This window comes from Balaenoptera musculus, chromosome 6 (genome assembly GCF_009873245.2).
Source record: "Balaenoptera musculus isolate JJ_BM4_2016_0621 chromosome 6, mBalMus1.pri.v3, whole genome shotgun sequence".
Lineage (NCBI taxonomy): Eukaryota > Metazoa > Chordata > Mammalia > Artiodactyla > Balaenopteridae > Balaenoptera > Balaenoptera musculus.
The window spans coordinates 64,510,403-64,654,581 of record NC_045790.1 but is presented as its reverse complement, the minus strand read 5'-3'; the positions used below and the strand labels follow the sequence as shown (position 1 = coordinate 64,654,581).

At 44.2% G+C, this 144,179-nt stretch overlaps 2 protein-coding genes across 3 annotated transcripts in view; both read left to right on the top strand.

The window, feature by feature from the left end:
• Positions 1–31,599: 31,599 nt before the first annotated feature.
• Positions 31,600–136,658, top strand: DMRT1 (doublesex and mab-3 related transcription factor 1). Of its 2 annotated transcripts, XM_036855761.1 has the most exons (6): positions 31,600–31,680; positions 31,780–31,998; positions 35,263–35,454; positions 74,161–74,442; positions 94,490–94,634; positions 135,535–136,617. In XM_036855761.1, exons 1-6 carry the CDS (start codon positions 31,600–31,602, stop codon positions 135,687–135,689), a joined length of 1,074 nt encoding a protein of 357 aa, XP_036711656.1. In that variant the 3' UTR covers positions 135,690–136,617. The 2 variants fall into 2 exon arrangements, with proteins under 2 accessions (XP_036711656.1, XP_036711655.1); XM_036855760.1 differs by having other exon boundaries at positions 31,600–31,998; positions 35,263–35,446; positions 74,159–74,442; positions 135,535–136,658.
• A 7,458-nt stretch (positions 136,659–144,116) lies between these two features.
• DMRT3 (doublesex and mab-3 related transcription factor 3) overlaps positions 144,117–144,179 on the top strand; it is a 13,437-nt gene continuing 13,374 nt past the window's right edge. Inside the window, exon 1 of the mRNA XM_036856664.1 lies at positions 144,117–144,179. This exon is cut by the window's right edge and continues 397 nt beyond it. Coding sequence (XP_036712559.1) covers positions 144,117–144,179 — 63 coding nt within the window.

The following is a 144,179-nucleotide window of genomic DNA, read 5'->3' as shown; positions in this document are numbered from 1 at the left end:
ACAGGGAGGCCAGGCCCAGGATGCACCTGATCTAAATGTGCTTTCAGAAATCCCCAGAGCTGCCATAATTCAAGGACTTCAGGGCTCCCATGCAGACTAACCTTTCTTTCTCAGGTCCCTCCTCCTGCTGGCAGCTCAGGGATGGGAGGCAAAGTGAAAATAGAGCCATTCAGCTACAGCAACACAGGTGTCTCGGGTTTTGTTTTTAAACGTCCAGGAAGGAGAGGAAATAGAAATTCATTGCCAAAAGACTAATTTTTACAGAAAGCAATTCAGCAACCTAGCCTTTTTAAGGCTCTTGAACCTTTGACCCAGAGCTGCTACTCCTAGGCAACCTAGCCTAATAAAATGATCGGATTTGTACAGAAATACTAAGAGCTCAGACCCTGGAGGCAAAACACTGGGCTTTGAATCCTGGATTTACTCTTACTACCTCTCAGTGCCTGTTCTGTCATCTTTTACATACAAGTAATACCTGTACCACCTCAGTGGGCTCTTGTGAAGAGGAAGTGAATTAACCAACATAAGCCATTTAGAAAAGGACCTAGGGCTTCCCTGGTGGCACAGTGGTTGAGAATCCCGTGGCCCGTGAGCCACAACTACTGAGCCTGCACGTCTGGAGCCTGTGCTCCGCAACAAGAGAGGCTGCGATAGTGAGAGGCCCACGCACCGCGATGAAGAGCGGCCCCCACTCGCCACAACTAGAGAAAGCCCTCGCACAGAAACAAAGACCCAACACAGCCATAAAAATAAAGGAATTCCTTTAAAAAAAAAAAAAAAAAAGAAAAGGACCTAGAAAGTTTTGTAAGTGCTGGTTATTATCATTTGTAACAGCAAAGATTGATGGGGAACTGGTTAAATAAATAAGGGAATACTATGTAGCCATGAAAAATCACCATGAGAAAATTCACATAGCATAATGTTAATTGAGAAAGACAGAATAAAGAACAACTTTATATAAAGTATGATATCAATTGCATAAAAGTGAAGCAAACGATTAGATATGTCAGGAATGTAAGATTATGAGTATTTTTATACTTTAATATTAATGATTTATGATCAGGAATAGGTTTTTTTTAAATAAAAAGCATCTTGGAGATATATATAGTATATTAGTATGGTTTGAAAAATATATATATATATTTATATATATATATTTATATATATATATATATATAATTATATTAGTATACTAATCCAATTAGAGGGCTAAGGGTTGTCTGCTCTCTGGGTCTGTCCAGTGTGTATGACCCTTCCTCCACCAGTGCTCCCCTCAGTCTTCTCACTTCACTCTTCTCTCCCTTACATGGCTTCCTTTCAAAATAGGATTCTATGAACTTATTCAGGCACAACTTAACTCTAATAGACCGTTAATGCTTAAAGTGTTATGCTTCCCACAAGAATATGTTTTACCAGGGAACAAAGAAAAGGAATGAAATCCCTAATAGTGGGATTTTAGGCCACATCAACACAATGGAGGAGGGACTTCCCTGGTGGTGCAGTAGTTAGGAATCCGCCTGCCAATGCAGGGGACACCGGTTCAAGCCCTGGTCCAGGAAGATCTCACATGCCGTGGAGCAACTAAGCCCATGCGCCACAACTACTGAGCCTGCGCTCTAGAGCCCACGTGCCACAACTACTGAGCCCGCACACCACAACTACTGAAGCCAGCGCGCCTAGAGCCCGTGCTCTACAACGAGAGAAGCCGCCGCAATGAGAAGCCCGCGCACCGCAATGAAGAGTAGCCCCCGCTCGCCGCAACTAGAGAAAGCCCGCGTGCAGCAGCGAAGACCCAACACAGCCAAAAATAAATTAAAAAAAAAAAAAAAAAGACAATGGAGGAAGCTATTGAATAAACAGAAAGGAAATGGTTTCCTGATGCCCCTGAAATCAAATCCTGTTGATTCATGAGGCTGGCTCAGCTCAAAACCACAGACAGTTCAAAGTGAAAAATCCTTATCTCTGAGACCTTGATCAAATAAGCAGAAATGGAAAAACAGAGTTGGAGGCAGTATAGAACGGAGCTATAGAAAGGGCTGATTCACCCTGGGGAGACTTTTACTATTTTAAATACAATACAGGTCTTTAATGAGCCTTTACTGTCAGGAAGGAGTCCCAGGGGATTAGTAATAGCAAGAAAAACACCAGTGACCTCCAAGAACTAGACATGCCTGACTTTCTGCCCACTACGGGTAGAAGGAAGGAAAAATGAATGCCCTTCCCACGTTCAGAGGGCACTGTACTGGGAAAAAGAAATGATTAGAATTTACATTGTCTGAGCCCAGGTTTGTAACAAAGAAATTGCTTCATAATTTAAAAATTATTCATTCCTGCCTATGCTGTGGCCTCATCCCAGGAAGTAGCAAGTCATCTGTATCCAATGAGGGATTAAAGATAATAAATAAAAGAGTAGCAATTAATTGTGCACCCTCATTTAAGAGGCTGGGCTGCCTGGGTCATGCTTGAGTGGCTTATCAAATTTAGCTCTATTATGACTGTCTTGTATTTCAATTGATGTTTGTGCTCACGTCTGAAGGCACTTGTACCATGAGGCTTTTCACATATAAAAGAACTTAAATGTATAGATTGTTATAGGATTCTATCATTCTTATAGCATGAGGGAAAAGTGTTGAAAATGGCAGTTTAATGAGTCATGCAAAGTGGCTCGGTATTCAAAGTCCTGATTCAATTATTTTTCCCCCTCCAAAGGCCATTCGAGGCAGAGTAATATGGTTGTTTTCTAAATGCCATGGTTCTGACTTGCCTTTTTGTAATTCTTGGTAATTTCCTTGCTTATTGAAAAGCAAAGACATTCTAAGAGCCAAAACCTGAGACCAAATTCTGATAACCATAATCATTTTTGGAGCCCAACAAGAAAAAAAAAAAGCCCAAGGCGAGGAAATGGGCATGGGGACTTTAGATGCAGTGCTCACAGTGAATCCACCCCTTCCTGAACTATTGCCAGAGCAGGAGGTGTCCGTGGGTGCAGGAAGGGTCCTTGCTGAAATGCAGGAAACATTCCCTCTTTTCCGGCCAGGTTGGCATCCTTGGCCGGAGACCTCTGAAGGTGCCCTCCACAGCCCAAACAGGCAATGGCTTCCCTGCTTGGATGACAAATCTAATTTTAACAGTGCTCTAATTCTTTCATTTGCTGCCCTCCGTGTTTTCATCTCCAGGCCATAATTTTATATACCTGCCAGCTCAAGTAAATAGTCTTTAATAGGACAAAGGCTTTGAAAGGTTATACTGTATTTGATTTTGTGCTGAGACTCTATACTTTCATGTTGAGTCCTCAGGAGAGATTTTGTCATGTAAGCCAAGCAGCAGTCTCCCCTGTGGGTCACCTCCTTGTAGTGGTTGGGAAGGGAAGAGTGGTTAGATCGGCTCCTTTAAACCAGGCCGTCCTCCATCCAGATGTGAGTGGGCCACAGGGAGATGAATGTCCTCCTCACTATCCATCTCTCGTCTCCCTCTGTAATGTCACTGCACAGGGTGATGCAGTGACAGGCTGGGGACAAGTAAAGGAAAAGACAACTTAGGAGAGAAGGATTTAAAATTGAACGGGGGGACCTCCCTGGCAGTCCAGTCGTTAGGACTCTGCGCTTGCACTGCAGGGGCCACGGGTTCGATCCCTGGTCAGGGAACTAAGATCCCACATTGCCACACAGTGCGGCCAGGTACATAAATAAATAAATAATATAGAACAGGAATATGACTTTTCCCATTAAAGAAAGGAATAACTCTCAAGAAAGAAAAGGAACAAAAATTCAAAATCATTATCATGCACTGTACTACATAGAAGTCAAGTGAGAACATGAAAAACCTATCAAAATACAAAGAATTAGGGCTTCCCTGGTGGCGCAGTGGTTGAGAGTCTGCCTGCCAATGCAGGGGACACGGGTTAGAGCCCTGGTCTGGGAGGATCCCACATGCCGCAGAGCAACTAGGCCCATGCGCCACGACTGCTGAGCCTGCGTGTCTGGAGCCTGTGCTCCACAACAAGAGAGGCCGCGACAGTGGGAGGCCCACGCACTGCGATGAAGAGTGACCCCCCCTCGCCGCAACTAGAGAAAGCCCTCGCACAGAAACGAAGACCCAACACAGCCAAAAATAAATAAATTTTAAAAAAAAATACAAAGAATTAACCAGGAGCTTAAATTCAGTCCCTAGCTTCATCCAACAGCATTAGATGGGGTGGCATGACTTGTCTATAATACACCATGGTTGGATCAGGTCAGACCATTTGAGGTCTCAGAAACCCCCCAGGCTTGGATTTTAGGAAATCTGTAATTTTTTGTTTGGCAATTTGTAACACTCAGGTCCACAGCCACAAATTGGTTTCATATTAATATTATGTATTTGTGGGCTTAGTAAGGGTTCTTATACATTTTCCAAAGGCACGATTACATTATTTTTGGACTCCCAAACTCATTAGATAACCAGCAGTCATGGGTATTTGTATTACTTTGCTGGGCCGCATATAAAGTACCACAAAGTGGGTGGCTTAAACAGCAGAACTGTATTGTCTCATAGTTCTGGAGGCTGGAAGTCCAAGATCAAGAGAGGACACACAGAGGCAGGCTTGGTTCCTTCTGAGGACTGTGAGGGAAGGGTCTGTCCCATTTATTTACCTTCTGGTGGTTTTCTGGAGATCCTTGCTGTTCTTTGGTTTATAGAAGTATCACCTGATCTCTGCCTTCATCTTCATACAGCATTCTCCTTGTGTGCATGTGTATCCTAATTTCCCCTTTTGATAAGGACACCAGTCACATTGGACTAGGGGCCCACCCTACTCCAGTGTGACCTCATCTCATCTTAACTAATTACACCTGCAATGACCCCACTTCCAAAGAAGGCCACATTTAGAGGCAGTGAGGGTTAGGAATTCAACACATGAATTCTTGAGGGATACAATTCAACTTATAGTAGATATCTTTGCTCTATTTGGGGGACATGTGGCTGGATAGCTCATTGAAATCTGTCATTATGAACCCGGTCTTTGTTCAACACAGAGCTGACTTATAAATAAAGAAAAATAATGTTGGATTTGTTTTTTTTAAAAAAACTCTAAATACTAACTAGCTGAGTGACCTTGGGTGAATCCTTTAATCTCTTTGGATTCTGCTTCCTTATCTTTAAAAATGAGGAGTTTGGGATAAGCTTTAAAGTATTTTCCAGTATTAGAAATCCAAGCCCAAACAGCACAGAGGAGAATTTATAATTTGTATTAACAGTAAAATGCAAAATATAGTTTTACAATGGGCTTATGGTCAGATAATAAAGGTATGTCCAAAAAATTTAAAATAGGTGCTATGCAGCTGCTAATACAAGCAGACCTGCTTCTGCAAGTGTTGTGTGCACACAATTATTCAGTGAGTGATCCTAAGTATGCAAAAAATTCTGGCTCCCGTGATGGACACACTTGTTCCCCTGGGCCCTTAGACATAGCTACCGTGTCAACCAAGCAGCCCCATGGTGACCATGGTCAGGAATAACAACTAAATCAAAGCTAATAATAAATGTGCAGGTCACCTCTGAAGATGGTGGTCAGCTCTCTCACAGGGTGCAAATACTTAGATGATTGCTGAAAATCAGGTTCTTTCTTACAGGTCACATAGTAAGCTCTCTAATAAAATTGTTCTCTAAAACAATCATGTCCACAGGACCATAAAAATAGCAGCATCTGTAGCAGCATTATTTTTAATCATCTAACAAAACATGGGCAGACGAGAAAAAGAGCTCTTTTTTCTTCTATTTTTAAGCAAAGCACTGCTAGATTTCCTTGGTTTCCAATGCTGAGTACAGATCAAAGCTCACTAGCTTCAGAATGTTATTCTTCCTAATTCTGTGATAATAGTGTTCCTGATTTTAACCTTTTTTGAGTAAATATAATCCCAGATGGGGAGAAGTTGAGAGACTAGATTACTATGAATGTCTTGTTTAGCTCCCTCATTACTAATCTTGGTCTTAAAATGACAGAATTGTCTAAGCTTGCTTCTCTTTTACCTCATTAAAATGTAAACATACTGTCTGCAAATGAACTTCCTTAAGAGAAGCGAGAAAGTCTATCTTAACTAATTCAAATCAATAAGAACTGGAACCAATAACAATCAAGCAACTTGTTTAAAAGAAGATAATTTTGCATTAAGTACGTATTGCCACCTGGGGATATTTCTTAAGAGGATGTCTTTCATAGGGAAAAGAGTGAAGTAAATTATTAAAGATCAACTTGATGGAATTTTAGTATTGATTTTAAAGTATGGTTTTGAAGTCTATGTAATGACACGAGGAAAAGTATATTAATAACGTCACAGGGAAAAATCAGGATGATAAATGTGTTCTTACAAATGTATATACAATGATTAAGAGAATAAAGTTCCATGTGCTTGCCCAGGCCTGCATGATCTGGCCCCCAGCCTGGCTCTCTGACCACATCTCCTCTTTCTGCCCTGGTCCTGTGCTGTGCTATAGCCACCCAGCACCTCTTTTGGTTCCTCATACCTCAGTTTGTTTGCACCACAGGGCCTTTGCACATGCTCTTTTCCTGGAATGCTCCTTCCTGTCTCTTCACATACTAGCTCCTTCCTGGCAATTGAAGTCATGGCTCAACATCACCTTCTTGTGAGGCTTTTCCTGAGCACTTAATCTAATGAAGAGACCTCATGTCTCCTTATCATCTTGTTCCATTTTCTCCATAGTGCAGGTGATGGACTGAAGTTATCCTTAGTTATTCATTAATTATTTTTCTTTTTACTCTATGATATCAGGAGTTTTGCTTATTGTTTACAATTAGTTCCCCAGATCCCAGAATAGAAGTTGGTCAGGTAATGTCTACTCTATGAAAGAATAAAAATATGCATAAGAAAAAGGAAGGCAATACATCAAATTGCCAGCACTTTCAAAAAAAGTACTGGGGTTAAGGGTGATTTTTTTTCCCCTACTTTTCTACATTTTTAATGTTTTCTCTAATGTTATTCTATTTTATAATGAAAAAAGAAAAAAATAAATTATTTGCCTTCCAAAATGCCCACATGAGTGTAAAAAGGACCGTCCATTGTATACTCCAAACTATGATAAATTCATAATTTGTTCCCTTAGTAAACCAACTCCATAGATCCCAAAGAAAGTAAGAACACTTGCATCTGCTTTTGGAAAATTTAGATCTAACTCACAGAGAAACTGATCACATGAAATCATTCAAGAGCATTCTATTTTTTATCTTTCTTCTGGAAAACTGTATAATGAAAATTGTGTTTAGAAACTTCGCCTCAACATAAATCAACCTTTCTGTATATGCTATAGGCTCATACTTGCATTCAGCTTTCTGGAAAGTGCTTAGTTATTACATCAATCATACGTAGCTTGTCTTAATTAAAAAAAAAAAACTAACCTCATTAAATAAAGATCATATAAAACTTCCAATCACTATACTGGTGAAATGGGCAGCATATATTTGGTAAAATGGATGGTAGGTGCACATAGAAATGTCTGGAAACCATGAATTTTGACCAGAAATTTTTGAGGGAGAGGGGATAAGAAAAAAATAACGTATTTGAATTGTTCAGTAGGTCTTCTATTAAGGATTTTCCTGGTTCTGTAGTTAAATAATAGGTGGAGGGTTTAAGGAAAGAAAGGAATCCTCAGATCTCAAAGACAATGACGAATAGAAGTTCCTCCTAATGAATGGCCTGTTTACGCCACCTACTGGATTCTTGGTGCACTGCTTAGTCATGTCCTGATTTCAAGGCCGGTTGAGTCTTGTCCTCCGAGCATCTATGAATCCTCTAATCTTTTTAATCCCGTTAGACTTCCTTCCTTCTTTAAAGGCCTGAGACTGTCAACTGATGTTCACTGGATATGAGTTCTGGCTCTATTAGTAAAAAGGACCTTCTGAAAATGGACTCTTCTGGAAGAACTTGCTCAAGGCTCCTGCTCTGCAAAGCCGTACAGGACCCACCGCAGGTGCAACCCGTCCTGCTGAGTCCTCGCCAGCAAGACAGCTCACTTCACCTTGTGTTGTAAGGGCAGGTGTGTCTGTCTCCCCCTAGCGTGTGGTCCCTGGGGGCACACTGTTTCTTCCCACCTGGAGTGTGATAAGCATAGTGCTGATTGAGGCAGAGTTTGTTCAGTGATATACTCATGTAATCCTCACGACAACCCTGGGAATAGGTACTATTATCTCTATTTCATAGATGAGGAAACTAAGGCGCGGAAAGGTTAAGTAACTTGTCCAAGGCCACCAAGGGAAGAAGTGGCAGGCAGTCAGCTCCATGGCCTGTGCCCGTCTTTGCTATTCTACCAGCCACTCCATGGACGCTGAGGTGTCTTGTCTGCTTCATTTGTGAAACTGGCCCTGTGTTGACCTGTGCTGGGGTTAGCACTGCCCTCCTGGCCCCCGTCCTCTCTTCCCCACTCCACTCTGTGCCTGGGATTCTGGCCTCTATGGACTTTCCTCTACATCTCTTCAGAGATGACATTGCCCCAGAGTAGCTTTCCCCAAACACCCTGTGCAAAATAACACTGCTCCATTTTCTAGATTCTTCCCTCCTTTCGTTTTCTTCATAACATGACTTCCTGAAATGATCTCAGGTATGTAGTTTTATTGTCTCCTGCTGGCCTCCTCAGTAGAAGGTACCTCCTCTACCGTCTGCCTCCAGTTTGGGTGTGGTCAATGGGAAGCATTCGCACAACCTGGGAGAGCAGGAGAAGGGCGAGGGGTATTTCTTCCCCCGGTGTTCGCCCTGTTGGGTGGAGGCGCTGGCTTTGGGTCTCCGCCAGGAGGCCCTCTCCAAAGCTGCAGCAAGTCTCTTTGGTTCCCAGGACCATTCCTCTCTGTGCCCCTTCAGGCCAGGGTGGCAATGGCTCCCTGCTGATGCCAGCCCTGCGGTGCTACACCATCCCATGTTGGCTTCTCTTCACCCTCCTCACACATCTGTAAACTGTCCTTTTCTTCAGTTCCCCTCCATTCCCCACCTGAGGATGCATCCACTTCCGGCCGGTACCCTAACTAATTCAGCCTCCATCACCTCCTCCACCCACTGAAATGCTTCCCACCCTCGGAATCCACCATGCAGTCTTGTGAGTTAAGGCTTTATGTCTCCAGGTGTCCTTGTTAACGGGCAAATGCTAGGAACCCCAACCAATAATGACTGTTTATCAGATTGCTTCCCAGCCCTGACCCAGGATAAATGAGTTTTGAAGTGAGGAAGAGGAACAAGGGAGTTGGGAAGAGGAGGGGGAGAGAAGGGGAAAGGGAGATGACATGGTCCCAAGGACAAGCTCTGCCCAGGTCCTAAGGACAAATTCTAAGGACAAACCACTGCAGTGGTTACAGCCAGGTGCTGGAGGAGACGAAGATGGGTAGGAGTCACAGCTCTGCTACTTAAAAGCTAGGAGACTTAACCTTCCAGAGCCTCTTAATTTATAAAAGGTGAGTAGTAGTAGTATATGCTTCATAAGGTTGTTATGAGGATTAGATGAATAATGCAAGGAAAACACTGCAGCATCAGCCAAGTGTTCTGTAAACATTAGCAGTTATGGACTCTACTACGGAAGCATTTGGTGTTCCCAGTGGTTTGTGAGGCTTGGCTGAAGCCATTTACTTAGTGATCAGTGAGCTACAGGAAGTCCACTGAGGGGAGGTAAGTGCTGTCTGGAAAGCAGAGAGCTCTGAAGTCAGGAAGTCCTGGATTCAAATCTTGATCTTGTCAATTCACAGTTACTTGACCTTGGGCAAGTTTTACTTAAACTTTCTGTGTCTCAGTTTCCTCATCCGTGAAATGGAGGCGATTTTACCTACCTCACAGCGCTACTATGAGGGTTAAATGATAGCAGAATGACTATCACATGAGATACTCAATTTCGTTTTCCTCCTTTTAAAGCAAGATGATTTTGGAGATTTAAATATAGATGTCACTGAGAGAGAGAGAGAGAGAGAGAAAGAGAGAGGGAGAAATAGATTTGTTTTGTTTTGTTTTTGACCACACAGCTTGTGGGATCTTAGTTCCCCGACCAGGGATTGAACTCGGGCCCTCAGCAGTGAAAGCACAGAGTCATAACCACTGGACCCCTGGGTAATTCCAGGAGAAATAGATTTATTTTAAGGAAGTGGCTAAGGCAACTATGGGGGTTGGTGAGTCTGAAATCTGTAGGGTAGGCCAGCAGACTGGCACTTCCACAGGATTTCTATGTTACAGACTTTAGGCAGAATGCCTTCTTTTTTTTAATATTTATTTTTAATTAATTTTTTTTTGGCTGTGTTGGGTCTTTGTTGCTGTGTGTGGGCTTTCTCTAGCTGCGGCAAACGTGGGCTACTCTTCATTGCAATGTGCGGGCTTCTCATTGTGGTGGCTTCTCTTGTTGCGGAGCATGGGCTCTAGGTGTGTGGGCTTCAGTAGTTGCAGCACGTGGGCTCAGTAGTTGTGGCACGTAGGCCCTAGAGTTTGCGGGCTTGAGTAGTTTTGGCATGTGGGCTCAGTAGTTGTAGTGCACGGGCTCTAGGGCATGTGGGCTTCAGTAGTTGTGGCACACGGGCTCAGTAGTTGTGGCACACGGGCTTAGTTGCTCCGTGGCATGTGGGATCTTCCCGGACCAGGGCTAGAACCCGTGTCCCCTGCATTGGCAGGCAGATTCTTAACCACTGCACCACCAGGGAAGTCCCTTTAATATTTATTTAATTATTTTATTTATTTGTCTGTGCCGGGTCTCAGCTGCAGCACCGGGAATCTTTAGTTGCGGCACATGGGCCCTAGTTCCCTTACCAGGGATTGAACCCCGGCCCCCTGCATTGGGACCATGGAGTCTTAACCACTGGACCACAAGGGAAGTCCCAGAATGCCTTCTGAGGGAAACCTGTTTGCTTTTATGGCCCTCAACTGACCAGATGAGTCCCATCTACATTAAGGAGAGTAATCTCAAACTTACCATCAGTTGTGATTATAATTAATCACATCTACAAAATACTTTCATAGCAACATCTAGACTAGTGTTTGACCAAGCAACTGGGCACCATAGCCTAGCCAAGTTGACACAAAATTAACCAGCACAATGACCATTTCAGTTCCATTCAGTACAAGCCTTTAAACACCATAGGATGACATATCTCTATGATATGTGTGTGTGTGTGTGTGTGTGTGTGTGTGTGTGTGTGTGTTTTCTCTGCTTCTCATTTAGGTCATGAATTCTCAATAGGAGGAGAGATGAAAATTGGTCCTTGGGGGACAAAAAAATCGTAAATATTACAATGGTCTATGGCCCTCCAAAGTCAAACCCTATCTGACAAAATCTTATTCCTTAGGATTTAATTTCTTTCATTAGGAAGAAATGAAATTAAATTATGTATTATACATTTCATATTATAGAATTTAACTTTATTTAGGCTTAATTAACTGGTTTAAATATATTAAAATATTTTCCTGACGGGGTGATAATGAACAAAAAAGGTGAACACTGTTGTAGATCATTCTGCAGAACATGTTTAAACAACTCTAGCAAGGAAAGGAAGGGCATAAGAACGGTGCTTTTTGTTGCTGTTCCATCTTTAATTTTATGAGTGATAAGAGGAGTTCGTGTTCTTTGATTTAGCCAATCTTTAAAAACATGTGGCCATTAAGTTGTAGTAACTCAATATTAAAAGTAATTTCCATAGAAATTTGTCCTGTTGTCAATAGCTGGGGCACTAAGGCAGCATTACTCAATTTCTGACAGCAGAACCTGCACATTCCACAGCGGTGCCTTCGTTTACGTCGCGCAGAAGAACCTTATTACAGGTCTGATGAAACAAGTTATATTTATGATGATGACTTACAGTTAAATCTACAGCCAGGACCTCTTCCTCCTGAGCCTCTGTCCTGTTCAAAACGCCATTTATTTTGAGAAACCACTAGTTATTTCTGTTGAGCATCAGATGAGCTGCCAGGCTGCTGCCTAAAAATAGAACTGCTTGTTTCTGGGGGGCTTTCAACGTTTCCTTTAAATGTGAGCTACTTAAACAACCAGAGCACAGCCTGCAGGTCCATCCCTCTTTAAACTGTGTGACTTGGGCAGGTAACTTGACAACTCAGAGACTTGTTTCCTTCATTGTTTCGTATATACTTGTGTATATGTATCTATATAGTGTATATATATAGTTGATATATAACATAGTTTCAGTTGTATAACATAATGATTTAATATTTCTATTTATAGCAATGTATATTTCTGTATGTTGCAAAATGATCAGTACAATAAGTCTAGTGAACATCCATCACCAAACATATTCACACCATTTTTTTCTTGTGATGAAAACTTTTAAGATCTATTCTCTTAGCAACTTTCAAATAAACAATACAGTATTGTTAACTATAGTCTCCATGCTGTACATTACCTCCCCATGACTCACTTATTTTATAGCTGGTAGCTTGTACTTTTTAACCCCCTTCTCCTCTTTTTCCCACCCTGACACCCCCTGCCTCTGGCATCCACGAGCTTGGGTTTTCTTGTTTGCTTGCTTGGTTGGTTAGTTTGTTATTTTGTTGTTGTTGTTGTTTAGATTCCACATATAAGTGAGATCATGTGGTATTTGTCTTTCTCTGTCTGACGTATTTCACTTAGCATAATGTCCTCAAGGTCCATCCACGTTGTCACAGATAGCAAGGTTTCCTTCTTTTTTATGGCTTAATATTCCCCTGAATGTATATACCACATTTTCCTTATCCATTCGTGTACTGATGAACACTCAGGTTGCTTCCATGGTTCCTTCATCTTGAAAGTGGAAATAATGATGCCAGCCTGCCCCACTCCAGGAAATAGTCAGTAAACGACAAAGTGCTACCAAATGTCAGGTCTTACCATGATGAAGCAAAAGCTCCAGTATTTTCTATAAATAGGTTTATTACTAATGAGAAGCTGCACACAAGCTGTTCCCTCCAGTTGTCTGTTCTTCTGCACACTCTCAGCCTGACTACTTGGGCCCATCCTTCAGATCTCTGCAGAAAGTTACCTCCTCAGAGAAATCCTCCTTGATCCCCAGCCAAATCAGCCCCTGGTTATCATCTGTCACAGCACCTTTCAATGCACTTCCATTTATAACACTCCTCACCATCTGTACATATACATTTAGTTCTGTGATTATGTGTAAAATGTCTGTCTCCGCTCCTGGAACAAAAGTTGCTGAGAGGGGCTTCCCTGGTGGCGCAGTGGTTGAGAATCTGCCTGCCAATGCAGGGGACACGGGTTCGAGCCCTGGTCTGGGAAGATCCCACATGCCGCGGAGCAACTAGGCCCGTGAGCCACAGCTACTGAGCCTGTGCATCTGGAGCCTGTGCTCCGCAACGGGAGAGGCTGCGACAGTGAGAGGCCTGCGCACCGCGATGAAGAGTGGCCCCCACTCGCTGCAACTAGAGAAAGCCCTCTCACAGAAACGAAGACCCAGCACAGCCAAAAAAAAAAAAAAAAAAAAAATTGAAATATCCCCCAAAAGATATTAAAAAAAAAAAAGAAGAAACATCTTAGACATGTTAATATTATTAAAAAAAAAAAAAAAGTTGCTGAGAGCAAGGTCTTCATCTGCCATGTTCACAGCCATCGCTCTAGTTTTCTGCACAGAGCCCGGCCCTCAGTGGGCATTCCACAAATATTTATTCAAAGTGAATAAACATGGCTATCCCTTTGAAGACTCTCTTTCTCAAAATTTGAAGAAAAAATTTGAAGGGAAAAGCTGGGGTTTATTTTCTCTTCCTCACTTTCCCCAAAGAACCCTTTTTTCTTAAAAAAAAAAAAAAAATAGAGGAAAGAGAGCTTAACTTTTATTCAGGCATTGTTAAATCTTCTTATCGAACCTTTAGAGACTTCATCAGTGGAAAAGTAATACTCAAGGAACTGCCCTCCATATAATAATTTGCAAAAGTTGGGGAAGGGTTGACAGAAGCCCCTCTCTTGAACTACAGTGACCTTGCCCTTGGCGACCTGTCTCCTGACAACCGTATCCCTCACCCAGGGCAGGGTGCAGTTTTCCTGAGCATCTCCCCTTGCTCGTGAGTCTGGCTGCTCCTCCTTTTCTTGCCTATTCCCTATTACAACTCCCCTGTCAGGCATTGATCCCTTAGGAGAATGAATTTGGCATCAGTTCAAAACTAAAACATGATCCACAAATCCACTTTCATGGGAGGATATGTTTTCCCTTGGGAATAGCATGGCCAATCACACAACTATTACCTATGATTAAGCCTCCAGTCTGTACAGTACTGTGCTGGGTATTGAGGAAAATGCAGAGGCTGATTAAAAACATGGTTCTTGGCTGACTTCCACTTCCAAAAAATATGGCGGGATAGATAGATACTTTGAACAACTTCCCACAACAAAAGACTTACAAATTCTGGATCAAATAATGTGAATGTCCTATAAAGTAATAGGTGACAAGAAAATATGGGAAATCCCCAAAGGTCAAAAAGAAGAAGCTAAAAAACTGAGGGGAAGAGAACAGACTCTGTGGGTGCCCTGGTGTGGGCTTCATGTATTTTAGTGCTGAGAGGCTTGGCTTTTAAGACCCTCACAGGGCCAGGAGACAAGACCTATGGCTCCCCCTAAAACTGAATTGGAATTGATACCCCAATACAAAGCTGGGGCTTTCAAAGGGATACACCTTGAATGAAAGAGTGGACTAGAAAATCACACACCTTGGCCAAGATGCCAAGGAAGCTTGTCTGCCTGGGCCTTGGTTCTGGGTGCAGGGGTAGAGTGTGGGGAGGAGATCGTCCATGAGAATTTGTAACCACAAGCCTGTCCTCACAGAGTTTCAGAGTTTACACTACCTGTGAGGGCTGGGAACCCCTCTGCAGAGTTATTAATATCAAAAGTGGTTCTGGGCTGGTAACACCCTTGGGGGTGTCTGGCAGAAACAAAGGCAAACATTTCTGGAAGAACATATTCTCAACCCAGGTTGCCTTTCCCACAGAGAGAGCCCCACAAACCTTGAGCCCAGAAACCCAAATTCTAAAACACATGCAAAAACAAAACACGATTTCAGCCATCTTGGAGTTTACAATCGTTTAGAAAGACAAGGCACACATTCAACAAAATATTATGCTGAGATCAATTTCACCATGGACTTTGCAGAGCTGTTGCTTCAGAATTTCTCAAAGGCAAAACTCTCAGATACCATAGAAGCTAGAGAAGAAAACTTTTGTATTGGCAAGACGTTTTCTATGCCCCTAAAAACCACTTAGAACTTGTAGATCCCACCGCTAGCTCCCAGCAGGCACCTGAGAACCAGGAGGCTTGTACTTGCACAATCAGACAAGGCTTGCTGGAATTCTGGAACCAGATGTTTAAGTATTGCCCACCATGGAGCAATTGAGTGTGGGCTCTCAACCAGACTACCGGGGTTACAACCCCTGCTTTACCATTTCACTTATCCACTCAGTGCCTCAGTTTCCCCATTCTAAAAACCATGAGAGTAACAGGGCTAACTTCACAGGTGTGCTGTGAGGATTAAGTGAGATTCATTCATTTAAAGAATTCAGCCAAGTGCCTGGCACTGAGTGTTCAATTAACGTTAGCTATTATTATTCTCATTATAAACTGATTACCAAATCTAAATGATTTCTCGTCAGATTATTTGAATAGGTATTTCATCAAAGATAGTGTAGGCATCGTTAATAAACACATTAAAAGATGCTTAACGTCATTAGTCATAGGGAAATGCAAATTAAAATCTCAATGAGATTCACTTCACACCCACTAGTGTTGATTTAAAGGAAAGGCTTTTTTGTAGTCCCTGGGCAATTCTGCCCCATTCCTTCTAATTGTTTACTTACCTTGCTTTCTTTTTTTTTAATAGACACGTAATTGACATATAACATTAGTTTCATGTATACAATACAATGATCCAATATATGTATATATTGCAAAATAATCACATTAGGTCTAGTTAATATCCATCACCACACATGGTTACACACTTGTGTGTGTGTGTTTTATTAAAATGAAAAATTCCCTTAAGGTTTATTTCCTTCTTTTCCCACATACCTACACTGGGACGCGCCAGCACTAGTACATGTCACTCTGAATAGGTGATCATTTCCCTCGTGACCCTTCCTCCTTGCCTCCCACTCTCCCTGCCGTGACCATCTTCTCCAGTTAGAAAAGGGCCTTTCTAGCTGGTTCCTCTGTCCTTTGCTTCCTGGTTCTTGACTGTTTACCACATGCCAGGCATCTGTGTTGAGCTTTGGAGAGACGGTGGTGAATAAAACACGTGGGCTTTCACAGGGCTTTGGTTAAGGTAAAAATGATAGAGAACCAAATTTGCAGGTAATAATGTTGGAGTTGAAGATCAGCAGGGGTTTTTTGTTTGTTTTTGCCTTCTTCTGGATTTCCTGATCAGAATTGTGAAATCTCTTTCTCTCTCTGGGGTTGATTTGATCCTTTTCCAATTCTCCCTTCTTCAAGTTTCCTTCATTATCTATTTTCCTTAGTTTCCTATTGGCTTCTTTCTTAGTTCTTAGTCTGATAAATTATATTCTAATTTCCTGCTTCTTACATCACCCACACCAGTCCAGATTTAAATACTGAAAAAAAAAAATGTGTGAAGGTGGTCAAAAGAGACAAGCGTCCACTTAGAAAATAAATAAGTCCTGGGTATGTAATATACAGCATGGGGACTATAGTTAACAATACTGTATCGTATATTTGAAAGTTGCCAAGAGAGTAGATCTTGAAAGTTCTCATCACAAGAAAAAAAAATTGTGGCGATGAATGTTAGCTAGACTTATTATAGTGATCATTTTGCAATATACAATACATATAACAGATCATTATGTTGTACGCCTGAAACTAATATAATGTTATTTGTTAATTATATCTCAAAAAATTTAAATTAAATTAGTTTTTAAATCCAAAGGAAAAAAAACATAGGCTAATCTACTGAATGAAAAAGTGGGCTAGGCTATGTCACTTTTAGTTCAGCTACAGAACCAGCAAACTTGACATCATTGATGGGACATAGGTTTGGATGCTTTAACCAACAAATTACCTGGCAGCAAGTAGAAAATATCTCCTCATTATGTTTAACAGAAAGGTGGTCACCTTTGTCCCATCTGCAGTGAGAATTTAGAGCACGTACCAATGAGAACTTTTCAATCCATGAACGGGCCCTGGGCTGTGTGACAAAGGGATTCCGGCTGCTGGAGGAGAGGGGACCTTTTGTGGAGCAAAATGTGCACAGTCCTAGCACAGTGACTTCCCGCCCCAGTACACTGGGACTTGAACCTCTAGGAATGAAACATTGAGATACTGACTATGCAATTTGCAAAACCATCTAAATTGTTTGCAAAAGACTTTTTTTTTCTTTTCCCCAAGCAAAGAGATAAATTTAGCAAAAACAAATTTAAAATACAATTGATGGGAGGGGGCAAGAGGGAGCCCTCTGGAGTGCTATAAATGGTCTGTATCTTGATCTGGATGGCAGTTATTTGGGTCTATACAAACTTAAAAAATTCATGGAGGGAAGCGCTTAGGATTCTTGCACTTTCTGTTTTTTATACTTCAATATAAACATTTAAAAATAGAGGTGGGTGGTGGTGATGGTTGAACAACACTGTGAAGGTACTTAATGCCACTGAACTGTACACTTAAAAATGGTTAAAATGGTACATTTTATGTACATTTTACCACAATTAAAAATGCACATATTTACTTCAGTGCAGCTCACCATCGTATCTTAAAGGATGATAATTAACCTTAGCGACGGCAAAGTTATCCTTATAAGTAGCTGGAAAACCACCTCTCTGCTTGGAGAATTTGCCTTGGCTCTATGTTCATCTTTCCAAATTGCTTCCTTCCCGAGGAGTATAATCTCAAGTAGAAAATGGGGTGATATCTGTGAGTGTGGCTTCTGTCCGGGCCTCCTCGTGACCCTGACCCGACCCCACCCCACCCTCATACTCTGCCCTGCATGCATGAACTTCCAGGGTGGGGGAAGCTGAACAAAGGCCTCGGGTTCAAGGGGAGGGCAGGGTACAGAGCAGGGCGAAGAGACAAGGGAGAAGCCTGCCAGTATCTCTGCTGTCTTCATATCTCTGGCTTCCCCTCACCTCTCCTCCCCCAGCCCCAGGCAGGAGTCCAACTGTAGACTTTTAGATGGGAAAGAGACCCTAGGTCATCAAGTTCCACCTCCTTATTTTTATTCATTTTATTTTAATTTTTAATGAGACAAAGCACAGAGAGGTGAAGGGGCTTCTCTAAGGTCACACAGCAGGTTGGAGGCTGTGCCAGGACTTAAGTTGAGGCCCTTTGGTGCCCATTGCTGTAGTAGACCTGCGCCTCGAATGCAGCTCTCTCTGTCTGCTGCTCAGAAGCCCTTCTATCCCTTCTTCCTCCTCTACCTCGCCTTCCCGCCAAGGCATTTTTAATAACAACTTTACTGAGGTATAATTCACATATCAAAACATTTGCCCATTTAAAGTATAGAACGTTTTTGGTATACTGAGTTGTGCAACTACAGCAATTTCAAAACATTTTCACCACCCCAAAAAGAAATCCTGTACCCAGTAGCAGCCATTCCCCATTTCTCCCCAATCCCCCAGCCCTAGGAAACCATCAGCCTAGATCTGCTTTTTCTGCATATTTCATATAAATGGAATCATACAATAGGTGGTCCTTTGTGACTGGCTTCTTTCACTTAGCATAATGTTTTCAAGGCCCATCCATGTTCTAGCCCTAGAGATCCCTGAGCTGTTCTGGTCACAGTAGGTGGAAAAAAGAGGCAGAAGGAAGAATGGGAAAGAGAATTTGGAGGGTCACAGCACAGCAGCACAATGAAATGAAGGTGAGAATCCCTCCCATGTACCACACACCCAGGCAGGCTGCATCTACTCATTACTTCATCTCATTTAACCTTCATAGCCTGGGAGCATCACTACCCCCAGTTCAGATGTGAAAAGAGGATTTCAGTAGCTTTTCCAAGGGAATGCAAGTCATAAGGAGCAGAACCAGCCCATTGTCTTTCATTCCACCAGATCCCGTCTGGAGCTGTCATATTCTGAAGGTGGGGATTTTACAACCATGGTGGTGGGTGGCTTCTGGCCAATCTTTAAAAGGTGGTGGTCACTTTCTAAAGTCATTCAAAAAGTGCTCTTAAGTCATTTCACTTCCTTATCCCAGAGCTTCCTCATTCAACACCCACACATTCCTCACTGCAGTGCTACCTGTAAGAGCAAAGGAAGAAAAAGACCTACATGTCCAGTGTAGGGGACTGGATAAAGTGTGGCACGTCGATGCCTCGGCTATGCCTGGAAAATAAACTATCAGGGGATAATCTCAAGATACATGCAGTGAACAAAAACCATGTATAGGACAGTGTGTATGCTATGCTACCATTTGTATGAAAAGTAGGTGTGTGGGGAGGGAGTGGAGACACACACACACAGTCTCACACACACACACACACACACACACACACACACACACGTATTTGCCAGAAATCTCAAAAAATCATAAAACCTGGTTGCCTGTGTGGAAGGGAACTGCGTGACTGAGGCCAGTCGTGGGAAGAAACTTCCTTCGTCAGCTTTTTGAATCTTTTAACTTTTGAACCATGTAACCATATTACCTATTCAAACACACATATATATTTTAAAACCCACTCCTTCATTCAACAAGTATTAATGAGCCACTAGAGCATAGCAGATGCTAGTCTAGGTGCTGGAAATACAGCTATGAACAAGACCAAACAAAAAAATGGAAAAGGCTTTTGTAGATTCACATCCCCTTGTTTCTGAGTGTCTAAAGGACCAGCGCAAAGGCCAGCTTCTCTGACACCAGTCATAACTCCTTTGTGAGCAGGAATCTTCCTTTCCTTTGCTCTGATTTTCTTCAGCATTTATAGTCTGCATCACACTTAACAATGAATTACCTGCCCCTTTGTTTTGCTTGCTGTTGCTTCAGGAGTGCTCGATGTTGATCACCCTAATTCAGTTGCTATCACCATTCACATAATTATCCAAGATAGTCCTGGAACCCAAGAAATATCCCACCTCTCCATTCCCATCACCCACGTGTTCCCACTGCCACTCTCTGGGGGACAAGAGAAGAGCAACCCCGCCTGTCTTAGCATGGTTAAGAAAATGAGCCTGGGTCTACCTCCTGCTGTTCTCCTTTTTTTTTTTTCCCAGATTGGGCAAATCACTTAACCTGGGTGTGTACCTCAAATTTCTCATCTATAAAGTGGGGAAATGACAGGACTATGTCAAGGGCAGTTGTGATAATTAAATGAATTAGTATAGAAAGCACTTCTAACAGTGTTAGGCACATAGAAAGCTCTACGTGAATTTTGTTAAATGTTGCTATTATCTTGAGTCATTCCTTCCCCGCCTGCCATCCCCTGCCCCTCAGGTTCAGCCAAACTTAACTCCTTCATTTCTGGAATATATCATACACTCGCAAGCATCTGTACCTTTATCCTCAGGCTGGTCTGAAATAGATGCTCTTGCCTTTCCTGCCTGCTTGGTAAGGATGGGCTGTCCACATAACTCTCCTCTCCTCCCCAGGCTTCATACACTTCCAGCAAAACACTTTATTTACATGGCTGTCTCCCCTGGTAATCATGAGCTCTGCCAAGAGAGGGCCTATGTCACCTTCATTCTTTAACCCATCAGCCAGAGAGAGAGGGAGTCTGAAGGGGAAAGACAGGACCACCATTTTATTTATTTTTTAAATTAATTAATTAATTAATTATATTTTGGCTGTATTGGGTCTTTGTTGCTGCGCATGGGCTTTCTCTAGTTGTGTCGAGCGGGGGCTACTCTTCATTGCAGTGTGCGGGCTTCTCATTGCACGGGCTCTAGGCATGCAGGCTTCAGTAGTTGCAGCATGTGGGCTCAGTAGTTGTGGCTCGTGGGCTCTAGAGCGCAGGCTCAGTTGTGGTGCAGGGGCTTAGTTGCTCCGAGGCATGTGGGATCTTCCTGGACCAGGGCTCGAACCTATGTGCCCTGCATTGGCAGGCGGATTCTTTTTTTTTTTTTTTTTTTTAATAGGTATTTTTTATAGTGGGTAATGTGAAGACTTCAGATGAAATAGATTGAGAAACTGATTGGAAATTGAATGCAAACTAAGACCACTTGACTGTTACTGAAATGAATAGCCCAGTTTGCTTTATTTTTTTTTTTTAAAGAAATTCACGTTCTTTTATTTTTTTATTTATTTATTTATGGCTGTGCTGGGTCTTCGTTTCTGCGCGAGGGCTTTCTCTAGTTGCGGCAAGTGGGGGCCACTCTTCATCGCGGTGCGTGGGCCTCGCACCATCGCGGCCTCTCTTGTTGCGGAGCACAGGCTCCAGACGCGCAGGCTCAGTAATTGTGGCTCATGGGCCCAGTTGCTCCGTGGCATGTGGGATCTTCCCAGACCAGGGCTCGAACCCGTGTCCCCTGCATTGGCAGGCAGATTCTCAACCACTGCGCCACCAGGGAAGCCCGGCAGGCGGATTCTTAACCACTGTGCCACCAGGGTAGTCGGGACCACCATTTTAGAACAAGCCTGCCATTCACAAATGACCTTGGACATACCTCCAAGTGCATTATCCCATTTTGACATATCTTCGTTTAAAAAAAAAAAAATACTGGGGGCCTCAAAAAAATGGAAGTCTACAGCAGGGATCCACATACTTTTTTAAAAAATTGAAGTATAGTTGCTTTATAATATTGTGTTAGTTTCAGATGTACAGTAAAGTGAGTCAGTTGTACATATAAATATTTTTTCAGATTCTTTTCCACTAGAGTTTATCACAAGATATTATTTCCCTGTGCTATACAGGAAATCCTTATGGTTTATTTTATATATAGTGATGTGTATCTGTTAATCCCATACTCCTAATTTATTCCTCCTCCCCCCCCTCCCCTTTGGTAACCATAAGTTTGTTTTCTACATACTTTTTAGGTAAAGGACCATATAGTAACTATTTTAGGCTGTGTGGGCCTTATGGCCTCTGTTGCAGCTCCTGAACTCTGCCCTTGTATCTCCAACGCAGCTACAAACAGTGCGTAAAGGACTGGTGTCTCCAGCCAAAGCGGCGAGTCCACGTGGGAATCAGGGGACTGTGAAGTCACAAACGGCGACCGAGCCAATGGTAGAAGATCAAATCCCTCGGGTTACTGCACTCAGTACACTCCGATTAATCACACGCAATACTAAAGGGAAGAAAGGACTTCACGAACAGCTCAGAGGAGAGACGCAGGAAGGTAGGTGTCCTCCGGGCAGGCGGCAGGCACCGGTTCTACACCTCAGGTTCAGCAAGGATCGTGGGGCCGGCTCTCTCAGCAATCGCCTTATGCTCTGCCAGCCCCCAGGGAAGCTTCCGACACCAGCAGAGTCTGGAAAGCAGGGTGCGCTCCGAAGAGACCCCTCTGGAGCAAGTGCGCTCTGACCCCATCTCTGATGAGGTATAGTCCCTAGGGGGTAGCGGTTACACCCCAGGAACGTGCCTCACCGGCCAGGTGCACCATCTGAACCCTAAGTCTTTACACGGACCTTTCAAACCAACTTACCTACCTAATTTCACACTCATTATCTTAAGTTACAGATTCCAAGTCTTACATCAGACATTTAGAAACAATCAAGATGGGCGCCACGTTGGCCACTGTGACTCCGTCTTGCCTTTCCTATTCCTAACAAATCATACGTTCTATTCTAAACTCTACGAGCAGGAATCATAATATCACATCACAACAACTGGGGGTAGATGTGCTCCAATAAAACTTCATTTATGGACACCGAAATTTGCATTTCATGAAAATTTCATATGTCACAAAAATTCTACTTTTGACTTTTGATTCACTTTCAACCATTTAAAAATGTAAAACCCATTCTTAGCTCACAGGCCATACAAAAACATATGGTCAGCTGAGTTTGACCTACAGGCCTGTAGCTAAAGGACTTCTGGTGCAAAGGGTTTTCTTCCTGCTTCTAAGAGGACTTGGGGAAATGGTGTTTCCAAGGACCCATAAAATTAGGGTAACCCTTTTTAGCAAGTAAAAGTACAAAACACCTAGTTAAATTTGAATTTCAGATAAACAAGGAATAATCTTTTTTAATGTATGTTCTATGTGTATTTTATCTGGCACTCCTACTTCAAAGAGCATAGTACAGTTGTCCCCGGGTATCCCCAGGGAACTGGTTCCAGGAGCCCCCGTGGATACCGAAATCCCAGGATGCGCAAGTCCCTTACATAAAATGGTGCAGTCCAGTGAATACAGGAGGCCCTCCGAATACCTGGATGCCAAACCCACAGGTACAGAGGCCCGACTGTACTTTCTAGGTGTAAGAATAGCAATCTCACCCTCTACCCCCGCCCCCTCCAGCCTACGGAAGCCAGCCATAAGAGTACGCATATTCCCACGTGGAGATCCCTTTGAGCTCGCCGAATGCGTGGGCGAGCGCAAACACTGCCTGTCAATCACTGAGGAAGGGGGCGGGTTTTCCGGGTAGGAAATGGGGCCTGAAAGGGGGAAGGGAGAAGACTCCTTGCTCGGCCCAGGGCCCCTCCCACCGGTGCAAAAGGGCAGGATGGCGCCAGTCACGTGGGGCAAACCTACTGGCTGGCCGGGAAGGGGAGGCGCTGGGTAAGGATGGCGTCCACGGGGGTGGGGCAAGCCTGTCTGGGGGATGGGAGGGCCCCAGCCAAGCGCCCTTTTTCTTGAGGTGTCCAGGAAGAGGAATATGGGATTACACTTTGCAAGCCAGAGCGTGTAGATTCGTGGCACTCTTGATTATTTCCTTGTTGGTTTCCCCAGCTTTTATTAGTGTCTGTAAATAATAATAAAAATACCCCAGCCTTGTCTCATTAAGGTTCCTGGAAGCAAAGAAGGGCTTCGTATTCCTCCTGAGCCCGTGAAAGCAGGAGGAACGCTTCCATTAAGAACAGTGTAGGGCAGCAAGCAATGATGGGGATGGAGGAAATGGGCACCCCAGGGATGAACATTTAAGGACAGAATCGAGGCTGCATTAGTGTCCCCATAATGAGACAGTCCCAGTCCCCCCTTGGGAGATTTAATTCTAGTTTGTATCAGTTTATCACCCCTTTGTGATTTGGTTCATTAACCCAAATACTGCTCTCCTGAAAGCTTGCTTCTTCCAGGAAGCTTCCCTCCCCACTCTCTTCTAAACTCTTGATATCACTCTTAATGTCACCTTTCAATTGGCAATGAATCCTGAACTCGAGACATCTGTTGAACTGAACTGTTACTGATGTTTCCTCTGGTGAAATATTTAACTCCTTTGTCTTGTTTTCCCAGCACTAGGAACATATGCTTTGTAGTGTTCCTGAAGTCACGTTTGGTTAAGGGTATTTTAGCCCTTCACTTCACATCAGCTGGCTCTACCAATAACCGTATTATCAACTTGAAGCAATATTTATCAATAGTAGTATAGAAATATATAAATGAATGTAATTGTTTTGTCATTTTATAGTTGCAGGTGGTTTTTAAATAATTTGTGTCAGAAATGGCTATGATTACAGTTAGTCTAATTCTTGGCATCAAATACCATAGTGATCCTCACTGTTTTGCTTCTTGACTCATCATTCTTTCTTCTGGAATTAGATGAAGTTTTGTTTTCATAATACATCTCTAAAACTCTGTAGTTTTCTTCCATACCTTGGTAGAAACCTGACAAGGGCTTCTTTAAAAAGAAAAAAAATTGATAAAATACGTAATAGCTGATATATACGTCTGCTAAAGGTTTCAATCTTTAAACTTTGAATCAGCCACAAAATGTTCATTTTACTATTCCCAACTCTCTACCTCATGTAGATGGCCTATGGTAAATATACAAGCCTACTTACACTGTTATTTATCCCAGGAGTATTAACACTGCTAATCTATCTGTCTTGTTTTTGTTTTGTTAGCCAACTGAGAAATCAGCAAGTTAGTGGCTGTTGAACCCAATGGGAGATGTATCTGAGCTCCTTTATTGATATACACTTTAACTTCCAATTCATTTGAAACTTTTAAATGAAATTTTATTTCAGGATTTGTTTTCACTGTTTCCTCTGTCCTTTTTTATCTATTACAGCAGAGTCACGGGAAAACTCTTGCAAAAGCCTCAATTTACAAGAGCATCAATTGTATAAGTACTTAAATAAATAGGTGGTAATTTGGGTGAATTGTTAAATTTAAAAAGTAATCATCTTTGCTTTTAAATGGCCAGTTAAAATAAGGTATTTGTAAATTATAATCTGAAATAGCAAGCTGACATTTGTTGGCTCTTTACAAATATCAAACAGTAAATGTATGTTGTTACTTTATCCCCAACAAATTAAACTTTGTAAAATAAATATTTTTTAACCAGATTTATTGTTGAAATTTTAAGCAATTGAGCCTACAAGAAAAACTCATGATGCTAAGCCATTTCTTATTTTTTTTAGGGTAATGGAAAAGGGTCAGTATGCTGCTGATAATTTCAGAACAGCAGTTAATACTGAAAAGTCATCTACAATTATCCTCAAAATGTATTTTTTAATTTTTCTGGATTATGAGTGCATTTTCTCTAGATCACTTCATTTCACTTGTATCGTGTTCAATGATTTTTCTAAATAACTTAAGCTTTCCTCTTTAAATGTCAAAACTTACATTTTAACCATTTTTATTGGAAAATATTCTAGTATATTTATGCTCTTCTTAAACAGAGAGTAAGGAAAAGAACATGATTTAATCTTTTGCTGATAACTCACTGAGCATTACTTGTGAAAATCAATCATTGTGTAGTCATAAAACAGCGATGCTCCCAAGGCCAACTGTAGGCAGTAGACCTGTGCCCTGAGTAACACAGACCAGCCTTCCCTGCCTATGTCTGTGCTGTCTCCTCCCTCCCATCAGCTCTAACCATTGCTGTTCTGCCCATGTGCTGCTTGTGATGTGCCCCCTTATTGTGTCCTTTGGTCTTCCTAAGAGCCTGAGACTGACGCCAGATACTCAGATAGCGTGAGGATCATATGCTTTGTGACAGATGTTTGCCACTCAGAGGTTCTGTCACTTATTTCCAGGTTCCAGGCTGGGCTCCCAGTTACTGTTGTTGGGAACAGTTTACTTGAGAGGAACCAGCAAACTGCCCAGATTCTAAAACCTTCCTCCTTGTTCCCTTCATCTTCTATCTGTGCTTCAAAATTCCTCTGATAGAATTCCAAATCAACAATAGTTCACACTTAGATGGTGCTTATTCTCTTGCAGGCACTCACCTAAGCCCTTCACGTACATCAATCATTGCATCTTTACAACACTTCTCAGGTTATTTGCAATTTCCAGATGAAGAAAGGGAGGCACAGAGAGGGTAAGTGACTTGCCCACGGCACACAGCTGGTAAGTGACCAAGCTAGGACTCTCTACAGGCAGCCTGACTGCAAGGCCTGCATTCCTTTATACCACACTTTCCAGGATTCTGACTGCCTTCGTCCGTCTGTGTGGATGTTGGTGGGAACTGGAATTCGTAGAGGAAGGTTGTCTGGTAATGAGGTTTCACTGCCGCAGCCTCAGGCACAGCCGTCTTCCTGAACAACTAGGTCCCTGCCAGCATTATCTGCTTTCAGATTTCTCCCTCTCTGCCTATCCAAACTGTAGTTAGAATCAGCTATGAACAATGATCCAGTATTTTCTGTGTGGCAGGCATGGTTCTAGGCATCTTACAGAGAGCTCTGATCCCTATGCTATTGTCATCTCCTCACAAAGACGGAAGGCTCAGAGACGTTAAGCGGCTTGTTCAAATCCCACAGTGATTGGCAGGCCTGCCACTTTCATTCTTCCAACACCTCAAGGACAAAAGCCTCCATCATTCTCCATTTGCCTATAGGATAGAAGCCAAATTCCTCACTGGCAGGCAAGGTGCCATACTATCTTTCCAACCTTATCTCCCACTGGGCTCCAGCTTGACTCCTCTGTTCCAGACAGGCATGTCTGTGCCCTCTCCCCCAACTCACAACCTCACTCCCAATACCCCCGCCATCCATCCTTTGTTCCCACGACCTAGAATGTCTTATTTTCTCCTTTGTGCCTACTCAAGTCCTGTTCAGTCTTCCCTCTCACTGAGGGTCCTCCTATCATGAAATGCTTCAGGCCCTACGAGTCTCACTTCTCCCTGATTCCTGCTGTTCAGACCAGCCCCCGGGGGGCCAGATCATTCATTCAGGCCAGCTGACTCTCGGCTGCACACTTGGCAGGCACCTGAGCTAAATATTTTGACTCTATAGTGTCTCGCTTCGTATATATAGTTAGAAGCCCCACAGGGAATTTTCCCTATGACCTGTTGTACCAAGAACTGGGGCAAGAACTGCTTTGCATGGACAAAATGCAAACTAGATGAAATTTATCATTGGTGTTTTCTAGTATAGGTTCCCCTCCCTGTAAGTTATTCTAGTAGGTGGAAAGTTATATGTATATGTACCCTGCTTTCTCACTACTCTTAAAATTTCAAATATGTAAATAATAAAAATGGCATACATATTACTGTGTGCTAGATACTTTTCTAAGCACATCATGAGTATTAACTAAGTTAGTTTTCCTAACAATCCTTTGAAGTGGTTATTATTATTACCCTCCTTTTACAGATGAACTGAGTCACAGAGAGGTTAAGAAACTTGCCTAAGATCACATGGCTGGCATTCAAAGCCAGGCATTTAATTATGGTGCTATACTGCCTCACCAAGAAAATAATGTATTATTTATTTCTGGTGACAGTAATGCCTAAGTATTTTTAAAAATTCAGATAATAAACAAAGTATATATGCACCACAGAGCTGTGGTAACTGGACAGCAAAACACATAATAATTTGTTGTGAAACCAGCTTGGGTTCCAATTCTAATGTTAAGAATGCTGGTGACCTGGGGTTGATCACAGGGCTGACACTGAGTCTGCTAGGCCCAAACTCAGATGTCATTTCTTACCGCCCGGCTACAGGGGACGAAACAGGAGGGAGGACACCAGAACATGGGCCTGCTCCCAAACACACATACACACAAAGTATAAGGAGAAGATCACCCATAATCCTACAACTCAGAGAGAATTAGATAACCTACTCAAGTAGATATCAATACACATTAGTTCCTATTTCAGAAATGAACCACATTGTACATCCTGAGTTTTTTTTCTTTTAGTTCAAAATTTTGAATAGCTTCATTGAGGTGTAATATATAAACTATAAAATTCTCTTGTTTTAATCATACAAATAAGTTTAGTAAATTTACAGAGTTTTGCAGCCATTACCATGATTCAATTTTAGACCATTGCATCACCCCTCCCAAAGATCCCTTAAACACATTTGTACTTACTCTCTATTCCCACCCCAACCCTGGCAACTGCTGTTTTCTCTCTATGTTAATTTGCCTATTTTGGACATTTCATATAAATGGGAATGTAGAAAAGAATCTGGCTTCTCTTACTTAGTATAATGTTTTCAAGTTTCATCCTTACTGTAGCATGTGTCAGTACATCATCCCTTTAATGACTGAATAATATTCCATTTTATGAATATACCATTTTTGTTTATTCATTCAACCATTAGTGGACATTTGCATTATTTCAAATGGATAATGCTGCTATGACATTCACATACAAGTCTTCGTGTGGACATAATGTTTTCATTTCTCTGTGGTAGGTATCTAGGAATGAAACTGTTTGGTCAGATGGTAAAGTTTTCCAAAATGGCTGTGCCATTTTGCATTCCCACCACCAATACATGAGAATTCTAGTTTTTCCACATCCTAGCCAATACTTGCTACTGTCTATGTTTTTGAGTATAGCCATCCTAGTGGGTGTGAAGTGATATCTAATTGTTTTGATTTGCATTTTCCTAATGACTAATGATATCAAGCATCTTTCCATGTGCTTTTTGGCCACTCGAACATTTTATTTGGTGCACGTCCATTCAAAAATTTGCCCATTTTTCAATTGGGTTATTTGTCTTTTTATTATTGTATCACAAAAGTTATTTACGTATTCCAGATAAAAGTCCTTTATCAGATATATGTCTTGTATTTTCACTTTCTTAATGGTGTCTTTAGAAGCACAAAGGTTTTGAATTTTGATGAAGTCAGTTTATCAATTTTCTTCTTTCATCGCCTGTGCTTTTGGTGTCATATCGAAGAAGTCTTTGCCTAACCCGTGTTCTAGAACTGAACTCCCTTCCTCCTCCCTTATCAGTATGCCCTGAACATCTTTCTACCTCAGTAAATACAGATCTGCATCATCATCCTTCATAGCTTTGTTTTGGAAAGAAGGGAGGGAAGAAAGGAGACAACAGAGCCAAACTACTCAAAATATCCGGGACCACTCTGTTCACCCTGGAGGTCTTCCCACTTTCCTTTTGGATTGTCTCGTGTCTGGTACTTCCTCTGTGGTTTGTGAATAAAAACTTGGTTAGGCTATTAACTTCATTACAACATTTTATGTTTTAATATCTTGGTCACACAGTTTCCTAGCCTCAAATTTTCTGTAGGCTTAAGTCCCTCCATCACAGATTCTAGTGAGGGGATGCTCATAAGAAACATGTGTTCCCCTGTAATTTGGGATTTGACAGCTGCTGCTTCTGGCATTGACTTCATTCTCTGAAACTGGACTTGGCTTTGGGAATGATGCAGATTTAGTTAATGTATTAAAATGTAAATATGGAAAAAGAAAATAGTAGATAACAGCAATTGATATGTGTGTTTTAATGAAAGTCTTATGGATATTCCTGAACAAAATAGTGGTTATCATTTAACAAGCTCCAGATTGAGATGAATCATTGCATCCTGCCCTCTGTCTTAAGTAAAGCTTCGCTGGCTTGATGGGTAGGATATGAGGAATCGTGAAAAGCTAGAAGCTTCTTTGGGAAATAATTTTCAGACTGAGAACACTAATGGAGAAAATCCAGGCTGAGGGAAAGAGCCTGTGAGAGGGGCCTCAGAATAAGAATGGGAAAGGCAGGTTAGAGGATTTTCAGTGCGGAAAATGCTAATCTGCTGAAAGAGAGGGTCAACGGGCAACCATTTTGATGAGAAGCCGAGTGGGGTGGCCAGGATCCTTTGCGGACCTAACCCCTAGGGTTGGGGCCAAGAATTTGGAACCAGAGTACACTGGGGAAAAGCAAGGGGAGTGAGGGAGAGATGTGAGGGCAGCCCCCTTGGCTGGACAATGGCCATTGCAAGGTTAGGGACGTGGCACTGAGCAAAGAGGTATGTAAAAGGTCAACAAAGAGCTCCTCCAAGCTGGTAAGTAACTATATGAGGCTGAGAAATGCAGAGGGAGATCATTCAAAGTCCTTTTAAGATGCAGCCTCAGGTCTTTAACTTTTGTTTTTCACATGGAAAACAATACCAAGCCACTGCAGGGGGCCAGCTGCCGTGTGCATGGAATATGGAATATACTGGAAGACTAACAATCAGTGAGACCAGCTGGACGCTACTGCAGAGATTCAGACGTGAGAAGGGTTGGCCTTAGCGGCACACTTGGGTGTGTAGGAAGAAATGATCAGCAGGCCTTAGGGCTGGATTGGCCGTGCAAGTGCAAAGAGAGAAGACAAACATGGTTGGGGGGTGGAGGTGCAGGGAAGGCTGTAAGAGGATTTGGGTTTTTGGAGGAATAATTAAAATGCACAGATCTGAAGTATGGAATGAATTCTGATAAATGTCTACATCCCACCCCCACCCCCAATAGAGGTTTTTAGAAGACCGAGTTTCCAGTGCCTGCAGGTCCTAAGCGAAGTTGCCTCAAAGGCAAGAAGCTGTATGCCCCTGAAGTAGGAAGCAAGAAGGACTGGAACACCAGATTTTAAAGTTATCTGGAGCCAGCGGGTGGAAATTTTGTGAGCAAACAAGCACAGGTGCAGGAAGAGGTAACTGGAGAACAGAAAGGCCCAATGTGGGGCGCGCTTAACCCCCCGCACACTGAGGAGCTTATTCGCTGATATACGCGCACAGAATTTTCTCAGGCCTTCCACCTCATACTTAATTCTCTTAAATGAGAAAGAAACCACTTTCTGGCTGGCTTCTGCCAAAGTCTGCCCTATCGAGCTTGGAAAATGGCGTCACTGGGGGGAAGGGAGCTGGAGGATCCTACAGGGTGGTCTGCCCCTCCTCCACGCAGCCTGCACGACTGCGATGCACAGCAACCTTCTTGAGCTGGGAAGCCCAGCTTCCCCTGTGCAGCGTGGTAGGGCAGCCCGGCCTGGGCACCTCTGAGAGTACAGGGATCATACAATCCCCGAGCACCTCTGCTCCGGGTGTGCGCTTGCAGCAGCCCTGCAGCAATGCCCTCGGTGTTTGCAGCCCGTGCAAGCTTGCACGCAGCGGGAGCTCGGTGCCTAGAATTGGGGGGCGGTGGGCGTGGCCGCGCTCCCTCGCGCCTTCTCCCGCCCAGGCAATCCCGGGAACGTTCTGAAAAGTATCCAAAAGTTCTGCGCCGCGCGCGCGCAAAAAGGAAAAAAAAAAAAAAAACGGGCACAACCCCCCACCACTCTGGGCGTTGCGAGTCCCGACCTCGCCACTCCAGCTGCGCCTCCGGCTGCAGCGCGTACGCCTCCCGCGCCTCCTTCTCGGGAGCCTTGCCGTCGGCTGGGTGCTCCACTTGCAGCCACCGGAGAGTCCCTGCGCTTCTCCTTGGGGCACCATGCCCAACGACGACGCATACAGCAAGCCTTCGCCACCGTCGGAAGCCCCGCACGCCCCTGGGGCACCACCGCAGGGCAAGGCCGGGGGCTTCGGCAAAGCGGCCGGGGGCTTCGGCAAAGCGGCCGGGGGCTTCGGCAAAGCGGCCGGGGCGCTGCTCGGGACCACGGGCGGCGCGGGCGCCGGGGGCAGCGGCGGCTGCGGCGGCTCAGGCTCGGGGGCGTCGGGCATGGGCGCCGCCGCGAGCAAGAAGTCCCCGCGGCTGCCCAAGTGCGCGCGGTGCAGGAACCACGGCTACGCGTCGCCGCTCAAGGGCCACAAACGCTTCTGCATGTGGCGGGAGTGCCAGTGCAAGAAATGCAACCTGATCGCAGAGAGACAGCGCGTGATGGCCGCGCAGGTGAGTGCGGGCGCCCCGGAACCGGGGTTCAGCCCGGAACTTTTTGGGTAAAGCCCCTCGGACCAAGCGGGCGCCACGCGAGGCGCGGGTTCGGGAAGAAGGCGGCGGTGCTTCCCGAGAGCCGCGGCGCGCTCGGGGCCCGGGCTCCCAGCCACGTGCGGACGCCGCTCTCGGAGGGCCGGGACTCCTCTCCGGTCCCGCAGACGGAGCAGGGAGGTGCGGGGTTTGCTTCGGCGGCTCCGGATCCTTGACCCCTCCCTCCAGCAGGAGTTGTGGGGTTCGCCCCCTCGGGGGTCCCGGGGGTCCCGAGGATTCCCCAGGATGTCTGATTTCCCTTTCAGAGCTGAGAGTTGCGGGGTTCGCACTGCTGGGGAAGGGTCCCCGGGATCTTCGACCCCGCTTCTGGCAGAGAGTTTCGCGGTTTGCGCCTTCGGGGGTCCCCGGGATCTCTGACCTCGCTCTCTGAGCAGAGTTGGGGGGTTTGCCCCCTCGTGGTTCAGTGGGATCCTTGACTCCGCCTCGAGCAGGGAGGTGCGCTTATATTAGAGAGGGTGCCCGCTCTGGCTACTGGTTAGGGCGAAGCGGAGACCCGGCTGGCTGCTGCTTATCCGCATAACGCGTCGAGAGGCTTTGTTTTTCTGGAAAAGGCGCTGTAACGGACGCCAGCGTGGCGTGGTCCTCGTTGTGCTCTTGGCGCACTTTTCGTATTCGCCCCGGTGGATCCAGGTTGAGTGTCTCAGCCATTTTGAGCACTACGGAAATTTCATTAGCCTTTTAAAATTTGCTGTCTCCACCGAAGTTATTAAAGTACACATTACTTTGAGTGTGTTTTAAAACACAGCTAAGAATTTTTTAAAATGTACGCAGAGGAGTAAATGCAAGAATTTGAGGTTTTGTTCATGGAGTGTGTTAGTTTTTTAAAGCGTCCTAAGCTGGGCAGTAATTTAGCACCTTCACGGAAATAGTTAACGTCGTTGGTATCCGAAAATGAGTTTTAGAAGAGAATAATATACATTCTTTCCCGCTAAAAGTTGTTTCATACTTTTAAAACAGGTTATTTAAAATGAAAAGGTACCAAAGAAATGTTTACTACGTGCTGCTTTTGGTTAGGAATGGGTAAATACCCCCCACTGAAAATGATTTAGGTAAGATCCTTGAACAGGAGTGCACAAGTGCTTAGAAATCATACTTTTTATGTACATCCAATTTTGAAATGTTTTAAACTAGATATATTTTGGCTTCACAGATTGCGAGTGCACTCATGGAAATATAGGTTGTTTTACTGAGTTTCTTTATAGATTTTTATCTTAATCTGTAATGGATGAAAAGAATACACTGAGTGTAGCATTAAAATGCATCACAATGAGTTTACTGAAAAATACTTATGGACATTTAAATTGTATTTGTAGGTAGAAAAGTTTTCTGAACATTTAGCTGTTGGCTTTAATATTTAGTATGGAGAGTATGCTTGGGAGGGGAATTGTCCTCAAAATGTAATAAAAATATATATCCAAGTAGGGCCATTAATTTTGAATAAGCTGTATTAGTAGGCGTACTAACTTGGAAGGAGGATGTTTGCTTTGTTAAAAACAAAAGCAATTCAAGATTACTTTTATAGTATGAAATTTCACTATTTTCCACACCAGCAGGCTTGTGCTGTGCTAAATGAAATCCTTTAACATTCATGTAACAGGCATTCTAAAATAGTTTGAAATTGATCTTAGATCTGACTCTAAAACAATTGCATTTTAAATCAATTGCCCCACCTTCCCCATTTAAATAACACTTCCTAAGAACGCTTGAGAGGTCTTTGTAAAGGTGTTTTAAGTTTATGGACTATGTAATACCCTGTATGTTTTGTGCATGCATGGGATTCGTGTAAACCAGGGTATAAGTTTGCATTGACATACTTCACAAGTTTATGGGTACTCTTTTAAAAAATATGTGGTCAAATCTTTAATATTCTGTTTCTAAACTTCTTGGTTAGTAAGAGAAAATTAAAGAATTAAGCTTAATTATTTAATCTTAATTGATTATTCAAGGATTTTTTAAAGTTGAAGACTCCTCTTGTTATGAGTAAAATTACTTCCAAATTAATCATTTTTCTAAATTTGGACTACGGTATTCCTAAGACAATGTGTAAATTGTAGTTGTGTTTCTGGTTTACCATTTTGATTTCAACTTTTGGCTTGTATTTGGGCCTCTGAGGTACAGGTGCTTCCCTTTCTCATTTCATTATTACCAATGGTCAGTTTCAACAGAAAGTCTCCATTTTTGTTATTTGTAGTAAGCCAAAATAGAATTTATTTTCCTGACACCTCTTTTTTCAACCTTAAACAATGTTATTTACAAGAAGAGGGACCATGAGGAGTGTCTTAGGTATGCTGGGTCCTTTCCAGCCCCCACTTGCATCTCCTTCCCTCCTGCCTGGAATATGGAACATGTTGTCTCCCTTTCTCTCCACCTCCAGCCTCTCTCTCCTGAGACTCCAGTGCCGTATTCCAGCCCCCTTTTCCCCATTACTTCTGTATGTGCTCCCTCCCCCACAGAGAACAGGGCTCTGCAAGGTTTCCCGAGCAGCCCCTGCCTTCCCTGCCTACCCTGTTCCCTTATTCCGGGTTGTTCTGCCCCTTCATCCTTGCCCGTCAAGCCCCACTCATCCTATTCTTCAAGGCCCTGTTCCAGTACCACCTGCAGCTTATACTTACACTTAAAGCCGTTTCTGCCTGAGTTTCTTCTGGAGGATCTGTGTATGCCTGTCCTGTGGTGTTTACCACGTTTTGTCTTGAGTTGCAGTTGCATGTTTGCCTGTTTCCTGCTTCTCCTTGTAAACAGTGAGTACCTTGGGATCTAATCTAACCTTACTGTATCTTGCTGGTCGCTGTTCCCAGTACAGCAGCCTTTGACACATCTGTGGAAGGAAAGAGTGAGTGATCCCATTCTCCTTCCTTCCTAGTCTGTCAGTGCTGGCTTCTACTCATGTTGAATGCCTCTGCTGACTCTGCAGCTTCTCCTCATCCAGCCTTTCCCGCCACTCTACATACTCACTTCTTTAAGGGACATTTTTTGTGCGCTTTTACTGTGGGCCAGGGACTCTGGCTCGAAACCATTTCTCAGCTTTGGCTGCATCTCAGAGTTACCTAAGTAGCTTTAAAAAGCAAGGAGGGATTCACCCTGGGGTGGGTGGGGCTTCCGTGGCTTTGGCAAAGCTGCACTGAGTGACTCTGGGGTGCTGGAGGGTGACCCACTGCCCTGTGCTTCCAGGTGGCCCTGAGACGGCAGCAGGCCCAGGAGGAGGAATTGGGCATCAGCCACCCCATCCCGCTGCCCAGCGCGGCTGAGCTGCTCATCAAGAGGGAGAACGACAGCAGCACCCCATGCCTGATGACTGAGGGCAGCAGCACCTCGCAGACCCCACCGGCCAGCACCCCGACCATGTCAGCGCCAGGTAACCCTGTGGCTGGGATGGAGGGCTGAAAGACATAGAGTCTCGGGATGGTCCTGAGCCCCAAAGCACATTCAGAGCTGAGAGGTTTCTTAAAAGATCCTCCCTTCTGAAGGTCTGTTTTTGACGGCCTCACAAAGGAGGTGGGCCTCAATTCTGAAACCAGAAGTTTGACGGCTTCACTTTTCTGTTGGTTGTTTGTCAAGGCTGAATCTGGACAGAGTCAGAATCACAGAATGCCAGAGAAGTGAGAGTCCAGATTTCATCTCAGTCAGCCCCTTCCATTTGTGGGTCCTCTTGGTGGGAGCTAAAGATCCTTGTTTCCTAGAATGAAAGTCCATTTCTCTGGAAAGGACTGCAATCTATTTGGGGAGAGTGTCTAAAAAAGCCGAATCCTATGTGTCAGCTATCAGTGGATACTGGAATTGAGGCAAGGCGTGTCCATTGGCTTAAATTCTCTCCCATGTACTAAGATTTTACCAGGGGCTGCACGTATGCTGATTCATTTCATTTCATTCTTAGAAGAAGGAGGTATTAATCCTATTTTATACCATGGGAAAATTGAGGTATAAAAATTTTAAGTGACTGGCTGCATCTGAAGAACTAGCAAGTGTCTGAATTGGTCCATCTGTCTTCAGAGCTCACTATGCTTACTGCACTGGGTCTCCAAATTACCTCAATAATTAGGTATTCTAGAGCTGCACTGTCCAGTATGGAAACCCTTAGCCACATTTGGCTATTTAAGTTGATTACAGTGAAATAAAATTAAAATATTCATCGAAAGAAGATATACAAATGGTCAAAAGCCCAAGGAAACATGCTTGATATCATTAGTCATTAGAGAAATGCAAATCAAAACTATAATGAGATACCCCCTCACACCCATTAGGATGACTACTATCAAAGAAACAGACAATAACAATATTGGTGAGGATGTGGGGAAATTGGAGCTTTTGTGCACAGCTGGTAGGAACGTAAAATGGTACAGCTGCTATGGAAAACAGTATGGTGGTTTCTCAAAAATTAAAAATAGAATTACCACATGATCCAGCCATTCTACTTCTGAGTACATACCCAAAAGAATAGAAAACAGCGTCTTAAAGAGATATTTGTATATCCATGTTCATAGCAGCATTATTCACAATAGCTAAAATGTGGAAGCAACTCAAGTGTCCACTGACAGATGAATGGTAAGCACAATGTGGTAAAAAATTACTTAGCCTTGAAAAGGAGGGAAATTTTGACACATGCTACAATGTGGATGAACCTTGAGGACATTACGCTAAGTGAGACAAGCCAGTCACAAAAACACAAATACTGTATGATTCCACTTATACTTAGAGTAGTCAAAATCAGAGAGACAGAAGGTAGAATGGTGGTTGTCAGGGGCTGGGGGCAGGGGGGAGTAGAGAGTTATTGTTTCATGAGTATAGGGTTTCAGTTTTACAAGATGGAAAGAGCTATGGAGATGGATGGTGGTGATGGTTGCACAACATTATGAATGTAGTTAATACCACTGAACTGTGCACTTAAAGATGGTTAAGATGGTAAATTTCATGTTGCGTGTATTTTAACCACAATAAAACATAAAATTAAAACATTTCATTCCTCAGTTGCACTAACCATATTTCAGGTGCTCAACAGGCACATATATAGCTAAGGCCTGCCATATTGGAAAGTGTGCATTTCCATTTCTCACAAAGTTCTATTTAATGGCACTGGTCTAGAATGCAGGGGCTCTAAGAAATCCACTAGACAAAGATCTGTGACATCCTGTTGGCAAATTAAGACATATATTTCATATTAGACACATGTGCCGAGGTTCACAGAATCTTTGGAGCCTTCTAAGCCTCCATGAAATGGAACCTTGCAGTGCGGTTCCTCTTTAGTAAGCTTTTCATGAGTTACTCAGTTTGCTGCGCTTAACCACCGGGCTAAAGTTGTCAGCTGCCTAGCTGTCATTAACTAGCTGTGCAACTTTAGACAAGTCACTTTAGCTCTCTGGTCCTGTTGTTTCCTCTCCTCAAAAATGAGGGATGAGGTCTTTGAGGCTTTTGAAGATTCTAGGAGCCTTGACCATTATAAAGAAGAAGGTTAGCGGGCACCAAAGAAGGCAGGTGAGATATAGACTTGTAATCTCTGCTGCAGGTCGGTGTGTTTGTGTATCTGTCCCTGTGTGTGTTACTGGGGCTACAGATTCTGTAGCTAACAGAGGGAATGGTATTATTTTCTTTTTTTTTTTTAGCTCAGTTGCTCATAATATATATTTACAGCAGTTTCTAAACTTTCCTTTTCTTAAGAAGGAAGGAGTGTATCTGTCAGAAATATGATTCCTGCACTTTGGGATTTTAAGCTGTGTGTAAGGTTAATTACCAAATACTACCAGGTCAGGGCAGACCTGGTGGATTCAGCTGGAGGGACTGATAGGGGATGTTCCAGAGGAGTAAAGAGGGGAGTAACTCATTTGATGTTCACACACATCTTATAAAGTAGGAATTATTATTCCTATTTACAGATAAGGAAGCCAGTGGTAAGGAAACTGCCCCAGAATAAAGCTGAATTAAGCTGGGATTCAGCCTAGGTCTGTCTGGTCCCAAAGCCCATGAATTTCTTCACCTGCCTGTGAAGTGAGGCTGTGGGAATAGTTGCCGTGTTTCCTTGGAAAATGGACAGTTATGATTAGAGGTTATGGTTTAATTCTCAGAAGGGATTTAGGGCTGATGGGCAAATAGGAACACTGTTAGGGGCAGCGCCATTCTTGGCTGGCATGGAAGGTTGCAGCCACTGGTCTTCACGGGGAGAAATACAGGGACAGGCCCGTGATGGATAAATGTCAACGCTGGGCATCTGGTAGGGAACCACAGGTGAACTTGGTGTAGCCTGCTGTCCGGCATTGCACCGCAGTGGAAGGGGTGTCAGAGTCTGATAGCATACCCCAAGATAGCGAAGCCTTAGAGGAGGATTTCAGGCTAGACGGAGTTCAGAATGACAAAGAAGTTCTCGCAGGGCATTTCAGAGCGGTGATAGGGAAAGTTACAAATAGAAGCAGCAGGGGAGCATGATAGAAGGTTCAGGGTCAAGGAGGATGTGACCAGATTCCCTTCGTTGCTTCTGGAGCTGGTAGACCTTGGAGTCATTTTGGAGTCTTGAACCAACACTCCAAGGGAGCGGAGTGTGGAAGCCAGCAGTATGTGTCGCTCCTGTGCTCACGTGTGGGCGGGGAGGCTATGCCTGCCCAAGAAAGGTGGGCCAGCTCTTCTTGGTGGGGCAGGAGCCTCATCCATCGTCATTACTCAGGACTTCCACCAAAGCTCTTGAGTTGGGATCATTAACTTCCAGACTGGGCTGGGACTTGAACACGAGAAAAACAGAAATGCCAGTAGAATTAAACTATGTAATGTAAAGAGGGAGAAAGACAGAAAGGGCAGTGAAGGGGCGGGAGGGAGGGGGGAAGAGAGGGGGAGAGAGAGAGAAGCAGTGACAAGACAGATTGGCTAAAGAGTGTTCCTCAAGTTTTATGCAGCACAGTGGGCCCAACTTCCTGCATAGCGTGCTGCTAACAAACATGTAGTTTGTATTAAATTTCCAGAGATAAGGATTTCTTTAAAATAACATTTAACTTTATGCAGGTAAACGGTAAACATTTATAGAGTACAAAACACATTCAACGAATATGTTCCAATCCAATCCCAATCTCTTTGTTATCCCAGGATTGATTACAAGCTACATGTGCAAGCTTGTGTGTCTGTCTATCGTTTTCATATGTGTGTATGTGTATATGTAATTTATATATTTAACATATTGGGAGTGTATTGTTCCCACTCGTGTGTAGTTTTTATTTTTTTCATTTAAAACTGGAGTTTTTTAATGGCCTAGTATTCCATTATATCGATGTGGAAGGCTTGGATTCGCAGTTACCTCGTGAGAGGTTGTAGCAGTTGTCATGGGATAGTGCAGCCCACCAACCTGGCTTCCACGGGGGCGGGTTGCTCACCTTCTCCTTCACATACCTGATGTTGAGTGTCTGCAAGGGCAGTGGTTTAGTGAAGTCCAGCAGATGTTTATGTCCTTGAGGCTTCTTCGTTATCTCCTTTTGGCTCCTGAAAGTGCCAAAAGTGAGAGTGAGAAATGCCTGAGAATTATTGCTGAGATTACTGGCCGAGTTCTAAGGCCACTGTGAAGGAAATTGGGTTTACCAAGCTGTTGTTTGATCTCTTGGAGAGCTGATCCCTCTGAGTAGGACAACACCTTAGAAGAAAGTCTCTACGATCCTTAGCCAAAGATTGGCCAAGATGGATCAAAACACTGCCTGACGATTCCTCCCACAATGGGTATAAAATATTTTTGTTGTTATTTTCATCTGTGATTGCGGGTGTTACTGTGAAGGAACAACCTTTTGAAGAAATGCCCTATTCATTGCTGTCTCTTATACTGGCAGGATCAGATATGCTAACAGGTGCTCTATCGATTAGCAAATGGTTTCTTCCCAGCCATTTTGGGTCACCTGGAAAAAGGGTGAGCACTTTCGGTTATAAATGACAGTGAATTAATAGCAACTTCAGCATTATTTCTGTGGTTTTACTTTTTAAATTTTAGCTTCCTAGATATATATTTTTTATTTTGAAAGTTATCAACTGACTTAAAAAATCTCATAGGCATTCCTCCTCTTTGAAATTTGGGCTCCTTGTTTTATTTTATATTCTGCTTTTCCTTCAGCCTCCTATGCAGCAAGTAGAATGCCATTTTATCCAGTGCTCACGCTGAGGTCCGCATAGTTCTCTGCCTCTCCTTTTCTGTGCAGGGCTGTTAGATGAAGGGCTGCATTGTAGAGAATTCGGTTCTGCATATGTGTCCTTTGTAAGTAAGAACCTGAATGTTATCTCCTGGGGCCTCCCTTCTGGAGCACCCCGGGCTTCCACACACACTCACGTTCGCACTCCTCCACATCAAGCCGCCTCCTGCCATCTCAGGCCTCCCCCCAGTGCCCACGGCCTGCTTTCACTCACCTTTCCCCCGTTGGAAGGGTCAGCCAGGTCTGCATCTGATAATGGCGGGACCCCCTCCTTCACTTCTCTTCTTTAGCAGTAATTCCACTTCAGCACAGAGAGAGAGCTCATGCCGGTAGGGCACACACGCCGTCCTGGTTATGTGCCTTCGAAGGGCTTAAACGCTTTACAAACGTGCAGTGTGGTAGTTTGAAAATGGAATAATGTCCCCATGCAGTTTTTACCAGTAAGAAATGTGACTGAGGAGCTAACAATTGAAGGTGTTGAATTAAGTTTCTTAAAAGTAAACTTTATTCATTGGAGAACTTACAGATTTACAGCAAAATTGAGAGGAAGGTACGGAGATTTCCCATACACCCCCTGCCTGCACACACGCACACCTCTCCCATTATCAGCATCCCCCGCCAGAGGTACATTTGTTACAATTGATGACCCACATGGACACACCGTAATCACCCAGAGTCCATAGTTTACATTAGGGTTCAACTGTTGGCGTTGTACATTCTGTGAGTTTAGAGAAATTAATGATGACGTGTGTCCATCATTATAGTAGCACACAGAGTAGTTGTGCTGCCCTAAAATCTTCTGTGGAGTTATTTAAATTTGAAATATTTCAGTTTTTATCTTGGCAGTTTTCCATGTTGTACAGAAGGAAGCATTTCAAATGAAGCACCAAAACATTTTATCCAAGTTAGTTTGAGAGTTGATATTTGGAGCATTCTGGCTACTTACATGAGATGAGCTCCATTTGATTTTAGACAGAGCTCTCAATTTCAAGTAGAATAGAGGATGTGGAGATTAGGTTTAAAAAGGCCTTCAGATAAAAGCATTCCCCAATTGTACTTTCAGAGTCAAAGAAATTTCTAGGATTTTTAACAAAACAAATCTCCTTAAACTGAAGCAAGAGTTGGAGGCTTGAATGAAAGAAAACACTTAAGATTAATAGTACTGATCATTTTGATAGCCTAGTGTTTTAAATAGCGTCTCAGTCAATTTTATTTATTCCAAGGGAAGTCTGTGCTTACGTGTCAAATATAGCAGTTAACCGACCTGATAGAAATTCTCTGTAGACAGTATTTCTGTAAAGAAGTTAAAACGACAAAGTACATAGGAAGTAGCCTACTGGTCTACCTTGGCTAGAAAGGCAATTTGGAAAACATCTAGACCCACCAAAAAAGGTAAATACAGGGTTTAAAGTCACAAATTATTTTTTTTTAATTGAAGTATAGTTGACTTACAATATATGTATTTATTTATTTATTTATTTTTGGCTGCTTTGGGTCTTCGTTGCTGTGCACGGGCTTTCTCTAGTTGTGGCGAGCGGGGGCTACTCTTCGTTGCGGTGCACGGGCTTCTCATTGCAGTGGCTTCTCTTGTTGCGGAGCACGGGCTCTAAGCACGCAGGCTTCAGTAGTTGTGGCACACAGGCTCAGTAGTTGTGGCTCTTGGGCTCCAGAGCGCAGGCTCAGTAATTGTGGCTCACGGGCCCAGTTGCTCCGTGGCGTGTGGGATCTTCCTGGACCAGGGCTTGAACCTGTGTCCCCTGCATTGGCAGGCAGTTTCCTAACCACTGCGCCATCAGGGAAGCCCTTGACTTACAATATTATTAATTTCAGGTGTACAACATATTTTTATAGATTATACTCCATTTAAAGTTATTACAAAATAATGGCTATATTTTCCTGTGCTGTACAATAACAAGTTAATTTTATAACAGCATATGTAAAAGACAAAGAAACATTTGATTGGTTTACACCTCTGTCTGCTTTGTGAAAGTGTAATCTTAAGGGCAGGGATTGCATTTTTTATTCATCATGTACTCATGTGCATAGTACAGTACCTGGCTTTGTAGCATGTGGTCAGTAAACCTTTGCTGAATAAATGAATAGTGATGGTTAAATTTGAAGTTGTGTTTTAAAACACTCTGTTAGTGATCATGAACCCACCTGCAGATATCAGAGTAAAATCACTGATGTTCAATCTGCATTTTTTGTGATTTTTTTTTAAATGTATCTGAATTTTTTAAATGACTAAAAATTCAAATGTAGTTTAACAGCCTAAGGTGAAATTCATATACTATATACTTCATCTACTTAAAGTGTACAATTCAGTGTTTTCTGGTAAATTCACAGAGCTGTGCCACCGTCCCTGGAATCTAGTTGTGGAACATTTTTATCTCCTCCTAAAAGAAACTCTGTACCATTAGTAGTCACCCTCCATCTGCTCCCACACTGGGGTCATAGGCGACCTCTTTAACTTAGCCTCAGGTTTGCAAGGTTTACCCCTGTTGTAGTATGTATTTATTATTCCTTTTTTAAAACTAAATAATATTCCATTATATGGATAAATCATATTTTGGTTTTTTTCAGATGATGGACTTTTGGGTTGCTTATGCTTTTTGGCTATTATGAGTAATGCTTCCGTCACATTTTGGTACCAATTTTTATATGAATATATGTTTTATTCTCTTGGGTATATATTAAAGAGTGGAATTGCTGAGTCATACAGTAACACTATGTTTAACCTTTTGAGGACCTGTCACAGTATTTTCCAAAGAGGCTGCACTATTTTACTACATTCCCACCAGCAGTGTGTGAGGGCTCCAGAAGATTCGTACTGAAATTTTTTAGAATTAAAAGGTAAGATACCTTCATCCTGTGAAGTTTTTAAAAAGTGAACAATAAGATGCCTTCATCCTGGCAAACACTAAAGATGTAAAACCCAGTCAGTGTCTCTTTGATGACCAGAAGTTTAGATCATGGAGGATTTTCTAGGTTTGCATTTTATTATCACTAGAAATATGTTAATATTCAGTCTTTTAAAAATTTCCTCTTTTCCTTCATTATCACATATACTTTGTAGTGAAAGGAATAGTGTTTGAGGAATTAAACCATAGAGGGACCTGGTGACAGATTTTCTTTGTTGTGTTATTGGCCCGTAGAAAACATTGGTTTGTTTCTGAAGGGCTTAAGCAACTTTTTAGACCTTGGGTGACAAGCATTTCCTCAGAACAAGGGAGAAGGAATTCTCTTGCCCTAGAAACTTGGCAAGAATAATTTTTATCTTTGGATTTCTGAAAATGGAAAACTGCCATCACTCCTGTGGAAAGTAGAAGAGAAAACCCGAGAGCTGATGAGAATAGACAGCTGTTCTTCACGTTGCCAGTTGGAAGAGGGTAGTTCATAGACTATCTCAGAATTTACTGCCATAGTTATTCATAGCATTGGAAAACTTTTTTAGGTGGTGGGTGACACTAGGTATCACTGTAGTGCTGTACAGCCTTGTGTTTGCTGCCGTAGGAAACTTTTGGAATGTCAGAAGGCTCATCTGTGTCATCAGTTTCTCTTACCTGCTCCACTGTGTCCCCTGGAGTCCTTGACCCTTGGGTTCCTGGTTATCTGCTGGTTCAGGGATCCTGTCCGTTGACCACCCCCTCAGCCACCCACTACTCTTTGGATCTCGTGGATGCCCTTCTGTCCTATCTGTTGTTTTATTAGCGATCTTATTTTTAAAAGATTTTATTGTGGTAAAATATGCCTAACATAAAATGGACCATTTTAACCGTTTTTAAGTGCGCAGTTCAGTGGCATTAAGTACCTTCACAGTGTTGTTCAACCATCACCACCATCCATCTCTGGGACTTGTTTCATCTTCCCAAACTGAAACACTAAACCCACTGAGTGATAACTCCCCGTTCTCTCCCTCTCATTAACTTTTGGCTAAGGACAGCCTCTTCTGCTAATCCGCCTTTCTTGGCATTTGGAATCACCTGTAGACTCACATGAGATGATTCCTTTTATCTCGTCAACATCTGTTTTTTTCCTCTTACTTCTTCCCCCAGGCCCGCAATTTTTGCTTCATTGCTGACTTCTCTCTTTGTTCTATAGGCTAGTCTAATTTGTGCCTCTGGGGTAATGAGGACTCTGAAGTTGCTTAAAGGTCTGAGGTTAGTAGGGAAGGGGGCCCAGGGTAAGGCCAGCTGCCACCTGATGTGGGATACTGTGAATTCTGTACCTCTGCCAGGTGATCTGTACTCTGAGCCTAGGGGTGCTCTGTGTTGTGCCATGAAGCCAAGGGAGCGGAGTGAGGGTGGGTACCTCTGGGCCCCCTGGGGCTCTGGCTGCTGTCTCACTGGTTCTTGACTTGCCAGGGTTCCTTTTGCCTTGGTCACAAGCAACTCTGTAAGTGCAGGTCTGAATTTCTGTCTCAGCCTCAAGGTGTCTTACTTTTCAACTTATAAAAAAATTCCCCTAAGAAAATTCACATACATATTGCTCCCAAATTACATTGCAAACCCAGTTTCCTCTGGTCTCTTATGTCTGTTAGTAGACTTCACAATCACTAACCCAGTCTTAGTGTACAGTACCACTGAGCATGCATTTCAGAAAAAAATGCACAAGAAACTCTTAAAGTAGACTATAAACAGCTGGTTTGTTGTCAGAAGAAAATACTGATTCAGTATTCTAGTAACAGCACATTTTCTGATGTTTATGGGCAGTGAGAGTTCTCGGAAATTCCTTCAGCCACCCAATGTCAGCTCAGTCCAGTGTGTACTAACAGCTGACTCTCGGTGTTGATCTCAGCACTTATAAAACTACTCCCTATTTTTACATCACCCTTTAACTCTGATCCTGAGGTTGGGGGGTTTATCTAAAATACAGTATATACATTAATTCAGGGAGGCAGATTGGATTCATCAAACACTAATAACTGTTTGCTGAACTGAGTTGCATTCATCTTTGCTGGTGAGTCTGCTGTCTGGGCCAGAGTCCCTCCCTCCCTTTTTCCCTTTCTTCCATCTGTGTTTCTATTTTATTTTTCGTTTATTCAACAATTATTCGTTGTGTGACTGCATTGGGTCAGACCCTTTTCCAGGCATGACGTATACAGCAGTGCCTAAAACGTCTGTCTCGTGGATCTTACAGGTCCAACAGGGGAGACAGTGGATAATCAGGTACAGCAGTGAGTGAGCAAGATGCTTTCAGAAAGTGAGCACTGTGGAGACAGAGTGATAAGATACGTGTGTCTGGAGGGGTCGCGGCTGTCGACATGGTGGTTAGGGAAAGAGGGCCTCTCTAAGGAGATGAAATCCGAGCTAGTCCCAAGGGACAATGAACCATTGCAGTCAAGGTCTGGGGGAAGAGCCTTCCAGGCAGGAGGCGCAGCAAGGTGAGACAGCGCTTAGAGCAGGAAGCAGACCAGTGTGATCGGTGCTGTGAGCAAGGGTGACATCACTGGGGGCTGCGACTTGCTGCCTTGCAGGCCAGGGAAGGAGTTGGAATTTTATGGTGAGTGAGACGGGAAGTCATTGGAGTGTTGAAGCAGCGAATGCTGTGATCTGATTTACTCTCTTCAAAGGTCTCTGCTGCTGTGCGGAGTGTAGTTTGAAGGGGGAGCAAAGCAAAGACCGTGCAGTTGCGCAGGCAGAAGGATGCTGCTTGCACTGGGGTGGTGACAGTAGAGACGGAAAGAAATGGTAGGACAGGAGGTCTATTTTAAGGTAATTTTGGTAGATGGTGTCCACGGCACTTCCTCCAGAGAGCTGCTGCCATGGCATTGCCAGTGCTAGGTTGCCATGGGGGCTTTACCAGTCTGAAAGGTAAAGCGCTGTACGTGGGTGCGGTCAGCAGAACAATGGCCCCCAGAGAGGGCTACACCCTGGCTCCTGGGGCCTGTGAAGGTGTTACCTTCGTGGCAAAAGGGACTTTGCAGATGTGATGAAGTCAGGGATCTGGAGGTGGGGAGGTGATCCTGGATTCCAGGTGGGCCCATTCTAATGGCCTGAATCCTTGGACGTGGAGAACCTTTCCCAGCTGCCCCAGAGATGTCACAACAGAAGATGCTGGGAAGTTTCAAAGCTGGAAAAAAGACTTGACCACTGTTGCTGGCTTCAAAGATGGAGGAAGGGGGCGCTGAGGCAAAGATTTCAGGAGTTCTCTAGAAGCTTGGAACAGCCCTCTGCCCAGTTAACACCTTGATTTTAGCCTGGAGAGACCTGGGCAGACGATGGGCCAACAAAACTGTAAGATAATACATTTACGTTATTTTAAGCCGCTAGATTTATGGCAATTTGTCATACAGCAATAGAAAACAAATACGGTTGATATAGTTTATAATCCCCTTTTCCTTTGTTAGTGAGACTGAAATCTTTTCATACGTTAAAGGACCATTTATGTTTTTTCTATGAGCCATCTGTGTATGTCTTTTGCTCATTTTTTTAATTGAATCCCCTCTCCCCTGTCTTGAAGTTCCTTATTTACTGTGGAGATTGGCCCTTTGTGATATGAGCTGCAGTTTCCCCCCACTGTTTGGTATTTCAAGCCAGGAGACTAGCTGAGACTAGCTGGGGACAGGCTGCAGAGGCCAGGAGCCCGACGACTGGCCCTGGTCACTGTCCTCTGTGGGCAGGCGGGGGAGCCTGTGGCTCGTCTGGTCCCCCATCTGCAGACCAGAGCCAAGTGGACCTGACATGTTCTGCACACTCTTCCAACCTCTGTCCTCATTCCAGTATAACCGTGGGCAGAGCTCAAGTTAAGCTAATGGCCTCAATGATTGAACCATTTCACACTCATGTCTGGTGCTGTGGTCTAGAGGTTCCAGTATTACTGTTTGGTATATGATAAGCCAGCTGAGGAATGGGATACACTCTCCATTCAGATATTCTGGGTACTAGAGACTAATCTTATTCTTACCAGTGTTACATGAAATTATCGATAGAATGCACGTTACCCATCAACCTTTTCAAAATGATTCTACTGCTTCTTTGGTTGATGTTGAACACGTTCAGGGTTGTGCTTCCCCCAGCGTGAGGGTTAGTTGTTAGTACCGATTTCCAGATTGGTGCCAGATTAGTTAACAGATCAACCAGTCTTATTAGTGCCAAATTTCCCCCTGAGAGAATGGTATGTGATAGTAGAAGCTTGATCAAAGGTCTTGAAGATTGAAGACACCTGGAAACAGTTTTGCTTTTTTTTAAAAAAAAAATTTTTATTTATTTATTTATTCATTTATTTTTGGCTGTGTTGGGTCTTCGTTTCTGTGCAAGGGCTTTCTCTAGTTGCGGCAAGTGGGGGCCACTCTTCATCGCGGTGCGCCGGCCTCTCACTATAGCGGCCTCTCTTGTTGCGGAGCACAGGCTCCAGACGCACAGGCTCAGTAGTTGTGGCTCACGGGCCTAGTCGCTCCGCGGCATGTGGGATCTTCCCAGACCAGGGCTTGAACCCGTGTCTCCTGCATTGGCAGGCAGATTCTCAACCACTGCACCACCAGGGAAGCCCAGTTTTGCTTTTATCTGGTTAACTTTATGCCTGGGGAGGAAGCTCCATGTCACTGAAAGAACCTAAGATCTAGAGTCCAAAGACCTGCCTGTTACTCATCACCTCTCCGATTTTGAGCAGTTCACTTAATTTCTGTGAGTGTCTATTTCCTCATTTGTGAAATGGATAAAATAATATTGCCTGCTCAGTTTATCTTGCAGAATCAGTGTGGTGCTCAACTAAGATTTTAACGTGAAAATTCTTTGTAAACCATGATGAAGTACAGAAACATGCCATCAAACTCAAGTTTCAGATACTAAAATGAGGAACAGAGGAATGAGTCTGGATATGATCTACCCTATAGCCATAAACTAGGTGTTTTTTTTTTGTTTCATTCCTTTTTTTTTTCCCCTCAAAAATCAAGCTACCTGACATAAGAATTGTGTCTCTGGGTAAGGAGTACATAACCCGTCACAGTTCCCCTACCCCAGGCCACACTCCAACAGCCAGGAATCTCCAAGGCACATCTTAACACTCACACATCAGAGTATGAGTAAGCTTTCCCCTTCTTTTCTTGGCCTTGCTTTTCTTTTTGTTTTATTAATTGTACTGACATGTGTCTTTAGTATTAGCCATCTCTTATCCTTTCTAAAGGGAGTAGGGAGTGTTGGATAACCACACAGATACCCAGGACTCTGAGATGAGGAAGTTACCTTCAGCAAAACAGGTAACACACTGTCTGTATCTTGTTCCCCTCACAGTTTGGACAGAAGGCACACGATTTAGAGACCTTGGGCCCTGCGTGTCGGATGAAGAAGGAGGCGCATCAGCCCAGACCTGGTGGGGGAGGGGAGGGGAGTCACAAGGACACAGTTCTAATACCTTCATATCGAATGCAGTGGATGGGAAGGAATTAACAAGCAGGAGCGATGTGCATGGTGCAGAATTCCTCATTAGCAAGTTGGAGCGTGTCAGTGGCTGTCCCATGGCATCCTACCCCGGGAGCTGCTGCCTCGTGGAGCCCCGGCCTCCACTGGGTGAGGCTGGTGGTCACCTCCCTTATCCCTCTCCCTCGTTTTTATCTGAGAGATGGAATTATTGAGTTACAGGGGAAAAGGAGGAAGAAGCACATCAAAGAATTTTCTGGTGGCTTTTGAATAAGGGGCCTTACTGGCTTAGGGCTGTTAGCTTTGGGTGTGCTGTTTTCATCATGAAGCACCTGGGGTTTGTTTTTCTCTAAAAGACGTAGATAAACTAGAGAGAATCTAGGGGAAGGGCAACAAAAATGATGTATGGCTTGGAGAGAAGGAGAATAACAGTCTATAAATATTTGAAAGGTAATATACAAAGAGGGAGAGAGATTATTTACAGCAATGGAGAGGAGTTTGACAGGGAACAAAAGCTTGCATCTAGGAGCAGGGGAGAATTGGGTAGAACTGAAGAAACAGAGCGTATAGTAAGGGTAATTAAGCAAAGAAATGTAATTCTCACATTAGTTTGCATTGCCAGGAGCTAGTGTGGCAGGAATAAGGGGTGTTTCTCAAACTGAGGATCCACGCACGATTGTGAATAATGTTTTGTGATTCCTGTGTGTGAAGGGGGAGAGCGGGCAGTGCTTTATCCTTTGCCATCTGTGTGTGTAGTTTAATTCCCAATTCTTTGGCATTATGTTTTCAAAGGAGGTAATGATTGCAATACTGCTAGCTCTCATTTACTGAGTATCTGCCTCATGCCAGGTATTGTCTTAGCTGCTTTGTTATTTATATTCTCATTTAATCTCTACAACAACTCTGTAAAATAGGAACTATTTTTCCACTTATAAGGAAGCAGGTTTAATAACATGCTTAAGATCACACGTATTTTAAGTGGTGGAGTTGGGATTCCAACCCGAGTCTGTGACTCACAGCCCATGCTCATGCCCTGTATTGGGCTCCATTACTCTGGTCATGATAGTAAGTTGGGACCCACTAGGTAGCCAGGTTACTAAGCTAGGTGAGCAGTTTGTATCCAGTTACAGAGGTAAGTAAAATAGTTGATGTCCAGAGTTCCTCTTTTTTTTTCTTTCCTTGAGATATATTTTCTCAGTATCAGTAAGTGCTATGTTATTAATATACTCCATTTTGTCGTTCTGTATTTTCAGTTATACCGTAGGCTTTAACCAGCCTCACAGTTATATAGTGATCTGTTGAATCTCTTGTAAGAAAGAAAATTTGGTAAGTCAGGCATTACCCTTGATCTTAAATGCTAGTTGTAGCGGGGATTCCTTGGCCGTGTTGTGCACGTCCCTTGGCTTTCTGACTTTGATATTTTATAGCGTCCAGTGTATTGATGATTACTAAAAAACAAAACAAAATACACAGAATTAGCTACTCAGAATCTAGGTGAAGAGCTAGGTGTCTGGGTTTTTCCTGTCATTGCAAGAAGACACCGGACCTGGACTGAGAAGACCTGGGTTTACTTAGGAGTCCAGCTCCTACCGTGTTCCTCTGTGTGCAGGGCAGCTTTCTAAGCCACAGCCAGCTCCTCTTTGTGGGTCTCAGCCTTGTAGAGTTATTATTGGTAGCCACTGAAAAGTCTATGTAAACTGCGGAATAAATGAGGTATTACAGTGAAAAGTGAACATCATTTGCATTCACAGCTCTTTGCTTGGCTCTGCTCCTCTTGGTTAAAATCTAGGACAGTTAGTAACAGTTAGGACTTTCCAGGAGGTTGACCTTATTCAAAGGGGGCAGTCTCAGATATTTTTGGAGGGTGAAACAGAAAGTGTCAAGTGAGTTTCTACTAACTCCACAACTGTTGCCTCTCCCTTTTGCCCACAGTGCCATGGAATGGAGACCCCACCAAGGTTCCTAGCCAGAGGTGGACAGTATGGGATCCAAAACGTGGCTCAAGCCACTAGCATTTTTCGTTTGCGCTCTTCACCTGGCCTATCCTAGTCCTTGTTCTCTGTAGTGAGCACCTTCCCTCCGGAGTTGTGTGCCTTTTGAAAATAAAGAGCTTTTTGCTCTCTGTCCCCGTGCTGTTCTCCCAGGAGTGGTCCCTAGTGAATTTCTCTCTGGAGTCATCCCTACATTACTTTCACTGTAAACTGTAATGGTTTTACCCTGGTCATATTTCTCCCAAGGTCTCCTATCTCGGTTACTTGTAAGGCTACTCCTCCCCTGTCTTGTTCTCTTTGATCTTTTATAATTGGCTTAAAACTCTCCATATTTAATCTGCAGTGACTTTGTTTCTCCTCCCTATTTTGATGTTTTCAGTCCCTGAGAATTTAATAATCTGTTGCTTATTATTTTCTTAGTTTTTCTTAGGGTGTCATATTTCCAGTTGTACCGTTTAATTGTCTTTTCCCCGTGTCTACATATTTGTTTGATTTTAGCTATTAATGCAAGTCTGCAGTCTGTCTGTATTTTGACTTGCAATAAATAAAGTCCTACACATTCTGAGGCGTTGGTTGGCTTCCTAGTTTCAGACTCAGCTGAACCTGAAGGCACCTCTGTATGGTAATGTCATGAAACAATGACTCTTCCTACCTTGGAATTAAACAGTTGAGCACCCAGTTAATATAGAATGAATGAATGAATGAATTTGTCGAGTGTTTGAGAGCTTTCCCTCACAAGTTGGCCTCCTAGGACAAAGGGCTGTGACTGCTCAACATGTATGAAAGAACAGCTCTGTCACCTGCTCCGTGGTTGACTTTTTGGTGAGTCCTTCCTGTGACATCATCCGCAGTTATCTTTTCAGTAAGCTCAGTTCTTCAGCTCTGAAATCCTTTTCGTCACAGCACTGTAGTCTCTGCTCAGAAGGTCAACTTTACTACCACTTCTGGGCTGGGTCTAGTCCAGAGATGGAAGAGAACCCCCAGCTGAGTCTCCAGGCTCTGCCTATGTTGTTGTTTCCTTTCTGGGTGTGCAGAGTGGGGACAGACAACTTCATCTTAAAACTTGTGCGTTCGTGGGAGTATATGCTTTTTTGTTGGTGGTGTTCAGATAAGTACTCTTGCTTTATTGTTGATTAAAAAAAAAAAATCTTCATTCTCTGACTTGTCAGTCCAGTGTTGTTTCTGTGATGGAAGAAATCTTGAGAGGCACGGGTGAGGCTGGTGGTTGATGCAGACACAGGTGATACCCAGTGCTGCCCACAGAGGTGGCCGGCTCCTTTGTCACAGGTACGGGCCCCGTGGTTTAGAGTTTATGTAGTCCCCCCACTCTGTGCCACAGGCTGTACCCATGCAGAGATGTCCCTAGGTTCTGTGTTTACTCGGAGAATTGCCAAACAGTTCTTAATACTGGTGACCTTTCTGTGGAATGGAGTTTCTGAGAGCATGTTAGATTTCCAGAGACCCGATGGACAAAATCTGCATGACACGGGCCACTGGATGAGGAAGATAAAGATGCACATGATGCAGCTGTGACTGTAGTTGTAAGAAGTTGGCCACTGATACAGCTTCCGTCATGCTGTTTCTTAGTCGCCATGATAACATTTTGGTTGACAGGCCCAGATTGGCTCTTGGTAGTCATTTCTTTCAGTTAAGATACAACTTTCTTTGTGGTTAGGGTGTTGATTGATATGTAGATACAGATATCTCTCTGTGTGTGTGTGTATGTGTATGTATGTATATGCATGTGTGTCTGCATGTACATGTGTGTATCCCAAGTTGTCAGAGCCTTCAGGGCCTTGCAGCTGTTGCTTCTGCCACTATCAGAAGCCACAGGTTTCTTGGGACTTCCCTGGTGGTCCAGTGGGTAAGAGTCTGCACTCCCAGTGCAGGGGGCCTGGGTTCGATCCCTGGTCAGGGAACTAGATCCCACAAGCATGCCACAACTAAGAAGAAGTCTGCATGCTGCAACTAAAAGATCCCATATGCCGCAACAAAGATCCTGTGTGCTGTAACTAAGACCCGGCGCAGCCAAAATAAATAAATAATCAATCAATCAATCTTTTTTTAAAAAAGCCACAGGTTTCTGGCTCTAGCCCCTGCCAAAAAGAAAGGGCATTGTTGCAGTTGAAGTCTCACTTGGGAGACCTCATTGGCAGCACTTTTTTCACATGCCTGGGCCTTGACTGCACGGAGGCTGGGAATTCGGGTTCTGGCCCTACATTGGGAGGCAGGAGTTATCACAAGTGTGACATTTTTTGCTGTGCTTTCCTGTCCCTGTGGTTGGTGACATGTTTGGTGGAGCAGTTAGCTGTGAAGAGAAAACAAAGCTTGGAGGCGATCACCTCACCTGGTATGTAGTGACTTGTGTACACGCTTTGAGAACAGCACAACACGGTTGTTTTGGCAGCAGCTGGCAACAAGGCCACAGTTGCAGAGCTAAACCAAGACCCAGGGTTGGAGCGAGCTGCTTCAAGGATGAGTCAGAAGAGCCACAAGTTAAGGGCTTTGGGACTGTATGGTGTGCCTTTGGACCAAATCACAGCTTACAGCCCCTGCCCTGCCAGACATCTCCCAATGGAAATGTCATCTCCCGTCCTGGTCTCTGTCGTTGGAGTCTGAGAACTGTCTTGACCTTAGTGTTTGATTCACCTCCACGCCAGCACATGAATAGTTAGTAGTCATTTATATTCTTCTCCAGGAAATCATCAGTAGGAACAGATGTCTTTTAACTTAAGCTGTTCATTGGCCACATTTAAGCAGCTTCCTTTACCCTTAATGACACAGCTTGGTGGTGAGGTGTGAGGTCTCAGACAGGGTTCTGCTGCCAATTGCACACACATCCTTAGATTTACCACCTGAACTTCTCCAGGTATCGAAACAAGGGATAACATTACTTCCTAGGCTTTCCCTGCTGTCGGATTTGGTGAAAACTGCTAGGTTTAATTCTCTGTCGTTTCCCCTGCCTGACTTTGGTAAAAATGATGATTGAAAGGTTGGACAAGTGATTATTTTTAGAATCGACTTCTTTTCATTTCAGAGGAGCTTTACTCAAAAGGAAGGAAGGCAGAGGGAAATCAAGATGGCACACGTGAAGGGTGTTACCCATCGAGGAGATTCTGGTGGGCGGTCTTGGGTGCAGTGGTAGTTAGTGACTACACAAAAATGGGGTGGTTTCATTCCCAGCTTTTTGTGTGTGGACATTATAACAGCTTAGAGGTACATCTCCCACCCTCACACCTGACTGGTGCAGCAGAGAAGACACAGAAATGCCAGCGGATGGCTAAGCATTTCGGCAATCTGCGTGTATAGCTAGCAATCCCCGGCCCCTCTCCTCTTTCCCTGCTAATGTTGAAAAGTGAGGTAAATGTAAGGGGACACTTTGGGCTATGTCACCAAATGTCAGTTCTAGAATTAGTATTTCCAATGCACCTGGAATCCCGAAATCTCATCTTAATAACTGATTTGAACACAGTTCCTCCTCCCACTCAAAAAACACTAAAAGTGGGAGCATATATATTGAATTTAAAAGTTTTAAATTTTTGTAAGTTTTACCCTTTCTCTCTCTTCCCTCTCCTATCTCCACCTTCTGCCAGTAGCAGTCTTTAAAAAGCATGATATAGTTAAACAGCCAAATCCAAGAAAAGGGAGGATAAAGGGCTCCAGATAATTCCCAGTTTGGGTTATCAGCCCTCACATAATGGAGAGTTGATTGTGCTTTATTTTCTTGTTATTTGAGGGGAGGGAAAACTCCATAGAGATGGGAAAGGTACATCTGGAGGAGATCTGAAATATTCCCGATTCGAGGTAAGTTTGCCTGTAACCCGTTCTAATCTTTGGAGTATACCATGCAAAGTACTAAAGGTCAGTAAAGCTTCCTTCACAAATTTGGTAAGAGGGAGCAGTTAGCTGTAACAGCGTGCAGGCCTGGAGGTCATAGACCAAGCTAGGAGAAATAATTATGCATGGTAATGGGCAATTACAGATAATGGCCTTTTGGGGGTGGCAGAAAATACGTAGCCCCGCAGTCTTGCCTGGAATGAACACTGAAGAGCACATTAACTTTATAGCGAGCTAAAAGTTCAGCCCTGGAACTGCAGCACTCCCCCCGCTCCCCCCAAATAAATAAAATCCCTGTCTCACTTAAGGGAAGCACTGTAGTAGCTACACTTATCAAAAGCAGAAGTGAATACACGAGGAGGCGGGGATTTGCGGTCGGAAAGGAAGGTCAGCTCTTCTCCACCTGCTGGTTTTGTCTCACAAGTAGACATGGCTCCGGGCTCAAGGCAGGTACACAAGTGAAGGGGTTGTTTGCTTTCCTGGCGCCAGGTTTGTGTTTGACGTTTAAAATAGCCTGTCATGATTGCCTTGTGGGAGAAACAGATTGTTCCCGCATTTCCTGATTATGACTTTGGGGAGTGATATCACACCGACTGCATTCAAGGCTACTGTCTGACCTCAGAGAAGGCCAGGAGCGGAGGATTCTGCTCCTTTCCAAGTTCAGTTGTACTCAGGAAGCCCTGCCAGGTGCAGCCCAGGCCTCCTGCGGTCCCTCAGAGACGAGCATTGGGAGCAAGGATACCTTTTTTGGGCAGATAATTTGGTGGCTCTCTTGGTTGATGGCAGAGAATGCTCTCACTGTGTTGTGATTGTGATAACAACAACGGCTAACATTTATCGAACACTGACCCTGTCAGAGCCTTTTTCACCCTCTGTGGTATAAGTAGCAGTATTAACCCCATGTTATATATAGACTCCAGGGCAACGGAGACTTACGTATTAACGGATCCAAGGTCCCAGGGCTGTAGATTCCAGATCTGATCAAGAATTTGACCTGGGAGCTTGGGTCGGTGCTCTCAACCCAAGACTCTGCTGCCTGGCCGCTTTGTGTAGTGGTGAATGCCTGTTTTACTGAAAGAAATGTCCCTGGCTTAGGGGTAAAGCAAGAGGCGTCCAGTTGGGCCTTTCCTGCTGACTGCTGACTAAGCAGCTCAGTGTGCCAGCTCAGGATGAGACACTGACTCCAATTGCTCTGAAATCCGTCCTCCTGGAAAGATAAGAGCCGCGATACGGAGGTTCTCAAATTTCTTAACACTCTTAAAAAATTCTTGAGGACCTCAAAGAGCTTTGGTTTATGTGAATTACATCTATCAGTATTTATTGAATTAGAAACTAAAACTGAGAAATTAAGAATATATTTGTTAATTCCTTGAAAATAATAAATCTATTATTTGTTAACCTAAGTAACATATTTTAATGAAAAATAACTATATTTTTCCAAAACAAAATAGTGAGGGAGGGTGGCATTGTTTCACATTTTTACAAATATCTTTTATATGTCTGGCTTATGAATAGAACACAGCTGAGTTCCCATATGTACTTCATTCAGTCTGTTTTTTTTTTTTTTAAGTCTTTATTGAATCTGTTACAATATTGCTTCTGTTTTACATTTTGGTTTTTTTGTCATGAGGCATGCGGGATCTTTCTTAGCGCCCTGAACAGGGATGGAACCTGCACCCCCTGCATTGGAAGGCAGAGTCTTAACCCCTGGACCGCCAGGGAAGTCCCCAGTCTGTTGTTTTGATTGAAATACATGAAGACAGTTCAGCTTCACATAGATAAATAGTTGGAAAAGGAAGAGAAATGCTTGAATAGTCTTTTGAGATCACTGTGACTATTCTTTGATACTAGACCAAAACTTGACAAGTGATAATTTCTTAAAGATTAGTTGCAGTGTGGATCTGAAGCCATGCTAATGAGTTTTTTGTACTCAGTTAAATTAAAATCCATCTTGCACTTTAAATGGATCTGTCAACCATGCATTATTTTGTAATGTCATGCATTGGTCATTTGGAAAATATTTGTTCACTGAATTGTGCAGATCTTCCAAATGTTGACATTTCATTACAAAATATCAGAAAATCCCACTCATTAATATCACTGCTGATTTTGTCAGAATGCTCTTTAAGTTTGGAAAGCTGTCAAGCATATGATGGTGGATGTAAGTTTTCCAACATTATGGTTTTTACCCTAAAGCTCAACGTTTTGGCAATAAATACTTCCAGTTGTTTTCCTTGAAGTGATAGGCTCACTTTTTTCATTTTAAAGAAAATGTCTGCCAAATACCCAAGTCTCAGTAACTGTAGTTTGTCATCAGTCATTCTTTCAAGTAAATGGTGTTCCATTAAAAAAAAAAAAAAGCAGTGAGCCTGGCTCTTCATTCAAACATTTACACAAGCGCCTTCTCCGAGGAAAACATCAGCACAAAGCAGCAGAAGTGCTTTGTGAGTCCTTCCCACTTGGTAACCATGATAATAAGATGCAGTCAAAGGTAGATTTAATCAGTTTTTTTTCCTGCTTCATCAAGGGCATCTTAAGCAAAATTGACATAAAAATTTAAAACTATTTTACTTCATAGCAGTAGGGAATACAGTGACTCTCAGTACAGTTTGGTGGGACTGCCTTGATTCCTGCTAAGAAACCACGTTTTTCCCACCATTGCTTCTGCATCATCAGTGCAACTGTCAACACAGAGAGAAAGGCCAATAGCAGCTTTATGTTATTGTGGAAATACTTTTGACCTCATGGACCCTTGAAAAGGCAGTGTGGGCAGGGGGCCTCAACCATATTTTCGGAGCTGCTGCCATAGGGTATAAGAGTGGGAGTTCCTGGTGCTAAAACACCAACCTCTGGTGGCTTTAAAGCAGTTGTCACCCTTCTGGTGGAGTCACCCTGGCGGCACTGAAGACTTCTGATGCCTGGGTCCCCAGCCAGAGGCTCTAATGTAAAGGGTCTGGGGGGTGGCCTGGTCCTGAGGGATTTTACCCTCCACCCTACCCCGTGCAGCCCAGGGTGAGAGCTGCTGTTTTGGAGGCAGGTTCTGTTCCTGGGGGACCCGGTCCTTCTCAGCAGTTGGTTACGGTACTGTTCTTGATACTTGAAACATTTTATAGGACAAATACCCAACTGAAAACTAGGGATATTAAATTGATCTGGGTATATAATCTTGGGTTGAACAAAAGCCATGTGAAATAATACCAGACATAATGTGGCTTTTTATCTCTTCACATTTACTTAAGGGTCTAGTCCTTCCCTTCAGATCACCATTGGGGACCTGCAGAAGCAAAGACAAACATCGACAATCTTATTTTTATTTTATTTATTTAATTATTTTATTATTTTTTTAACATCTTTATTGGAGTATAATAGCTTTACAATGGTGTGTTAGTTTCTGCTTTATAACAAAGTGAATCAGCTATACATATACATATGTCCCCATATCTCTTCCCTCTTGCGTCTCCCTCCCTCCCACCCTCCCTATCCCACCCCTCTAGGTGGCACAAAGCACCGAGCTGATCTCCCTGTGCTATGCAGCTGCTTCCCACTAGCTATCTATTTTACGTTTGGTAGTGTATATAAGTCCATGCCACTCTCTCACTTCGTCCCAGCTTACCCTTCCCCCTCCCCTTGTCCTCAAGTCCATTCTCTACGTCTGTGTCTTTATTCCTGTCCTGCCCCTAGGTTCTTCATGACCATTTTTTTTTCTTTTTTTAGATTCCATATATATGTGTTAGCATATGGTATTTGTTTTTCTCTTTCTGACTTACTTCACTCTGTATGACAGACTCTGGGTCCGTCCACCTCACTACAAATAACTCAATTTTGTTTCTTTTTATGGCTGAGTAATATTCCATTATATATATGTGCCACATCTTCTTTATCCATTCATCTGTTGATGGACACTTAGGTTGCTTCCATGTCCTGGCTATTGTAAATAGAGCTGCAGTGAACATTGTGGTACATGACTCTTTTTGAATTATGGTTTTCTCAGGGTATATTGCCAGTAGTGGGATTGCTGGGTCATATGGTAGTTCTATTTTTAGTTTTTTAAGGAACCTCCATACTGTTCTCCATAGTGGCAGTATCAATTTACATTCCCACCAACAGTGCAAGAGGGTTCCTTTTTCCCCACACCCTCTCCAGCATTTATTGTTTGTAGAGTTTTAAAAAAATTTTTTAACATCTTTATTGGAGTATAATTTCTTTACAATGTGTTTGTAGATGTTTTGATGATGGCCATTCTGACCGGTGAGATGATATCTCATTGTAGTTTTGATTTGCATGTCTCTAATGATTAATGATGTTGAGCATTCTTTTATGTCTTTGTTGGCAATCTGTATATCTTCTTTGGAGAAATGTCTGTTTAGGTCTTCTGCCCATTTTTGGATTGGGTTGTTTGTTTTTTTTGATACTGAGCTGAATGAGCTGCTTGTAAATTTTGGAGATTAATCCTTTGTCAGTTGCTTCATTTGCAAACATTTTCTCCCCTTCTGAGGGTTGTCTTTTCGTCTTGTTCATGGTTTCCTTTGCTGTGCAAAAGCTTTTAAGTTTCATTAGGTCCCATTTGTTTATTTTTGTTTTTATTTCCATTTCTCTAGGAGGTGGGTCAAAAAGGATCTTGCTGTGATTTATGTCATAGAGTGTTCTGCCTATGTTTTCTTCTAAGAGTTTGATAGTGTCTGGCCTTACATTTGGGTCTTTAATCCATCTGGAGTTTATTTTTGTGTATGGTGTTAGGGAGTGTTTTAATTTCATTCTTTTACATGTAGCTGTCCAGTTTTCCCAGCACCACTTATTGAAGAGGCTGTCTTTTCTCCACTGTATATTCTTGCCCCCTTTATCAAAGATAAGGTGACCATATGTGCGTGGGTTTATCTCTGGGCTCTCTGTCCTGTTCCATTGATCTGTATTTCTGTTTTTGTGCCAGTACCATACTGTCTTTGATTACTGTAGCTTTGTAGTATAGTCTGAAGTCAGGGAGCCTGATTCCTCCAGCTCCGTTTTTCTTTCTCAAGATTGCTTTGGCTATTTGGGGCCTTTTGTGTTTCCATACAAATTGTGAAATTTTTTGTTCTAGTTCTGTGAAAAATGCCAGTGGTAGTTTGATAGGGATTGCATTGAATCTGTAAATTGCTTTGGGTAGTAGAGTCATTTTCACAATGTTGATTCTTCCAATCCAAGAACATGGTATATCTCTCCATCTGTTTGTATCATCTTTAATTTCTTTCATCAGTGTCTTATAATTTTCTGCATACAGGTCTTTTGTCTCCTTAGGTAGGTTTATTCCTAGATATTTTATTCTTTTTGTTGCAATGGTAAATGGGAGTGTTTTCTTAATTTCACTTTCAGATTTTTCATCATTAGTGTATAGGAATACAAGGGATTTCTGTGCATTAATTTTGTATCCTGCTGCTTTACCAAATTCATTGATTAGCTCTAGTAGTTTTCTGATAGCATCTTTAGGATTCTCTATGTATAGTATCATGTCATCTGTGAAGAGTGACAGCTTTACTTCTTCTTTTCCTATTTGGATTCCTTTTATTTCTTTTTCTTCTCTGATTGTTGTGGCTAAAACTTCCAAAACGGTGTTGAATAATAGTGGTGAGAATGGGCAGCTTTGTCTTATTCCTGATCTTAGTGAAAATGGTTTCAGTTTTTCACCATCGAGGATGATGTTGGCTGTGGGTTTGTCATATATGGCCTTTATTATGCTGAGGAAAGTTCCCTCTATGCCTACTTTCTGTAAGGTTTTTATCATAAATGGGTGTTGAATTTTGTCAAAAGCTTTCTCTGCATCTATTGAGGTGATCATGTGGTTTTTCTCCTTCAATTTGTTAATATGGTGTGTCACATTGATTTGCGTATATTGAAGAATCCTTGCATTCCTGGGATAAACCCCACTTGATCATGGTGTATAATCCTTTTAATGTGCTGTTGGATTCTGTTACAGGCTAGTATTTTGTTGAGGATTTTTGCATCTATGTTCATCAGTGATACTGGCCTGTAGTTTTCTTTCTTTGTGACATCTTTGTCTGGTTTTGGTATCTGGGTGATGGTGGCCTTGTAGAATGAGTTTGGGAGTGTTCCTCCCTCTGCTATATTTTGGAAGAGTTTGAGAAGGATAGGTGTTAGCTCTTCTCTAAATGTTTCATAGAATTTGCCTGTGAAGCCATCTGGTCCTGGGCTTTTGTTTGTTGGAAGATTTTTAATCACAGTTTCAATTTCAGTGCTTGTGATTGGTCTGTTCATATTTTCTATTTCTTCCTGGTTCAGTCTCAGAAGGTTGTGCATTTCTAAGGATTTGTCCATTTCTTCCAGGTTGTCCATTTTATTGGCATATAGTTGCTTGTAGTAATCTCTCATGATCGTTTGTAGTTCTGCAGTGTCAGTTGTTACTTCTCCTTTTTCATTTCTAGTTCTATTGATTTGAGTCTTCTCCCTTTTTTTCTTGATGAGTCTGGCTAATGGTTTATCAATTTTGTTTATCTTCTCAAAGAACCAGCTTTTAGTTTTATTGATCTTTGCTATCATTTCCTTCATTTCTTTTTCACTTTTTTCTGATCTGATCTTTATGATTTCTTTCCTTCTGCTAACTTTGGGGTTTGTTTGTTCTTCTTTCTCTAATTGCTTTAGGTGTAAGGTTAGGTTGTTTATTTGAGATATTTCTTGTTTCTTGAGGTAGGATTGTATTGCTATAAACTTTCCTCTTAGAACTGCTTTTGCTGCATCCCATAAGTTTTGGGTCATCATGTTTTCATTGTGATTTGTTTCTAGGTACTTTTTGATTTCCTCTTTGATTTCTTCAGTGATCTCTTGGTTATTAAGTAGTGTATTGTTTAGCCTCCGTGTGTTTGTATTTTTTACAGATTTTTTCCTGTAATTGATATCTAGTCTCATAGCGTTGTGGTTGGAAAAGATACTTGATACGATTTCAATTTTCTTAAATTTTCCAAGGCTTGATTTGTGACCCAAGATATGGTCTATCCTGGAGAATGTTCCATGAGCACTTGAGAAGAATGTGTATTCTGTTGTTTTTGGATGGAATGTCCTATAAATATCAATGAAGTCCATCTTGTTTAATGTATCATTTAAAGCTTGTGTTTCCTTATTTATTTTCATTTTGGATGATCTGTCCATTGGTGAAAGTGGGGTGTTAAAGTCCCCTACTGTGATTGTGTTACTGTCGATTTCCCCTTTTATGGCTGTTAGTATTTGCCTTATATATTGAGGTGCTCCTATGTTGGGTGCATAAATATTTACAGTTCTTATATCTTCTTCTTTGATTGATCCCTTGATCATTATGTAGTGTCCTTCTTTGTCTCTTGTAATAGTCTTTGTTTTAAAGTCTATTTTGTCTGATATGAGAATTGCCACTCCAGCTTTGTTTTGATTTCCATTTGCCTGGAATATCTTTTTCCATCCCCTCACTTTCGGTTTGTATGTGTTCCTAGGTCTGAAGTGGGTCTCTTGTAGACAGCATATATACAGGTCTTGTTTTTGTATCCATTCACCCAGTTTATGTCTTTTGGTTGTAGTATTTAATCCATTTCCATTTAAGGTAATTATCGATATGTATGTTCCTATTACCATTTTCTTAATTGTTTTGGGTTTGTTATTGTAGGTCTTTTCCTTCTCTTGTGTTTCCTGCCTAGAGAATTTCCTTTAGCATTTGTTGTAAAGCTGGTTTGGTGGTGCTGAATTCTCTCAGCTTTTGCTTGTCTGTAAAGGTTTTAATTTCTCCGTCAAATCTGAATGAGATCCTTGCTGGGTAGAGTAATCTTGGTTGTAGGTTCTTCTCCTTCATCACTTTAAATATGTCCTGCCACTCCCTTCTGGCTTGCAGAGTTTCTGCTGAAAGATCAGCTGTTAACCTTATGGGAATTCCCTTGTGTGTTATTTGTTGTTTTTCCCTTGCTGCTTTTAATATTTTTTCTTTGTATTTAATTTTTGATAGTTTGATTAGTATGTGTCTTGGTGTGTTTCTCCTTGGATTTATCCTGTGTGGGACTCTGTGCTTCCTGGACTTGAATAACTGTTTGCTTTCGCATATTAGGGAAGTTTTCAACTATAATCTCTTCAAATATTTTCTCAGTTCCTTTCTTTTTCTGTTCTTCTTTTGGAACCCCTATAATTCAAATGTTGGTGTATTTAATATTGTCCCAGAGGTCTCTGAGAATGTTGTCAATTCTTTTCATTCTTTTTTCTTTATTCTGCTCTGTGGTAGCTATTTCCACTGTTTTATCTTCCAGGTCACTTATCTGTTCTTCTGCCTCAGTTATTCTGCTATTGATTCCTTCTATAGAATTTTTAATTTCGTTTATTGTGTTGTTCATCAGTGTTTGTTTGCTCTTTAGTTCTTCTAGGTCCTTGTTAAACGTTTCTTGTATTTTCTCCATTCTGTTTCCAAGATTTTGAATCATCTTTACTATCATTATTCTGAATTCTTTTTCAGGTAGACTGCCTATTTCCTCTTCATTTGTTTGGTCTGGTGGGTTTTTGCCTTCCTCCTTCATCTGCTGTGTGTTTCTCTGTCTTCTCATGTTGCTTAACTTAGTATGTTTGGGGTCTCCTTTTCGCAGGCTGCAGGTTCATAGTTCCCATTGTTTTTGGTGTCTGTCCCCAGTGGCTAAGGTTGGTTCAGTGGGTTGTGTAGGCTTCCTGGTGGCGGGGACTAGTGCTTGTGTTCTGGTGGATGAGGCTGGATTTTGTCTTTCTGGTGGGCAGGTCCACCTCTGGTGGTGTGTTTTGGGGTGTCTGTGAACTTATTATGATTTTAGGCAGCCTTTCTGCTAATGGGTGGGGTTGTGTTCCTGTCTTGCTAGTTGTTTGGCATGGGGTTTCCAGCACTGTAGCTTGCTGGTGGCTGAGTGGAGCTGGGTCTTGGCATTGAGATGGGGATCTCTGGGAGATTATTGCCGTTTGATATTACGTGGAGCTGGGAGGTCTCTGGTGGACAAGTTTCCTGAACTTGGCTCTCCCACCTCAGAGGCACAGCCCTGACGCCTGGCTGCAGAACCAAGAGCCTGTCATCCACACGGCTCAGAATAAAAGGGCGAAAAAAAGGAAGGAAAGGAAGAAGATAAAATAAAATAAAGTTATTAAAATAAAAAATAATTATTAAAAAAAATTTTTGTAAAGTAATAAAAAAAAAAAGAAAGAGGAGAGCAACCAAACCAGAAAACAAATCCACCAATGATAATAAGTGCTAAGAACTGTACTAAAACATACAAACAAACAAAAAAAACGGACAGACAGAACCCTAGGACAAATGGTAAAAGCAAAGCTATACAGACAAAATCACACACAGAAGCATACATGTACACAATCACAAAAAGTGAAAAAGGGAAAAATATATAATATTGTTGCTCCCAAAGTCCACCTCCTCAATTTGGGATGATTCGTTGTCTATTCAGGTATTCCAGAGACGCAGGGTACAGCAAGTTGATTGTGGAGATTTAATCCGCTGCTCCTGAGGCTGCTGGGAGAGATTTCCCTTTCTCTTTGTTAGCTCAGCTCCTGGGGTTCAGCTTTGGATTTGGACCCTCCTCCGCCCCGCTGCATGTAGGTCGCCTGAGGGCATCTGTTCTTTGCTCAGACAGGAGGGGGTTAAAGGAGCAGCTGATTTTGGGGCTCTGGCTCACTCAGGCCGGGGGGAGGGAGGGGTACGGAATGCGGGGCGAGCCTGCAGCGGCAGAGGCCGGCATGACGTTGCACCAGCCTGAGGCGCGCAGTGCGTTCTCCTGGGGAAGTTGTCCCTGGATCATGGGACCCTGGCAGTGGCGGGCTGCACAGGCTCCCAGGAGGGGCGGTGTGGATAGTGACCTGTGCTCGCACACAGGCTTCTTGGTGGCGGCGGCAGCAGCCTTAGCATCTCATGCCCGTCTCTGGGGTCCGCGCTGATCGCCGCGGCTCGCGCCCATCTGTGGAACTCATTTAGGCTGCGCTCTTAATCCTCTCTCCTCGCGCACCAGGAAACAATAGTCTCTTGCTTCTTAGGCAGGTCCAGACTTTTTCCCGGACTCCCTCCCGGCTAGCTGTGGCGCACTAGCCCCTTCAGGCTGTTTTCACGCAGCCAACCCCAGTCCTCTCCCTGGGGTCTGACCTCCGAAGCCCGAGCCTCAGCTCCCAACCCCCGCCCGCCCCGGCGGGTGAGCAGACAAGCCTCTCGGGCTGGTGAGTGCAGGTCAGCACCGATCCTCTGTGCGGGAATCTCTCCGCTTTGCCCTCCGCACCCCTGTGGCTGCGCTCTCCTCCGTGGCTCCAAAGCTTCCCCCCTCTGCCACCCGCGGTCTCCGCCCGCGAAGGGGCCTCCTAGTGTGTGGAAACCTTTCCTCCTTCACAGCTCCCTCCCACTGGTGCAGGTCCCATCCCTATTCTTTTGTCTCTGTTTTTCCATTTTTCTTTTGCCCTACCCAGGTACTTGGGGAGTTTCTTGCCTTTTGGGAAGTCTGAGGTCTTCTGCCAGCGTTCAGTAGGTGTTCTGTAGGAGTTGTTCCTCGTGTAGATGTATTTCTGATGTATTTGTGGGGAGGAAGGTGATCTCCACATCTTACTCTTCTGCCATCTTGAAGCCGTATCGTCTACAGTCTTATTTTTAAAAGAAAGTTATAAAAGCAGAATCTAAATCCCAAATCTAAAGGGGGCTGTCCTTGGGCAAACTTCAAAACTGACATCCCTCTGTTCAGCACCCTTCCTGCCAAGAAAAAGACCCTGATAAAGGAAGCCCCTACCCATTAAGTTGTTGGAATACAGTTCAGAGCAGACTTCTTTTTTTTATGTTTTATTGGAGTATAGTTGATTTACAATGTTGTGTTACTTTCTGCTGTACAGCACAGTGAACAGAGCAGACCTCTTCTGTGGAGACCTAAGTATATGGACACAGTCTATCAAAAATGCTCCTAATGTAAAATTTTCTCAGTGTGAGAAATACTAAGAAGATTGGAGAAGGGATTCCCCATAAGATCTCTTAGAATAGAACACTGGGTGGAGAGGAAACTCTTTGGGCATCTTCTCTCTTCGTCCCTCATCCACTCCCAGCAGGAGCTCTGCCGCTGGCCTGTGTGGCCCTGCCCACCCCTCCGGTGTGCCAGGCAGTGTGGACAGACCCTCAGACTGACTCTGGCATCTTGCCAATGACAGGAAATTCTGAACTGGCCTACAGAGAGAAAACCTCTTTCTTGGCCACGAGATCGGCCTTCATGGCCATGAGACATTTTCTGGTAAAGTCAGAGATGTGGCATTTTCTTCATATCTGGTGAACCCTTTCCCTCCCGGGTGTCCGGGGAATCCTGTGGCACACAGTGGGGGAGGCTGGGAACCGGGAGCAGAAACTGTGACCAGGAGCAATGGCAGGTGCCACGTGTGTGAGGTGGGAGCTGCCGGGATGCTGTCAGCTGCTCCCAGGGACCGCACAGCGAAGCCTGCGCTTTACGTGGCAGTCTTCAGATCCAGTTAAGATCTTTCCTTGGAGGAGAGTCTAAACTCCGTAACTACTGTGCCAGCAGCACCCTCATTCTCATCCCGTTGGGACCCTGAGCTCCTTCTGCCCTGCTCTGCAGGCTCCTCTGACTTCCCAGAAACTTTTTTGGTGCTGTGTCTCCTTTCGTTGCTTGGAATTCCTTTCTCTCTCCTTCGCTCTCTCCTCCTTTGTTTAAAAGTTTTCTACCAGGAAAACCTTCTCTGATCCCTTAAATTCTCCCTTGCTCTTCATCAACACAAAGAGGAAGCTCCCTGAGGGCAGGGTTAGGCCTTTGCTTATATTCGGGGCATTCCCTGCCTAGCACTTTGGGAGCTGCTGCACACAATAGATGGGCTTGTTATTGAGCTTCTCAGTGGCCGCAGGGCAGGATGTTTCAGATCTCGGCAGCTCCCTTGGGAGGCCTGAATTGCTTTATTTTCTCCGTAGTCCTCCATATCTCTTGCTTGTTTTCTTTGATCTGGTCATGCTCATCTCTCTCTCTTTCTCTCTGTCTCTCTCCCTCCCTCCCCACCCCCCTTTCCGTCTCCCCCAGATCCTTTTGCATCCCACACTGACTTTCACACACCTTTGAAACAAACCTCTCTGGGTTTTAAAGGCCAACTTCCGGTTCACTTTGTTATGCAAAGCCTTCACCCTACAAAGAAGAGTGACCTTGATGCATTCCTCCAGGACCAAATTACATTAAAAAAAAATTCCTTGGGAAAGAGGAGAAATGGGCTGTAACATATTCCCTGCCTTGTGGTCGAGAGTGGAGAGTGATGTTAATGAGCCAGCATCAGCAGAACTTGTACTTTGAAGGCTGGACTTAATTTCGCCCTCCTGGCTACACAGTTTTTGTGTTTTCCCATAGCCTTAGTCAGTCTCTCCTTCTGTGTGTGTGTTTCAGAATCCCCCCCTTACTGCTGGGCCTTGCAGCGTCAAGGAGTACGTCTTTGTCCCCCAAAGTGCGGCAGGTTGCCTCGCACACATAGGTGCTCAGTAAGCTTAGCGCTCTGAACATGAGTTGTTTCTCCGGAATCGGGGGAAGGTGGCAGCTGTGATGATGGCCCCCGTCCACCATCACGGTCGACACTTAGTGGTGTGAACAGTAGGCACGCTGTCGCCTCAGTCATCAGGCCTCTCCTGCGCTAGCTCTGTTTTAGCTCGGAAAACCCACCCAATCCCTTGGTCAGGATGGCGAGCTTTTCTTCTTGGAGCTGGACGAGTGCTCCGAGGGGCCAGGCATCAGCTCACAGACCGACTTTTGTCCCCATGTATCAACGTCTCCCTTTGGGTTCTTTCCCTTGTAGGGGAAGAGTCCTGAGGCTGATTCCTCAGTTTTCCCTAAATCTAGGAAATGTCAGGAGCTGATTAGTCTGGACATAGGGTTGCCCTGCGGTAAAGACTGCTTAAAAACAGGGAGCTGAGGAAGCCGCCTTGTTCCAACTTGTTCCAGCGAGCGGCACCCCACTGTCTCCTCCAGATTCCATGACATGTCATCAAACAACATTGTCTTTTCTTAAGACCTTAATTTTCCTTAAAAAAAAAAAAAAAAAAGAATGGAGACAATGACTTGTACTTCTGCTGTACCTTCCTGCCACTCAGCACAACATGTTAGTAGCTGGCGGGTAATTTTGAGATCTTGGACTTAGCAGTGCACAATTCTGCCTGATTAACACTTAAAACTAGAAGCTAAGTAGGACAGGCACCACGCAAGGGATGGGGCTATGAAGAAAAATAAAACCTGGTACACGTAAATCTACCACTTACATGAGATGGCTGTGAATCATAAATTTTGGTTTCCTATGTGATCTTTCATATAGAAAACTGTGGGGTTTTGTTTTGTCGTTGAAAAGGGAGTATGGCTTCAGGTTTGCACATAAAGGACACAAAGTGCAACAACTCTGGGAATCTTGACACCAGACAAGAGTGGGAGAAAAAACCTTCACATACCTTAAAATGAATTACTGGTTAACTACTATTAATATGCCATGGGCCCGGAGACCAGCATATAACACTGCAGGATCAATAAGGGTATTTATCAAGTGTGAGTATTGATCTCTCAGGAGGGAGTGCATCATATTTCACACTGCATATGTTAGTGCAAAAAAAAAAAAAGTAGCAGAGAGATTGGGAAGCCTTATCAAAGAATGGGACGTGTTGAAGGTAAATAAATGTACAGAGCCACAAATCGGACCATTGCAATAAGAAGACATCGATTCTCTAGGCAACATCTCTGCAAACGTCTCTGTTGGATGATTGCTGCTGGTCATTTTTCCAGATAACATACTTCTCTGGGCACTGCATCCTTTCTTAGCTGTTGAATCCAGACCTCCTGATCTTTCTTCCTTACAGCACACATCAGGACTATTCCAGTCATAAGTAACAACGCTTAAAACAGCTGGCTTCGTGCTTTCATTTGCATCTTGGCAGAGGACTTAGGGGTTGATAATTCCTATAAGGGACCACTGGTTAAGGAGCAATCCCATTTTCTTGGAACAGTGCCACTGTACTTTCTCTTATTATGAATATCATTGTTAAGTCACCTTGACCAGTTTTTATTCTAGAAAATAGTGAGATCCAGCTTAAGAATTTTCAGCAGACTCATTAAGGTGTTTGCTTTTCAGTATACTGCTCTGGTCTTTGTAGCTAGTCATACTGGCCTTGTGGTTTAAAGTACACACACACACATCCTATTTCAAATTTTGTATGTTATGCTTTGTATATTTTGTGGCTTGTGAGTTGGAAATCTTTCAGGTTTATAGTCAGTTAATAGTGACACTTGGCGTGACTTACCAGCTCAGTGGTGAAGAGACTGTCTCCAGTTATTCTTTGGGGAATTCTGCTGTAGCAGAGGTTGGAGAGATGGCACAACCTGCTTGTATTCTTACTCTGGGTGAGAGCTACGTGTTCCTTCTCAAACTGGAGTGACTAAAGTATGATCACTCAGCAGTGGAGCAAGGACCTGAAAGGGGAGCTGGGCGGCATCCCTGGTCCCTGGATGACAGGTGTTAGTAGTGTAACGTGGCTCTTTGAAGGGCATTCCCGGAAAACCAGACATACCAGTAATTTTCATGTAGTTCCTTTTTTCCCTTTACTGCAGGCTCCCTGTGCGAGCTTATAGTTACCTCTTATGGCCTGGAGAATTTAAAGAGCCTCTCCATTCTAGTCTATAGACCACACACATATCTAGAAGAGACTGTTCTAGCCTAGTCTATTCTTCTACCTTCTTATTCTAGGTCCTTCTTTTGTGCTTGCATCAGACTGATTTTCCTAAAACATTTTTATGTTACTCCCTTGCTCTGAAAACTCATCAACTCCCTAGAGCTTGAGGGGCAACCAGAAGCCCTTGGCTGGGATTCACATGTAAGGCCTTCCACAGTTTGTCCCAAAAGTAAGTTTCCAGTCTCAGCATCTGCTGTCCCCTGACGTGACCTCTACACTCCAGCCAGGCTCATCTGGTCAGTGTCCCTGGAACGTGTCTTGTCCTTTTCCTCCTGCATTATCCTGTTGATACTGTTCTCCTCTCTTGATTGCCTCGCCACCCTCACCATCTCTGAATCACCTCCATCCTGACTCACGTCTCCACTGCCTTTGCTGATGGTGACATCTGCCTATACTGTCATCGTGGCCATTGGATCATTACTTGTAGGATTCTCGGTCTACACCTAATTTTCCCGAATAGATGGGACCCTCTTAAGAAGAAATGAAACATATTGAATATTTCTTTGTGCCTTTTACAATGTCTGGAGCAAAGCTTTGGACAGTTGTTATATGATAACTAATGAATTAATCAAATATAAGTACCAAAATACACCTTAAGGGGATTTCCCTGGCGGTCCAGGCCTTCCAATGCAGGGGGTGCAGGTTCGATCCCTGGTTGGGGAGCTAAGATCCCACATGCCTCGAGGCCAAAAAAAACCAAAACGTATTTAAAACAGGAGCAATACCATAACAAATTCAATAAAGACTTGAAAAAAAATGGTCTACATAAAAATTTTTTTTAAAAATCGGCCACACTAAACAAAAAAACAAAAGAAACACCTTAAGATCAAGAGTAAATGATTTCTGCATTACCTGCTCCTCTTGATAGTCCAGAAGCCTTATGAGGAGTAGTATAGTTTGTCACTATACTAGCACTTGAAAGGGTGAATTAAGCTTTTGTGGTTAGAATAAATGAAGAATGTCTGGGTGTGAGCCATGAAAATCAGAACCATCTGGCAGCAGTATACACACAGTACCCACAGCTTGTGATCCAAGCTCTGCAGTGATTTCTGTAGAAGCCCAACTTCTTTATTCAGTAGAATTCATTTGTATGCTCTTACTTGATAGCCAGTCAGGGCTGTCACAGTAATGCAGTCAGGAGTCACATCTTTTTAGGGATAATTTATAGAGCAGTTGCTTTGAATCTTTAAACTAGTGGTTCTCCATCTTTTGAGCACATCAGAACCTACTGAAGGCTTTGTTATAACTCAGGTTGCTGGGCCAGCCCTCAGAGTTTCTGATTCAGTGGGTCTGGGGTGGGTCCGAGAATGTCCATTTCTACAAATTCCCAGGTGATGCCAATGCCACTGATTCAAGGACCACACTCTGAGCACCGCTGGATTAGACACATAATTTGATGGATGTTTATTTCAGCCTTGGGAAATTTCCACTTACTGGTAGCATGCACATAAAGGCTGGGAGGCATAGTGATGTTTTGAACATTGACCAGGAATTTTAATTTGGAACTTTAAAATACGGTTTGGTGGTTTATAAAATAAGAATTTGGTAGTTCCACATGTCCCTGGAATGGATGCCCTCTCCTAGTGCTTTTTAAAATGTCACTTTCTGAGAGTGCTTAAACATTTTAAGAGTCTAAAATATGTAGGCATTTACTCTCATAAAGCTCAAATGATTTTTATTGTTTATTTAAATGCTAGTATGAATCAAAACTTTTCCAACATGTATCTTAATTTATTCTGAAAGGTCATTATAATTTGAAAGAGGGAATAAAATATGGGTAAGTAGAAAAGTGATCGCATTTTAATTACAGTCATCTGTAGCAAAACAAATCCTTGCTTTGACCTGATGTAGCATTTTATTTGAGGTTTACTTTGAAATTTATTGAAGCCATGCTCTTGGTACCTTGAGGATTATTACTTACTGACAACATTTTGTTTCTGGGTAAACTGAGGCCTGATTAAAGGTCTCAACTAAAGTTATGATGTAGAAATTCATGAACCTGTGCCCTGATCTGAGAATGCTCGTGTCTTTGGGTTTCTGTTTAATTCTTTACCTCCTACTGTATTTTGTTTTCTTTATCAAGAAGCTTGCTTTTGAAGGGCAGGCCCTAGGGGTATCCAGTGTTTTTCAACTGCAGGGATGGGGATGAACGTCTAAAATGCCTTCCTAAAGGCCTATGAGATTGTATATGGATGTCCCACTAATGCTTATGACTGGGTGGTAAGAGTATGCCATTCATTCCTTTTCTGATTGAAATAACTATATAATTTATCATTTTTTGTGAAACTTGTATTGCTTTTGTAATCAGGCTAACATAAAGACATGACATTGAAAACAAAAGAGTTAGATACAGAAAACCATCTATTTTGCCACTACATTGGGGTTTAAAATAAGAGATAGACCAGTGGGAAAGTTCAGGAGGAAAGAATTGCAGGTGCCTTCTCCAGACACAGGTAGAGTGATGGAATTGGAACTTTTCATCTCGTTAGTTGGGAAGAGGAGGAGAGAAGAAAGGAAAGAGATGTATAATAAGATAGTGGCCCTGACAATGCATCGCCAGGAGCCTGAGGTGGACAGACTTGCTATCCTGTCAGAGAAAAGAGACTTCAGCCCTGACTATAAAATGAGGCTGTAGAAACACTTTTTGTTGTAGATCTCCCCCAAACCTTCCAGAGCATGCACGTTTAGTCATGCCTTCCCCACGTTCAGTCAGAGGACACTTTCTGAGCACCTGCTCTGGGCCACGCGTTGCTGGTCCTGGGAATTTCTCTCCACAGGCTTCTCCCTGCCTAGGTGTGTTCAGCCCTTCTCTGTGTTTTAAAAATGAAATAACAATACCTTATTACTCCTTGGAGCTTCTAGTTTTTCCTCGTATTTATTTTGATGACAGGCTACTTGAAAAAACACTGTTCATTGATCCCTTCTGCAAATATTTACCCCCAGGTGTCCGGCAGTGTGCTCAGCACGGGGGATGCAGGGCGGCGCTGCTCGCTGGGTCGTCCGTCCCTTCCGGCCAGAGAGAAGGCTCTTCGCCGCCGTATTCATCTGTTTCCTCATCGCTCACTTGCTCCTTTATCTCTAGAAGGCTCCTGCTTCTCCAACACTGTGCTAAAACCACAGGGCCCTAAAGACCCAGCCCTCTGTGGGTCTTTCCCAGAACTCGTTTTGCTTGATCTCTTAGCAGGGTCGACCCTGCAGCCTGCCCCTCTGCCATCCCTGTCGACTTTGTCCTCTGTGACCTTGCGTCCTCTCCTCCATTCTCCAGGGCTCTGGCCTTGGCGCTCTTTTCTCCTTTCGGAACGTGCGCTTCCGTAACAGCTCCCTCCTCTTCCCGGATGTGGCCAGCATCTCCCGGCTGCGGTGACTCCTGATCTCAGCTTCCAACCTCAGCCTCTCCCATGAGTGCAGGTGTCGAGTTTCTCGGCCTGGCTTCTCTCCCCCATGTCCGTGCCCCTCTGGCCCCTTGCGTGATGAAGCAGACTTAACCACCTGCATCTCTGCTGCCACCCCGGGCCTCCTGCTCTTCCTCTTTGGCTTTTCCTGCGTCTCGCGTCCTGATGCCCCTCAGTCCTGCAGTTCTCTTGAGCTCGTCTCCCCCCTGTCTCTGGTATTTGCAGTCTGCTGGGTCTCTCCCTGACGGCTTCAGTGGCTCCCTGGTGGCTCTCCCTGCCTCTGGGCTCTCTTCCCTTAGCTTGTCTTAAGAATTGCCATCAGTTGAATCACTCCAAAGCACAGCTCTGATCCTCTGTGCTCCTTGCTCAGGTATCCTCAGTGGTTCCCACCGCAGCCTGGAAAGAGTTCAGAGAGCTGGCCTGAGGCTTCCCCTCGCCTGGCTGCAGCCCGCCTGTCTGACTGGCCCTCTTTTGCCCTTTTCGCAGTTCTTAACCCGGCAGCCCTGTCCATCACTCCCAAGGTCCCCTCCCACTTTCCTGCTTCCATCCCTTTGTCTTTGCTGCCCTGTTCTCGGTACTCTCTTTTTCTCATTTTCACCTATTTCCTACTCCTCTTTTAAAGTACAATGCAGGTGCAGTGTTTTTCTATGACGGTCTCTGTAATTCCTTTCTAGGTTGCATGTCATCTTTCCAGCCTTTGAGTTTCCATAGAAGTTTATGGGTATTCCTGTATGAGAGTCCTTGTTATAATTTGTAATCCCATCATCCATCCTATACTGTAGACTCCCGGTGGGCAGGGGCAACCTGATACCTTGCAGCCATTTTAGGCACTTGGCCAACTCTTAGAACATTGTTTAATAAATGTCTGTTGGAGACATGACTTAGGAGTCCATTCAGTTGTTTATTGGAATTGACAGCTTAACATCTAGACCCTGGGTCGGCAAGCTTCAGCCTGCGGATCACTTTGTCCCACTGCCTGTGTTTGTGAATAAAGTTTTATTGCAACACAACCACGCAGCAGCCTGTACATTCTGCAGAGGAATGGCCACAAAGCCTAAAATAGTTACCAACTGACCTTTTACAGAAGTTTGTCTCCCAGGGTCTATACCATTGGCCAGACTTCAGGATTCAGTATCAGTGGTTAGAAGGAAGTGAAGGAAACAATGTTCTCTTAAACTCTTAGCCTCTTGCTTTGGCTCTCGGATATATCTGTGTGGGCATACACGTAGAAAGGGCACTAGGATTTTTTATTACTTTATTTAAAGTGAAATACTGTTAATTTTGTTGTAAGACTGTTGCAGACAGCCAAGTTAACTAGATTTGATCTCTAGTTTCTTGACATTAGGATAGGAATGTCTAGGTAGAAGTTAGACGTGGTCAGGCTGTATGTGATTAAAATGACCCCTGCCTAAAATGTTTTTGGTATTCTCAGTAAAAATAATCACCAAGGGTCTGCCAGCTGTGCTGCCAGAGTCACGCCAGCCTTAGGAGCCCTGCTGTGTTCCGACCGCAGGAGGAGCAGCACACCCAGGGGCCTTGGTCTGCAGCTCTGCGGATCTTGAGGAGGAAGGCCATGCGTCGGCAAGGTTTAGAGGTAAAGTTCTGTAGGCCCCCATATTAATACCATGTTGTCTTTTTCTTTCTTTCTGTTTTTTCTTAATAGAGGGCCGGGTGGTCATCCAGGATATTCCTGCTGTCACCAGCAGAGGGCACGTGGAGAACACACCTGACCTCGTTTCCGACTCCACCTACTACAGCAGCTTTTACCAGCCGTCTCTGTTCCCTTACTACAACAATCTGTACAACTACCCGCAGTACTCCATGGCCTTAGCCGCTGACTCCCCCTCCGGGGACATGGGAAGCCCTCTCGGGGGCTCCCCTGTGAAGAACAGCCTTCGGAGCCTCCCAACCCCTTATGTGCCCGGTCAAACAGGAAACCAGTGGCAGGTAAGATGTTACCAGAGAGTGAACTGGGTATGTGAAAACCACACACGTAAACACACACTCACAGACGCGCACGCCCAACTCAGCACACATGTGTGCCATTATGCAAAACGTGTAGAAAGTTTTCACTCTACCCATAACATCATTTAACCCCAGAGGTTGACTGCAAGGAATTGTAAAGAAATATGGATATATTTGTTTCTGTTTTCAAATTTTACCTTTCTCATCCTTCGATGTCATTTTGCATAAATACCCAGTTGGCCAGAATCATCTTCACAAGTGGCTTATGTAAGCAGCCCCATCTCCTCTAGCCTTATCCCCACTCTTTAGAACAGCTTAGAAAATGCTGGATGGGGCCTTCTGGGTGGCAGTAATCCCAGTGATGAATTTTGACCCTGGAAGGGAGATGTGTTCTGATCTGTATGTTTGCATGGAAGGAAGGTGAGAGAAGAACTAGGTCACTGCTGTGCTGGGCCAACTTGAGAGCATTTTCAGCTGGGAATGGAGGTCAGTCTTTCATATGCTAGGTATGTGCTTCTGAAAGAGTATGCCATCAAGAGCTTTTAATATTTGGGGTAAAACAAAGCATTTTGCATTATCAGGGAATGTTTATTCCTCACTGTTCTGCTTCCTCAGTTTTCACCATTTCTATCATGCCAGTGTATCATCAGCAGATTCAAGGCCTGGAAAGCATTCACAGGCTGGATTACCATGCTGTGGGAATGTGAATGCATGAACACTTAGACTCTGCTCCTCCAAGCCCCCCTCCAACTGTGAGATACCAATTCTGCGAGAACTGTTCTCATTTTGGATGCATTTACTGTGCCTGGGCTTTCCCAGCTAGGCTTTGATTCCAGCACAGTGCAGTGTATGTATGTGGGAGTTTAGGGTAATTGACCTTCTTATACTCACTTTTTAAAAATGTGCATTGACGTTTTCCTCAGAGCAATTCTATTCCATTTTGCATTTGTAGATGTGGGGAAGTTGTTGATATTCACATCACCCCACTTTCTGGACTCTCACACTAGCCTTAGGGATCTGACTTCCTCGGCATGTTAATGTGTCAGCTTTAATTCCCTGGGCTGATCATCTTCATAAGTTTTCTATACATTTTATTTTTAGAATCAGACTTTTTAAAAAGGTGTTGGAGGGCTTCCCTGGTGGCGCAGTGGTTGAGAGTCTGCCTGCCAATGCAGGGGACACGGGTTCGAGCGCTGGTCTGGGAGGATCCCACATGCCGCAGAGCAGCTGGGCCCGTGTCTCACGGCTGCTGAGCCTGCGCGTCTGGAGCCTGTGCTCCGCAACAAGAGAGGCCGCGATAGTGAAAGGCCCGCGCACCGCGATGAAGAGTGGCCCCCGCTCGCCGCAACTAGAGAAAGCCCTCGCACAGAAACGAAGACCCAACACAGCCATAAATAAATAAATAAATAAACTTAAAAAAAAAAAAAAAAGGCGTTGGAACTGAGAGGTGATATGAGTATAAAGGAAATGCGATGATTTATGGGTCTTCCGGCTGGACCCCTACAGGCCTTTCAGAGTGCCAGTTGGATTTTATGATTTGGGGCAGGTTTTAGGTTGATTTCTGTTAGAGACTCTCCTCGAAGAAAGGAGAAGGAAGTATCTTATAGTTCTTAAGAAACCAGCTCATTCTACAGATTCCCATGAGCCGGGGACTACTGCTGGCGCATCCTGGTTTTCTGGCTACTTACAGGCTTTAAGGAGAAATTAGGGAAGGTCTCTGAACCTGTTGGCTTATGAGGAAAAGGATGAGAAAGAAAATTCTGAAGTGTCTTCTGAAAGAAAGAGAGCTCCCGATCAGCAGCATCAGAAATCTTCTAAGTTAATTTACCCTCCCACTCTGTCAGGGTCTTTCCCGTGGCGTAAGATGGCTGACACACTAATGTTTGTTCTTAACTCCACCTGGAAGACCTGGGGAGGGTGTAGCAGAAGTCTTGGGTTTCCTTGGAGGTCTCTTGCCAAGGTCCACCCTCTGGGGGACCAGGGACAGCCACGAGGGGACATTCTCTCGGGCAGCAGCGTTGCCTGGTTTTGGAGTGCTGCCTCAGCCGCTGTGTACAAGGAGAGATCCCCCCAAGGGCAAGTTCTTGTACCCCTGCTGCCAAGGGTGAGAGGAAAAATGTTACCCCAACTTTCTTAGTCATGTGGGGGGCCTGCAGTCTTGATGCTGTTGGCGCCTTTTCTAGAACCACCGCTTACTAGACTGGAGAGAGGGGCCCCTGGTTAGAGGCCCAGGAGAGAAGCCCAGGCCTCATTTAACATAAGAGTTTGTTTTCAAGGAGGTCTGGGCTCAATCTATTTCCTAGTCAGTTTCACCATTGGTAATATATTCCCATCTAACAAATTATTTTGCAGAAACAGGTCCTTCTCTGCTACTGTGGTTGATGCCTGTTCCTCTTAGTTAGTAATAACATCCATCCTGATTGTTACCATTTGTGGAGCCGTGAATCCTCCCCGCAGCCCTGGGAGGCAGATGGTATTGTCCCCTTTTTACAGGTGAGGACATGGAGACTCAGAGGGCCACCACGGTCACACAGTCACCAGATGGAGAGCTGGAGTTTGAATCTATAGCTGTCTGGCTCCAAAGTGTGTTTCCCAGCACCGTCTGGTTAACACTGGGTCTGCAACAGACTCGGAGCTACAGAGACGGCCATCAGTTAAGTACAAATACTGACACCCTCTTTAGCTCTTTAGGGCTTGCAATTCCTACCTGTGTCCTTTGCTTTTTATTGGGGGTCTTCTTGGATCCCTCTTCTGATTGTCTCTCTTCACTTGTGGAGGTTGGAAAATAAGCAGAAACTTCTAGAACAGTGCTGAGGTGTGGTCACTTCAGATAGCAGAGAACAGAGCCCCTGACACTTTCCTAAAATTCTCGGTCTTGGCCATTAGTGTTTAAAATACGCTGAATTTCTTGCAGTTTGGAAGTTGCTTTTGGAATCTGCGTACAGATTTTCTTTTTCTCTTTTTTTAAAAATAAATTTATTTATTTATTTATTTATTTATGTATTTACTTATGGCTGCATTGGGGTTAGTTGCTGCGGCGAGCAGGGGCTACTCTTTGTTGCGGTGTGCGGGCTTCTCACTGCGGTGGCCTCTCCCGTTGCGGAGCACAGCCTCCTGGCGTGCGGACTCAGTAGTTGTGGCATGCGGGCTCAGCAGATGTGGCTCGCGGGCTCTAGAGCGCAGGCTCATTAGTTGTGGTGCACGGGCCTAGCTGCTCCGCGGCATGTGGGATCCACCCGGACCAGGGCTCGAACCCATGTCCCCTGCATTGGCAGGCGGACTCCCAACCACTGCGCCACCAGGGAAGTCCTAAATTTATTTTTTATTTTATTTATTTTTGGCTGCGTTGGGTCTTCATTGCTGCGCGTGGGCTTTCTCTAGTTGCGGCGAGCGGGGGCTACTCTTCATTGCGGTGCATGGGCTTCTCTTTGTTGCGGAGCACAGGCTCTAGGCACGCGGGCTCAGTAGTTGTGGCTCGCAGGCTCTAGAGCGCAGGCTCAGTAGTTGTGGCGCACGGGCTTAGTTGCTTCGCGGCATGTGGGATCTTCCCGGACCAGGGCTTGAACCCGTGTCTCCCTCATTGACAGGCGGATTCTTAACGCCTGTGCCACAAGGGAAACCCCCAGATCTTCTTTGAATGTGATTTCAAAAAGCATATGTAGGCACCCCTGCAGTGTGTGTGTAATGTGAAAGGTGATCCAAACAATTGAGATAAGGGGGCCTGACCACATGGCCTCTCCATCCCTTCTAAGTCTGACTCAATCTATTTCCTAGCCAGTTTCACCATTGGTAATATATTCCCATCTAACAAATTATTCTGCAGACATTTTACGAGTCTGTGGATTAATCTTGTAACCAGACCTGACCCCGAGCTTGACTTACAACCTTATAGTCAACACCCACAAAAATTATTTCTCTTGGAACTAAACTCTAATGTTAAAAATAGAAGAGCCAACATCCATATAAGCCATCATTTTGCAAAAGGACAGTTGAAAGTCAGTCCAACGATGGTCAGTCAGTCCAGTGATGGTCAGAGCCGAAAAGGATCTTACAGAGGTCCCTTTCACCCCCGTCCTGCTGCAGGGAAGACTGAGATCCGGAGCTGGGGATCTGCTCAGCACCCACAGCTAGTTGGTGACAGAACCTTGTCCAGAAACCAGGCCTGTAAATTTAGGGAAACAGTACTGTGTGTTTTGAGACACATGGAGTCTGGCGCTTGGAGTTCTATATTCAATTCTAACTTGTGATTTAATTGTTGTGTAGCCTTGAGGAAAATACTTAACCGTCTGAAACTCAGTTGTTTTGTCTGTCAAATGGGCATAGTACCACCTTCACAGAACTGTTGCATGAATATATAAGGCAGCATAATGACTGAAGTGTATGTGGAAGTTTCTGTGTGTACCAACAAATGCGATGCTGATATTAACTTCTTGTGAATTTATTTCATTAACCATTATTTTCTCTTGGCCCTATTCTTTTTTGAAATCTATTTTAATTTTCAGCCTTTTGTTCATATGTATTTTAGTTAGCTACCTCCGATCCCCTTTGTAATAAGATGGGGTGTACATAATGCACATTTTTGTTATTGTTGAAAGACCATGATGTGAATATGGACCGAGTATGAATGTATACGGAGTAATTTTTATCAAGGATGGGGAAGAATTTGATCTACTTAGGAAATTGAAAACTGGAAGCATAGACAAAGATTATGGCGTAAAATATGTTTATTAAGATGTATGTGTTATAAAGAAGTATTAAATAGAAAACACCTACAAATAATACTTATAACCAATGTTTAAGGGATAGGTACTGTACAGCTCACTTTTTCACCAAGTCGCTATGGCAGAGGTATAGGGAACAGTGATCTGGGGCAGGGCCTCCCCCTGACCTTGCTATTGCTGTTGTTTCAGGAGGGCACCCTGGCTCTGCTCTTCAGACAGTGCCTTGCCCCCTTCTGGTGGAAGCCTCCTGGGGAGGGCAGGGGAGGGATCCTCTCTTGGCTGTAGCCATGCTTTCCTGTCTCCTTTTGGAAGGTGTCCCATAGCTGCGCCTGGAGGTCACTGAGCTGGTCTGTCTCACTAGACCTTCCCCCCAACCCGGTCTGACCACAGCTCTACCTGAAGGGCCTGAATCTTAGGCAACATCTCCTCCATCTACTGTCTTGACTCTGTTGCTAGGACCCGACTTCCCTTCTAACTCTTCACCAGAGCGATAACTTTTATGTTATCCTCCTTCCCTTGCTGCTTTGGGTAACAGTGTGTTTGGGGGGAGCAGCATGAAAAGTTTTCAGAACAAAGAGCTGCTTTGTGATTCCTAGAAAAAATCGACTCTAGTGGAGATTGTCATAATTTTTTAAAGCCAGACTTCTTAGAGATTAGTGGGGAGGGTACTGAATTATTTACAAAAAGAAATCATTGACTTTTTATTGTAGAGTTGAGATTTCCTGTAAGTCTCCCTATAAAGTCATGCAAGCCACAGATAATTATTGAGCACCTACTAAGTAAAAAACCTAGTTAAAAAAAAAGAAAAAGCTAGAGCAGTCAACTGGGCCAGCATCCCAGAATCCCAAGGCTCTTTCGTGTTGATGCCCTGCATGCATGCTGAGAGCTGCTTTAATCGCTTTGGGTCTGTCTCCAGCCTCTGGAGATTTGTGGCCCAATCATAGATTCCTGTCATGTTGTGAAACAGGAATAACATTTGTGACACTGGAACAAACTCACGATGAATGGCTGGTTCCACTGACCAGCAGCTCAATTTCACTTCTGCATTTAATTGCCTGCAAAAGCTGTTTATTGCCTGGTGCACTCCTTCACGGCAACATTACCTCTTAAATAAACATGTTGTACCAGGTTGACAAGGGAGAGGTACATATCAAGTAAGCAGAAATAAATATGGGAGGACTCTGAGCTGTATCTGGGATCTCCTTTCAGTCCCCCTGGTGGGCACGCCCTTGATTGGCTTTTCTGAAGCTTGTGCCACCAGAAGTGGAGACAACCGTTCCAGCCACAGTTGGGGTGAGGGCACATGGCAGCAGAGGTGATTCCTTCCTTCTGGTCGTTCTTTGGGGCTCAATCTGAAGTGTTTCAAGATACGGTGGCCCGTTTATGATTATGCACCTCACTGGAATGCATTCGATTATTAAATAAACATGCATCCAGGTCCCACCATGTGCTAGGGATCTACCACTGAAGCAAATGGACAAAAATGCAAAAAGTAGGTCTTGGGGGAAGGCTGTTATCACCTGGTACATGAGAAGGAGGTTGGGGATCATCTAAGTGCCCTGGCTTTGAAACTGAGACACAGGCAGGCAGGAAGTCAGAATCTGACCTAGGCCTTGGAGCACAGAGAACAGCGCCCCTTGTGGCCATTACTGGGATGGGGCCCAGCAGGGCACTTGTAAACGCCGCCCCTCTTGACTGTGCTGCCTGCGCGCTGTTGTTCTCCATCCTGTACGAGCAGCCTGCGGGGGCCCTGGTTTTCACACTGCCTCCTCTTTTTATGAGCGTGGTTCAGTCGAGCCTGTTAGCTCAAAGAGCTAAGAAGTGACTTCTGGCACGTGTGCAGTGCGGGCACAGCTGCAGCGCCTCCGTGTCTGTGCCCTAGGGTCCCCCAGGAGGGTCCAGAGGTGGGGTGGGGGAATAGGAGGCCGAGGCTTAAACCGGGCTCCCACTCCCAGGGAGACAATTATAATAGCCAACCATTAATTAGTTAAACCATTAATTTTTAATATTTCTAAATTTTAAAGAACGGTATGTCAGGGAGAAGGTAGTAGAATGCAAAATCCACATCAATTTTGATGACGAAGTAGGGGACTTCAGATAAATTTTGTGCTCACCTCAGGCCAGTAAGCTGCACCACCAGGCCCCCGGGGTAATGTGCATCTGGTCACCTCAGTGTACTGGGTGATGCTGGCTGAGAAAGAGCAAGTGACTCCCTGAGGACCTGGGGCCTTTTTTCTCTGGGTGAGGTGCTCTCTCTACAAGCACTCAGGTGGTCCTCTAGGCTTCCCCTCCAATCCCATCGCCCTCTTTGTCGGCTGAATAAACTAGCCCTGGCTTCCCTTCTTAGAGCAAACTGGTTTTTGGCCACTATTTGTTGGTGAGCAGACACTGACAGGCTTTTTCCTCTGGAAAGAAAAAGTTTTCAAGCATGTAGAAGAAGAATTTGTAAGGCTGCGTTCAGTTTAAAGCATGTAAAGGAATCTCTTTCCTCAGGAAAAGGAAATTAAATTAGATGTGGTATTTGCCTTGGGCTATTAGGGCTAACCCCCTCCCCCCCAATTTGTTTTTTAAAAGGGAATTACAGAGACATACATTTCTGTTGATGTTGCTATAATGTGGTGTATTTATTTTGTATCCGTCTACTTTTGTGAACTCTGTAATTCTAATAATTTTATAGGTGCTTATTTTAGGGTTTCTAGATTAGATAGTCATTTCATAGAAAAATATTGATACTGACATTTTTCTTCCCCCTAAATACCGCCAAGTTCTAATTTATGTTCTTAGTGAATTATTCAGTTTAGATACCAGTGGTGGACAGCTGGTGTCATCTTGTTCCTTATTTTACTGGGAATGTGTTTTGCACTTCACTGTCCTGAATGCAGGCTGTTACCTGTGCTGGTTTACAGAGAAATGAGGAAAAAAAGGACAAGGGTTTTTTTCTTACAGCTAAATTATCAATTCAAAAAATTGTTTTTATCGGGCCCGTCCCTTTCCAACACTTCTTCAATGAAATGAGGATTTTTTTTTCATAAATGCCCTTACTTGGCAATATAAAAAGTTGGCGACTCTGTTCCTGTCTCCCCTGCCTCCTTTTTCAAAAGTTGTACTAGTCCGAAGACCAGAGAGAGTCTGGAAACCAAGGCCCTGGCATTGTGTCACCATGACAACAGCGGAATTCTCTGGGGTCTTCAGTGTGCTGTCTTTAGCAGCTGTCTCAACCTCACTCTTTCCAGACAGGATGTTTTGGTCTTTTCTTATCTTTTAATCTCAGCCCTGTTAACGCCTTTATGCTAGTTCAGCATTTTGTGGGGCTCCCTCACATGCACCCCAAGTAGGTCCTGCTTTCTGGGACAGTGAGGACACAGGGATTGGGCTTCCCATCTCAGAAGACCAGTCTTGGAGAATCTTCCATTTAAATGTAAAAGTCATTACAGACCACCGGAAGTTTAAAGCCAGTGACGTGAAGGTGTCAGGCTTCCCAAAGTTTGGGGTTGCATTGCCTCTTCTATAAACTTTCCCTTAAATGGCCTGTCAAGTCTTAGCCACATCTGCAGTTTTCTCTTCTGAAACATAATTCCTCATTAGGTTCTTCTCGTTTAAGAAGAAATAATAAACCCAGTTCTCTTGGGCCTTTACATCATATTCCTACATCTGCAGGAGACAAGCTCTGTTGGCCAGGGCACCTGTGGGGCAGCAGTGGGCCTGGGCATCCTGGGAAGCCCCCGGAGCTTTGCAGCACGGGAATGCAGTCCTCTCTTTCTGTTTCTAAACGACCCCCTTGTGGACACGCACTGTCACAGAGGAATTGCTATCTTGTCACTTTCTAGATGAGTACAAGCCATGGGCATCACAGGCATCATCTGGTTTTTATTACACCTTTCCTGGAAGGAATGGTGGTTTTCTTGCACAGATTATGAAAGTTGAACGATTTGCATGCTTTGATCCTGCAGGAGGGCTGTTGTTTGCAAGAATTGGTGCCAGTGATAACAATATTCTTGGTGACTCTTGGTCTGGAACCAAAACTAAGGGAGGTGGTGGGTATTTTAGTAGCTGAACACAGATGGTGAGAGGTGGGGCTGAGGAATGCCCCTTCACTGCAGCAGTGCACACGAGAGTCATTTTTGCAGAGTATTTTGGTTAAAAATGTGTGGATTACAGAAGAAAATGGAACTGGCCTCTGGAAACCTGGGCACTGGTGGAGGCAGCTCTGACTCCGAGAGGATCTCGGGGAGGGGTTGGGCCCTGGCCCTCCTAAGGGATTCTCAGCCCAACTGAAGCAGTCCAGTAGCATCCCAGGAAATCCAGATGGAGGGTAACCTCGGGTCTTAGGACCCTTTGGGAGACTCCAGTGATTCCTGGGCCGTCCTGCAGGGTCATTTCTATTCTTACATGAGTTCAGTTTAATCTGGACTGAGTTGGGAAACCGTGGAAAGGGCTGGCCTGCTCCTGGGACTACTCCATGATTCAGCTGAAGGCAGAAGGAAAGACATTATCAGTCTCTCGTGAGGTCGTTACACAATCCGATCTCTGACACAATAGCATCAGGTTAGTAAATGATATAGTCATTTGGGGATTCTGTAATCTGCTTGAAAAGTAGATAATTAGGTCACAGTTTTTAAAAGCTTTCAGATTTGATTTAGTTAGGCTGCTGGCCAAAATCTTATCTATTTCCATTTGCCTTTTTAGTTTACTTTTTTTCCTAAGTAGATGTGACTATGATATAAAATTAGTTGCTTTTCAGAATGCTTATGTGTGTGCATGAGTGAGTCTCAGATTTCGTGGGAGTCCATATTTGTGTGGCCTGGTAAGTGGCCCTCATTAGTTGGATAAAGACCAAAATCAAGGGAATGCATAATAGAGGCTGATTTGCCCTATTTTTGGAGATATATTAGGAATATGGTAGTAGAAAAATAAAAAGAATAGGGTTATGAAAAATCTCCATATTACAGAGTGTGCATAAGAAACTCCTTCGCATATTTATCTTTCATACCTCGAGTGCCAGCTCTGTGCCTAGCCCTGCGCTAGACTGTCCCCTCCAGTGCCAGCTCACAGTGGGTGGATGAGAGAAAGGACACATGTAATTCTCTGATCGCCACTGTGGTCAGAGTCTGGAGGTTCCCAGGGAGCTGTGGTGCTTGTGGAAGGTGGGCCCTGTGCAGTGCTGTGCCCAGGGACGAGGCGAGGCGGGGTGAGGACAAGTATTTTATCACTACTGTTGTTTAGAATTGCCACTGCTTGGTGATAATTAGAAGCAGGTTGACTTAGTGAGTTTTATTATTTTAAAAAGTGCTCTACTCCCTTACGGCCTGCACCCAGGACGGGTTGCTGTCAGCGCCCCCTTCTTGGGAGACCCCTGATCCCGAGGGCATCTCCTTGAGATGCACAACCTCCTGGTGGGGGGAGTTCGTAAGAAGATTGAGGAACAGGGAAAAGGGGATTATTTCCTCATTTCATTTTTCATTCCTTTTCACAAACACTCTTTTTGCCAATTCTTAGCCAATACTGAGAGAAGGAGGGCAGACATAAAAATTCTATGTCTTGGGTAGTGGTATGCAACCAAAAAGGGGAAGGAGCGTTTTCTCTGTCTCTGTCTCTCTCTCTCTCTGTTTGATGGTGTCAGTGTAGTTTCTTGAGTTGGTTTTTCAACTTATTTAAATGTGGAAAGTAGAAACAACTCATGCAGTGGGTTTTTCTTTCAAATATCAAACATTTATATACTTAAAATAATTTTTGAAGTATATAACGGGCAGATTTTTCTGTCTCCCTCTCTATTACTAGGTCCCTGACATACCTGTAAAAGGGCTCATGTGGTAACAAACCCAAAAGAGGGGTCCTTGGGCGTGACCACCGCCCTGCACTGAGGCCCACACAGCGGGAGACCCGTAGGGGAGGGAGGGGTGCGACAGGACAGTTACTGGGCAGCCTGGTGCTGGGCCCTTCATACCTGCTGCTCCGCTCAGCCCTGAAACACGGCCGCGTCGGGGATTGGTATCCACTTTTGTGGGTGAGGAAACTGAGGCTCAGGGGAGGTGAAGTAACCTGCCATATCACAGGCTGGCAAGTGGGGGGCTGGAGCTGGAACCCGGGCTTGCCTGGCTGACTACAGAGGGGGCACGTTTGCCCCCACCTCTCTGCCCTCCTCGTGGGACAGCGCACATTTCTTGGTTTTCCTGGTATGAAGCCCTGAGAGGTGTCATATAATGTTTTCTTACATCTTATGGTATAAGATATTATAAGATATGACATCTTACAAAATGTTTTCAGAGACTTGACATATTAGATAGGAGGAGACTTCTAGTCCTGATTGTATTAACCACATTTAAGTCACACACACATGCACTTCTGTGTGCTTTAAGGCAACAGATTTTTGGTCATTCTTGTGTCATTTGGTTACTTTGAGGTGGGCTCTCCATCACGGTTTTGGAGTGGGAAGCACCTTTCCATGCTACTAACACACCGTGAATTGAGTGTGATGTGCCCATCAACGGTCACCAGCCTGCATTCCAGTTTTTTTTTGTTTTTTTTTTTTAATTTTTTAAAAAATTTTTAAATTCAACTTCTTTTTTTTAAAATTTTTATTTATTTATTTATTTATTTATGGCTGTGTTGGGTCTTCGTTTCTGTGCGAGGGCTTTCTCTAGTTGTGGTGAGTGGGGCTACTCTTCATCGCGGTGCGCGGGCCTCTCACTGTAGCGGCCTCTCTTGTTGCAGAGCACAGGCTCCAGATGCGCAGGCTCAGCAATTGTGGTTCACGGGCTTAGTCGCTCTGTGGCATGTGGGATCTTCCCAGACCAGGGCTCGAACCCGTGTCCCCTGCATTGGCAGGCAGACTCTCAACCACTGCGCCACCAGGGAAGCCCTGCATTCCAGTTTTTGATGCCAGTTTGGGTAAAGTACATGTGCACATGTGCTTACACTTAGAAGGTGGCCCCAGACAGGCTCACCTTGCCCTCCAAGCAGTCTGTCATGTTCAGTACTCATAAGATACCCTTCATACTGCTGATTTATGCTAAAAGTATCCTAATGTTTCTGACAGCTCATGTGTGACATGAATATAATCCATATTTCTTCGAGCGGCTAATCCAAGTGGCTTATTTCCTGATACTGCTGATAGGGCTATATCTCTTGGTGTCTCCGCCATTGAGATTCTGATGGTAACATATTGTTTGTGGGTCACTAGTTTTGTCTAAAACAGTAGGTTGGAACAGAGTAGCAAAGGTTAATTAAATTTGTCCATCAAGATGGGAACAAAAGTGGATGCCTCTGATACTTCTGGTTCTAAAATCAAAGTTCCTGAATGTGTGGTTACAGGCATCTTTTCTTCTCATTTTCAGACCCCCAGTTTGATCTTGGAACAGTGAAAATGTGAAGAGTTGTTAAAATCCAAAAGCAATGACTAGGTCTTTATAATATGCAGGTGCCTTAATTTAAAATGGGAAAGGTGGCCTGGTTTAGTAGAGAGAAGCTTCTGAGGCTGACTTGCCTTGCATCCTGCCTTCTCTGCTTAATCCCTTGTGAGCTGAACCAAGGAATTTGATGTCTTGGAGCAGGTTTTTCCTATGTTCATGATGATTATATTATGAGGACTCAAGTATCTACAGTTTCCTGTCCACCTCCCGCCTCCCCACCCCCCTTAGATGTGCGATGTGCAAGGTACGTTTTCTCTGGAAAGTTACATTAAGGATGTCACCATTCCCAAAGCTCCCTCCACCTTTCTGCAGAGGTGTAATGTCATGCTCTTAGAGACTTGCACGCTAGAGTGGAGAGTACTATGTCTTGATAGTTATTAACCCAATTTTAAAAATACAAACCAGCTCTTTCACCGAAGCTGTTTCCTGTTGGCTTTTACGTGAACGATGCTTGCATTTCTGCCTGGCTGTGTGTGACTTCAGTTGGGAAGTCAGTCACACAGTTGGGTTTGTGTTTTAGATTTGTGAATGAGACAAATAGAAGTTTCTAACCTAAGAGCTAGAAAATCCTGTGTAAGTTTGTGGTTTGGGAAAAATGAGGAAGGCACTGGGCTAGTCCCAGAGGCTGATTCCACATGAACTGCCCCCCTCTCTTTTGTGAACCCCGAAAATGCATAAAACCCTCCCAGGTTCCAGGAAAAGGAACCATTTTCAGAGTTTGGCTTTTTCTTACTGTGTACCTATTTTTGAAGGTCCTTACTTCCCTTCACCTGATTCTTACACCAATGTCTTTCAGACATTTTAGACCAAGACCCACAATAAGAAATATTTTATATTGTGATCCAGTATATTTTATACCTACACATAAACACAAAATTAAAGTTTCATAAAACAGCTCTTACCATATTGTATACAGTGAATTCTCATATTTCTGTTTAACTCTATTCAGTTTCATTTCATTCATCTCCATACTATTCCTAAAGTTATATGTATTTGCTGATTGCAGCCGCTGAATTACTTTGGGGCCCACTGAAGGGTCACAGTGCTGCATATTGTAAAACACTGGCTAGAGGAGTAAGCTGTTCTGTTCGTGCCAGTGATGCCGATGGTGAGAACAACCAAGTGACAGAAGTTTTAGGACGTTAGTTTGGGTTTTTTAAAATGTGGGGCTATTTGCATCTTTTTTTTAACATTTTATTTATTTATTTTTGGCTGCGTTGGGTCTTAGTTGTGGCGCACGGGCTCCAGAGTGCATGGGCTCTGTAGTTTGTGGCATGCGGGCTCTCTAGTTGAGGTGCGTGGGCTCAGTAGTTGTGGTGCGCGGGCTTGGTTGCCCAGTGGCATGTAGGATCTTAGTTCCCCGACCAGGGATGGAACCCGCGTCCTCTGCCCCGAAAGGCAGATTCTTAACCACTGGACCACCAGGGAAGTCCCTATTTGCATCTTAATTGTTTTTTTACTAAGGACAAGCGAAATGGACCACTAATAAATGCAAGTGCAATCCTGGTATCATATGCCGTTTCCATATTTTAAAGTTTATAAAGTGATGTGAATTCCTATATTATGCCTTCTCCAGGGTCTATGTTTTTTCCCATGGTTCATCTTACGGTGTATTTTATGTTTTAAAAATCTTCTCTGGTATTAGTCCAGCCTGGAATTGAGCTGCTTTTCTTCTATCCTTTTTGAAAAGCTCACCCACACAAGTTTTGTTTCACTTTCACTTGTGTCCCAGGCTCTGAAGCTTTGGTAAACATGGAGCTTGCAATTTTAAACATCTTAGATGTATCATTTCTTAAATTGTTCGTGCTCTCTGCCATACTGCATGCACATCCTCTTTCTCTCTCCTTTTTCCCCCTCCCACCTCCTCTCTGAGGAGGAAGAGCACCTCTTGCATTTCTGGACAAACAGCTCTTATGTTCTCCAGCATCTAAGTGCTGACCCTCAAACACAGTTCTTGCCCCCATTGAAGGAGTCCCCCTGGCTCTTCAGGAATCCCTTCCAAGGGCCTGAGTCTTCACAGGCCAGTCTCCCTCTGTTTCCTTTTTCTCTTCCTGGCTCTAGGGAGGGGAGTGGAAGGCATTCCATAATATAGCACCTAGGAGAAAGTAAGGTGGGCCGAGTGGAGGAAGTTAACTCCTAACGAAGTTAGGGGAGAAAAAGTAACCTCCAGGGGAACAGAGGGACAGGGAAGGAAGAAGGGAGGGAAGGATTGTAGCTGTAGGGAGCCGGCTTGTGGCACATGACTCAGCATTGGGTCTGTTGATGTTTCAGTCATCTCTGAAATGTGTGTATAACAGCAGTCATTAAAAATAACTCCTTCCAGCTGAGATGTGTGGCATCCCAGAGGATGAGTGAGGTGCCTATTTAAGGAGGGGGATGGGCGCTTGCCTTTTAGGGAAAGCACCTTGCCCAGGTCTAGGACTAGGAGCATTCTCAGTGTGCGATCAGGTGAGCGTGGGAACAGGCATCCCATTCAGATAGTTTGAAAAGAAGCTTCTTTTAAAACTAAAGAAATTGTTTAATAAGGAGTTAAAAAAAGTCAGCCCTGGGCTTCCCTGGTGGCGCAGTGGTTGAGAATCTGCCTGCCAATGCAGGGGACACGGGTTCGAGCCCTGGTCTGGGAGGATCCCACATGCCACGGAGCAACTAGGCCCGTGAGCCACAACTACTGAGCCTGCGCGTCTGGAGCCTGTGCTCCGCAACAAGAGAGGCCGCGATAGTGAGAGGCCCGCGCACCGCGATGAAGAGTGGCCCCCGCTTGCCGCAACTAGAGAAAGCCCTCACACAGAAACGAAGACCCAACACAGCCATAAAAAAAAAATAAATAAATAAATTTAAAAAAAAAAAAAAAAAAAAAAAAAAAAGTCAGCCCTAACCTCCACTCTTAAGCTCACCAGAAGACCTAGATTTCCACAGCATGCGAAGGTTTCTGTTCTTAAAACCAAAGGTTTATCCCACATGTGACTTTTGCAATTAAAAGCCTGTAAGTCACATGTCAGTGCCAGCAGGATCTTCATGCTGTTTGTTTATAAATATCAGAGTTTGCAATTAGGAATTTTATCCTATACAGTCACTCTTCTTATGAAGACCATCCGCTTTCTTCGCCGACTCTAATTCTGTGCAGCTGAGCCCCGCTTGATCTAAACGAGACCAGGACTTGGTTTTCAGGAATCTCTTTTAGCTGTCCCCCGGATGGAGTGTTCGATTCAGTGTGAGACCAGACTCTTCCTATCTGAAGTGTTAATAGACCACCAGTGAGTAGTGTTTAGGAATTTTTTTTTAAAGGAAGTGGGGTCTAACATTTTTACATTCTGTTGGGATTTTATCGTTATTATAAAAAAGGGTGACTGTGGTATATAAGAAGGAAACCTGTGGTTCAGATTCATTGCGCTGTATGTTCTCAACAGTTTAATAAAATAAAACCCAAAGCTCTTAGGTTTTCCTCCAGGGTTAATACTGACACCGCGCACATTCTCCGCCAGCCCAGCTCCCATCTGTAGGTCATACTCTGGTTCAGAGACTTGGGGTGGGTAAGAAGGTATAAAACATGCCTCTTGCTTGCCAGCTACCATGTGCTAATAATAATAGTAGCCGTAATTCACCGGAATCCTGGGCTTTTAGGTTTTACTTGGTTTATTTGTTTAATTTAAAGGAATAAAAAATAAAATCTTGAGAAGAAGCAAGGCAGCATTGCATAAAGGAAAGAGAAGTTATATCCTTTCAGCAGAACTGAACAGTTCCTTTCATTTGTGAGCACCTTTTATCCTTCAGTAGAACTTTGCTGTTTTAGCTGGAGGTGAGGCGCTGAGCACAAGGGGGTAGTATTAGGTTAGCTGAAAGCAGGTTTTCTCAAGCTTGGCGCCATCTGAATGTTGCGCTGGACAGTTCTGTGTGGGGCTGCCCTGTGCATTGGAGGACGCTTAGCGGCATCCCTGGTCTCTGCTCACCAGATGCCAGTAGCACCCCCCATACACACCTCGTTGTGACAATTAAAAGCGTCTCCAGACTTTGCTAAATGTCCCCAGGGGACAGATTACCCCAAGCTGAGTACTACTGGTTTAAAATATCATACAACAGGACATTTCAAAGGTCTCCTTATCTACCCGTTTTTGTCTCAGCCCAAAGTCACAGGCTGTGATTTTTTAAGTTAGAAGGGAGTAAGAAGTGATCTAGAGTTTTAAATCGCATTTTTCCACGCCTCTTTCTGGACTTTCTGGGTGAATCACAATTCAGTTTTAACTTCATGTTTCAGAGGTTTACATGTGCACTTTGAAATGCATCAAACCGGCCTTCTTTCTTATTTCCAAGTCGTTGTGTGGATGGTTATTTGTAGATTATTCTTCTAGTTGGGAGCCGGTGAAGTGATTGGGGGCCTCAGTAAGTTCACATTTTAATAATCTCAGGTGGAGTCTGACCCTTTGTATCTTTTTCTTCTTTTGCTGGAGGTCTTTTATAGCTCAGTCATCTAGGGATTCATTAGAGAAATAGAAAGTCTGAGTTCAGTTAACTCAATATCTATTTCCAAATAATCCTTGTTACTTGATGCTTTCTGAAAACAGAAAAGGAATTAAGGAAAAACATATACATGGATTTGAAATTGTGTTTATTTTCTGGTAAGCTTTAGTTGAAAGACAAAAAAGAACTCTACAGTTTATCTGAATCTCTTTAAATATTATATTATACATATTGGGATTGGCAGCAGTTGACTAGTCTGTTTGTCAGACTTAACCTTTTGCATTTTTTAGTTGATACTGGGGATTTCATACTTCTCCGGGTATGGGAAATATGTAGGTAATCCTAGAACACTGGTTCTTAATCTTGGTGTCACACTGGAATTACCTGGGGAGCTTTGAAAAAACCCAGGGCCCAGGCCACATCCCAGAGCAGTGAAGTCTGATGCTCTAGGGGTGGAGCCCAGGCATCAGTGCTGGGTCCCCACTTCCCCGTATTCCAGTGAGAGTAAAGGTTGAGGACCAGGGTGCATTTTTATAAATAAAGTTTTATTGGAACATAGCCATGCCCATTCATTTACTGATTGTCTAGAGACCCTGCGGCTTGTAAAGCCTAAGATAATTATTCTTTGGCCATTTACCAAAACATGTTTGCCGATTCCTACTCTAGACTCACAGTGAAAACTTTTAAAAAGAGGCTTTACATAAAATTCATAGTAAAAGAAAAAAATCCAGTATTTTGCAGAGCCTTGCAGGGTCAATCCTGTCAGTTTTCTCGTACGTGGAAAAAACGGAAAAGAATTTTCCCTGAAGAACTTACTGGAAGATGTTGTCAGACTGAAAGGAGAAGGGCCCAACTCACCACCCAGAGTGGGAAGGCTCCTTGGGTTACATCACGGCGCTGTGTACTTAAAAGTTGACACTTAGCCTCTAGTTCAGCGTTCATTACTTAGACTGACAGAGGTCTATAGAGGCAGAAATGGCTCTTTAATGCAAAGTGTGTCTGAGTTTGTTAGTCCCGCTGCAGCCATGTTAGATGGCAGCAGACCCCTGAAGGAAATCCTTTAGCTCTGGGGAATCTCATATATAGAAAGAAAAAGAATGAAAAAACTTTAAATGTTTTTTTACATCATTTCCACCTTCCCTCAGTTCTGGTGGAAAGTTGATGGTTGTAAAACAGTTGTTCAAAAGAGTTCTTTTAGAAGGTCCTCCTTTGGTCACGGCCCCTAAAGGCTCCAAGTATGAGAGAAAGGATCATTTATTCTAGTCCCTTGAGCAGAATCAGCATCTCCTGATTGAGATGCTGATTGAGAGCGTGTCACACTGTGAGGCCCCCACCCCAGACTTGCTGAATCAGAGCCTACTTTTTAACAGGATCCCCTGGCTATTTGAATACACATTAAGAGAGCCCTGGGAAGCACTGGGCTAATTGATAACTGGGTCTGTGCAGTAAACTGACCATTGATCCTCACTTTAAATGATTTCATGGCTCCTTAATGGCTTCTGACTTGGGCTCACTCATTAAAGGCAGACGGTTTTTCCCCTTTGGCTATTTCCAAGGACAGCTTGCCTGCCCTCTTATTTAGTAAAGATTTATATAATGGTAGAAAATGAAAGTGGGGTGATTGAGTTAGAAGAGATAACATTTTATATGCGTCAGAAGAACAAACTGGAAAGGATAAAGGGAACTTGCCAGATAAACTTAACTTGTGAGGAAATAATCAAGTGGAATGAAGTCTTCTTTGCTTCTGCAAGAAGAAATAATCCACCCATTAGAACAGACATCTGCGCTGGGGAGCAGTTGGGAGGGTCAAAAATGAATCCCTTGAGCTTCTCAGATTAGCACAGAGAAATCAGGGAGTTAGGCCTTTCCACCAAGCGAAGCCATATTACTTAGGCCTGTATCACTTGGGAAATTGTCCAGAATTTAGATGTTCATAGTAAATCTTGAGGAAGCCCAGTACCTAGTTTTATCCTGCCAGGCTCTGTCAAGTTACTACTATTTTCTTTATCAAGTAGTATTCTAAAGATTTGATTGAAAAACGTGATTTTCAAATTATGCCTTAATTCTTAAACAGAATTGGTTTATCCTTGAACATTCCCTTATGTTGACTTTTTAAATAAAGTTAATACCACCTGAATTTAGTTTTTTTTTTATTAATTTTTTATTTATTTATGGCTGTGTTGGGTCTTCGTTTCTGTGCTAGGGCTTTCTCTAGTTGTGGCAAGCGGGGGCCACTCTTCATCGCGGTGCGTGGGCCTCTCACTATCGCGGCCTCTCTTGTTGCGTAGCACAGGCTCCAGACGCGCAGGCTCAGTAGTTGTGGCTCACGGGCTTAGTTGCTCCGCGGCATGTGGGATCTTCCCAGACCAGGGCTCGAACCTGTGTCCCCTGCATTGGCAGGCAGATTCTCAACCACTGCGCCACCAGGGAAGCCCTAGTTTTTTAAAGGCAGTATACGTACTTGAAGTCTAGCTGTTAGTTCAGCTGTTCTTGCTGTGAAGATCTATCTGATCATGTGTTTAGTGCTCATACCAGGGTCCGTGCAGGATTCAGAACAATTCTAATGTTCACGGAAGTGGCCAGGAAGAGCCAGGAAAACAAGAGTGGAGACCCCTTTTAAGCCTGGAGTTTCCATCTCCTTAGCTTTGAATGAGAGGTCAGGAAGCTACGGGAACTGATCCTTACCTAAAAGCTGCCTGATGGTCCCAAAGGCAGGGTCTGATTGCCAGAAAAATGCATGACTGCCAAGTGTCAGCTGCCACTACTGTTGGAGAAGCAGCATGTGCCTCCCTTCTGCCTACCAGATCTCATTTTATGTCCTATTAGCAGAATCCAAATCACCTCCAGAAGCCTGGTGACAGGAGCATCTGGAAGAAGCAGATCCCAGACTTCCGTTCCTTGCTACAGGGAAAAGCATAGGAGGGGGGTGGGAATGGGCTCTGAGCGACAGTATCCAGCACGGCCTCATGCTGACGACAACAGCTGACCCTCACACAAGGCTCGCGTGTTTTTTTTTTAAATATTCTCTTGATGTGAACACTGTAAGGTAACCAAGGTAAGACGCTCGTTTTACCCGGGAGGAAACTTGTGAGGAAGTTAAATAACTTGCTCCTGGTCAAATGTGCTGGTCAGTGTTACAGGGGATTGTGTTGGCTCCTAAGCAGCGCTCCCTGGTCTTTACTGCCCTGTTCTCTTTTGTACTTACTAGTCAAGTATCCTGTGACCAGATGGAATTAGAGGGGTACTTTAGAGGGGCCTCCAGTACCGAAAAGGCACCTCAGGCTGCACAGTTCTAGTATTTCTAGGGTCTGTGCACTGGAGGGGCATATTCATGGGTGAGGATACTTCCAACTTTAATAAGCTATTCCCTTAATTTAAAGAATTAGGTAGTTCTTATAATAGGCAACTTGGGTTTCAATATATTCCTTCTTTTTTCTTAAGCAGATGAAAAACTCGGAGAGCCGCCACGCAGTGAGTTCCCAGTACAGGATGCATTCTTACTACCCGCCTCCCTCCTACCTGGGCCAGAGCGTGCCCCAGATCTTCACCTTTGAGGACGGCCCCTCTTACTCGGAAGCCAAAGCGAGTGGTAGGTTCCTGGTTACGCAGCCTGGATTTGAGGTGGAGAGAGGCTACCTGCCCAGCACTGGGTCTCTGGTCCTCTCTAACAGCTTACCAGATAGCAGCTGTTGGAAAGGTTGTATAGTACCCTTTAAAATATTCAGTTATGGAATGATTTTGCTTTGCTAGATTCTTAATATCATGTTTCTCTTTTCTGGACACCCGGAGTGATAAGAATAAGATAGAGACTACCATCAGAAGCCAAAAATGTATTTTCTGGAGGATCTATATGTACTATCAGGGGCCCTTTAAATGTGGTTCAAGTCCTGATACTTTTGGTGAAATGAATCTCTGTATATTGAAGAATCGTTTTCCAAAACTTTTCCAATTTAAAATTGAAGATGTATTCATCTTTTGCGGGAGGAAATAAAATAACATAATAAAACATTTTTGAATATAATAGATCTCAGAGTTTATGCAGTAGCAATGCAAATAACTCTGATATAATGGCTTTAAAATAAAAAATGACTGTTTAATGAACCAGAGCACTTTGAAATACACAATTCCTCAACTTCAATTTTAACTTTCTCCCCAATGTTTACACTGCGATGATAGGCTGGTCTTTTATGGCTGCTGTGTTTCCAGGCCCTGTTTTTAAGTTCTTTGTATTTAAGTATCATCTTTTGATCTAGGAAAGTGAGAAGCATACACAATTGAGGCAGTAAGTGGAAATCAGGGCAATAGTGAGTGAGTTGGTAGAGAAACCGACTACTAGAACTGACTCTACTAGACAAAAGAAGCTGGTTTTCTCAATAATGTGATTCTCTGTAAAGAACTGGCTTCTTGGTAAAACGAGTGCTTAGAGAGTGAGAATCAGAACCATGCTTTGATTTCCAAATTCAGAACAGTGAAGCCTAAAAAAGCTTTATTTACCATACTAAAATAAAATAAAGGATTTTGTTAATATGGAATACATAGGTCGAGGGAACCTGACCATTTTGAACTATAGAGAGACTGAAGTACACGTTACTGATTGCACTTTGACCCATTAATAATCACTTTTTATCAGGAGTGGACAAACACAATTCTTTATGTAAATATTCATATCGTATAATGTATGCCCATGTGGTACTTCTTTCATACTGCCTTTGATTCTATATATTTATGTGAATTATAAGCTCCTTAAGGACGGAGAACACATTTTATGTACCTTTTTAGCTGCTATGATGCCTATTTGTTTTTCATCAGTTGAGTGAATGAATGAAGGAGTGAATGAACAAAGGAATAAATGAGTCAGGTATGATTTTTAAGTAAGCTTGCTCTATAAGAAAACACAATCCCGAAAGGTCACAATCCTAACTCATCGTCTCACGGAGCCAGAGTTTAGGGGTGGAACAGTTAAAAAAAATTTGCTCATACAGAAAATTAGGACTGAAACTTAGTTTCAGGAAGAAATTGCCTGAGCTCCTTGCTCTAGGAATAGTGGAATATTTTTAGAAGCATTGGCATTCTTGAGACAGAGGTGTAAATTCAGAGCAAGGCAGTAAGACAAAAAGATAAGAGGAAATTTACTAGAGCGGAGAGGAAGGAACGTGGAGAGGAGCAATAGGCATTTGAATTTATGGCAGGAAAGGAAAAGGCTCAGAAGGAGAGAGGTTACGGTCCAGAAAAAAAAAGACCAGCCGCCCCAGTGTCCATAGTGAGAGACTGGGTGAATAACACCTAGGATTTCCTGAAACTTTTCTGGTGATACGTATGTTTGAAGGAGTGTGTTTGAAAGTGTGGTGTGAGGAGACCTCAGGCTTAACCTTCTGATCTTCTCTAACTCACTTCAGACATGAGGGAGTGAGCTAGGAAGAAATAACAGTGGAATCTCAGTAATATCTACTTTGGAATTGCCATGGAGAAGGAGAACGTGGATTCATAGGAAATCCAAGCCTTAGCTTTATTTTTTAAAGAAATGCGGCTCTACGGCTTCCAAATATATGGTGTCTTGGGCTCCTACATTGCATGACGTTTTTACAGAGCAGGTGGGAAGGGGCGGGGAAAGAGCAAGTTGGGGGTCAATAGGAACACCTCAGGATCATCTCCTGGGGCATTGGATCCTCATTTTTACCATCGGCATCGACACAAGTGGGGGCCATTTAGGCCCTCCGGTAAATGGGGCTGAGGCTAGTGGCAGGATGCGGGGATGGGGACGGGGGCATCAGTGTAGTCATTTGTGAGAAGGTGGTAGAGGCTGGCTGGTAACCAGTTACATTTATCAGTTCTATCAAGTTTGAGTTGAGGTCCTTTGGTTGGTTGCATTAATAAATAAATTACAATTTGTAAATAGCGTATCAGTTATTTTAGGTGGGGATTTATAAGTAATTTGAAAAACAGTTTTTTCAGTAGGTTTAATGTTTCTGTTAAAGTCTTATTTAAGTATAAATTTGTCCATTAAATTCATTTTTCTTCAGTTTCTTTAAAGATAAACCGCTCTTTACCATCCAAAGAAATGAGTCCAAGTTCAAGGTTTTCCTCTGGTTTTGCTGAAGATTGCAACATGAAAATAGAACGTAGGGGGAAAAAGAATTACAGGGAAAGTTTTCCTTTTGCTGTGTTGCTACTGTTTAATGCTTTTCTTTGTAAAAAGGCTAGGAGCCATTCTCTCACTTTTTTTTATGTCTTGAAAAGTGTTAGGACATAGATCAGAGATTGTGGGGCCTGGTTGTGTAAGACTTTGTGAGCCATTGCAAGCACTTTGGCTCTTATCTCAAGTAGGTGGGAAGCCATTGGAGGGTTTCCAGCAAAGGGGTGACATGTCTGCTTGTGGTTTTTTTTTTTAATTATTTATTTATTTATTTATTTTTGGCTGTGTTGGGTCTTCGTTTCTGTGTGAGGGCTTTCTCTAGTTGCGGCGAGCGGGGGCCACTCTTCATCGCGGTGCGCGGACCTCTCACTATCGCGGCCTCTCTTGTTGCGGAGAACAGGCTCCAGACGCGCAGGCTCAGTAGATGTGGCTCACGGGCCCAGTTGCTCCGCGGCATGTGGGATCTTCCCAGACCAGGGCTCGAACCCGTGTCCCCTGCATTGGCAGGCAGATTCCCAACCACTGCGCCACCAGGGAAGCCCTGCTTGTGGTTTTTAAAGATCACTCTGGCTGCTGTTTAGGAACAGACTGTAGGGGTGCAAGGTGGAGGCAGGGAGACCAGTTAGAAGGCTGTGGCCATAATTCTTGCAAAAGACGGCAGTGGCTTAGTTGGGGTGGGAGTGTGGGAGTGATGACAGTGTGGGAGGGTTGAATTCTAGATACGTTTTGAAGATAGAACCACAAAGATTTGGTGATGAATTTGGGATGGGATGGAAAGGGAGGAGTGAAGGATGAGTCCATCATTTTTGATCCGATCAAGTAGAAACACGGAGTTTCCACTTATTCAGGTAAAGAAGACCATGAGAAAAACAGGTTTGCAGGAATTGGGAGTTTAATTTTGCAATGTGTTAAGTGTGAGATGTACGTGAGCCATCCAAGTGGATCGTCAAGTAGGAATTGGATGTACGAAGTCTGAAGTTGAGGGGCGATTTCCCTGCTGGAAATAGAAACTTGAGCGTTCAGTGCGTAGATGTCATTTGAAGTTAATATGGTGGGATCACCTGGAGAAGTGAGTATAGATGGAGAAGAATAAAGGACCAAGGATTGAGCTCTGAGGCCTTCTAGCGTTGAGAAGTTTGGTAGATGAGGAGGACCAGCAGAGGGGAGAGTCAGGTAGGTACCTTCTCCTACCCATGAGGTAAGAAGAAAACTAAGGAAGGCAAGTAAAGAAAGCATTTCAATGAACCGAGCCAAATAATGCTGATAGGTCAGATGAGATGAAGACTGGAATTGACCATGGGCTGTTGAAAGGTAGAAGTGATCAGCGGCTTGATGAGTGGCCACTGTGGTGGGGAGGTGGGGACCATACCCTGACTGTGCGTCCAGGAGCACGTGGGAGAGAAGCATTGGGGCAGTGAGTGTAGACAGCTCTTGAAGGGGTCTTGCTGTAAGGGGAGTAATGAAATGGGGCAGTACCTGGAGGAGGGGGTGAGTTCAAGGAAGCGCCTTTCCTCTTCTTTAAAGAAGGGGGTTATTATAATAGGTTATTATAAAGATTAGCTTATGTGAGGTGTGTGTGGGAGCATAATTGTCAGGGACGATAGCATGTCTCTGAGTAAGCGAGGTGGGGTGTGATCCCCTAGGGCACCCCTTGTAGCGCAGTGGTCCCCAGAGTGGGGCTGGGCATGCTTTGTTACTGGTCTAAGAGGAGATAAGCAAAGGAATTAAGAGTAAACAGCAATTTGACAGAGCAATTCTATGTTGAATCAATAAAAAATTGGGGCTTGTAGTTTTTGTCTTTCACTTTCCTAGTAATTCATTTTTATATTGAAGTAAAATCCACCTGACATAAAATTAACCATTAACTATTTTAAAGTGTACAATTCAGTGGCACTTAGTAGGTCACAGTGTTGGGCAGCCATCACGTCTATCTAGTTCCAAGTCATTTCCATCACCCCACAAGGAAACCCCATACCCGTGAAGCAGTCACTTTCCATTCTCCCTTCCACCAGCCCCTGGTAACCACTAATCTGCTTTCTTGTTTCGATGGATTTGCCTATTGTAGATGTTTTGTGTAAATGGAATCATATAATATGTGTCCTTTTGGACTGTCTTCTTTCACTTAGCATAATATTTTCAAGGTTCATACAAGTTGTAGCATGAAATCAGTACTTCATTCCTTATTATAGCCTAATACGGTTGCATGTATGGATATACATTTTGTTTATCTGTTCATTAGTTGATGGACATTTGGGTTGTTTCCACCCTTTTTTGACATTGTTAATTGTACTACTATGAATATTCATGTACTAGTCTTTGTTTGAATACCTGTTTTTAGTTCTTCTGGGGTATACCTAGGAGTGGAATTTCTGGATCATATGGTAATTCTATGTTTAACTTTATGAAGAGCCTCCAAACTGTTACCCACAGTGGCTGTACCATTTTACATTCCACTACAGTGTATGAGCGTTCCAATTTCTCTAGCCAACACTTGTTATTTTCCATTTTTTGGATTATGATTCTAGTAATTCATTTTTATTGTATTTTATAAAAGCATCAGACTGTGGTGGACTGGAAACTGAAAAAAAAATTTAAACAAAACAGGCCCTTCCTTGCAGATAGTTTGAGAAACACTGACCTAGTGCCCAAGTGGAAGGCTGGTTTATGTGTGAGTGTGGCCAGGTCATAGTAACAGTTGCAGGTTTTTCAGGAAGTGGTGGTAGGAGCATTCTGGAAATGATGCTTCCTCAACTTGGGATAAGGAGGCAGATTTCACAGCAACACCTCTGTGTCAGTAGATGCACACGTGTCTACAGGTAGGTGGCATTTCATATCTGTAAACAGGCATTTTCTCTACAGGTGAATTCTTGAATAAGTTCTGGACAACACTTGCAAAGAGGTTTAGATTTAAAATGGTAAAGGTGAACATGCTTAGATCTTTTTGTCTATAACATTTTGTGATCTCAGTTTGAAAGTTAGAAATGGTGCATCCTGTTTCTTCTGGATCTTTGGCCACTTTCAGCTCAGATAAGTGGCAGGCTCCTGTGCAAACTCACCCTTCCTTTACATTCAAACTCTGCTTTTTTTAGGAGACAGAAACACACATTTGGATGCTTATTACCTCTCACGAGCTATTTACGTATTAGTCATCTGACACACATAGGATGTGAGCAGCTCTGAGGCTGGGTGCAGGGCGTTTACATTTTACCCAAAGGTCAGATGGCAAGGTCAGCAGAAGGGTCTCCCTGAGTTGAAGCCCTCATGTTCCTCCATGATGTCTGGGCAGCTTGTAGAGGCCTCTGTGTTCCCAAATAGGATTTTATGAATGCATTCAGCATTGGCAATTTTGTAGGCCGATGAATCTAGAAGTGCCCGATTTCACTGATGGCATATGCTACCTTCCCCACGGTTGTCATGACTAAATGCAAAGTGGTTGAGCTTTCACCCACGGAATGGACTTGCTTAATGCTGGGCGTTAGAGTTGGATTTTAGCAAAAGATGATGAGGTCGAACCTCCCAGTTTTGCAGGTGAGAACAGTGAGGTGGTGCTGGCTGTTGGAAGCACCCTCAGGTCTCCTCACTCATGATCCAGGACCCCAGAGCTGCCTTTAATGTGAGGTGAAGTGATAGCTGTCCTGAGGGGCTGCCCGGCGGGGGGGTAGGAAAGGGGTGGTTCTGTGCTCAGCACCTGAATGGGAGCCACGACTGAGCAGCTGTAGCCCTGGGGGTATCGGGCTCTTCTCTGAGAGCCTGAGTCTTCTCACCTGTTAAAGGAGCGGGAGGAGCTGGGCCCTGTGGAGCCCACACAGGTGTTGTGAGGATGAGCTCGTGTCCCTTTAAATCACACATGCAGCAAGAGGGGCAGGGTGCTCTTCTTCCTTCCACCATTCCTTTCTGCAGGGGTTGTGTTGATGTTTCAGGCAGTTCTTCTTGTCAGGGAGAAAGCTCTTCTGGAAATGTTTCAGTCCTGCTCAGACGGGCGGGAGAGCAGGCCAGGGAATCTGAGGGCTGCTTCTGTTGTGTATGCTCTGCTTTGAATTGTGTGGCAAGCCTGTAGGAGAGAAGAACATTGACCCCTTGCTTTCCCTGCTTTTTAAAGAAAGCTGAATGGGTTTTATGCAACAGCTAGAAAATGTTGAGTTTAAGCTTTGGCGCTCTAGGAAATGACTTATCTTTTGCTGAATTTCAAAGAAAAGAGCACTTGGCTGGTAAACCTATTTTCCTTATGTGACCTTCTTATTCTCAGCTTTAGCTTTGAACAGAGAGGTAAGTGCACCATTCATTGGCAGTGACTGTGGAAGCCGATGCGTGCAAAGGAATGGACCCCCCAGGAGGGAAGATCTGGCTCAGATCCCCAGCTCTGGGCTGGATTGTAAGATGCTTGTTTAATCTCTTAGAGCTTTAGATCCCTCATCTGGAAGGTTGAAAAAGGTGATAAGAGCTTTATCTATTTTTATATATGGATCACAAAAAAATTATGTGAAAGCATGGCAGCAGCTATCAACTCCCTTAATCTCACGTGAAGACCCATCACCATGTCTTATATATCTTTTGATTTCAGCAAGTGCCTGGCACTGGGCCATACAAATGAAAGTGATCACAGTCATCAAGGAGGCTGTGTTTTTAGCCCTACAGGGACCCTGCTTGAAATGAACCATATGTGTATTGTGATTCTTGAAATTGGCTAGAATGATGGTCTGCTGAGTGAGGAACATGAAGCATACTAATTTTAAGCATATAATAAACACGGAGAAATGGCAGCTTTGAAGACTTACTTTTAATATATCACATATACGATATGTTTCAAAAGAAACAACCAGGGAAGAGGAATATATAAGGACACCAGCAGGTCCCTTTATACCTCAAGAATAGTATAGAAGGCAAGCTGAAATGCTGTTGCATGAGGACACACAGGGTTCTGTCTTCTTTTCAAACTTTTTTTCTCCCTCCATGAAAAGAGAGAGAGCTGATCGGACTCTAACATGTCCTCTGTGTAACATGCTGCCTTTTGACAAGGCCACCATCAGTGTAGAAATAGCAGGCACTTTCCAGGGCCTACCTGAAGGATGTCACTCATGGAAGGAAGAAGTTCACTCACTGCAGCACTTCAGCAAGAATTACCAGGGTGTGTTCTCACACATGAAGGGCAGGGATCTCATTCATTCATCTCTGTAGTCTTGCAGGTGCCTAGCATGACACCATGTTCTCAGGGGACTCCTGGGATGTTTCATGGTTTCTTGTATGAATAAGAAACTGGCCTCTGGATTCTTTCTGCTGGTGCCTCCCTGGCCCAGAGTTAGGCATTCTGATAAAGCACTTGATGAAATAAATCGGTCATGGAAAAACGTGGGGTGCAACCCCCAGGCTGCAACGTATCCTGGATTTATATCATGTAGAATCTTCCCTTTGAAAAGCTCGAATTTTAAAGACTTAAATCTTTGCCTGTGACGGGTTTTTGATTGATAACACAGCCCTGCATGAGAAGTCAGGAGAAGCTTGATCACCGTTCACGCTAAGAGAGACCGGGTGGAGTTGCAGGCAGGATGCCGTGCCATCTCTGAGCCTGTTTCTAGAGTTGAGGAAGAGGAGCCAGTGTAGGAGCTCAGGTCTCTGAACTGCTTCTCTGGTGTTCTTTCTGCTGGTAGATCCTGTGGTTTCTTCTTCCCTCCCTTTCCTTTTCCTTTTCTCACAAACACGTACTTCTCACACTGTCTGTAAGACAATGCCCTGTGCATATTGTGGGGATAGCTCATTTAAGTCTTGTAATCATAGTATTATCCGCATTTTGCACATGAGGACACTGAGGCATGGAGACAATGCCTGGTGAAGTAGGGAAGAGAAGGGGGTCCTCATTTCCACATGGCAGGTGGAAAAGCTGAGAACACAGTGATGACTTAGCTGGTCAAAAAACCCCAAAAGCAGCCTTAAAAAATCCACAGGGTATCAGGTGTGGTATTTACATTACTATTCCCCAAGCTAAATGTAAACTTTAAAACACCTTTATGACTTGATTGACATGGTAAAGTCACCGTTTAATTTTGCGGTGATATTTGCATCTTCTTTTTAATTTTTATTTATTTATTTATTTATTTATTTATGACTGTGTTGGGTCTTCGTTTCTGTGCGAGGGCTTTCTCTAGTTGCGGCAAGTGGGGGCCACTCTTCATCACGGTGCGCGGGCCTCTCACTATCGCAGCCTCTCTTGTTGCGGAGCACAGGCTCCAGACGTTGCGGTGATATTTGAATTTTCTTTTTATTTAACAGGAGGGAGTAAAGTGCAAGTGTAATATTTGACAAAGGCAGACATTGCAAAATTAAATGACTAGTTATTAGCTTTGAAATTAAAAGTGCAAATCGAAATGAAACCACTTTTTTAAAGTTTTTTTTTTCCCTCCATAGACATGGTTGTTATTTTAAAATTAGTGTGAATAAAAGGCCTGTTGAATTTCCCCAGATAATTTTTGAGAGAGACAGTATTTTACATTCTACCTAGTCTGTCAGTGGCTTATCATGAGGTTGCTTTTACATCTTTAACTTGTTTTTGAAAAACAGGGCACCTTTGCTGGGGTTTTCCTTTGGGCTAAAGATTGCAGTCAGGAGGGGACACGGAAAGCGCAGAGCTCTGGAAAGCACACTTTTAGGAACTCCCAAATGTCCTGACAGAACCAGATTGAACACAGTGACTAGACACTGCTGGCCCGTGTTTTTGGGGCTAATTTTATCTTGATGGGATGCAGGTGTGACGTTAGGCCCCCTACATGCCTGCTCAGTGGAGGGAACCCCATCTATTGTGGACACATGACACACCATCAAGTTTGCTTGTTCTGTTACTCATTCCATGACCACTTGTCTCTAAAAATCCTGAAGAGGCAGCACTCACATGGGCATGAACTTGGATAGACAGTGGCCGCTCTGGGCAGAGCGTCCAACATGATCACACGTGAGATTTCCTCACTTGGTTCTGACTTGAGCCCACAGGGCCTCAGCGGTTTTTCTCAGGCGCGGTGTGGAGTAGCTCCGGAGTTTACGTTCCCTCTTTGGTTCCTCAGAGGCCCGGCCCAGGCCAAGTACAACTTGAATAACCTTCAGGAAAGCTGTGCTGTCCTTCTGTCCGCCGCTGTCTTTGAAAATTGCCTTCAGAGTTAGTGAGCAGGAACAGTTAAGATTTACAAACAATGATGAAGCTTGTCATGCATCTTTCACCATCCATCATCCAGGTGCCGTGCCTGGGCGGTGAAGTGTTCTTCATAAAAACCAGCTCAGTGTGAAATACACCTCGCTGCAGTGTTTACTGCTCTGAAGCTCGTCAGCGGCCCTTTATAGTAAATCCAGATTGCGATGTGACATTACAGTATATCATTGCCCGGTGCAGCGGGGTTTACACTGAGAATGAGTGCAGTGCACACCAGATGAGGTGTCCAAACTGAGTTATGTCAGAATTTGGCTGTTATACGGGGATAGCTTTTGTTTTCCGAACACTGAAAGTTAACTTTATATGTATTTATATTTATATATAGGCATATACTTCCCATCTTGCACATATACGTGGGTATACAATATATGCTGGTGTCAGGTTCCAACTGGGCTTCTGTGTAAAGAATGGTAGCCAGCTTTTATGTCCCTTCCAACTGTTGTTCATTGAAATTGGCATCAACGGAATCTTTTGGGAGAACTAGAATAGATGGTTATTTCATCATAGAAGTGGGTTTGATTTTGCTGTGTGTAAAGTGGTCATATTTACCACTCTTTCTTACAAAAAAAAAGGGCCCCTCTTTCCTGGGATTACTGTGGTACTGGAATGATCCCTTGGCAGGAGGGCAAAGAGAAGAAACCCCACAGGACTGTCCTCACCTGCTCTCGAGCACCTGGCCTGTTGAGCTGAGTACATGCACTTGGGGGGAGGGCTCAAAATTCAGTTGCTTATTTATTTATTTATTTATTTATTTTTGGCTGTGTTGGGTCTTTGTTTCTGTGCGAGGGCTTTCTCCAGTTGCGGCAAGCGGGGGCCACTCTTCATCGCGGTGCGCGGGCCTCTCACTGTCGCGGCCTCTCTTGCTGCGGAGCACAGGCTCCAGACGCGCAGGCTCAGTAGTTGTGGCTCACGGGCCCAGTTGCTCCGCGGCATGTGGGATCTTCCCAGACCAGGGCTCGAACCCGTGTCCCCTGCATTGGCAGGCAGATTCTCAACCACTGCGCCACCAGGGAAGCCCTCAGTTGCTTATTTATTATTTTTTTTAGTGGGTATCAAAAGCCTAGTGCTGCCTCTGTTATCTTGAAAGATGATGCTTCTAAGAGAAGATTTATGGTGTTTTAGCTTAAATCGGCAAAAAAAAAAAAAGAACACACTGAGTTTATTGCATGATCAGGTTTATTTACATTCACTCTAAAAGTGCCGATATTAAAAATGAGCTCCATAAAAAAATAATATTCAGAGATAACAGCAGGCCCTGCAGTCCCATGATCATCTTCTTAACACACATATTTTTAAATTCTCTTTTCAGTGTAGCAGGGTTGTTTGTGGTCTTCACACATCTGGCACTGCACAGAATCCAGGATCTGTCCCCCCATTTACACCAAGTCTAGGGTAGGCGTTGCCCCCACTTTAGATGCAGAGTTCTGAATATAGCCTTCCCGCCAGTGCCCTCTGCTCTTTTTCCTGGCTGTGTTTCCTCTTAATCACAGCGTCTTCTTACTGGAGATTGACTAGCCGTGCCACGTCTGAGCTTTCGGAAGCGGCACAGGACACTGTTGCAGGTGTGCGGTGCTGGCCTCGGGGGGTGGGACAGGGGCCGGAAGCCTCCCACTGGCCGTGGTGCCCGAGGAGGGAGAATAGCCGTTAGTCAGCCCAACGCCATCACTTCGTTAGTGTTGTTAAGATCAACGCAGGATGGCCAGTTAAAGTTAAATGTCACATAAACCACAAACGTTATTTTAATGTTTAATAAGCATGTTCACGGTATTTTATTATATTAAAAATTATTTGTTTCTGAAATTTAAATTTAATTCAGCACCTTGTATTTTTATTTGCTAAATCTGGCAACCTCGGGCTTCGTCCAAGTCCTCTCTGAACCACCATTTTCGGGCACTAGGGTAGAAGGCGGAAATGAACAGTGGATGGAGGAGAGCAATACTTTCGCTAAGCATATTCGGCAGTTTAAGAGTTGCTTCATTTGTATCTCTACAAACATAGTGCAAGAGGCAGTGCTGATCATGCTTGGAATGGTTTCCTGTTTTGGTTGAAGCTATTCATGGGTTTCTCTGTGAAAAATTTCTGGATTATAATTTCTCCTTGCACACGTTAACTGTGTTGTGTCTTCCTCTGTTTAGGTAATTTGTAGGTGCAGACATTTCTTTTATCATATTTTATAGATTAGCTCCATTAATATAACAGCATATAAAAGTTAACCCACTGTTGCTTGGAAACTTAACAGTTTTCGTGCATTTGGTTCAGTTGTTCCCTTGTACCTTCACCAGGCATTACAGGGACTCCTGAAGCCCTTGGGCAAGACCAGCTCCTCTGTCTCTTTCCTGAGGCCTCCCCACCCCCTACCAGGATATGAACTGATGGCTCAGTCAATAAACAAGTAACAAATTCATTTGAGTGCCAATTAGGTGTCTGTGGCCCTAGGATTATGCCCAGGAGATGAACCATGGCAGAGAACATGCTGCAGCGATCCCTGAATGTTAGCAGATCTTAGGGACACAAGCCCTTCCCTTCCTGCCACAGAAGAACAGCCTTGCCTCTAAGCCTCTGCAGGGTGTGTGAGGGAGGAACTGCGTGCCCCACTGTCTTGCTCTTGTTCCAGACTTGGTTGAAGTCTCCGCCGTAAACCTAAGGGAGAGTTTCCATCTCCGGTTAGAGAAGTCAGGATCACCACCAGGGTCTGTGAATAGGTGTTCCAAATATGCAGCCCTTGTCAGGCATGTTTCCCCTTTGTTACTATATGGCTGTAGAGGTGGGATGGCCTTGGTTTGTTTGTTCATAACAACTTTATTGATACATAATTCACATACCATAAAATTCACCACTTTAAAGTATACGGTGCAGTGGTCTTTAGTATGTTGACTAAGTTGTGCAACCATTATCACTGTCTAGTTCCAGAATATTCCCATCATCCCCCAGAGAATCCCCATATGCAGTCATTCCTCATTTCCACCTCCCTCTCAGCCCCTGGAAACTACTATTCTACTTGTTGTCTCTATGGATTTGCCTATTTCTGGACATTTCATATGAATGGAATCATATGATATGTAGCCTTTTTACATGTGACTTCTTTCACTTAGCATAATGTTTTCGAGGTTCATTCAAACTGAGGCTTGTAACAGGCTTCATTCTTTTTTATGGCCAAATAAGATTTCATTATATGAAAAGGCTTGGTTTATTTATTTATTTATTTATTTATTTTTAAACATCTTTATTGAAGTATAATTGCCTTACAATGGTGTGTTAGCTTCTGCTTTATAACAAAGTGAATCAGTTATACATATACAATATGTTCCCATATTTCTTCCCTCTTGCATCTCCCTCCCTCCCACCCTCCCCATCCCACCCCTCTAGGTGGTCACAAAGCAAGGCTTGGTTTATTTTGAGTTCAAAAACTATCGCAGGGGCCAGCAAAACTATTAAGATTAAAACCCTAAGATTCTCAAGGGGAAATATGGATTTATCTCATTTTAAACTCTTCACCTCAATACATGAATGTCTGTAACAAGTAGAACCTACTATATGAAATGAAATGACACCCATAATTGCGGTGCCAAGGCTCCCCACATGCAGCAAGCCAGGGTGTGTGATTTTCCTGTTTTATGCTAATACTATTTACATTAGTTTGCCAGGGCTTTCATAACAAAATAGCACAGGCTGGGAGGCTTAAGAAACAGAAATTCACAGTTCTGGGGTTTAGAAGTCTGAGATCAGGGTGTTGTCAGGTTTGGTTTCCAGTGAGACCCCTTTTCTTTGGCCTTTCCTCTGTATGGTAAGAACACTAGTCCTATCAGGCTAGGACCCTACCCATAAGACCTCACGTAATCTCATTTATCTCCCTAAAGGCACTGTCTCTAAATACAGTCACGTTGGAGGCTCGGGCTTCAACTTATTAGTTAGGGGTGGGGCGGGGTATAACGGTTCCGTTCGTAACACTGTTGAAGAGTTCAGTGTCTCTGTATGTCTCCTCTTCTTGCTGAGGTTCTTGGGAAGTAGGAGAAGGATGCTGAGGTCGGTCAGGTGGGCCAGTGTGTGTAGAATGAATGGAGTATCTTGCCTGGTCTTACTGCCAACTGTCTGGCGTTTGCTGCCCGTTCACTCACCTCCCAAGCTCTCCGACATGCCGAGCCCAGCCTGTGGCAGGCCCTCATCTGCAGGCTGGATCCCCAAAGCACGGAGGTTTTTAGAGATGGAAAACTCCACGGTCAGGCGCACGCCACTCACCCGGACCACTTCTTTTCCAGATTGTTGCCTTTCTTTTTCTCATCCCCACTCCCCCCACCTCCCCCAAATTTGGATTCTTCTTTTTTTTTCTCTCTCTCTCAGAATTTGGGGGAAGAATTTCCGATTTCTCGCCGTCTTTGCCCTTGAAGTGCTCCATGTAACCATAAACAATTAAACCCTGATGTACTGCTACAAATTAGAATCTTTGCCACTTTTCCTGGCAAATAAGGCAGGTAAGAAGTAGGGCCTTCCCCCATAGGGAAATGAATGAGAAAGCAGTGCGTTGTTTCCCAATGTTACTATGAACGAATGCAAAGGTTACTTCACGGTAAACTTATGGTTAGCCTTCATGAACTAGCTAATGTCCCTTACAGATCAACCAAATAGGAAAAATAATCTCTTACTTTGAAGCACTTTGACATACATCATCTTGTTTAATCCCAACAACAGTCTTATTAGGTAACGAGCCTTTTTCCTCCTGACACCAATTCTGACACCAACTGGGTGTCCTACAATTCAGTTCAGTTTTGATACTGACTGTCCAAACATAGCCCAGACCCCATGGGTTAAGGGCTCAGTCTCACAAGACTGCCCCCATTTCAGACGCCAGCCATAAACGGGGTGATCAGGTTACCCACATTTTCTGCCTGGCCCATTACAAATTTGGGAGTTCCCACAACCTTTCCTCAGGTTTGATAATTCACTAGAATGACTCACAGAACTCAGGAAAGCACTTTACTTACTATTACTATTACGGGTTTATTATAAAGGAATAGCCCAATGGAAGGGATGCATAAGGCAGGGTATGGTGAGAGGGTGAAGAGCTTCCAAGTCCTCTTCAGGGACCCCGCCCTTCTGGCACCTTGGTGTGCTCACCAGCCCGGAAGCTCTGAGAACCCCAATTGCTAACGGGTTTTTAGGGAGCTTTCATTACCAGGTATGATTGATTAAATCGTTGGCCATCGGTGATGAGCTCACTCTCCAGCCCTTCCCTCTCCCTGGAGGTTGGGGGTAAGGCTGGAAGTTCCAAGCTTCTAATCAGGGCTGGGTCTCTCTGGTGCTCCGCCCCTACCCTGCGTCTGTGACTAGCCCCCATCCTGAAACCATCTAGCCCGCCAAGAGTCACCTGCTTAGAACAAAGAGGCTCCTATCATCCTTCTCACTCAGGAAATTCCAAGGGTTTTAGGAACTCTGTGCCAGGAAAGGAACAGGGACAAAGTCCAAATATCTTTCTGTGATACCACAGGTTGTGGTAGAGCAGAAATCCCTGACCCTATTTTAGGGAAAAGGAAATCGCTGAATAGAGAGAACAGGTGGCAGCTGGGAGTGGAGCTGGACGGTCTTCTCTCTCCGACCTGATGTCTCTCTGGGACACTCTCCAACCTCAGACTGTCACACGGTATTGAAACCCTTGTCTTCAGCCTGCTGTCTTAGACCTGCACCATCTAGTACAGGAGCGACTGGGCACATAGGGCTATTTATGTTTAATTAAAATAAAGAATCCAGTTCCTCTGTTAAACTGGCCACATTTCAAGCACTCAGTAGCCACATGGGGCTGGTGACTACCATACTGGGTAGAGCAGAAATAGAACATTTCCATCCTCATGCAGTTCTGTTGGACAGCACTGTCTCGGACAGTTAGGTGAAGGCTATTTTGTTGTGGACTTTTCGAGTGATGGGGTGGGGTGGCTCAGCATTTAAACCTGAGACACAGAAGTACCTCAAGCTCAATAGACGCCGCTTTAAAAGTCTCTTGTGGGTGCATCACCCCTTATCCAAATGGTCTGTCAGGTTGAGGAGGACTCACTGAGTTGGACTGATTGAACACTGGCAAGTGTTAAGTCGATCTTTGGGTCTAACTGTGGTGCACACTTTTTTTTTTTTACTAGCAGATGGAAGTGAGTAAACTAGAACCTGGTTGGTCTCAGTCCAAGAATGATAGTACTTGTCCAGGGTGGAAAACTTGTCTTATGGTCATGGGGCAGCATGTCAGTCTTGGGCACTTGCTAACGATTGCTTACATTAAAACCAAGAGGGTAAAGTGGCATTGATCCCTCTTCAGATATAGGATTTGCAGATATTTTCCCCATTCTTTGGGTTGCGTTTTTGCTCTGTGCCTCGTGTGCTCCAATGAACAAATTTTTAATTGTGATGAAGTCCAGTTTGTGTATTTTTTCTTCCGTCATCTGTGCTTTTGGTGTCATATCTAAGAAATCATTGCCAAATCCAGTGTCATGAAGGTTTTTCCCTGTATTTTCTTCTAAGAGTTTTATAGTTTTCCCTCTAACATTGAAAGCTTTGATCCGCTTTGAGTTAATTTTTATATGTGGTATAAGGTAAGGGTCCAACTTCATTCTTTTGCATGTGGATATCCAGTTTTCCCAACACCATTTATTGAAAAGACTGCCCTTTCCCCATTGAATAGTCTTGGCACCAGAAGGGGAAAATGGTGGAAGAGTCAAAGTTTGACCCTTGCCTGTGGCTTTTTTCTGTGATCATCAGAGAACACTAGACATTGAATATTAAATCCGTAGCACAAGCCTACAGTTGGCAGTTGATCCACCTGGATCTCTGTGGTGAGTAGATATCCTAGGGTTGTTTCTTACTTTGTGTACTTGTCTCTCCCTCCTATTTCAACTGTATCTTTTTCCACTCCTTACAGTTCTGAGATAAAGGAGAATAGGATAACAAGGGAAGGGACTCCTTCCACAGTCCAGATCATAGTAGGTAGAGCTGTGAGAGCAGAAGTGCACGTAAAAGACTGGCTGATTTTCCATTTTTCTGATTGGAAGTACTAGCGTTTTTCTAATAGAAAGGGACAAATGTTAATTTTTAAAATACTCCGTTTTTAAGGGTCCTCTGAAGCTGCTTATCCATGAGAGATGGCAGAACCTCTTTGGGTGAGCCCCAGTGGCAAAGCCATGAAATACTTTTTGTGTCCTGTAGGGAATATTCCTAAGGCAACACGTCTAGAGCTGAGAGCAGATAAGCAAAGACGGTGGATAAGGATGCCTGGCTGGCTGGCTGCAGCCCAGAGTTGTCAATCACCCCTTAATGTTTACAGAAGTGAAAAGTCAATGTGTAGTTGTTTTAATTTGACACACTCTTGGGTTGAGAGAGTGTAATCGCTGGAGGGGACAGTTAAGTGGCTGTGCTCCTTGTCAGCTCGTCTGGGTCTGACTCCTGTGCTGAGCCCTTTTCTGATGAGTAATGAATTGGGTTAAATACCGGCGTAATTGCTCGCTTCCGCATACCGGTCCAGTGATGCCTTGTACTACATTTCTCTGGGCACTTGCCTGAGGCTGTTAGGGTTTATGCTGCAGAGAGTCCGTATGTTCATTTTCATGAATCAGTGTTGGTTTTTGAAAAACAGTTGTTACAGCGCTGAGTGGACTATAATAAATTGCACCCCCTCCAGACCCACTGGAGTAAATCAGAACTGCTTATATCCATCCAAGTGGTCTTTTGAGTGTAAATGACTTTTTGTTTACTTTTCAAACCGAATGTTTGTCTCCAAGAAATGGAGGCAAATGATTTGCTCATTTTTTAATCCTGTGAATTACACTTTGCTTCTGTTAAACCAGAGAGGAAACTCCGTGTATAGTTAGGTAGGAAAAGTGCCTCCCCACACAGTAAGTGAAGTTATTCCAAAGTCATTTTCAGGGCTGGAGACACTTTATTGTAGGAATTAAACCAACTCTGGGTGTCAACCTTGTCTCCAAACGCTACTTAAAATGTGCCAGAAATGCACTGAGCTGTGAAAAGAGCATGGTTTCTTGCCCAAGAAGTTTCTAAGCAAAGAAACTAACTTTGGGGACGTGTATTTCTCTCTTTGGGTTGCTTGGCTCGACTTCTTTATGAAGGAAGTGTGCAGCCTGGTACTTATGTACTTTGGCTGCTGAGAGAACACTGTGGACATGGCTGTATTCATTCCTTTTGCGAGTTAAAGTGGCCAGAGGTCTGAGCCTCCATGGTTGGGAGGCAGACGTTACAGAGTGTGACTGTGGTGGCTCTATTATTGTGAAATCTGTTTCACATTTAGTGCTAGTTGGAAGAAATATCTCATGATTTTCTTTTTTTTTTCCCTTGGTTGGGCCATTGTCTTCTTCCACTTACTTTCCCACGGGGCTTGTCAGGGCACCTTAATGATGTCTCAGTGACGCACTAATAATCTTTTATTTTTATTATACTTTTTCTTTATGCTTAACACATACAAAACTTGCCATTTTAACCACTTCTAAGTGTAGGATTCAGTGGCAGTAATGACATTTACAGTGCCATGCAGCCACCTGAGGTTTCTCTAGGGTTGAAGGCAATCACTGGTCTAGGAGGTGGTGGGGTGGCAGCGTTGCCAACCCCAGGGTGCCCTTCTAACCCGCCCACCCCTTCACTCACCATTGCCTCACCCACAGCATTCTAGGGCTACCTCCAAGGTACCAGTGACACCCCGTTCATCCCTTATGGATCTTTTCCCCAAAGAATCCTCTTTGTTTACATGATGCCTGGATCCTGACCTCACCCCTGCCCATCTTCTGTGTGACCTGGATAGTTCAGCGTCTTCCTTTCTAAAGTGACCCTGGTGCCCTGCCCTCTCTGCTCCAGGGACCACTCACCAGGCCACTGAGGACCTCTTTTTAACTGTCTGCCCATTCTCTTGAGCTTACTCCCAAGTGGAACAATATTCCAGAAATAATCTTAACTCCCTGCCTGGTCCCCACAATGTCCCTCATTCATCAAGTCCTCTTCTTAAATCAGCCAGCTCTAAACTCTTCTATCACCATGTTTTCCAGAATGAATGACAGGGTGATTTTTCCCTGGTCCTGCTATTTTGAAATTTGAATCTTCTCCACAAATACTGAGAATAGTTACTTCTATTTTCGGTTGCATATTCTTTCTCCTCATTCATTCTTTGACCTTTATTTTTTTCTTTATTGTCACTCAGCAGACACCACAACTGCCTGAAGAGGGCTTTGCATTATGCTCTGTGTAACTCCTAGTTCAGTGCTTCATACAGGGTTATTGTTATTATTTTTACAAAAAACAGTATAAGCTCATTGGGGAAAAATCAAATAAGATAGAAATATATTAAAACCAGAAGTTTCATAGTAAAGTTTTATAATTTCTTTCATAAAGATATTACACATTTTGTATTCCTTCCCTCCCCAGTGTATGTTATGCTGATATACATTAATACCTACAAGAACGGTTATTACATTTCTGTCAAATGCCTCTTTTGGCATCTATCAAAATAACCATGTGGTTTTCTCTTTTTAATGTAGTAAGTCACATTAATGGATTTCCTAATGTCGAACCATCCTTATATCCCTGGAATACATCTTACTTGGTCATGAGGCGTTATCTTTTTAATACATTGCAGGATTCAGTTTACCTGTATTTATTTAGGACTTTTGTAGTTATACTCATAAGTGAGTTTGGCCTTTTTTCCTATTTTGTGGTATCTTTATCATGTTTTTTGTCTCATGGTTATAAGCTCATAGGATGAAACAAGTTGTTCATCTTTTTTTGTTGTTGTTCATCTTTATTCTCTGAAGAAGTTTAAATGACATAGGAATAATCATATCTTTGTGTTTGAATGAAATTACTCATAAAACCATCTGGGCCTGGGTCCTTTGCAAAATGGGGAATGTCTTGATTAACTCTTTCTTTTATGGTAATCTATTGATATCTAATGAACTCTTTTCCTCACTTAATTTTGGCAGTTTTCTTTCTCTGGAGAGAACTATACATTTCACTTTTATTTTCAAACAATGATATAAAATTGCTGTACCTGTGGTTGGAACACTATACCTGTGGTTACATCCACTTTCTCATGTTTAATGCTTTTCTCTGTTTGCTTATTTTCTGTGTTCATCGTTAGATTTTCCCAAAGGTTGGTTTGTTTTATTGGTCATTTCATATCACCATCATATGAGTTTGTTTGTTCATGTATAGATATTGATTGGCATAACTTAATCTGTTCTTAAAGAGATTTTTGAAATTCTTTATTTCTACATATTTCTTTCAATACCCACTGAAAAAAGTGGATATTTGTGGTAGTAGAGCCAACTGGCTTAAAGAAGTTACTCCCCCAGTGTAGTAAGTAAATGGCAGAACTGAGATTCACACTGAGATCTATCACTTCCTCCCACCCCCCATATTATGCTTCTTCTTGAGGTATAAAGGATGTCCATGTATTAGCTTGGGGTCTGCTTAGAAGCAGAACTCAAGACAGGATGGACTTGTGTGCTGTAGTGTATTGAATGGTAATTCCAAGTAGGAAGAGTGAGGGCAGGAGGAAAATCCAACATCAAGTTGTGTTACAGGAGTCATGGCGGGCAGCAACAGGTGTTAGATCTGGGACCTTTTGGGGACCTCCTAGAGAGCCTCTCAGAGTCCTCTACCTGAGGATACTACAGCAGGAGAGGCATTTATCCACAGGCTCCCACTGCCATTGGCTGAGGCATTAAGCCCCCTCACTTCTGATTTGCACGTGTGCTTGAAGGAGCATAGTGTCTGTAGCATCAGAGAAGCCTGGGGGCAGGAAGTAAGTGGCCCACGGTCCACTCTGTACAAGGTGCTGCCACAGGGAGGTGAGTTGAAACTTACACGGAGGATGCCAGTGGGATGTTCCTTGGGCACAAGAGGCATCTTTTACAGTCTATTTATAGGAATATCATTTGAACTCACCCGTGACAGTGTTGTTTCCCCAACTCTGTTTTCCATGAACATAACACACATAGCCACCTACCACTTATACCCTGGATTTGGGGTACTATGAGTTATTTTTATTTCCTTAAAGTCTGAAATTCATTGGGAGAGTGGGATATTATATGGTCCATTTCCAAATGGACTTCCTTTTCATCTGAAACATCCACCAGGGGAAAAGAGGGCCTGGGAGGATTAGTTAAAAATAATGTGTTGAAGATTTTCCAGCAGATTCCAATTTACTGATGAAGTTCCCCATTCTAGAGAAGATTTATTTTGGTTAAGAAAGGCAGAAAAATCACCATGAGAAAGAAGCTGTCTTTACCTTTCTTAACTGAAATATATCTATTTAAAGAAAAGGTGAATTTAAAGGTATGAGAGAAGGTGGTTTGCTTTGGGGCCTAAGCACTGATTCGTGTTCAAATTATTTCATTTTCCTTTGTATATTTGCATAATGGCTCAGAGCATTGAGTTTGGTGTCTCCCAAACCTGGGTTGTCACTTAGTGCCACATGACCTTGGGCAGGTGTCTTCCTCTCTCTAAACCTTAGTTTTTCCATCTGTAAGTTGGAGGTGATAGTATGCATTTCATGAAGTTTCTTTTTAGTGTGAATTAAGTAATGTATATAATGGGCATAGCACTGCATATGGCACACGGTTAGGGCTTAATAAATTGTAGTAACTTGTATCGGTTTTTCACTAATTCCATGGTCTTCTTAATTGAATGTTCCGGATTGGTTTTGAGCCTGCCAAAATTCTTAGAAAGGTTACGGTTGAAAGTGTTCCAGGCAGGACCAATTCCAGGAGTGAAAGGGAATGATCAGTAGTGTTGCACTTTTGTCATTTCTCCTCCAGTATCCTCGCAGTAAGTACACATATACACGTGGACTTTTTCTTACTTCTGTAGCCTACTCCCCTCTTGCCCGTCCCTCTTTTGAGAAAAAGCAATTTGATAAATAACATGGTAAAATAATATTGATTTTATGTCTTAGTCCTCCTCAGTATTTGAATTTTAAAAGGACATCAGTTTTTATTCTGACGAAATGAATCTTTAATGGTGGAATTTCAGATATTTTGGTCCTTGGGTGGCAGGCATATTTTAGGGACAGGATCTCTTTTCCCCTGATTCTCAAATCACTCTTTTATAAGTAACCACCTCTTCTGTATACATGGAACCAAGTCTGCTTCAAGCACCTTGGTTGTTACTGAAGTGCTTTAAATTTGGCTTTATTCCAAATACCATATTTGTGACCCTTATAATATCACACACTTATAATAACATGCTATGTGTCATAAAACGTTGCTATTTTATAATGTTTCAAACACAGACATTATAGTATATTTTTATTCTAGTTGTCAGTTGTTTGCTTTGGAAGGTGTATGACTACTTATTAACAAGATAATTTAGTAAACTAGTGGCCTAATGTACACACCCGAAAATGACTAACTTAACCTAAGGAATTGTCCTCTGATAGATAAAGACCTGCTGTATTAAAACAAATTGGGAATAATAATGATACCCACTGCACATTTTATCAGTGAGTTAGATCTTTTGCAAAGTAGAATTTTCAAAAATCAAAACAGTTTAGTTTATATGAACAATATAACTACTGTAGTTAATGTGTGTTTTTTCTTTCATTCTAGTTTGCAGTCAGCCATTTCATACTTCCATCAAGATGAAACTTGCTATACAGCTGTCTTTTGTACTTTGTTCATCTAAAAAGTACTCTTTAAGTCAGAGATTTAAAAGAGAGCAGTCAAAAATAACTTCAGAAAACTGGTTTTTAAGAACATGATTCTGAATGTACAGTTAAAATAACTTTTTTTTTTTCTTAACTGGATAGAACATTGGTGTTTTCATTTTCTCTGTAATTCCTGACAAGGTTTATTTTTTGAATACACATGCATATTCTTCCACCAGTTGTAATCTTGGTGTGTGAGCTGTGCTGTGGACTACTCTTCCCTTATCTCACTTATTTTAACAATTACATCAAGAGCTAAACTCTTAATATATGTCATTTCAGACTTTTTGCTATGAGGATATGTGTTTGTAGAAATACATAGTTTGCTTGGCCTTTTAACCTAATTGGGGTCATCATAGTGAACAGATTGTTGTTCAAATCTACTTTTTTCAATCAACAGTTGGTCTTAAAGACCTTTCATGTTGCTGCATGTAGATCTACTTTATTCACCTGGCACGTACTATTTCAAAGTTTGGAAGGATCATAGTTCATTGGTTAATTTCCTTCTTTATTGACAATCATGTTGTTTTAAATGCTGCAGTCTCCTTGTACACAGGTGCCGGTGTTTTTCTGGGGAGATGCTAGGAAGGGACATTTCAAAGAAGCCTGCATTTTAGATTGTGTTAAATACTGCCAAATTACCCCCAGGACTGGCTGCACTGGTTTACATTCCTGGCAGCAGTGCATGAAAGTACCACTTTCTCCCAAACCTCTGCTAGTGTGATATTTGAATATATACATTGTTGTCTATCTGGTGGGTGGACAGTGGAGTCCAGTGGGTCTTATTTCCATCAGGAAGCCAGAGTACCTCTTGAGAGGCCTTGCAGTAAGGGAGGTACCCTCAGCCAGTATCTGGACAGTGCCTGAGATGCCTAGTGGCTGGACCGTTTCGTCCACCACTGCTCCCTCCTCTCCCCACAAACTGAGTACAAGAGCAGGTCACACAGGTTGCAAGACAAGCTCCTCCAGGGTAGTCCATCCTCCCTAACAGCCAACTTGTGCTGAATCCCAATCAGTCTCCCTATAAAAACACCAGCTCATATGCACAAGCAGAGGTGCTTGTAAAGACTCGCAGTTTTCATCTCCTGTAGCTGAGTTCTCCTTACTAGAGGATCTAGTCTGGGAGAAAACAGACCAAAAAACAGGAGAAGGCAATTCTGCCTGCTTTCTTGTTGACATAGCGTGGGGGACAGTTATATTTCCACTGGGGCTAGAAATGTGCTGTCTCCTTTGTAAGATATGTTGAAGATCTGTCCTCTCTCTGTAATAGGCGTGTGTCCAGGTCTGCGAGGTCATATTGGGCAATAGTTCAGATTCACACAAAAAAGCAGTGATTGACACTCTTCTAAGGACTGGATTCATCGACTGAGCCGATCGAGATATCAAATAAATTATAGTGTTAGGAAATTCATCGTGAAAAGTTAGCTAATCAGATTTCAACCAAGTCTCCCAACAAAGTCAGCGATTGATTGTGAGGCAGAGGCTGTCACATGTCACCGGAAGCTCCTCTTCTGTATCAGCACAGAGACGGAGGAGGTGAACATCCTGTTCAGTGGCCAAATCCCAGTGACTGGGAAAAGCTTAGTACATTATTGACAGAGAAAATGTTAATGTCTCCACTAGGGAAGAAAGGTCTCCATATCTTCAGGAGTAATCACTTGGTGCTGAATTAGTTCTGTTTTGTACTTGATTAATTCTGACTTTAAGTAGGCACTTAAGCCTTTAGAGCTTAAAAGAAATGGAGATTTCAGAAGTCGTCCACACAAAGAATTTTAGTTCTGAGAGAGCAGTTTGAAGCCACTGAGCTCAACCCCCTCACTTTATAGATGTGGAAACTGAGGCCCCAAACATGACTCGCCCAAGGAACAGTATAGTCTTACAAATTCCGTAGAATCCAGGAGTGTATTACTGTACCTCTAACCATCCCGACGCTCTGGTTTTAGATTTGAGCCTGAACTGGACTGTGTTAGCTTTGCTGATGGATAGGTTTTCCCGCTGGTGGCCCCGGTCAGGCCCTGTGGCGTTTCTGTTAGATGTATCAGGAGCCCTTGATACTGCTGACCGGGAGGTGCTGGAGCTTGCTGGGGTGACTGGTTCATTTTTCACTGTCTCTATCCTGCCTTCATGGAAGGTCATAGGAGGTGGAATTGGGTAATTACTTACCTACTCTGAAAACTCCCCTGTATGGATCGGCCCAGAATTCGGCCCTCTTGTGCCCCTTTGTGCTCAGTGAACGTGAGGCCTATGGGACGGGTCCACCCTGGAGCCCACCTACACCCTGCTGTCCTTCCTCCAGGTGTGCACTTCGCTGAACTCGTCATCATTATCTTAAATCAGATGAAGGGAAAAGCAACACTTTTATATTAGTAGGGGTCTTCTGTGCCCCTTTCTTCTCCTCTCCTCAGGCCAATGTAACTTGGGAAAAATAAGACCCCCTTTTTAAAAAAACGTTTATTTATTTATTTATTTGGCCACGTCGGGTCTTAGTTGCAGCACACGGGATCTTCATTGCGGCGTTGGGATCTTTTAGTTGCGGCATGTGGGATCTTTAGTTGCAGCATGCGGGATCTGGTTCCCTGACCAGGGACCGAACCTGGGCCCCCTGCCTTGGGAGCATGGAGTCTTAGCCACTGGACCACCAGGGAAGTCCCTAAGACCCCTTTTTTTGATATCACTCTTTCTGATATCTTGGTGTCTGGTTGCTCTCAAATTCCCAGATCCTATGGTTCTGTTTCCGACTCTCCTACCAGAGGCCTGGGGGTCTTGGTAGAAGTCAGCATCCCCCCACGGCCCCTGGCAGCCTCCCTGCTGGCCCAGGAGAGACCATCCCTCCTCTGTGCTCTGCTGTTTCGGGGCTCAGAAGGCTCTGCAACAGGGGGTCGCCTTTGAAGAGGCTGCAGGGTTCTCCCAAGTGTCTCCTACTTTACTTTCTGAAACACCTGATAGGCAGCAAATGGATACCTTTCCCCAGCCCTTCACTCCACCGAATTACACGTTGGGTCCCTGAAATCTGTTTTGCTTGGAAAGTAGATTGAAAAGATGTGGGAGTTGGGACCCCCTGGGTAGCTGCTTTCCTGGATTCATTTTCAAAAGGCAAACCTGCAGCTCAGGTGATGCTTGGGCTTCAAAGCTGTCTTTTTCAGCAAAATCATGGCTTTCTGGAGGGGAGCTTGGGCAGCAACTCTGTGAATGTGAAGAAGAGGAGGGCTTATGGCAGAGGGCTCCCTGGGTCGTGTCAGCAGAGTAGGCTGCGTGAGAAATCAAACCGGCAAACCCATCGTAATGTACCGCGGCCTTGTGGTGGACAGTCCCAGGTTCAAGTCCTGAGTACAGAATCTGGCTCTGACTCTCAGCACTTGTGTGACCTTGGATGTTAATCACCCTCTCTGAGCCTCAATTTTTTAAATCTGTCAAATGAGGATATTAATGCCCACCTCCCCAAAGGGTTTCTGTGGAGGTGATAAGTGCAATGCCTGGAACATGATAGGGGCTCAGTGAATGATAGCGATGATTATTAATAATTATGCTAATAAATAATGTGGGCTGAACCTCATTTCACAGGCCTGCTTACCTAAGTCAGCACTTACCAGCTCCTGCTGGGGCCGTAGTCCATCCTTCCTAAGGAGTCCTGTTTCATTGCCCTAGGGTCTGCCCGCCCGCACTCAATAAAGAAAGCGGTTCACTCCTACAGCGCAGGAGCAGAGAGCAGTGCTCCCAGCGGTGGCCTGTTTTCTTTGATTTCCTTTTATCCTTGCTGTCTGTCTTTTATATCACTTTTTTATTACTATGAAAACAATACATGTTTATTAAAGCAAATGAAAACCTGTGATATCTGATAGTTTGTTTTTTCACCAAAGGTTCTAAGGACTTTTTAAATAAATGGATGACCTTGGTTTAGCACTATAAAAAAATTTCCCCCTTAACTACCAACCGCATTCATTAGCTAATGCTAATGTCTGTGTCTTTTCTTTTTCTCACAATTTTATCTGGTTCAGTGTTACAAATAGCAATATTTCCTAACGGAAATAATTAGAAGTTCATTTTATTCTCTGCTCTGACACATACAATCCTGGAGCCTCACTGAAGCACTAGAAAACATGAGACTTACTGTCAGCCGAAAATAACTGTCTTGTAATGTCAGTTCTTTAAATACCAGTCGTTTTTCTGGTTAGCCACAGGACTACATTCTAATTAAGCTCCTGGAAAGCAAGTGGAGGGGAAGCTGATTATCAGCTTGAGATTCTCGTCCTGGTAGATGCTTTGAAAGGCTGTGACACCATTCTAGGGTGGGGATGCAGACCAGGCTGGGACCAGAACCTTACTCAGCAAGGATGCGTCTTTTCCATGAATTATGGAAACCTGACATAGTAAAAGTATAATTCTAGGATCCACCCACTTAATAGCAGTGCCTTCTGTATACTGAGTGGTATAGGCAACACTTTAGAAATTTGCTCTGCCTCAAAAGGTGACATCTCTGCAATGTCTAGAAGCCACCGCTTTGAAATGAGGATACCAACAGGAGGTTAGAGCCCAAAGCCTGAGTTCACCTCTTGAGTGAAGTAGTTTAACCGGATGCCTTTCATCAAGAGTAAACTCTTGAGAGAGTAAGCAGTAAACTGAGAGAATAGAACTGTGTCTGGAGGGGTTAGGGGGAGGGGTAAGGTGTCATTTGGCAGAGAGGAGACCAGGGGAGAGGATCAGGGAGCACCGGATACCTAAGAACAGAAAAGAAGTGCACAGAGGTGAGGGAGGCGCACAGAGTCAGGTAAAAGGGTAACTGAGAAACAATTCACCTTCCTCCTGATTTTGCTTCAGATGGTGCCTGGTGTGCCTGGTGTACCTGTGAAGTACTTACTGCTCCCTTATTATGGAAAGGGAAAAGCAGAGGAAGGAATAGTGTTGACTGAGTATATTTTAGTTTTAATGACTACAGCCCTTAACGTTATTGTTTTCCATTAACGAATGTCCAGAATTGAGGTTCATAGTGTTCAGTTATTGCCCACAGTCACATCACCAGTAAGCATCTGCTCCCAGGTGTCTCTGATTACAGGTGTCCCTGGTTTTTTCCTTATGAGAACAGAGACTTGTTTTATTTATGGCTGTATTCTCTTCATCTACAATAGTGCTGGGCACAGAGCAGATGCTCAAGACATATTCCATGAATTAAGTAACCAATGAGCACCACACTGCCTTCTTTAATGCTTAAGAAGAGTGTTAAGACATAAACAGGACCAGCAGAAGTCATTGTGTTCCTGGGTACTCAGCTCCCTAAGAGGTCTCTTCCAACACCTTGAATATGAAATAAAGCATGTTCTGAAATGTACGCTTTAAAAATTATGGTGTAATCAAAAGGCCAGGCAGCACATCAACTTGACAGTTTATGTAATTTAAATAATGTTTCTGATCCCCAGGAAGCTTGCAGATAACTGTGGAAAGCATTTCCACATGTAAATTTGTCGGTTTTGAGATGAGCTGGTACCTTGTGGAATGAGCAGATTACTTGAGCTTGAAGGAGCAGAGGTCGCCGTTTGGTACTTGATTGCTCTTCGCTCTAAGCTTTGAGGGCAGCCAATAATGCTGCGAGTGCCGGACTTTCGCTCTTGATTTCAAATTAAAGATTTAATTACAGTCTTCACTGAAGATGAACCAAGTGTGAAAATACCTGATCTACTTGGAATGTGGGATCGAGGAGGAGTGTGTGGGTTGGAATCAGTGCCTGGGCACTTAACTACTTTCAACAGTAGCATTAAGGGTGCAATCAATTATGTTGTGGCCAAATGCTGGCCTGTTGCTTAGTCAGAGTCAGTGAAATTTATATTCTTCTTTATCATTTTTTTAAAGCTGAAAGGTTTTTTCTTAGTAGTTACTCTGATAGACTACAGACTTAAATCTCCAAGACTTCAAAGGTTTGAAAGATACACATCTTTGAAATTTGTGGAGACTTGGCTTTGTAGATCAGTACATGGTCATTTGGTATTAATGTTTCAGGTGTGCTTGAGAAGAATGTGGATTGGCTCATTGTTGGGGCCAGAGTTCTATGTCCGTCTGTAGAATCAACCTTATTTATTGTGTTGTCACATCTTCAGTCAGTCAGTCAGTCATCAACCAGTCAACAGTAATGAAAGCAATCTATGCAAAATCTGTCCAACGACACCATATTACCTATTTTTTTTTAAGGTCGCAGTTTCATAAGCTTATTTTGTTATGGAGAAAAAAGTGTCTGTATACCGTTCAGTCTTCCAGCTTCTGTCCTTCTGGTATTTCTGTTAGTGTCCAGAGTGAAGTTACATCCGTCCAAGGACTCGGTTTAAGGATAGATTCATGAGGTCACATTAACTTGCCATCACTGAACAATGATCTCTTTTGCATAAATGAATTTTCCAAACAACTCATAATTTCTCCTGTGATTGCCAAAGTTCTCTACCTCCCTGTCTCTGATGACAGAGACATTTACAAAATGGATTCTCTTCTTTCTCGCCTTCAGGATGCTGAACCTTTCTTGAGGGTTCAGGTTCATTGTCACAGAGATCTATTTTTGTACTCTCAGCTCTTCAGAAGTCTCCATAGGTGTTTATTTAGAAAGAAACATCTTGTTAGAGACATGCTTCTGGAAGAATAACTAACTGGCCATACTGGATAAATTAAGATGAAGTAGAAAAGACTGGACAGGGCAACCAGATGCTAGCAGATGAGGGTAACTGGAAGGGAGGGAGATGCAGGAGGGCTCTGTGCATTTCAAGAGAGCGGGACAGAGCAGTGGCTTAGGTTGGGGGGTGGGTCTGAGAGAGCCTGAGCTGCAGGTGATGTGGGCATGTTCAGGACCCAAGAGGGGAGAAGATGGTGGGTTCAGTTCTAAACAGATGAGGTTACATTGCAGGAAACTCATCCAGGTGGAGATGTTCAGCCAATATTTAATATACAGAAGTGGTTCTCAGTGAGAAATCAGGGCAAGAGATAGGAATTGTGAAGTCATTTGCAAGGAGGTGATGTTTAAAGCTTATGTGGGTGAGAGGACCAAGTGGAGTAGTTTGGAGAGTCTGTGTCTAGGGTTGGTGTTGGGGAAGGATGGTCCAGGAGGGCAGAAAGCCTGGAGGGCAGCTGAGGGGGATGAAGGGGAGAGGGCATGTTAGGTGTCAGTGCTCCTGAGCAAAGAGGGAAAGACTGCAACAGGTCATTGGCTTTGGGGACCAGCAGGCTATGGGTGACCTTGAGAAAGCTTTTCTGGGAGTGAAACAGCTACCAGTTTGCCAGGCATAACCCAGTGAGTAGTGGGCAGTGGGCCAGTTCTTCAGTTAAGTTTGGTGATGATGAAACAGAGACTGGGTGGTAGGTCAGGGTTCAGGAAGAGAGGATGCAGTGCAGGAAAGGATTAGTGTAAAAGGATCAAAAGACAAAATCCCACACTTCACACTCCTTAGGATGGCTATTATTAAAAAACAAACAAACAAAAACCCCAGAAAATAACAAGTGTTGCTGAGGATGTGGAGACTCGGAACACTTGTACATTGCTGGTGGGAATGTAAAATGGTGCCCCTGCTGTGGAGAACTGTATGGAGGTTCCTCAAAAACTTAAAAATAGAATTAACATATGATCCAGCAATTCCACTTCTGGATATACACAAAAAAAAGTGAAAAGAGGGACTTGAACAGATATTTGAACACCAGTGTTCATAACCAGCATTATCCACAAGAGCCAAAAGGCAGACACAATCCATATGTCCACTGATAAATGCCTGAGTAAACAAAATGTGGGCTGTACTTGAAATGTTATTCAGCCTGAAGAAGGAATGAAATTTTGCCACATGCTGCAACATGGATGAACCTTGGAGACATTATGCTAAGTGTAATAAACCAGTCACAGAAAGACAAATACTGTATGGTTCCACTTATATGAGGTACCTAGAGTAGTCAGTTTCATAGAACCAGAAAGTAAAAGGGTGGTTACCAGGGGCCAGGCAGAGGGAGTAGGGAGTTATTGTTTAATAGGTGCAGAGTTTCAGTTTGGAAAGGTGACGAAGTTCCGGAGATGGTTGGGTAGTTACAGTTGCACAACATCGTGAATATATTTAATCCTGCTGAGCTGTACACTTCAAAGTGGTTAAAATGGTAAATTTTATGTTATGTGTATTTTACCACAATAAAAAAATTTTTCTTAAACAGAAAACAAAATCCTGAAAGGAGACCAATTTTTCTGACCATTGGGAGGAAGAATTAAATGAAAGTTGTCTTATATTTTGATAAATACCTGCCAGCGTTGGTTTCCTTCATGAAGTTCAGAGCTGAGCTTGGTTGACCAGCAACAGCAGGTCTTGCCCAGAAGCTTCTCGCCCAAAGAGAACATGGGTTGTTCTGAGAAGTCCCTAAAAAAAGGCTACAGTTAAGTTTAGTTTCAGACAGGATGTAGTTGGGGGGAAAAAGGAAAATCTTTTCTTGAAAGCAAACTAAAATACTTGTCAAGACCGTGAGGTCTTCTCTCCTGAAACAATTAAAAAATATCATAAACCCCTGGAGAGGGGAGGGCACAATCACATTCCCTGAATGCCTTATATCACCCACAGATTAAACCTCTTTAGCGTTGAAGTCCTTTCTTGGGATCTAGTTGAACAGAAGACATTTTAAACAAATAGAAAAATGTTTTAAGAAAGACATATGATTTGTTTTTTTAGCATTTGGGGTCTTATGCAAAGTGTGTAAATACTCTTTAGGAAAAACATAGTTTGTGCTACTTTCTTGTTTCTCTTCACCCTTAACATGGACCGTTCCAAAAGAGCGTATTCTTGAGCCTGTAATCTGAACTATCTTATCTACCCATGATGGCTGTGTTGTAATTAGGAGGTAAAACAACCTGTGTGACTGAGTAAGCATGTATTCTCCTGTCTGGAAATGCCTGGAATTTTCTATCCTGATTGATTTCATCTGGTATATGTTATTTAAATGTGTCCTGGTGTTTGCTTCCTTCTTCTGTACTAGAGAAAAATACTAATAATTACTCATTTTAAATTTCCTGTAACCCTAGTTAGAAAGAAAGAAGGAAAAGTTGGCATAGTATTAATAGCCAATACTGATGGAGTTTTGCATTTGTTTTTTTTGAAGAAGGCATCATCTCCTGACAGTAGAGATAAAATAATTTACTGGACACAATCTTCTACCCTGCTACTAGCATATCATTTGGGGCACAATATTTCTTTTCAAATTATAAGCTGCAACTTTTACACAAGTTCTACTTGTGAAATGGCTTGTGAACTTTCTCTTTTATTCATTTCATTGCAAAGTATCTGAATATATTTTTTAACATCTTTATTGGAGTATAATTGCTTTACCATGGTGTGTTAGTTTCTGCTTTATAACAAAGTGAATCAGCTATACATATACATATGTCCCCATATCTCTTCCCTGTTGCGTCTCCTTCCCTCCCACCCTCACTCTCCCACCCCTCTAGGTGGTCACAAAGCACTGAGCAGATCTCCCTGTGCTATGCGGCTGCTTCCCACTAGCTATCTATTTTACATTTGGTAGTGTATATATGTCCATGGCACTCTCTCACTTTGTCCCAGCTTACCCTTCCCCCTCCCCGTGTCCTCAAGTCCATTCTCTAGTAGGTCTGTGTCTTTATTCCCGTCTTGCCACTAGGTTCTTCACGACCTTTTTTTTTTCCCTTAGATTCCATATATATGTGTTAGCATACGGTATTTGTTTTTCTCTTTCTGACTTACTTCACTCTGTATGACAGACTCTAGGTCCATCCACATCACTACCAATAACTCAATTTCGTTTCTTTTTATGGCTGAGTAATATTCCATTGTATATATGTGCCACATCTTCTTTATCCATTCATCTGTCGATGGACACTTAGGTTGCTTCCATGAAAGAGTTCCTCAAAGCCATACAGCTGAAGCTGCACATCTTACATATTTTGTTAAACAGCATGTTTTATCAGAGATGATGTAATTCCACAGTGAAAGGCTGACTGCAAGCTGGTGGATTAGCCAGAAACCGAGCTCATTTCGGGCCCCAGGTGAGAAAGCAGCTGCATTCCCTCTCCTCACGCCTGGCTCTCCTGGCAGTGGTGTTGACTCCAAAACTTTAATCTTTTTTCTTAGTCTTAACAAGAGTCCCATGAAGGTGGAGATTTTCATCATGCATTACACTTTAAGGTTGAAGCATCTGTGATTCTTTCTTCTCAGTGTGAAGGAAACTCTCAGCAAAGCTACTTTAAAAATGTCTCTTGTTGCAAAATACCTGGACAGAGCCAACCTAGTTTCTAGGCTGGCGAATGCCGCGGCCTGCTTTGCGGGTTTGATTCCTTTTGTATCTGAGAAAACAGCTTTCCCAGAATCAAATGGGAACTCTCTTCCAGAGGTGACTTGTGGAGCCTCTTGTTAGCCTGGTCTGCCTTGGTTTCTGAGGTGATCACGTACCTATTTAAACTCTGTTTTCAAATGCAGTTGCACCTGTGACCACCCAGTCGTGGTACCATATGTGGTTTGCGTTGCAGAGTCCCCAAGGAACGGGGTCCTGCGGGCTCGTCCAGAGCCAGGCTCTTTGGCTGAGATCACGCCTCAGGGTGTGTTTGATGCGGCTTTTCTCCTTGTGTCGGTGCCCAGAGTCCTTCCAGTAAATACAGACAAAATTAGACAAAGCCTTTGCACTTTAAAATCCTCAAAACTGGTTTTAGACTTGAGACTCTCTTTGCCAGTGTGTGGATTAGCCCTGGTTTGTGGTGGCAGCATGTCTTGTGAAGACCACATTCCATGGTCTTTCTCACTCCCCCATCCATTATTAAGCACCTGCTGGGTGCACTGCACTGTGCTAGGTAGTGTACAGTAGATGTTCTTGGCTGAATTTCAGTTTACCAGGTGTTAGTGTTTTATCTAATAGACTTTCTGTTCCTTTCTCGAGGAGGTTCCCCTTGCTCTGCCCCTGCTCCTGGTTCAGCCAAGTCCCTTCCCCTTTGGCCCAGCCTCAGGTAATGTCATGTGTACCTGAAGTCCCAGGAGAACACAATGTAACAGGCTTGGGTTTCAGTTTGGAATTCATCTTTACTTTTAGCCTTCTGGTGTGTAAAGAAGGATGACTAAAGTAAAAGTCACCTTTCTCTGAACATTGAAATTGAAACTTGTCTGAAAACATTCAGGGAAGTTTGAGCTGTGTTGACACTAATTCTTTTTTTTTTTTCTTTCCCAACCAGTGTTTCATAAAAGTCTTACTAATTTCTTGGTCCTGTCTTAGGCAGTGGAGGACAGAGACTGAATCACACTCCTTCCTTAGGGAAGTGTACAGACTCACGCCAGGAGAAAGGAGTCTTTATGTTTACAAATGATTTTGTCATTTATCATCTCTTCTATCCTCTGAGCAACTTTATGAAATACATCATTATTACCTCCTTTTACAGTGAAAGAAATTGATGCTCAGAGGTGTTTACTGAGGTGCCACGTCTGACGGCAGAGCTCATGGTCTTTCCACACTTGTTCTCAGGTGGCCACTGTTGGGAACTGGGCTCAGCCCAGCCTAACAGACCCTCCAGAATGAGCAGAGCTGGGCCCGGGAGCAGGACCCCCTCAGCCTTCCTGCCCTTGTCAGTACACGTATGTGGTGGGAAAAGGGTCTGCCTCTTCAGAGAGGAGAAGCTGGACCAGAGATGACAAGCACTCAAGAAAGACTAAGCAGGGCAGGATGGGTATAGGTGGGGGCAGCCGAGGGGAGTGATGCTAGGAATAGAGCTCAATTCGGACCACATCCAGTGCTGAGGTGCTGCGTCTGTGGGACACACATGTGGGTGACCAAATGGTACAGCTGTGTACAATGGTAATGTGGGCTTCTCAGATGCATCGGGCTTAATGGGGCCCCAAAGCTTTGTGTAGAACCAGCCTAAGTGCTGTACTGTGTCCCCACTGTACAGATGAGGAGACGGAGGCATGGAGAGGGTAAGGCACTTGCCCAGGGTCTTCGGATAGTAAGAGATGGTCTTCTGGCAAAACCCACACACCTCACCCTAGCCCTGCTTTGTTGCCTTGTGACTGAAGGTCAGCTTCTGGTACCCCAGCAAGCCTCATCCCATCAGGGCTCCAGGTACCCAATAGTTGTAGATTAGGAACAATGAGACCCCTACTTCTTTGGGGACATTGAAGCCTGTACCTAGTACTTCCCAGAGTTTTCAACTTTTAGGACAAACTTAGGCTCAAAAGGAAGATTCTTCCCGCTTTCAAATACTGCTGCCTGAAGGAATGGTTGGCTTGATCATTGGATAACAACACTATTTTTGGTCTGGTATGTCCAGAGGTACTCTGCTGCTTCATTTTGATTGGACACCCCTTCTCAAACAATGAAAAAGGCAGAGCTTATGTAATGAGGGACCTGTTGTCCAAATGAGGACCAGGTCGTTTGCCTCCTGGATTTGACACTCTGGCTGTCACGTAGGCCCCAAGTGAAGTAAAGTGTGTATCCCTGGTTCCTGGCTCTCTCAAGGCACATTATGTGTGGCCTGGAGGGAATAGATTTTGTACTAAATACTGATTGGATTCTGGCACCTTCAAAAGCAAGGATCTTCTAACGTGAAGACACTGAAATTGAAGACAAAGGAAGTAAGGAAACTACTGTGTACTCAGTGATTATCACAGGGACCTGTTGTTAGCCTCATTTTACGGATGAGGAAACTGGTGTTTAAGTTCATTGCCCAGGTAGTTGAGGGGATTTCTTCAAAGTCGGTGTTGTGGTTATTTCAGTGATGGGGAAAATAGAGCAGAATTAGTCAGCGTGAGGATTTATCTCAGAAGGTTGTCATGAAAGCGAAGAAAAGGCCACACTATGTTTAGGTTTTGATACTGAGTATATTTTGGTTAAAACACAGTGAATTAGAGGATCTGTGAATCTTTGGATTGTGGGTATCACCCAGTGCTGCCTTCATGGATGAGACACGTCAGCTGAGCCAGTCATAGTGAATTACCCGTCACACACGCACTTGCTCACTTCAGAAGGAGTGCAGGAGACCTATCAGTGAGAAGAGGCTCCACGACTCACGGTGCCACTTTGGGCGTGAGGGAGCAGCCCACAGCATCACCACTGCCAGGGGACACGGGGGGTTCTGGGGAGGTGAGGATTGAAGACGTGCTCAGGGTGTGAGCCCCCGCCAGGGTAGGGCCGCTGTCTCAGACACATCACTTATTCACGTGCTTGCTTTGAGGCTCGAGTAGTTTTGGTGACCCGCCCCCGCCCCCCATGGAATAAACAGGGAGTGTGGGATCCCAGCAGCTGCCCTGCCGTGGTCCAGAAGAATCTGTCATGGAGGGTGGGAGTGGGGGGAAGAGGAGGAAGGCCTGGACCCAAGATAATGCCTGGGACCTGCATCCCAGGTGAGGTGGAAGGCTGAACGGGGTCCCTTCTCTTTTCCCTCTTTGTGTGCTACTTTACAGGCAAGAAAGCATTCTTCCCTTCGTGTATCCGTTGAACTCTGTAGGTGGTAAGGTGGTAGGTGGGGTGCGTTATCCCCTCGTTCCTTGAGCAGTAGGGTAGCCAGTCTGCAGTTCCAGCAGGGCCAGCCTGTGAGCCCCGGTCCTCACACTCTCTCCCAGGGGCTGCCAAAGGAAGCTTGATAGGCTGCTGTTTGTTTTGAGAATTAAGAAGTTCTAGTGTTATCTTGTGTTGTATCCGTGTTACACATGAAATTTAGAGAGAATGAGGCAGTGTTGATAGTGGTTAAATATGTGCTTTCTGTTATCAGGTCACCTTGTTTGTAAGATGGCTTTTCCTAGAGCTTGCCAAGGCTGTGGCAGCAGGATCGAGGAGGAAGCACCAATCATGCGCCTCATTGTATCCACAGGAGCTCTCCTTTATGACGGCTTGGCCACTTCTCCCTACAGTATGCACAGGGCAGAGCTGGCCCCTCTCAAAACTGGTGTTAGATTTTAGACTGACAATTAAGATAATGTTTTCAGGGAAAGCGTAATCCTAACCAGACTCCCTCTCTAGCCACTACTCTTTGATTGCACACAGGTGGAAAAAAACACATTTAATTGTTTCAAAGATTATTATATTTTTGGTACATTTATAGTAAATGGGGGTGATTAATAAAGGGCTATTTTATTCTCAGCTTGTGGTTTCTAATTACATCAGTTACAGCTTAGCCTTCCTCTTCACTAGCGTGCAGGCATGGACTGGAAAAGAATGAGCTAATCCTTGATAGATCAGGTGGAATAAAGATCTCCATTCATATCTTTACCTTTTATCCCTTCTTCTGAGTGCCAAGAATTAATGCTGTTTGAAAGTACAAGCTGAACCTGCCAAGCTCTGGACAGCTAAGATAATCCTAGTTATTTTAAATGTTAGTGAGAAGGGCAGCAGTTCTACTCTGGAAAAGAGTCCTATTGTGAAACATCAAATATCTGCTAAGTGGTATTGATTGGACATGATTTTATTTCCAAACACTAAGGTTATCATGAAGCGGAAGAATTCATTGTTTAAGACATTTTCATCAGCTTTTCATCAGACTCTTAGGCTTGCAAACTCGAGGAAACCAAAGAGACCTGTCAGTGTCTAGGTGAAGAGTTGCTAACAGTTGAAGAATGCCACTTGCATTTTTTATTTTTAAAATGGTTTCTTAGTGGGAGCTTAATAGTATTTAACATATAGAGGAAGAACAATTTTTTCTCAAGCACGAATATCCTGTTTCTCACATCACTGGAAGAGAATTGTTCGTTCCGGTCCACCGACTCCCAACAGATCATTCAAGTTAAAAGTCAGGGGTCTTTGCAGTGTCAAAAGATTTAGCAGTTAGATTGGGTTTTATTTTGTTTTTTAGAGAGGTGGGTTTTGGTGGGGGGGGGGCAGTCTGTAATATTTTCCAAAAAGAATATTGGTGCTTAGATGGCATCACTGAAATCATCTTTTTTTTCCCCCCTCAGCATTGGTAAGAGTGATTATGTGTATGGTTTTTTTGTTTGTTTTAAAATAATAATAAAAGAAAGACCATTTAGCTGCTGTAGACAAATAGGCTAGTAGAGAGAAAACAGATACAGGGTTTGCTGGTTCAAACCAGGGTCAGCCTCGGAGGTTTACCCACCTTTCATTGTAACAAGAAAAAAGATCAGATGGGCACTTTTTCCTTTTTTTTTCCACTTTCTTACTTTTAAATCTCTACTTCGGTCTCCAGAAGTCATTTCTTCCATTTCTGTAAATGCTGGGAGCCTAGTGATGATTACAGGGTAGCATAATCCTGAATTGTCTGTTGCCTGTGAAAGCTTCCTGCCCACCCCCCCGTCCCCACACCCCACCCCCCCAGCGCCGCAGCAAAGCACTCACGTCTTCGCTCATGCAAATAGTGGTGTGTTGAGCATCGCCCGGCCAATTATTCTTTCTTTCTTTGGGTTTATTCCCCAGAGTGGAATTACCAGGTCAGAGGGTATGAACAGTTTTACGGTTCTTATTACATGTCACTAGGCTGCTGTCCAGAAAGATTGAACCAATTTCTAGTGCTACCAACAGCGTATCTTTCCCCACAGTCCCGTGGACAGTAGGCATTAGCATTTTTACAAAATAATGAAGAGGAACCTTTTGAGTTGAAATTAGCCTTCTGCAGGGCTCATTAGAATCAACACACAAAAAAAGAGAACTTTGGCTTTTTAATTTTTAATTGGTATAAAATGATTTTAAATGATCGGTTGTTATTCTTCCCCCCAGTAAAGTTTAATGAAGCTGCATTTAAATGAAGAGGGTACCTTCATTTTTAAGGATGATAGTAAAATAAATTTTGGACATTAGTCACTAAGATAAACACTTACTAAATCTTTGATGCACTTGGAACTACTTTTATGAGGTGCTACACAAAATGAGTTAAACAGATACTGTCCCTAACTTCAACATTCAGAGACAATGCTAAGCCTTTAACAAAAGTAAAATGAACATGGATTTAAATTTTGAGTGGAGAAAAGCTTTAAAAAATACAGGTATTTTGCAAAACAGGTTGAGTTCATTTCTTTGGATCTTCTCTGGAGTGCGGTCATGCATTAAGTATGCTTGGAGCCTCCCTAGTCTATGCAGGTGACACACTCTGCACATCTTCACACCCTCAGGTCAGAGGAATATTTTCCAAGAAAGTATCCACAAGGCAAGTGCGAGCAAAAGGGGGCTCTCCCCAAATCCTTTCTTTTGCAGAATTCCCGCCCCTTCCTTTTTCAGTCACAAGTCGGGCCAAATGGGGGAGTCGGGGTGTTTGTGGCTGGGGTGGGAGCATCCCTAGGTCAGCTGTTAACTGTAGGCAGAAGCTCAGAACATGTCTGGAGAATGCTTGCCTATTCCTTTATATCCTCTGCATTAAGTTGACAAGGGTCAGTTATTTTACGTCCTCAAACTAACACAGAGATTAGGATGGTTCAGTGGCCAGTGACTAAATGTGACACCCAAGGGTGGGGATGGTGCAGGGGTGAGAACAAGCCAGGAGGTGGGGCTGACCAATGTTGCACTGCCCTTGGCAGCTTCCACCGGACCTCCTTTGTAAAACGGGAGAATAATTCTCTCAGTGAATGGTTTGAGGGTTAAATTTACATACTCATTAAAGTAGGTGACATACAAGAAGTAGTCAGTAAATGTTCACTCCCTTCTCCATCTCTTCTGTACAGAGGACCTTCTGTCACTGGCTTGAGATGGGGATGGGGTTGGGCAGATTAACTCACAGACTCTGGTTGGCCCTTAGTTGGCTCTCCAGATCCTTGTATAGTCACAAGATGTCAGAGCAAAGTCTGCTGTCTGTTTAGATACAACATCCCTGGGCATGTAACACAATTCACAAATTATCTTAGATTTGCAGGGAAATTTAAATCCATATAACAATTCAAATTTAGTAAGAAGCCTTAATGAACAGTGAGAAAATGAAAGCTTCAGGTTTCCTAGGTTCAAATTAGTACTCTTTTTGTTTAACTTACTAAATCTAAACAAATACTACCAATATCAAAAGTAAATTGCTTGTCAGGAAATCACCTACACTGTTTTTCAAATTGATTAACTTACTAAGTTTTCAGAACATTCCTTTCCTAACTGGATATTGAGGTAGCTGTCCCAAACTATCCATCTGTCTGACTGTCTGTCTGTCCATTATGTCACATTAGAAGAACCGGGCTTTCTCAGATAATTTGGTCCAGTGGAGTGGTTAAAGATCCGCTTCTTAAATCCCAGCTCTGTTCTTTTATTTCTGTGTGGTTCCACTAGCTGCAGCAAACCTCGGAACCCATAACAAGCGTAAATAGTGTTCTCTTGTAAAAAGGTCTCTTTTCAGCATGGTAATATACCTTATTAAATTCCAAACATAATAAGTATTGATGGCAAACACATCAGGACCCAGTACAGCTTCTACTATGATTTAGTTCTCTACAAATGACTTCAGCACTCAGCTCCCAATGCATTTTGCTAATTACATCATAGATTTCCCTATTGATGAACACAAGCTGAATTAACACAGGAGCACTAATGTACCCTTTCACCATTATTGTTGTACAAGAAGCCGTGGCAGATGCTGGCAGTTAGTTACACAAACATTAGTATTAACGATTGGCCATTTGGAATTGGTGACAAACTACTGCCCTGCGGAATCCTGAGGCTGAAACCAATCAGGAAGTTAATGAGGAGAGAAATTACCACTGCAGCTTCCCCTTAATTACATTCACACTAGGCAGGAAGGGAGTTCTGGGGGTGGATCTAAACTCAGCTAAGGTTAAGAAGGTCAGAGACCCTTTTGCTTAAATTTTGTATCTACTGTGGCTTGTAAGGTTGCAAAAATTGTTCAACACATTATTACTTTTGCATCCTTCATATTTAATGTCAGATTCCTAGTGGAGTTTTATGTTTATAGGTTTGCTGTTAAAACCTTTACCTGACTTCTGTTTTAGTGTTGTATAATTCAGTTTCTTTTAATTTTTGGTTTTTTTTAAGTTTCCTTCCCATTTACTGCTTTTTACTTTTTAAAAGTTATGTATGCTGACCTTCCCCCAAGTGTTTGTTTCCCTCTATCCAAGAGAACTGACAGGAAAGTTGATAAGCTGTCGCTTTCACTTGCTAGCTACTGAGAAACTAGGGTTACCTGTCGAATGGTGGAAATACACGGGTGGGGTCTTGCTTGGGGTAATTTGTCAGATGGATCATTTGACAAGACTCAGTTCTATTACCATCGTTTACATAAAGGGGAGGGGCTCAGTGAAGGGTGGAAATAGTATCCCCAAAGAGGGGGGAGACTGTTTTTTGTTTTTAATGAACATAAAATTGAAACTCTGCTACTTAACTTGCCTCTTCAATTAAATAGATAATACTGTGCAGAAATACTATTTTTTATTCTAAAGAAGCACTGGGGATTTTTAATGAGTGTCTATGAAAACACTTTCAACTCCGAATAGAAATTGCAGAGCGCCTTTTTCTTTGTTGGAACCTAATTGCACAGTGAATGTAGAAAGACTAGCCACTTTTAACGCACTCTTCTCCCTCTGTCTCTCCCTACTTCCCAGTATTTTCGCCACCCGGCAATCAAGATGCTGGCTTGGTTTCCCTCTCCAGCAGCTCTCCTGTTAGTAACGAGAGCTCAAAGGGAGTGCTCGAATGTGAGTCTGCCTCGGAGCCCAGCAGCTTTGCGGTCACTCCTGTCATCGAGGACGACGAATAATCGGGCACCCCGATGCCTTTGGCCATTCACCTGGAGTGGCAGGTTTATTCCGTTTATACACAGGGTTTGTTGTTAACATTTTGCCTTGACTCACGCCGACTTAACTGTTGAGAAGATGTTTGGTTTATACTCCTTAGAGCTTAGCCCAGAGGCTAGAACACATTTGGAATAGTTTAGTATCTGTGTCTACCGTCTGCAACAATTAAGTGCTTTGCTCACGGAGTTAAATATTAAATAGTAGTGTCCCTCATTTTTTTATGACACTGGTTTACATGTAGTTTTCAAGAAATACAACAATTCACTCAAGTAAAGCAGTACATTTGCATCTAAATGTGTCAATTACTTTCAGTTTTAAAATGAAATCTTAGGTGCCTTAGTTATGTTTTTGAATTTTAGTATTTTAATAAAAGTGCTAAACTATAAATTTAGCCAAGTTCCTGACTGGTGAGAAGAAAAGAATAGAGTTAGTGATTATTTTAGAAATCTGCAGAAGGTTAAATAGAAATAGTGTGTGTGTTTGTGTTGCTGTTAGAAAAGCCTAGCCCTGACCCCATCCCCTCAAATCCAAAACGTGACTGAAATAGTCAGAAGAAAAAATTAATGACTTTAAGAATTGCTACCTTTTCTAAAGGGTAGTTTGAAAACAACACAATTTAAAGTAACCCTATAGTAATGCAGAGTTCCTGAGTGTTGTTTCTAGAATAATATAAGAGTTTATGATGCACATTCTACTATTAAAAAAATGGATGCAATCTAGATTATTTTGTAACCTTAGGTTGTAATCTGATTTGAAGATAAGTACATCTTTAAAAGTTACTATAGATTTCTGAGTTCATTTTTTGTTAAAAATTGCTAGTGGTGTACTCCATATGTAACAGAAGCCATCCTGAAATGAAACTAGTCTAAAAAAATTCATTGTTCTGTGTAGTTGCAGCTGTACCTGAAATAAAAATGTTATTGATGCCTGAATTTTCTTGTGTGTATATTTGATGAGCGGTATTAAACAGGAAAAAAGAAATTACTTGTATTTTCTTCGCTCTGTGCTTTGAAAACATCTATTTGATTTCACCCCCATCTGTTGTAATCAATAACCTGACCATCTTGTTTTTTATTAAATGCACTTACTCTTAATTTCATCCACCAGTGGTTTTAGAGAGAATAATGTGGAGTTACCTATATAGGTTTGACATTATAAATCACTTCTTGGGGCTGAATCGTATAGCGGTATCGATTGATCCTGATATATCACAGAAATTTACTGTCACTTCTGTTTTCAATTAAAGATACAATCAGTCAGATAATGACTTAATTGGATTTTACAGAAGATTGAGTTTTATTGCCCAGTGCTTTACGAGTTTAGTTAAGGAAGATCATTTTATCACACTTGTCAGGCTGCTGCTACTGCAGCCGTGTGCCCTTCGGGGCGGCTGTAGCGGTAGGTATTGTGACGGCGACGCCCGAGGCTGCTGGGCGCGCAGGGAAGGACTGGGCCGCGGACTCGCCACCTTCAAGGCGTTAATGGTGGCTTTTTGGAGATGAAGGTTCCTTGCTCATCTGCGCACTCGCTGCCCACTGCCCTGGCCGCCTCCATTTCTTTGAATAATCCTGGCTTCTGCGGATCCAGGAGTCTTCCAGTTCCTACTGTTCCAAGATGACCCCAACACTAATTTTGCCGGGTGTGTTTGATGGAGAAGCTCGGCACGCCCCTTCAACAAGTGTGTGTGTGTGTGTGTGCGCGCGCCCTCTCCCAGCACAGCTCCCTTCAGTGCTCCTACGTTTCTGGAAAGCCAGGCGGAGCCCGGATAAGCGCGCGTGTGCGCTCTCAGAGCCCTTACCGAACACCCCCTGGGCCCCTGGTGCGCTCGGGCTCCAGTTTCGAAGGCCCTGCGCCTCCCGGCCTCCTACTGCGGCCCGGAGCTCCACTCCGGGCCGTCGGAGCCCTGGGAACCAGGCTTGTTTAGTGGGCCTCCTACGCCCCGAGGGTCCACTGCTTCTCCTGACGCCGAGTTTGGTTCTGAATTCGGGCGCCCGCCGCGCGGGGACTCTTATCGAAGATTCTGCCCAAGAAGGGCTACTCCCAGCGCGAGGACACAGACCCCAGGACCGCAACGGGCCCAGGCGGAGTTGAGGGAAGCTTCGGCTGCTTCTCTCTTCTCCGCCGAATGGCCCCGTAAAAGAGGGACCTGCGGCTTTCCTCCCGCGCCTGGTGGGGTGGAGTGGCCCTGCGACGCTCAGGTTTTCCTCCTCGAGGCTTATTCTTGACCGCTAGGGAGGAGAGCGCCAGGCAGGCCAGGCCCAGGCGGACTGCGTAAGGAACTTAAAATTCTGAACACGAGGAAGAGCACAGACAACAAGTCTTGTGTGCTGAATGTTAACACCCGCGTTTGAGGGGCTATCAGTTTCTCAGCTCTGCGCCTTTGAACGGACACCTGTAACAACAAGGCCGCGTCCCCCTGCGGGCGGCACCCGCAGCGTGTGCGGTGTGGAGTGCGCACCACACGTGTGTGCAGGCGTGGCCGTGTCCGGCGCCCAGTGCTCGTCTCTTGCGGGCGCCGTCGGTCCGGCGCCGAGAAACCGAGGCAGGCTCGCCGGGCCTTCTCCCGGACTCCGGGCAAGCTTCCGCCACGCGACGTGGAGCTGTGGGCAGACGAAGCGCGTGCCTTTTCCCCAAGACCGCCTGCGACTCCCGCAGTGGCTACGGGTGAGGGCGAGATTTCCCCCCTTCCAGCGGACGCGGCTCCCGGGACCTGCGCCCACTCGGGTGTCCCCTTCACCCCACTAGTGTGCTGCCGACCCCGCGCTGCGTAACTAGGGTCTCGGGGAAAGCCGCCTGCGGGGCCCAGGGCACTCTTGGTGACACTCGCTTCCCCCCAGAGCCCACGCACGGAACCACCATTCCGGGCAGGGGCGGTAGCCGGCAGTGCTGAACTGGCTTCACGTGCACACACAGACTGTACCGCATCTGACACTTGGCAGCAAGTGGTGTTAAAAGCGCTTTACAGAACGCGCTTCGTGTCACAAAGAAATACAGAGGACAGCCCGTGGAAGGCAAGGGATTTTCCTCGGCTCCCAGACTTGGCCCTGTCCGCCCCGCCGGTTGGGGCCGCCACTGCCTGCCTGCGCGCCGCCGCCCCTTTGGGAGGTTTGCTCCGGCAACTTGCACGGGGCCTCGTCCTCCTTTCTCCCTCCGCGCATACGCACGCGGAGGAGGCCTGAGACCTGTGCTGCGCGCCAGCCGCCGGTAAGCTCAGTCGCCACTCTTGATTCTCGCCTTTAGAAGACGCCTTTCCCCCCTACCCCTCAACGAAACGCGAACGGCCTTTAGTCAACCAGTTGTTCGTTGAGTACCTTCCCCCACCCTCCGCAAAAGAGCCTGAAAACTTTTCAGCAACTCTAAGCTGCGGCCCGGACAGCTGGGGAGGGTCCCGGGCGAAGGGGCGGAGCGAGGCGAGCAGGGCTTGGGGGCGGGGCGCCGAGTGGGCGGGGCCTAACTGCTCCGGAAGTCTCCCCGCCCGGGAGGCTCTGGCTTGGGCATAGTGAGTTGAGTCTTGGCCTGGCTCCCCGGGTTGGGGTGCTTTAGAGTGCCCGCGCAGCGCCTCGGCGTTGCTGCGGCACTGTCCTGCCGGTCTGGTCTCGGTACAAGGAGTTCGCACCCAACTTTCCCTGGGGTGTGGGCAGCGCTGGCCGTTTCCCGCCTTCATTCCCGGGCCCGTCGAATCGAGAAGGGACTTCTTCCCTGCAAGTCTTCACCTCCGCCTTCATTCTCCCCAGCAGAGCTTTTTTCCGGGACTGCAGGGGAGCGGGGAGGCGGAAAAGAGTTCCGGAAAGGGGTCTTGTCCTGGGGAACTGCACCAGCGCCCCCAGAACAAACACTTTGGGGAACAGAAACTGTCTTGTTTCTTGAATGTTTCTCTAAATTACCTGAAATTATTTTCTCGGCCTTTTTTGGTTTTTAAAGTCACGGGAAAGATTACCTTAAAACTGTTTTAAAGTCAGCGCTGCTCTCATTTCATCTCGGAGGGTACATGTTTTACTTTTTCCTTTGGCACCGAAGGTGGACGGGATCTGCAGGCCGCCCAGGCGACCCTCTTCTAAAACCGTGTAGGGACCTGACCGCCGCCTCCAGTCCCCCATGCCCGGCGGGGTGAGCGCGACTCGGCCCAGGAATCCCCGGGCGCTTGCGGGCCCCCGCGGCCCTGGCCCAGTGGGAGCGCTCCGAGGGCGCCCTTTCCCAGTCCCTGCCTTCGAAAGCGCGGGGCGGAGGTCGCCGCCCAGGGGGCCCCTCAGATGTTGCAGTGCGGAAGCGACACCCATACAGCCACAGGAAAGGATGGGGGCGGGCGCGACCTTGTGTCTAGTCTAGGTCTGCGGAATCTGCACCCGTGGGAGTGCCTACCTCCAGGGTGAGCTGTTGCAGGTCTCGAGAGAGTTCTAGAATATGAACGACTGAGCAGCCGCGTCTGCAGGGGGCCGCCGGGGTTGAAGGCCGTTTTAGGTCCCATTTGCTCCGAAAAGCCTAGGCCCCGTTGCCAAAATGGTGTGGGGACGTGACCGTCCAGGATATTCCTTCACACCAGCTGTGTCCCCCGGCCCGCCAGACGCAGGTTCAGTGACTCCCCGGTCGCAAGGTCTCTACCTTCTGTCCTGAGCCCCAGAGAGCGGCTTCGGGGATGCCATGGGGGTGCACACGAGTCTCTCCCAAATGTGGAAGACAAGGGCATTATTGTCACCCCAAAAAATCGATTCCTGGTGGCCCCAGCGCCTCGCTAGACATTTGTTCCCCCCTTTGGATGTGAAACTGGCCAATGAGTGATGCTGAAGAGGCACGGACAGGGTAAGAGCTGAAAAATTCATGCGTGGAGAGACGGAGCTCGTTTTCCTGCTTTAAAAGGGCTTTCTAAAAAATAAAAATAAGTAAAAGGGCTTTCTGCATGCCCCGGCCTCCAGTGTCACCGTGGTCGCGTTTTAAACAGCAGAATAGGAACCTTGACCTCCCCCTCCATGAGAGTCCAGCAAAGCAGAAAATTTCCTGATGTATTATACATCCGGGACAATATGAAACTGTCCTTTTGATTAAGTGTTGATTGCGGTCATGAGCAGCGTCCAGTCAGGACATCTTCGGTTTCTCAGCACCGGCACCTGCACTCCAACTTATACGTACATACATATATATATTGTGTGTGCGTCAAGAGAAAGCGAACCACACATGCACACTATCTTTCACCCTTTCGCTGTTAATACGTATCACAATTCTATCCAGTTAATTGTGGTTTGAACACACGTGCACACACACACACCCCACCCAGAGCAGAATGAGAGTGGATCCGGTCGAGTGAGGTTACACTTACTTGTAATCCTCCCCCCTCCCTTTCCAGTTTCTTTGATGATTTTTCCCATAAGTGTACAAGCCGCTGGGACTTAGTAGAAGCAGGCTGCTCCTCCTAAATGTGATTCGGACCATATGCTTTCTACATTCATCCCCGCTCCGGCTTTTCTTCTCCGCACTAACTGCTAACACGTTATAGTCACCTTGAAATTTCCTCTGCTATTTTCCAATTAAAAGCTTAATAGCCCTGGAAACGGAGTTCATGTGGTGAAGTTTACCATAGCCCCTTGTTCTGAAAGGCTTTCTGCTGGGATCCCATTATGTGCTTGAATAAACCCTTTCTGCAAACAGAAATGGGACTCTGGGTTGTCAGGTGTTGGGTTACAATAGACTTTGAGGCAGGGGACATTTTACCAACATAAATACAAACCTGTCCCTATAGGGAGATGTTGTCAAATACTGGGTTATGGAAAACATTCCCATCAAATATGAGAAAAGGATTATTGCGCTATATCAAATGAGTATTTAGATCTCAGCCCCCAATGTGCACTGGAGTGAAACGGGGCCCCGGGACCAAATAATGCAAGAATGCCTGAGTGGCAAAGGGATAGGGTGGCTAGGTGACTGAGGGAGGAGAGTGGGTCGCCTTGGTAGTGGAAATGTCCCCCAAACCTGGTGCAGAGCTCTGCTGCTTTCCTTTAAAACATTTCTTTACTCCCAAGTTCCTTATACTCCCTGGTTTCCCTGACCATTTGGAGAAAATCGGGAGAAATTTGGCTTTGAAAAAAGTCTGTGGTCCCCGCATTCCCAAGAGACCTGGAGATTTCAGCGCGAAAGTTCCCAGATTGTGTCTTTCTAGGCTCTCTATGTCTCTCCTTAAGTGAAGTGACTCGCTGTCAACTCCCCACTTCAGGGCCTCTGGCCCACGGGGCTGCAGGTCACCTAGGCCTCCAGTTTGGAGAGTTTATGAAGTTCCTCCCAGTTGTAGTGTTTTTAAGGTTTGTTTTCTGCGTGAAGTTTGGGAGGAGAGATCCATGAGGCGGTGGGTTAGGGGCAAGACTAAGGGGTCTGTTCCCGAAGCAGCTTTGGAGGCAGGCCTCCCAGCGTTAGCCCTCTCGGGCTAGGGTTTCCTTCTCGCTCCCTACTAGGTCCGCAGGTCTGAAACGGGGGAGGTGGGGGGCAGTCAAGGGCTTCAAGGGAAACACACACACACACAAGCAGGTTCCCTTTTTAACCTGCTCCCCTCCCGGAATCACCCTTCTAAGCGGAGGGCTGGCTGCTAGAACGCCTGGTGCTACTTGAATTCACAGCAAACACAGTGGGACGTTTTCGGGTTGCTTGTTTGCTTCCAGGGCAGTGCAGAGAAAAGCTGGGAGGACAAGGGCAGCTGTGCCGCCGAACGGTTGGCCATTGCAGCAAACTCGTCTACGCTCCGGTTTCGCATTCCATTCGCCCAGACCGCCAAGAGCTGAGTTCAGAGTGCGCTGTCTGGAGCTTGCCAACAGACGGCTCCGGGACTGCATTCTACCCCCTTCGCACTGAGCCATTGTGCTACCCTGCGTCGCTGTAACCACCTGCTTTTTATTTTTCTTTTCTTGCATTGCGGGGGAGACTCCGTGCATTTGTGGTGGTAGTCTGCCTTAGGCCAAATCGGTACTCTTAGGGGACTAGAAACACGCAAACAACTGTTTAAACAAAGTTTTATGCAGTCATCTTGTGCAAGGGCTCTCCCCCACCCCTACCCAAAGACACTGGGGGTGTGTGTGGCCCCATCCCTTGCCATAACTAGATTACTGAGTCCGTGGGCATTTGAATTGGGGGACGCGAGACGTTTAATCGCTCAAATGCCGTTGGGCAGGGGGGAGATCATATGCGGTAACTTTGGGGGCGCTAGCGTCGTTCCTGCGTCCGCTCTCTTAAAGTTTAGACCCAGTACTTAAGCAAATCGCCCATAAGAGCTCTTCCCGGCTTTTCAGGACAGAGACTTTTAAAAATTAAAACGTGGGGAGGAGGGTAGAGAAATAAACTCTGCACCAGAGAGAGAGGACAGTTTTTTCCTTTGAAATAGTCTGCAAAATGGGTCGTCATCCTTGGGCCAGCAGGTTTTCAAAATCATTCATTTTCTTCTACAGCAGCAAAAGAAAAAAATGTTGCAAAAGGAAATAAAGCCAACATTTCTCGAACGAATTCCAATGCCCTGCCCCCAACTCCTCCCGCCAGTGGCCGCGGGGCCTGGCTCCCCCCAACTTAAAACCCTCTCGGCTCACTCCGGGAACCGAGTGCACCCGCAAGGCTCTGGTAGGCTCCGATTCTCGCGGAGCCGTGTTTCTGTGGCCAAGTGTGGGAATGAAAGCGGCCTTGGGCTTGGTGCCGCTAAATCAGGCCTGGAGGGAGGGCAAGAGAGCGAAGGGCACCTCCACCCTCACCCGCGCTGGTCCTCCCTTCCCCGCCCCGCGTGCACCGCCGCGTCCCGGAGCGCCGCAGTCCCGCCCGCCGCGGGCAGGGGAAGCGCAGAGAGCTTGGAGGAGGGGGCCTTGAGCGCCCCCGTGAGAGTGGCCCGACGGCGGATGGCGAGGAAGGTGAAGTGCAGGGACTCGAAGGGCGCGAGCGGAAAGGAAGGAAGCAGGCGTGGAGTGGCGTGGGGAGTGCAAGGAGACCTGGACCTCGAAGGTGGGGGTGGCGGTGGGAGGGAGGAGGAGTGGGGGGAGGGCGGCGGAGGAAGTGCCGGGCCCGGCCTGCGCGCGCGGGAGCTGCAGACAAGCTGGCTCAGACCTTAATCAGAGCTCTCGCCGGCTCCTGGCAGCCGCCGCAGCGCCTCGGCGAGGGAGGACGTGCCGGCCAAAGCAGCGGCAGGCGGAGACGCGACCGGCGTGAGATTGGTGGAGCGCCAGTCGGGAGGCTGACGCTGTGAGCGCCGCGGGAGCCGTAAACACGGCTCCAGCCCCTCCGGCCACCCCGGAGCGCACGCGGCCGCGGGGACTGCTGGACCAAAGACTGCGTCGCGCGGAGGCCGCCCCTGAGCGGGCCTCCCAGCCACGTCGTCCAGCGCCCCCTGACTCGCTCCCGCCGCCGGCCCGCCAGCTCTTCCGGGAGCCCGGGGCATGAACGGCTACGGCTCTCCCTACCTGTACATGGGCGGCCCGGTGTCGCAGCCGCCGCGGGCG

Bases quoted from the DNA above. Each gene is read 5' to 3' on its own strand.
- DMRT1 (XM_036855760.1), top strand. From the start codon at position 31,600: ATGCCCAACGACGACGCATACAGCAAGCCTTCGCCACCGTCGGAAGCC. The intron at 31,999-35,262 runs GTGAGTGCGGGC...CTGTGCTTCCAG, and splicing joins AGCGCGTGATGGCCGCGCAG to GTGGCCCTGAGACGGCAGCA. The intron at 74,443-94,489 runs GTAAGATGTTAC...TTTCTTAAGCAG, and splicing joins AAACAGGAAACCAGTGGCAG to ATGAAAAACTCGGAGAGCCG.